Raw genomic sequence first — 142204 nt, 5'->3', positions numbered from 1 at the left:
TTTTCCTTTTGGCCTGTGACATGTCTAATGGAGTTCTGGCCTTACGGTCAGCTGGAGGGGGTGTGGGGGCGGTAGAGACATGTGTTTCTTCCTTGCCGTGGATTGAACGTTTGGCATGTTTTGATGGCGTTTTTCACGTTTCACAAAGTGGCCGCTGTTGGGGTTTTCGCAAGTCGGACTGCTGTCTACGAAAGTCCGTCTGCTTTTGGTCCAAGTCTTGTCTATCCTCAGAATGAAATGTGGACTTCAAAGAAGGACAATTCGACAGCTACATAGGAAAGTGCTCGACCAAACCATTTGGGAGGCAATGAGCTTGAGAGAGAGAGAGCGAGAGAGAGAGAGAGAGAGAGAGAGAGAGAGAGTCCTCATGAGTATTTTTATGTGATTTGACTTCGCCTTCCATCCCTTTATGAAGATTATTTTATCTAATGCCTTTTGAAGTAAAATGGAGATGAACGACTTTAGTATTTGTAAGGTAAGGATAACACTTTTGAAACTGAAGAAAATCTTTTTTTTTATTTATTATCTAGTGGCACTAGCGCAAGATCCCGATTACCCGAAACGTCACGCCATTACCCTATAAGTTCATAAAATGGTTAAGTCTTAGAATTGGACTTATACAGATTGATGGCCTAAAGCAATTACACAGTTGATGAGATTTGAATAATCTCCTTTCTCATTGTCCATGTCATTTAACTTGAATAGCTTCTTCTCATGGGCTTTATCACTAAGAAAATCTTGTTCGCCAAACACTTGCATATGTTAATGAGGAGGACGTGCGAAATTGACACGATTTTGGCTCGATTGTAGATACAATCAAACCAAAAGTCATTGGCTCCACTGTAGATTCAGTTGAGCTAAAACTCATTGGCTTAACCATTTGAAGTAAACATGAGTTAGCTAGATATGTCAGTGAGCTCGGGCATAGGTTCTCTCTTGTTGATCTCAAGAAAGGAATCTTGTGATGTACTGTAATTCAGTAGAGGAACTTTAGGATACTCTTGACAAAATGCTCAAGGTTTCATGGTTAATCAAGTAGCTCTGGAAGAATGCATAAGAGCTCGTAATACAAAAAGAAAGTCAATATTCGATACCCTTTTTAGCTTTCCGTTTTCAGACACTAGCACATGGAGTCCTAAACAAGTTGTTACTAGTGAAGCACGGAAGCAGATCAAATATATATCCGAACCTGTTGAAATATAACGCGCGGAAACTAACCCGGATCTTGCAAATAAATCAATGCGAAACCTAGAGAAATAACGATGAACGATAAATGACACCAGAGATTACGTAGTTCGGTCCGAATATCGGTACCTATATCCACGGGAGAGCCAGTAAAAACAATCCACTATAATCGGAGAATCAGAATTACAATCGCTCAATACGCTCGTGTTTCCCGCACCTAAATTATACCCAAACCCTAATTGTTCACAAATAAACAACTTAATTGGATATACGAAAACTCACTAAGCACAAATATCACCACGTTAGAGAATCCCTTCGTACGACGCTCCCTGCGGCTTCGAGACTCTTCACCGTTTTGTGACACATCAATGACCAGAGTCTTTTATCTTTCGTACGCCGCTAGGATAGAGTATACTGTGCGGCTTCTTGGAGCGGCTCCTGTACGAAGTCTGCAAAATCTTTGGCGTGCAGAGAAGAGAACCCTAAAAAACAAAACCAACCCCTTTTTTTGTTTTGTTTTTGTTTTCTTCTCCTTTTTTTATCTTTTATTGGTCCATGGGCCCACCAATATGCAGCCTTGTCTTTTCTATTCTTTTAGCCAACGACAAGAAGGAACGTTCACATTTTATAGTGGGCAAATCTTGAACTCGGTCAAACCGGTCAAACGTAATTATCATATGCGAACGAATTGACTAACCGCCCAAAATAAAGACATAATTTAACAATTCTCCATCTTGGCTCGATGTTTGAAGCTAACTCATAGTGATCATTATCCATGCTGCTCTCCATCGCCCCAATGAGCGATCACTCTCTACAGACGCCAATAATGCTCAAGCAAAGCTTGAGCTTCGCCAAAGGAACAGGTTTTGTCATCATGTCCACGGGGTTCTCTGTTGTAGTAATCTTTTTCACAACAACCTTACCCTTCGCTAAGACATCTCGGATGAAGTGGTACCTGATATTGATATGCTTCGTTCGCTCGTGATAAACCGGATTATATGCCGGATAAATCGCACCTTGGTTATCACAGTGTATATCAACACTTTTCTGTTCTAACCCAAAGCCCAAGAGCAAACTTTGTAACCATATTGCCTCTTTCGCTACAAAGGTTAGTGCCATGTACTTCGCCTCGCTCGACGACAAGGCTACGTGGTCCCGTAAGGACGCTTTCCAACTAATTGCACCACCTGCAAGCGTAAACACGTACCCGGCTAAAGACCCGCACTCATCCAAGTCACCTGCATGATCAAAATCCACAAAACCGGTGGTCTCACTGCTATTACTGTCCCTCCGATATACTATACCAACGTCAGTTGTCCCCTTCAAATATCTAAGGATCCATTTCACGACTTCCCAATGAGTTTTACTTGGACGCTTCATATAACGACTAACTACACCGACAGCTTGTGAAATATCGGGCCTAGTGCATACCATAACATACATAATACTACCCACGACACTAGAATAAGGAACACGAGACATATGTTCCTCTTCCTCCTCGATCTGCGGCAATAACTTAACCGAAAGTTTAAAGTGTTTCGCTAATGGTGTACTCACAGACTTCATTGACCGCATATTAAAACGTGCAACAATTTTCTCAATATATTTCTTTTGAGACAGACGTAATAATCCTGCAGTCCTGTCACGCAAAATCTTCATACCCAATATTTTCTTCGCAGTACCTAAATCTTGCATCTCAAACTCAGCACTCAACCGCTTCTTTAGCACATCAATATCAGACATATTTTTCGCTGCTATCAACATATCATCAACATATAATAGCAGATATATCAAAGACCCATCCTCCAATCTCCTAAAATAAACACAGCTATCCATCCGACTCTTTGAATAGTTTTGACTAGCCATGAAAGCATCAAAACGTTTATACCACTGTCTAGGAGATTGTTTCAGCCCATATAATGATTTCTTTAATAAGCAAACATGATCTTCCTTACCCGGAATAGCAAATCCCTCTGGTTGCCTCATGTAAATCTGCTCATCCAACTCACCGTGAAGAAACGACGTTTTCACATCAAGCTGCTCCAGCTCGAGATCCCGTGCAGCAACTAAGGCAAGTAAAACACGAATAGAAGTACGCATTACCACGGGAGAAAACACTTCATTATAGTCAATGCCCTCTCGCTGGGTATACCCCTTCGCAACAAGCCTCGCCTTGTACCTTCTTGCCTCGACACCGGGAATGCCCTCTTTCCGTTTATAGACCCATTTACTTCTGACAATCTTCTGGCTCTTGGGTACTTTAACTAACTCCCATGTCTGATTTCGATGGAGTGATTCCATCTCTTCACTCATAGCCCCTAGCCACTGCGACGACTCAGAACTAGCCATCGCCTCAGAGTAAGACGAAGGTTCATCCGTCTCCACCTCATCACCAACGATCAAAGCATAAGCAAAATCTGTATAAGCATAACGTACCGGTGGTTTAATTTGCCTTCTCTATCCGTTCGCGGCTATACTACGCCGCGGCTGTACAGGTTGTTCACTATCACCGACTTCAGGAACTGCGGCCTCATCTGCCGTCTCAACATCTGTTACCTCTGAGGTCTCCGGAGTCTCCACATGAAGCTCCACCTCACTACTAACACCATGATCTGTCTGCTCTGCTGGTTGTGTCTCGGAACTTCTCTGTTGAAGCATTGCGGTCTCGTCGAAGATCACATCTCTGCTGATTAGAAAACCGAGTGATGCGGGATCGGTGCACCACAGCCGGTAGCCTTTCACCCCATGTGCATAACCCGGAAATATGCACTTCTTCGACCTCGGCTCAAGCTTACCATCACTCGTATGAGCATACGCGGGACATCCGAATATTCGTAATCCGGAGTAATCAACGGGTTTCCCCGACCATACTTCCTTTGGAGTCTTCCACTCAATAGCAGATGATGAAGATCGATTAATCGGGTAACATGCCATGTTCACTGCTTCGACCCAAAATTCCTTGCCTATTCCGGCATGCGACAGCATGCTCAAAGCCCACTCAAGTAAAGTTCTATTCTTCCGTTCTGCCACGCCATTCTGTCGTGGTGTCCCAGTGCTTGTGCGGTGTCTCACAATCCCTTCTCTCTCGCAGAACTCGGTAAAATCTTTACCACAGAACTCCATGCCGTTATCGGTTCTCGGGCACTTGATCCGTTTATCCGATCGCTTCTCAATCAATGCCTTAAATTTCTTGAACGGATCAAAAACATCAGATTTGTGCTTCAGAAAGTATACCCATACCTTCCTGGAATAATCGTCAATAAATGTCAGCATATAACGAGCACCTCCTTTCAAAGGAACCGGAGACGGGCCCCGCACATCCGAATGAATATATTCTACCCGTTGCTTGGTCGAATGAATACCCGTAGAAAACTTAATCCCGCACTGCTTCCCAAAGATGCGGTGCTCACATAAGTCTAACTTACTTGTCTTCTGACCCTTTAACAACCCTCTATCACTCAAAGATCGTCATACCTCGCCTCACTCATGTGCCCTAGACGCATATGCCATAAACGAGTTAGATCAGAATCTGACTCATCCGATGAAACTGCAGCGGCTCCTGTCACGGTCTCTCCCAGTAGATGATAGAGAGAACTCACTTTCTTCCCCTTCACCACTATCATAGCACCTCGAGAGATCTTCAGCACTCCACCTTCAGCGATGTACTTACACCCGATATCATAGAGTGTCCCTAGAGAAATAAGGTTCTTCTTGAGCTCCGGTACATGCCTCACATCTGTCAATGTGCGCACCACGCCATCGTGCATCCGAATCCGAATCGTCCCTATCCCCACGACCTTACAGGCTGCGTTATTCCCCAATAGAACTCTACCAACATCTGCAGCCTGGTAAGTAGTAAACCGGTTCCTATGAGGCGTCATATGATAAGAACACCCCAAATCTAGCACCCATTCATCTCCCGATGAACCTGCGATCACACACAAGACAGCCTCTGCATCACTAGTGCTCTCTTCAAGAACGTTCGCCACACTGGTTGTGGCTTTCCGCTTATCACCTCTATTTCTCAACTTGGGATAATCTCTCCCGATGTGCCCCTCCTCGTGACACTCAAAGCACCTCACGCGTCCCTTGGACTTTCTATGGCGTGACTTAGATCCGCTTTTACCTCTGCTGCTATTGGACCCTCATTGTTGTTCTCTACCCCGAATCACTAGTCCTCGCGCTACATCCTGTGCTAGACTATCATCTCGCAACTTTCTCTGCCACTCTTTAGAAAATAAGGCGGTCTTTACCTCTTCCGAGATAATTGTAGTACGCCCCGTAATAGTGAATCGAGTAAAATGCTCCCATGACTTTAGTGGGGAAGCTAACAACATCATGCCATGCTCTTAATCATCAAGTGTCTTACCGACATTCTTCAAATCCATCATGAGTTTATTAAATTCATCTAGATAGGTTCTGATAGACGTACCTTCGGTATATCCGAACCGGAACATCCTCTTCAACATGTATAAGCGATTGTTCAAACCCTTCGTTACATAAAGTGCCCGAAGTTTTGCCCACAATGCTGCGGTATCCTTCTCCTCACCAACCTCTATTAACACTTCATCCGATAAATTCAACAGGATTAAACTTCTAGCTTTTCTCATTATCACATCCTTTTCAGCATCTGTCATCGTTTCGGGCAACTCAGCATTGCCCTCTAATGCTTCTGCTAAACCTTGAGTTGTCAATATCGCCTCCATCTTGAGACTCCATAACCCAAAGTTGTTTCTCCCGTTAAATTTCTCAATTTCAGCTTTCACTCCAGACATAATTGCAATAATAGGATATTCGGATAATAATCGGACAAGCAAAAGCCCCAAATCACAATCTAGAATATCCGAACCTCGCTCCGATACCAATTGTTGAAATATAACGCGCGGAAACTAACCCGGATCTTGCAAATAAATCAATGCGAAAAACCTAGAGAAATAACGATGAACGATAAAGGACACCGGAGATTACGTGGTTCGGTCTGAATATCGGTACCTACATCCACGGGAGAGCCAGCAAGAACAATCCACTATAATCGGAGAATCAGAATTACAATCGCTCAATACGCTCGTGTTTCCCGCACCTAAATTATACTCAAACCCTAAATGTTCATAAATAAACAACTTAATTGGATATACGAAAACTCACTAAGCACAAATATCACCACGTTAGAGAATCCCTTCGTACGACGCTCCCTGCGGCTTCGAGACTCTTCACCGTTTTGTGACACATCAATGACCAGAGTCTTTTATCTTTCGTACGCCGCTAGGATAGAGTATACTGTGCGGCTTCTTGGAGCGGCTCCTGTACGAAGTCTGCAAAATCTTTGGCGTGCAGAGAAGAGAACCCTAAAAAACAAAACCAACCCCTTTTTTTGTTTTGTTTTTGTTTTCTTCTCCTTTTTTTTTCTTTTATTGGTCCATGGGCCCACCAATATGCAGCCTTGTCTTTTCTATTCTTTTAGCCAACGACAAGAAGGAACGTTCACATTCTATAGTGGGCAAATCTTGAACTCGGTCAAACCGGTCAAACGTAATTATCATATGCGAAGGAATTGACTTACCGCCCAAAATCGAGACATAATTTAACAGAACCAATGGATACTTCTGATCGGCTAATTAGGGTTTGTTCTCGTAATAGAATTGCAGTGGAACTCAACCAAATCATTACTAGAAGGATTCAGCTGTTCAACTCAGTTGCCCGCCGGGTAAAAAACAGTGTCATCAAACCGTCCAGTCTAGCCCCACTAGACCCATGGGTCAAGATGTGAATGGGGGTATATCAAACCGGTCCCAAGTTGGCGATATTCATGAACACCATGGAGATTAAGGTGTTCACAACTATAATGGTTCTAAACTAGCAAAACTCGTTTGGGGGATATCCTCATGAAGCCTAATCATTTGACTTCTTGTTGTTTAGTATATACCCATTTTAACATTTGAACCCACGTTTACATGAGCGAAAAGGAACAACTGCTAATAACTTTCGTTTTCTTAGTGTGTGCATATATATTCAGTTTCAATTCTCTTTCTTGGATAGATTGGACACGAATTAGAGATAGCAGATCTCTCCCTATATCTCGTTTCTATCTATCAACACGGATACCCATGTCTCTTTTTAATCGAAAGAAAATTATATTCATTGCTAAAATAGAAATCGAAACAAAGCAAAGCCCAGGATACTACAAAACAAAGCCAAATCTAGAAAATAAGGAGGATCAATCGAGTACCAGTAACATTAAGCACACACTCGTTCCACAAGAACAGATCGGTCAAGCAAAATAATTAGCGATAGATCATTGGATCTTGTATCATCTTCAATGATGAGTACACGCCAGAAATTCCTTCTGCAGTAATTATGGCGTTGATAGTTGGCGGTGTGTACATGGATTCGCTTCCTCTACACCATCCGTATGAAGACAACAAAAACGAATTGAATAAATGGATATCTAACATTTGGAAGTCGGATTCTGCTCGTTCTGTAGAGGGCAATTGTGAGGTAATTTTTTTTATTATTATTTTAGATTAAGGAATGGCTATCTCATTAAGTTCAATGAATTTGATCCGATCCATCGTAGATGTTAGGGCATAAACCTATTTACAATACGATTAGAGATGTTAAAAACTTTAATTATAATATGTTTAGAACTTAAAACAACCTACAAAAAAAACAAATTTGTGTTACTGATCGAGAAAAAAACAAGGATGATAGAAGTTGGGTAAAGTCATCAATCGAGCAGCCTTCTATGAATCGAAAAATTCTTGGACACATGCATTTGCGAAGCCAACTAACATGCACCGATGTTGGTCCTCATGTACTTGATCTAATGGCGGGTGTGAATTGCTCTCACACGTACGTGTATCCGGAGCATGTAAGACTTACTCCGACAGAGTAGTTGGTCCAAATGCATCTGCAAAGCCAATGACCTGGGATGATTGTCCAAAAAATCTTAATTCCATTGGAATTTTATCAATTCTGTTCTAAACTTTTTAATTTTTTCAATTGATCCTAAACTATTATAAAATTTTTCCATTTAAATTCATCCGGCCAATTTTGACTGAAAATCACCGACGTGGATGTCAAAAGTGCCACATAGGATGACCAGCGTTGACGTGGACAAGTATTGATTATATTTTAATTTTTTTCATATTTTTTTTTATTTTTTTTAAAAGATCAGCAAGGCCACCAACTACTGGGGGAGGGCTAGCGACCCTTGTCGACCCTTGGGTGAGGGCGATGAAGTCCTCGTGGGCCGAGGGCGAGGGCTCGCGAGTGAGGGTGGGTGAGGGCGTGGCAGCCTTTGTCCAGTCCCTTGCTAGCCACGGCTAGGGCTGTGACACCCACATTGTGGGCTGTGACCCCCCTTCTATGGCCGTCGAGGGCTTTGCGGTTCTCACCCGGAGGCCGGTGGTGGGCTGCCGACCACTAAACCAAAAAAGAAGATTAAAAAAAGAAAACAAAAAGATAAGAGAAAAGAAAGAAAAAATTAAAAAATCAATAAAAAAATTTCAAAAAAATATTAAAATGCTATTAATAATTTTTCACGTCAGTTCTTATCATCCTATTTGGCATTTTCGATATCCAAATTAGTGATTGCCAGCCAAAATTGATAGGACGGACTCAATTGGTAAAATGTTAAAAGGTTTAAAATTCAATTGGCAAAATTGAAAGGTTTATGATTGAATTGGCAAAAGTTTAATAGGTTTATGACTTTTTGAACAATTTTCCCAATTAACTTGCACAGTTGGGTGTCGGTCATCCTGTTGGATCTCGCTATCTCATTGCAGGCGCGAGTTGTGGTCACATGCATCGGAAGCATGTTAAGACTTGCTCGTGTCGGTAGTTTTCTAACGAAGGAGAAACGCCAACTCAAAATTAGCGTGGTGTAGCATCTCAGCGAGGAAATATGAACAATAATTAGCATACAGCTGCCCACCGCGTAAATTCGTCCATGAATATTTCCGTCCCCGGCAACAACAAGAGTCGCTGATAAAGCAAGAGGAACTTTTCACACGAAGTGGTGTAGACAATGATGCATACAGTTCCTGTTTTTAACAAGTGAATTTTAAACAATCTAATTCTAAGACTGACTGTTATAAACGACATTTGGACAATGGCAATGTAAAACTAAAACAAGATACCAAAGGAAAGAGGGATCTAAATATCGGATAATTGTTCAAAATGTCCTAAATCAATTGTACGACGATCAATTCTTACCTAAACTTTTCAGTTATGCCAATATAGTCCTAAAGTTTTTGACGATTTGCCTATTTCTCGTAGACGTTTCGATTATGTCAATTTAGTCTTAAACATTTTCGATTGTGTCAATTTAGTCATAAACATATTATTTGGATAATTGGCCGAAAGGATTATGCTGACAAATGGTTAAAAAGTTTGAGACTAAATCGACAAATTTAAGATTGAATTGACATAATTAAAAGGTTTAGGATAAATTGACAATTAAATTAGCATAAGTGAAAGGTTTATGACTGAATTGGCCACCCTACTATAAGTTTATGACTTTCCAGACTATTTTCCCATCTAAACATCCAGCAAAGAGTTTCAACCTGGTCGAGGCCGTTCTTATTTAGGAAAATAATTCTGTATTACCCTACTCGAAATCTGAAACATTTTGCAAGCCATTAAAAGACATGGTCCATGAATGAACACCCGCGTTAATTTGAGATGGATATTTTCATTTGGTTCTATAAGCTGCACAGCAAAACCTGAATATATCAACCGTGAGAAAAACGGAAAAAAGACCCAGAATCCCATAGAGGAACAAAACATGCGTCAGATACTTGGACTGTCGGACTTTTCTTGGCGAGGATTTCCTTTACTTTGCAGAGGAAAAAACGAACACGAACTTGTCAAACATTTGGCAAGAACGCATAACACATTTACACCAAAAATTGAATTTGGACTAAGTGAACCTTCCATGGACTATTTCACCCCGTAGCCTAACTATAATTCTCGAGGACGATACTATCCTTCCTCCTGAGCCATTTAAGGACTCAGACTCCTCGAATAATCAAGGGGCGATTTGGGACGTTCACGACTGTTATGACTGCCTACCCAGCTTGGACACAAACACATACCAAGAATGGAAAAATATAGTTGTGGTCCTAACCCTACCAAAAACGACGACAATTGGAGTTACGACAGTCCTTGTTCAACTACACACATCTGCTTCACCATGCACTATAAATGGGGCGGGGTTTAAGGTTACCATGGCATGTTTGCCTCTGCGTTCAAGCAGTCATTTTGGACACAATTTATGCAAAACGGTATATAAATAAAGGTATGTCCAAATTGTTCGTAGTGAAAAGATAGCCTTCTCTGCCCCCCCTTCTGAAGGTTACCTCCTGAAAAAACCGTTATCAGTTCTCTCTCTATTTTCGATTCTGCAGAAGACCAGCTCCAGATTGCGAGCCTACGTTAAATTTGGATTCGCAGGTCATTTTCTCGTGGGCGGGTGACTATGGAGGAGAAGGGTTTCCGGCGGTGGCGCGGTTTGCTCCATGGGTTGTTGACCGCGGCAGTTCGATTGCTTTTCTTGCTCTCCGCTTGTTCCGTGGTGGCCTCAGCAAGGTATTTTCATTGTGGCGTACGTTTTCAGTTTCCATGCATGGGAGAGAGAGAGAGAGAGAGAGAGAAGGAATGAATTTACGAATGATCTACGGTTTTTGACGGTTCCAAGATTTTCTTTTCACGAATTTATGGGCATTGATCATTAAAACACTGTTAAGCAACAGAACGCAGTGAGTTAATCTTGCATTCGCCATTCAACTTTTCAAAGAATTTTTAAGGGGAAGACCATTTGACTTTTCCTTCAATGGTAATGAAGATTAGTGCACTTAATTCGACGTTTAATGAGCCATAAACCCCAGGCTGCTCCGATTGCAAAGGAAATGAAACGTTTTAGCTCAGGTCACCTTCTTTTTGCATGCATGACCATGAAACCCTACTCTGCTTATGAGAGAAGGAGACTAGACGAAACCTAAGCACCTAACTTCAGTTATTCCATTTTATTTCGTTTTTTGATTCGGGGATGGACAATAATCATCGTCCGGAAATACTAGATTAAGAGCACCGAACTTTGACATTGCTTCAACTGCTCCACGTAGGCTCTTGTTATCGACCACCTGCTTCTCCTTGTTCTAAGACGTCATCGAAGAGAGAAACCCTCTCTAGGGTTTTGTTTATTGATAATCGTTATCGTTAGTCAAAGCGGGAGATGATGTTTGGTTGACGACCCTCTTTTATTTTGACGAAAGGGGAAGAAATGTAATAATAACAACTGAAAAATGGAACCTGTGGGGTGAAAAACAACTGATTTTTTTTCCTTATTATTGCAGAGAAGTTGGGGCGAACGCATATCCTGGGGTCCAGCTGCTAGTTCACAATGATCAGGTGATTCTACACCCCGGACTCCTCATCCATTATGTATGTAGGTCGATAGGTAATATACAATGTATACGTACTTCCCAAAACTGAAAATTACTCTCAACATAGTAAAAATAAATAGTCAATCATATCGACATGATTTTATCATACGAAACGATATCGTGTTCAATACCCTGGATTTATATGTATGCTTATCTTCGATCCCAATTCTCGACATCAATTGAAAGTTTTAGGAGCGGAACTTTTTATTAATGGCGCAAGCACTGACATTGAATTTGTTGAGCCTCTACTAACAAATTGTTCATTGAATAATAATTTGCGACGAATTTTCAGGTGGTGATGGACAATGGGATTGTCGAGGTTACATTCTCAAATCCAGGTGGGGATGTCACGGGCATCAAGTTCAACGGGATCGATAACCTCCTTGAGCCTCGCAATAGAGAAACCAATAGGGGGTATGTACCAATTATCACTATGCACTTTCACTTCCTTAAATTAAGTCGTTTTCTTTCATAAAGAAAGCATCAACAATTTGCATTTTTTACAAAATTCAAATGCCATGCAAACATATTCTACAATTAAGAAGTTCTAGCGAGGCGTAGCAGCGAAAAAAAGAAGGAACAAAATAAGAGGTTCACTCGTACAAAAATCAAAAGAAAAATAAAAATCACAACGAAATGCTATTTATTCTGTCAATATTGATGGGACCAAGAAGTCTTGATAGCGCCATTCGAAGTCTTTGATCTTGACGGTCATTGTCTTTGTCGCTGTTGTTATCAATTGCCACGTTTTATCGTTTTTGTCGCAGTGATTGAGGGGTTTTATTTTGCTCTTCTCATCCTCGTAAAATTAAAGTCACTTTCTTTATTTATTAGGACTAATTTCTCATTCTTGTTGGCCAATTTCAGTAAATATTGTCATCTTGGAAAACCTCTTAGATCTTCATTTGGAAAAGAAAAATACACACTTCCTTAGAACTTAATGCAGTTAATGTGCAAATTAAATTGTTTATCAAAAGCATATTCTAATTGGGAAAAACGATCACAATACTTTTGATCTATAGAAATTTAATTGACTGGACTTACTTATTTGACATCAAGTCACCTCATCTGGAAGCTTTTATTTTCCACGACGACGTACGTATCACGATTTCAGAGACGCTAATTGCGCCAATCACTCCGATAGAATTCCCAGTCGTCGGAAAAAACAGTTAGGCGTATGCGGATGCAAAAGAACTTTCGTCCTTGAAAGCTACCTAAGTCTATAATGACCAAATGCTGTTCTTTCAGACGTTGTCGCTAATGATGTCCTTTTTGAACCGATTAAACTCGACCGCAGTAATTGACAAAAGAGTGGACAATTTGACAATTTAATTCGCCTATACCATCATAAATAAGTGGAACATTCTCTCCTATAATCTTCGAGAACGTCAGCACTGACCAAGGATAAATTAGGTTATTTCGTTACTTTCCCTATTGGTCAATCTTTCGCCAAAACTATGTAGACTTTTTTGTTGTCATTTTTCTCTGGGTTGTAAAAATTTTATTATTTTTATTCTCGTTGTCGGACCATAGTTTAGTTTCCATGTTGTTTGACACAATTTAAAAAAAAAACGAATTTTTCTCGACATAAGACTTGTGACCTCAAAAAATTCTTTATTGACTCTTGACGAGTCCTTGCCAATGTTAATTTCAGGTACTGGGACATTGTGTGGAACCGGCCAGGGGAACCCAGTACGTATATGAGGTAAGACTTTAATTACTTTTAAAGCAGCTATTTATTGCTAATCAACACACTAGGATTTAAATCAGGGCGCATATGAACATAGTAGGTCGATTCTTGAGTCCCGATCACGTCCCGAAACACTAAAATTAGGGTAGAAAACATACTATGTTAACTAGTTCGATAGATAAACAGCGTGGCAGCCAAAACAAGTAACAGGTTAGAAACGGTATGAATATTGCAATTTCTAAGGGAGCCTAGATTGGTGCGACTTTATTAAATTTAAGCTTGTACGATAAAATATCCGGAAATATTACTTAATAAGTTTTTGGATTGTTTCGACAGGATTGAGGGAACAACGTTTAAGGTGGTAGCAAACACGGACGACGTGGTCGAGGTGTCGTTCGTCGGCAGATGGAGCAATTCTTCCGATTCGCACTTGGCCCCGCTCATCGTCGACAAGAGGTCAGTGAAGCATCATGGTTTTGCTCGTTTCATTTGGAGAAAAGAAGGTTGATTAATCTGATTTTGAAGTGTCGTTAATGGTCGATTGCGATTCTACTGTGAGGGCAGATTTGTAGTGAGACGGGGGAGTTCCGGGCTCTATGGGTACGCGATATTTGAGCACCCAAAGGGGTGGCCCGACTTGGACGTCGGAGAAGCCCGGATTGTTTTCAAGCTCAATGGACAAAAGTAAGGACCCAAAAGCATCGTCTTATTACATTTAGTGCATATAAATATGGCATCACATCAATACGTCACATAATACTTGTACAGTGAAATGCATTTTTCATTAGAAAAAGCTTTATATGTTACTTTCATTTCCGGTTTCCCAATTTTCCTTTTTTTTATTGGGATCGGAGCGTTTCACATGATTATTGATTGATATTATTGTGCGTCACTCTCGATTAGGTTTCACTATATGGCTATTTCGGATGAGAGGCAAAGGGTTATGCCGACGGCAGAAGATCGGGCGAGCGGTCGCGTGCTGGACTACAAGGAAGCTGTGCTCTTGACTGATCCATCCAATTCTGAGCTTGAAGGCCAGGTAAACTCGAACTACATAAATTTCACTTATGCGTTGACGTTGATCATTGGAGAAATTTCAGACCAAAAAAAAACTTTGACACCCGTCTCAAACATCATCCCTCAGTTTCGGAAACGTACAACTCGCATCTATAGAGAAAAACCCCATTGCATCCATCCGATACATAAGATACTTTCTGTCGTGGTTCAAATGCATATGTCTTGTACGAGTAATTCGCTACTTGGAACATCTTTTGAGTGGGCCATGATCCTCCGCGGGTGCGCGGATCGCAGGTCGATGATAAGTACCAATACTCGTGCGAGAACCAGGACAACAAGGTGCACGGATGGATCAGCAGCGACCCTCTGGTGGGATTCTGGATGATCACGCCCAGTCACGAGTCTCACACCGCCGGGCCGGTCAAGCAAGACCTCACTTCCCACGTCGGGCCGACCACACTCAACGTAAGTGACCATCCTCTTCTTTCCCTTAACACGAGATAAGTTCCAAACCACTTTGACATGGACTCCCGGCCCGGCCTGTCGAGGCTTCGGTTGGGTATGGTCGGGATTATACAACTCTTAGAGCTAGGACCGGCATGGATTTGGCCCGAGCACGTCGATGGTCGTGCATGCCGAAAACTAGTTTAATGATAGAGTAATCTTAATTGGATACCAAGTGATGCATCGGAATGCTGATGAACTTTGAAAGATATTGATCGTGCTCGGCGCCCGTTAAAAATCTATCGAATTGTCTTAACACGAATGTGTCTATGATTGCTTAAACCTCAACAACTTTGTAATATCGAGTACGTGACCACCTTCGGTTCCGATGTTGCTCTTTCTATTTCTACAGGTGTTTTATAGCAACCACTACGCCGGGAGAGACGTGTACATGAGCTTCCGAAACGGAGAGGCGTGGAAGAAGGTTTACGGACCCTTCATGGTCTACGTCAACTCGGGGTCGCCTGAAGAAGACGAATCGAAGCTTTGGGTGGACGCAAAGGGGCAGGTAGTAACTTTATGTTTACCTAAAATCTTGGTAGTTTCTAATGAATGACCAAGGTTTTTTTCCATTACTTTCTTATAACATATTAGTCGATTTTGACGTATGTGATTAGATGTTGACGGAAACTATAAGTTGGCCCTACGACTTCATTCATTCGGAAGATTACCCTTCCGCAGCCGAACGAGGAACAGTCGGCGGTCAACTGTCGGTTCGAGACAGGTTCGTTTCCCTAATTACTTTGTAGCTATGTTTTGCACTAGAATTCCCTTTGGTGACAAAAAATTGTTCAATGAAACTTCGACGCGATGCTATATATATATATATATATATATATATATATATATTTCAAACGAGTTCGCATAATGACTAAATTTGAATATCTCCAAACTTTATTTTGTGAACCAACAACCATTCATAAATTTTCACGTTTCTTTTCTATGTTGTTTAAACTATTTCTTAAGTTTAAAAAATGTGTCCTTCCACTTGAAGCATAGCAGTTAAAATTTCTTGATCCAGATACGTAAAGAACAGTGACATGCTGGCGGACTCGGCGTACGTAGGGTTGGCAGCACCGGGAGAGGTTGGTTCTTGGCAAACAAACACAAAGGTACTTACTTTTTATCTCAATGATATGCCACATTGTGTGCGGTTAAATGGTGGTCAATAAGCATATTCCTCTCAATTCAGGGTTACCAATTCTGGACTCAAGCGGACAACAACGGATCTTTCGAAATTAGGAACGTCCGGCCAGGCGTCTACGGTTTGTATGCATGGGTTCCCGGTTTCATCGGGGACTACAGATACCATATGAATATCACGGTCAAGCCAGGTAACTGTTATCCTATCGTGACGTTTGAATAGCACAATTTCTAGGCTTTCAAGCCAATTACTATTGGGATAAGTGCGTTGCAAGTCCTATGACTTCGAAAGTGCAATCGAGTCCTAAAACTTTCAAAAGGTGGAATCAAATCATAAAACCTATTATCGCATTTTAATATTGAATTAGACAGAGTTTTGTTCAATTCGACAGCCGGTCCAAAATGTCATTGAAATTTTATAGTTTGGTTGCAAGCTAATGTCGGAACCATTCACGCGCAGGATCTGATATGGAGCTGAGCGCTCTGGTTTTCAGCCCTCCAAGATCTGGTCCCACGTTGTGGGAAATTGGCATCCCCGATAGAACGGCCGCTGAATTCTACGTGCCCCGACCATACCCAGGGTTGATGAATAAAGTGTTCAAAAACGACACCGGAGAGAGGTGGACCTTATTATTGCTTTGCTATGCCTTTTATATTCAATACCCAACACACTGATAATATTCAATACCCAACAAAATTCAGTCATGAAACTTAGTATAGCAGTTTTGTTAATTAGTCCGAATGAACCTAAAATGTCTTCTTTTATTCATTATATTTTGTAGCTGCTTATCAAATGCTTTTCTTTCTTTTCTTTTCTTTTTTCACAGGTTTAGGCAGTACGGACTATGGGAACGGTATACGGATTTATACCCTAAAGACGATCTTGTCTACACAGTTGGCATCGACAACTACCGCAGAGACTGGTTTTTCGCTCATGTCACCCGGTACTCTTTCTATATATATTTAATACACATATATTTGTACTTATATTTATATGCATATATGATATAAATATGTATGTGATTTTCGTTAAATACAGGAACATAGGAAATTCAACGTACGTGCCAACAACATGGAGGATTGACTTTAATCTTCAAAATGTGGACTTTAGAGGGATCTACAGACTTCAAATGGCAGTGGCATCAGCGACCCAGTCTCGCATATCGGTATGTAGCAACAACCGATTAAGCTCAGCATATATCATATTAAATTTATCTAAATCAATGGGTGTCACGCCTAATCGATTTCGAACTTTTGAAGATCCGGATCAACGATCCGAATGAGCAACCTCACTCATCAACGGGCCGTTTCGGCTATGACAACGCCATCGCAAGACACGGGATCCACGGTCTGTACTGGAGGTTCGGCTTTGACGTGCCAGGCTCTCGGCTACACAGGGGAACCAACTCCATCTACCTCGCTCAGTCTCGAACTGCCAGGACACCCTTCGAAGGTGTCATGTATGACTACATTCGTTTCGAAGGCCCTCCGAGAACTCATTGATCTTCTCCAATTGTACAGAGTTCACGCAGATAGCCATTTGATCAAGATTCATGCAATGTTTACAAGATTAGGTTAGACGTAGCCGTTTTTATGTTCTCTTCTGGCGGTGAGCCGATGATGTTCTTGTTCAAGAAGGTAGAGGTTCGGTTATAATTTATACAGAAAGCAATTGTTTGTTACATTTGATACTTCAGTTGAATTGATTTATACTATTCCTTTTTCAAGTGAAGTTCTCTCTCTCTCTCTCTCTCTCTCTCTGTTGACTTGTGCCCACACGTACGACTTTTTTGTTTAGTTCTTACATTCATTAACTAGTGCACGGATATTTCTATTTCAAGAATTCTGCGTGAAATTGTTTTTACACAAAGTTTTGTAAATAATGTGCATAAGTGAATCAAAAATCCTAAAACTTGCTATGAAAGTGTAATTGAATCTTACAACTTTAATATTTCTGCAATCAAGTCCAAAGTTTGTTAAATTGGTACAATCGAGCAGTTCCGCTAACTCCATCTAATTTATATAACGACAAATGCAGACGTGACGTTTCTTTAATGTTTTTAGAAAAGAAAGGCGTTAATGTGTATCGTAACCTTCCTAGAAGTGAACCATCTAAGGGAAAGCTAATAGATTACTAAGCTTATGCTTAGCTCGTACTCTCTCGGGCCCTACCAATCACAATTTTTTGATTGATTTTAATTTAATATGTCATTCAATTTATTTTGGAGTTGTCACTAATCTGTTACAAATCGATTAGTAAGCTAGGTAAAGTGTGGGAGTATAGTGTTTAAATAGATCTGGGGACTTGATTATGCTAGATTAATCTAACACCCTTTAGGTACTCTTTCTCTTTATTTTCAAAAATATTTTGCAAGCAATCTCGGTTACTTTTAAATTCTAGCCACTAATATGCAATGGGTGATACACATCCATAAAGTAACAACCAAAAAGTCAAAGTGATAAATGAACTGCTACAAATAGCAAAGCCTAACTTCACTAAGTTAATTTCCTAATTTCTGCAAAATATTAATTGAAAAAATATTCATGCACTAAACATGATTTAAAATTGCAATGTAATTCTCATTAATTCTTTTTTTTATTTATAAATACTAAATTATGTGCAATGCTTGCAATGCAATTTTAATCCTAAGTTATGTCTACATGCTACTAATTTAACATGACATGCAATCTAATTCAAAATGGCCCTAAATATGCAGTTACTAAGTGACATGGAAATTATGACATGTCATATGACGTGCAATAGATTATTACATGGCAATGATGTGGATGACATCGCAAGAATGACGAAATTAAATCTATATGGTATGCACATTGCTTATAGGTTTTCTTCAAACTTTAAAATATGAAAACTATTTAAAGTGTGAGATTATCCAAGTCAGCTCAAATGTCCTTACTTTTGAGCTCTACTAGGGTTTCTTTCCCCCTCTCCCTTTCCTTAGAAAACAGCCGCCATCTGCTTTTGCCTTTGAGGAAGAGAGGGATCTCTCTCTCTCTCTCTCTCTCTCTCTCTCTCTCTCTCTCTCTCTCCCCCCCCCAGCCACCCCCCAAACCAATTCCTTTCTTGTTTTCATCTTCCCTCTTTGAAGCTTTCATTTTGTTTGAATGAAAAAATTTCTACAGCTGAACTTGAGTGAAAGTGGAGATTAGTTCTACTATCCATCCAATCAACAACCGAATGAGGAGGATATTCGTGATTGTCTCAACCCTAAAATTAGACAAACGGATTATTAGGTTAATAAAATTAACTAACCTAAATAGGACTCTACCAAGTCTTACCAAATCGCAACTTAGGTTCAATTTCATGCAAAATTTATTTAATTTGGAACCGTCACTAATCAGTTTCAATAGGTTAATTAGAAACTTAAACAAAATTGCCACAAAAACTATTTTATTCTTACGAACCAGAGAAAATGAGTCCGAAGACTTGGTTATATTAATTTGGAAAATTAATGCCATTTCGGTACCAATTTCATGAAAAATCTCTTTCAGTTGATGATATGGATTAAAATGAATTCTTTTTGGGTTTTCTTTGAGAAAATACAATGAAACTATCTACATGATGTGGCAATATGCATGATAGCATGACAGAGTATACTCTAAATTATATAATATGCAAACGACAATGATTTTTTTTTTTTTGTATTTTTGGATTAAGGGACAATTATTATGAAAACTTGCCCTAAAGAGAATTAACATCCAATTTAAATTAAGAAAATGATTTCCCAAAATTTTAAATTATATTAGATGTTATTTATGCCATGAAAAGGTGCTTTTGACATGTTTTACTCTATTTTGTTTGATATTTTTTGTGAATTTAATTATAACAAAGAATGAACAAAGATAAACAAAAAAAATGCTCATAATATATCTTAATTCCGATAAATTTCGATAAATTCGCGTCATACCCAAAGTTTAGGGTCGGAAGGGAATTTTTTCCTCTAACGTACTCTAAGACTCGAGTCGGTAAACGAATATGGTATGGAATAACATCGTCCCATTCTATAAAAGGCATAATATAATGGTCTAGGCACATATGGAGCACATATTATGGGAATGTTTGTTTATAATTATGCAAACTTTGTAATAGCGGCAAAAACAATCATATAAACAAACATGACAATTAAGTAATTACCAAATAAGAAGTAAAGTCAACCCGACTTATTTAAGTTTTTGAAAATTCCTTAGAGGTGGCCGAAATTGTGATGTGGGTCCACTTTTCCTATCCATCAAGATTCAATCTTTAATTTTGAAAATTATCTTTTAGGACTAGGAAAAATTATTTCAAATAATTCTCAAAAATTAGAAAGATATTATCCAATCCATCAAACTATAATCATAACTTGAAGATAATATCGAACCACCACAAGATAATGCAATCCAACCAAACATGACGCAAGAGATAATTATCAACAAAAAAAAAAAAAAAAAGCAAAGCTCATACATAAGCAAATTCGGCCAAGAGAGAGTGAGCCAAAAATTTCATACTCAATTCACAAAAAATCCTTATCTTTTCCAATTCATTCAGTTTGATCTTGAAAATTACCAAACAAATTTTCGGTAAAGTGGAAAGACCAGAGGAGACGCCATGTTGTCTGACTCTAACTCATTTTTGGATTTGGTCAGCAAGCACGTCATCATCGCCCTAAAAATGGCTGGCTTCTCCCTCACCTTTCCATACTCGATTCTGAGCTGCTTCTCTGTTTGCTTCTTCGCCAACTTCAAATCTAAGCAGTCCTCGTCCCGTTTGCAGCGAGATAATATGGCAATGTCAGCAGAAAACGAGCACCCAGTGAAGGCTTTGGGATGGGCAGCGAGAGATTCCTTGGGAGTTCTCTCTCCCTTCAAGTTGTCAAGAAGGTAACCTGCGCGTTATACTTTCCTCTCGTCGGATATCATCTATCTCGTAGATTATGCTAGCTTTCTTTCACGCCACAGTTATATACAAAACGAGCCTAGTTAGAACCGTTAAGTTCGGGAAGAATCGATGTGCATCGTGTGAGATTGTTAAGGTGAATCATTCGGTCGCAATGGTATGCTTATGGAGATCGAGAGTTGTAGATCTTTTTCTAAAATAATCTGAAAGCACGAATGGAAGATCCTGCTATTTTAGAGATCCACGGACATCTTGCAAGGCCCATGAACTTGTTAAATCGAGGCATTCAGCCTATACAATAGGTTCTAACTCGGAGCAATTTGCATGCAATTATAGTAATTCATTAATTTTTCTATTTTCAAAATTCAAGGACACGGGGTGTGGAGATCCATGAAATATGACGGAAGCTCATAAACCGTTTAGGTCCAGACCTTTGACTTATACATGCGATTTTGACACAGAAAAATTTGTGCGCAATTAGTGAGATTCACCTGGGTGACTATTTTTTTCGGAGTTGAAATTCGCCAATGCACCAATCAATTGAGACAATCTTAAGGGCTATAAAAGTTTTTGTTGAAATGCATTAAATCCTTTTCTTTCCATAATCTTTTTTGTAGAGCTATGAGAGAGAAAGATGTAACTTTTAAAGTGTTGTACTGTGGGATATGTCACTTTGACCTACACAATGTGAAGAACGACTAGGGATTCACGTCCTACCCTGTGGTGCCCGGGTATGAGTTCAAAAGAGTCACCTTCCTCTTCCTTTTTTCATCTTTCTCCCTCATATTATGTGGAAAAGAATTACATTTGATTGTCTTATTGCAGACATGAGATCGTGGGTGTCGTAACAGAAGTAGGAACCAAAGTGACAAAGTTCAAAGTCGGAGACAGAGTGGGCGTCGGGTGTATGATTGGATCATGTCACAACTGTGCGAGTTGTGGCGATGACCTTGAAAATTACTGCCCAGAAATGGTTCCGGTCTATAGTAGTAAGTCTAGCCATGATTCCATTGGAACTGTTAACTATGGTGGCTTCACGGACATCATGGTTTCCGATGAGCACTTTGCATTTAAATTTCCAAACAACATGCCTCTCGATAGTGGGGCGCCTCTCCTTTGTGCCGGTATCACTGTCTACAGCCCTTTAAGGTACTACGGACTCGACAAGCCCAGGATGCACCTGGGAGTGGTTGGGCTAGGCGGGCTTAGCCATATGGCGGTCAATTTGCCAAGGCAATGGGCCTTAAGGCGACTGTCGTCGGTACCTCTCCAAGTAAAAAGGAAGAAGCCATGAACCATCTTGGTGCTGAATCTGCTGATGCATTTTTGGTCAGCCGAGATGCAGAACAGATGCAAGTATGCCATGCTCCTAGCAAGCTATTTCTTAATTGCACCTAGGATAAAGACCCGCTAAAGTAATTTAGCGTCACAATTTTTTTCTTGATGCAGTCGGTCGTGGCCACAATGGATGGCATTATAGACACCGTCTCAGTTGTGCATGCTCTCTTGCCATTAATTGATCTCTTGAAGACTCATGGGAAGCTTGTCATGGTTGGTGTACCTAATAAGCCATTAAGCTACATGCTATGCCACTCATCATGGGTAAATAACTGAGATTTACCTCTTGAAGAGATTATCGACGACTGAAATTGATATGCAGGGCCTCCAGCATACATCTTAGCTCCAATCTGAATTGCATGTACTAGCAATTTCGAACTCTCATTCTGTGTCATTGAACTTCTTGATTGTTACTAACGATAGGTAGGAAGATCGTGGGAGGAAGTATCATTGGAGGTATTAAGGAGACTCATGAGATGATTGATTTTGCTGTGGAGCACAGCATTGCTACGGATATTGAGGTTATTCCAATGGACTACGTGAACATTGCCATGGAGAGGCTCGCAAAAGGGGATGTTAGGTACCGATTTGTCATCGACATCGCGAATCCGTTGAAGTCTTACTGAAATTAAAACTTATTGTACTAATAACTACAAGGGAGCTTGGATAGAGAAGGCCAAATTTCTGTTGACACTAGTCATTGGATAATTACTTTGTATGCATGTTTTTAGTTATATACTTGGGAAAAATTACCAAAAAAGTCTTAAACCTATTGCAATTGTGTCAATTCAATCCTAAACTTTTTTTTTTTTTGCCTATTCAATCCTAAACCTTTTGCAATTATGTCAATTCAGTCCATCCAATAAATTTTGGCATGCCGGCACTAACGCGGACGCCAGCCAGCAACCTTATATTATAATAATTTTTTATTATTTTCTTTTTTAATTGTTCCTTCCACTTTCCCCTTCCACTTCCCCTTCCTCTTCCCCTATTCTCCCGTGCCCACGAGAGTTTCTAATATTGTGGACGACCGGCAAGGCTAGACGACTAGCGACGATTACAGAGGATGACCGGCGAGGCTCTCGTAGGTCATTATGGCCAGGCGAGGCCCGACCTCGCCTTGGCCGGGTGAGGTCAAGCCTCGCCAGATCCGGGTTGGGAAAATTACAGATTGGAGGATTTGGAATCCTTCAACAGGGGTTAGTTTCATGGAGGAACGGGAGCATCGCAGCAAAAGATGAGGAAATTGGTCGTGTCGCTATGCAACCAAAAATGAACCCTAATTACTACTTACAAGATAGCGATAAGTAGGGATTGAATCCACAGAGAAACTAAAAAGAATTTGAAGATTAGGTTGAAAAAGATGATAAATTTCTATTTTCTAAGGACTAAATATTATAAATTGAATTCCTACTTAAAAGCAAGATAAAATTAATTTAACAGGAAATTTATGGAGAAAACTATTGCCTTTAAGTCTCGAATCCACAATACCTTCTTATTTGATTAGCCTCTTTGTTCGCACTATCAAACCTAACAAGCTACAAGCTTGCTGTAGTTGTGAAAATAATCTACAACCTATCCAAGTTATAACCTATCTTGTCGATCACTATCGTTTTTCACTTTCCAAGCTTAGCACGCTTAGTTCGATCAGATATAGATTATCATTGGCCTTGAACGTAAATTGCAATTAAAATTAGAATCATAGAAACTAAAATCATAAACTTGATTTAACAATAAAATTCTTGAATAGAATAGACGAAAACGTAGTCTCTCCCAAACAATCAAGTGCAATACCAAACACTAAATAGAAAGGTTAGAATTCAAACAAGAAGTATTGTTTCATCTAAATCCAAAGATGATAGAATAATTTAGCTACTCATGGAGATGAATGACGGAGAAGAAATTGAAGAAGAACTCGGAGAAGAAGCCGTAGCCGAAGTTAATTTTCTGCAGATTCCCCCTTTTCTTCCTGCCTCCTCTCTTTTCTCTCATTTGTTGTCCGTCCAATCTCCAATAGTCTCCTCTTTTTCTTTTTATCCGGATCTCTCCGTAATTGTCTTTGATTTCTGAAATATGCTATCAATTAAGAACTCATGAAAATCCAAACCTGCTAAAGATAAGATTGTGAAAAATTCATTAAGGATCTTGGATTTTAGGAAATATCAAGTTTAACCAAATCTCTGCAACTAGAGAATATTCCAAATTCGGTCTTCCATAAAACTCATCTAATAATCAAAATATTAGCCAAATGAACTAATTTAATTATTAATATTTATTTGAAACCCATAAATTAGATACACTTTTTAGGCATAAATATGGACCGATCATAAACAAACCTAAGTGTCACAACGATGGTATAGACCGACAGAAACGAAGTTGGATTTTCTGATCCGATCTATAATTTTCCAAGGCTGGGCAAGGTCGACCTCGCCGGATCCGGGCTAGCGAGGTGAACCTCACCTTGCCATGGAGAAGCCAGCGAGAGCCTCGCCTGTGGTCTTCCGGTCGGTAGCGGAGGTCTAGCGACCGGTGGAGAAGAAGTAGAATAGCGATGGGGATGGGGAAGGGGAAGGTCGGGGCACGGGAGAATAGGGAAAGGGAAGGGCAAGGGCAAAGTGGAGGAAAAAAAATTGAAAAAGGAAAATTAAAAAATTTCAAAAAAACTTAAAATATTATTAAAATATTAGGTTGCTGGCCGGCCGGCACCCACGTCGGCGCCAACCGGTCAAAATCGGCGAGATGGACTGAATTGACACAATTGCAAAAGATTTAGGACTGAATCGGCAAAAAAAAAAAGGTTTACGACCGAATTGGCACAATTGCAATAGGTTTATGACTTTTTTGGTAATTTCCTCATATTCTCGCCATTGTTCTTGTTGGAACAGAGAAGTCTTCTCTAAGGACGATTGCTTTGCAAACCTACTTATTTTAAGTTACAGTTATTAAGTTGGAGTTCAATAAAGGAAATCTAATTTGTTCCTAATCTCATATGATAGATGACATGTTAGAAAGTTTACAAATTAAAACACACATTCATCTAATAGCTTAAGTTTTTAAAACAGCTGGCAATGATAGTATCAAATCTCACATGACATCAAAGACACTGCTTATCTTTTTTCGAATATGTATCTAATCCCATTAGTCAAATTTCACGTGCCGCTCATAATTCAATTTGCACGTGAGAGAAGGTATTGAAATAATGGCCCACATTGCATTTTCTTCAAAAATCACTTCTCTATTATGATTGTGATTACTCTTTTGTCAATTGCAATGTGCAACTATAATCATTGGATTTATTGGACTACGCATATTTTTGTCTTCAATTATGACTATTCGACTTCCATAGCCTTGAACTCGACATACCAGGATAACCGGAAAACAAGCATACTAACGAGATAAGCAAGAGAAAATTGAGAGAGAGTGTTAAGATTCGAACCATTTACCTGAGCTCTCATACCTTGTTAGATTAACCGTTTTTCTAGTAAACTTGAACCGGCCGAAAACAGGTTAATAATGTATTTATAGCATGTCGAGTATCTATGGCATTGAAAGCATCAGGCCTCTAGAATAAGGTTGTCCTACTATCCCGTGCTTTTGTAAAAATGGAAATATTCCCATTTGTCTTGTCATCCGTTCAATTTAGAGTGTGTTGTCAGCCGTGTAACAGAATTTCATCAATTTTAGGCATTGGAATAACTGCGGTATAAATCCAGGCTCAAGGCCATTGGACTGTAGCATCAGCCAATTCGGGTGTCTTGAAATCTTCAATTTTATCACGGGACATAGGGATAAGTATACTAGAAATCCTAAGACTTATCACGAAAGTGCAATTGTTTCCTAAAACTCTAAAAAAAAATGTAATCAAGTAAACGTAGTCAAGTTCGAGCCATCAAGTTCGAGAAGAATCTATGTGCATAGAAAGATTCTATTAAGGTGAATCGTTCAATGGCAATGATGAGTTTATGAAGACCGAGAGTTGTAGAATTTTTTTCTTTCTCAAAATAATGGGCTAAAGGCCCTGCTATCTAGTGACCCATGGATGTCCTGCAAAGCCCATGAATCGGTTAAGCTCAAACATTTAGCATATAGAAGGGACCCTAACCAATAGCAATTTATATGCATTTTGTGGGATCCTTTAGTATTTCTTTCTTGAAAATCAAAGGGCATGTTTGTGGTGACCTGACTATCTGAAGTCCATGAAACATCATGCAAGCCCAATGAACAATTAAGTTCAAGTCTTTGTCTTGTTCCGGTGACTCCGACATATAGAGTTTACACGCAATAGATGGGATTCAATCTAATGACCTCTAGTTTATGAGTTGGAAATTTGCAATGATCCAACCAATTGTGATAATTCTGAATGGTTATAAAAATTTTCCTTGAAATGCAGTAATCGTTCTTTTTCTCGTCGTTTTGTAGGGCTACGGGAGAGAAAGATTTGACTTTTATAGTGTGGAATTCATCACTGTGATCTACACAATATGAAGAACGAATGGAGATTCGCGTCCCACCCTGTGGTGCCCGGGTGTGAATTAAAAAAAATTACCTTTTTTTTTTCTTGCCTCAGAAAATGTAAACTACATAGAGCAGAATTTTACTTGATAATTGTAATCCAAAGATGACATTGTGAGTGTCGGAACAAAAGTTATGGTTGGGCTCGGTGGGCTTGGCCATATGGCAGATAAGTTTGCCGAGGCAATGGGCCTTAAGGTGACCCTCATCACTACCTCACCAAGTAAAAAGGAAGAAGCCATGCACGATCATGGTGCTGACGCATTTTTGGTTCGTCGAGATACCGAACAGATGCAAGTATGTTTTATTCATAACAAGTTATTTCTTAACGGTGCCTAGGATAAAGATCACCTAAAGTAAATCGATGTCATGAACTTGTTTCTTGATAGAGTCTGCCATGCGCTCAATGAACGGCATTACAAACACGGTCTTAGCTACGCATGCTCTCTTGCCGTTGATCATTCTCTTGAAGACTAGTGGGAAGCTTGTCAAGGTTGGTTTCAGATAAGCCCATTGAGCTACTTGTTTTCCCACTCCTCAAGGGTAAATATAGTACTTAAGGAGATTACCATTTACTATAATCTATGATTAAAATTGTTATGCAGGGCCTCCGCATACATTTTACCCAAACCTGGAATGTGTGGATCAAAATCTTGAACTCGTGTTCGCTACCTTGAATTACTTCATCATTACATATATATACATGAGCTCTAAATAAAGAATTCCGAATTTTTAGTAAAAAAATAATAATAATATATAACTAGCGAAGAATCATAATGACAGGTAGGAAGATGGTGGGAGGAAGCATAATTAGAGAGATTAGACGCAAGATATGATTGATTTTGCAGCGGATCACTGCATAACCGCGGATATCGAGGTTATCCCAACGGACTATGTGAACATTGCCATGGAGCGGCTCGCAACATAGATACCAATTTGTCATCGACAACGGGTATTTGTTGAAGTTTTACCGAAACTTGCTGTGCAAATAACTACGGGAAAGCTTGAATAGAGAAGCTCAATTTTCTGTTGACATCAGTCATTGTTTAAGTAATTTCTATGCACGTTTTTCGTCATATCCACGTCATTGTTCTTGTTGGAACAAAGAAGTCTTCTCTAAGGACGATTGCTTTGTAAAAACTAGTTATTTTAAGAGTACGTTTGTTCGGCGGATAATTTCTTGACGGAGGAAAATGGTTTTCATGAAATTAATTTTCGAGGGAAATGGTTGATGTACAAGTCATAACGGCTCAATTTGCAGTTCTCCAAAAGACAATACTTCCCACCCTGCCTCTTCTCAAACATCATCAAAATCTATTCATTAGCGACCGGTATACTCGGATGAATCTTGACAATTTATATCTAGAGAAACCCACGTGAGATGCACATTCGACCCACCAATTTTAATGCACGAGCATGTCATGGTATGAAATGGAAGTCATAGATCTGCACTTTGAGTGTATAACTCATAATCTTGTTCTGATGATTTCTCTTATTATGTGGAGCTCGTTGTGTTCTAAAGTTGTCAAGGATGTATTTTGGTTTGCAGTTGAACTGCTATATTTCTTGCTTGTATTCCGAGGAAGTGAATGAAATAAAATGTTACTTTTGATAACAACAAAAAGTGGAAGTCAGCTGATTTAGCCTATAACCGAAGTGCCTTGACCCACTTCTGGCCGGCATGGGCAACGTGCTTGTAGGGGAATAGAGAGGAAAATTAGAAAGGGAAAACCGGAGAGAATGCTAGAGAAGGAATATCTCCATTTTTGTCTTCTTTTGTATGGCAACCCTACACTCCAATCCTAAGAGGCATTTGAACATTGTTTCTCCCAAAAAAGTTTTAAAAAGTCTTAAAAGATTAAAAAGAAAATTACCCTTCAAATCATCTACCATCAATCTATACTCCATCACCATGGATGTGTCGGGCTCACCACGCCGAGGCGAGTGGATTAACGTTAGTACTTTTGTCAAATACTAGGACGATTGATACAAGACAATCGGGAGGTGAAACTTTTGTTCTCTGTCGTTTGCACAAGGCTTATTAGCTTTGGTTATGGAGCATACAAAACGAGCAATGCCGTAATGGACTGTAATCCCCAATTTTGGCACGTTCAGGATGTCAATTTTCTCACTGATGATTCTACGATGTCCGACGCCCCGACGCCCGCTTTGTCTGTCATCGTCGTCGAAAGCAAAGCATTGTGGCACAATCTAGCTCAGGAATGAGAGATACCAACAAAGCAATATATTGGTCATCAAATAAAATCAGGAACAAGAAGTTTTCCGACCTTCAATCGTTGGGCAGAGGACAGTACTTGCGCGTAAAGGCATGGAACGACAATGAAACCCGTAAACAAGCGATGTCGGGCGACTCTTGATAGACCCTCTCAAATGCCATGTGAAGTTGAAGAGCGAAGTAAATGACATGAATAAGAACTTCAAAAAAAAAAAATCGAAATACTGCATGTCAAATAAATTTCCCATGCAAAAATTCCAACTTCATCCACAATTTTTTCATCTGGAACGTATGAAATTTGTAATCAAATGGTACCGAACCTTTCACTATATTCCATTGTTTACGACGGAAAAAAAAGGCGTTACATGTCAGAAAATTCCTCTTCGTTTCATGCTCATCGACATCATCATTTCCTTTGGTTTTTGGAAGCGAAGCGAAGTACTAGGTAGAACAAGATCCTATATAGAACAGCCCAACCCAACATTATCAGCACATTCTTCCACTTGTCGGACTCACGTGTCGAAATACGGAGTCCCGATAAAATTTCAGTCCCGGTGATGTTATGCGGGGCTCCTTCGGGGGTAACGCTCTTCCCAAAGGTCGCGTTCGTCTGGTATTGGTTCATCAATAGCCCCTCATACGGATAAGTCATTGTCGAGATCTTGTTCATCCACTTCCAGTACGCCGGAATGTCATGGCTATTCAAGAAGTACCCACAAAACAGGAAGAACAGCGCGGTGAAAGCGATGACCGCCGCATAACCGAGAATGTAGTTGGGCACGACCGAGCTGACAAACACCACGAACGAATTCGTCGAGAGGAGCGACACATAGAGCACGAGCAAGAAGTACAAGAACGGCCCACGCAGCTCCAGGGCTTTCCAGACGATGCCAGCATAGACCGCGGCCTGAACCGCGAGGAAAGGCAGGTAAGTTATGAGGCCGGCGATTGTGTAGGACGAGGCACGGTAGGCATTGTGGGAGGTCTCGCGGACAAAGATGAAGCGTTCTTGAATGAAGGCCGGGACGGCGTCATTGGAAGAGAAGAAGAAGAGGCAGACCGTGAAGATGAAGAAGCTGAGCCGGTTCGTGATCCCTTGGTTGTCCGCCTTCGGGTTCTTGAACATCGTCGCCATCATCACCCCCATGATGGTGAGCACCATAAGCCTCGAGAGGAAGAGCTCGGGGGTCCGCTGAATGTTCTTGAAATTGCGGCGCATGAGCATCCAGGTCTCGGAGAAGAATGAGTTCACGAACTTAGGGCCGAGTTGTTGGTGAGATCGGAGGGCATTCGGGCTGATGTTCGGGGTCAGGTAGTCGTTCTCGTTCACCGTGTAGTCGCTGCTGTGAGGCGTCGGCGTCTCACGGAGAATTTCACTCGAGTACGCGTAGTAACTTCCCGGTGATGCACTGTATAACCAATGAAGGATGGAGATGAATGAGTTTTGCCAAACGCTAGAAGCAGAAATCGGCGCAAAAAATATCTTCAAATTGTAAAAGTAGCCATATCTTCATCTAATTAAATGGTTTAATACCTCATCGCGGCTTCCTTGTTTGAGTCAGCCTTTTGTCTTGAAGGAGTCAACCCAAGTGCCTGCATAACTCCACTGCGGCTAGGAGTCCATGATACAGATGAATTATTGTAAGGACTTCTCAAGCTGTGGTCGAACTCATCGTTCTCTTGCAAGCGTAACCGCCAGCCGTTTCTGTGGTCGTCGTGGCTCTGATCGTGGCCCCGATGCCTGTGATCGTGGTGGCAAGAGGGAGGGGTGGGCGCGACCGTCGAGATCGACATATCTTCCCCGGATAGCGGCGGGGGTTTCATGCCGGTCCTGATGAACTCGGCAAGAGCTTCGACCCCAAACTCCGATTGGTCGTACTCTTGGATGACGTCGATGAGGTGCTCTATCGAGTTCTCGCCCTTCGGGACTTTCCGGCCCATGCGGCCAAGGTGGAGGGTCACGTCCTTCGGCGATCCTTGGAACATGAGCTGGCCACGGGCCAGGATGATGAGATGGTCGAGGAGGAGTTGGATTCTCGATGAGGGCTGGTGGATGGTGAGGATCACAGTGCTGCCGGACCGAGCTATGTCGTGCACCTTCTCAATCACGCTGTGGGCGCTGGTCGAATCGAGGCCTGAGGTCGGCTCATCGAGAAAGAGTAGGGATGGCCCGTGGATGATGTCGACGCCGATTGATACCCTCCGGCGCTCCCCTCCGGACACCCCACGTGTCCCCTCGTCGCCTATGTAGGTGTTTCGGGATGACTGTGATCAAAGTAGTGATGCACAAATTACTCGGGGAAAACAATGAACTTGTCCTTAGACAATGCATGCTTCGATGCAAATCCAATCTTCTCCTTATAAAAAGTTATATCACAAATTCTAACTTAATGTTTATCTAAGTAGCCTTATTTAAGCACTAAATAGAAATCCGGTGCATCAATTTTGTAAATAAATTTTACAATCGGTCTTACCCTCTAATGCTACTAGAAAAATCTGACCAAAAAAACAAAATGCTACTAGAAAAAGCTCGAGGTTAGTACTCAAAACTCACCGAGAGTCCGAGCTGCTCGATCAACTGCTCCACTCTCTGGATCTTGTCCGCAGTCGAGATCGGCCCCAGCCGGAAGTCAGCGGCGAACATGAGTGTCTCATAGACCGTGAGCATCGGGAACAACCTATCGTCTTGCATTATGTAAGCGGAGGTCCTCTTGATCAAGGTAGGGCTCATCTCCATACCATCCAAGGAGACCCGGCCCTTGAGGCTCCCGCTCGCGATCCTCCCCGCCAGGCCGTCTAGGAGCGTGGACTTCCCCGCCCCGCTCGGGCCCATGACGGCCATGACGCACCCTTTCGGGGCATACCCGGTGATCCTGTGGAGCAGGTCCACGTCTTGCTTGACCAAGTTACCATCGATCTTCTTCTTCTTGGTCACGGTGTAGGTGAGGCCGGAGAACTCGAGCCCACCAGTGAAGTTCATCGGCTTCGGAATCTCGATCATCGTGTCACGAATATGCCCATTCTTATGAGACATTGCTCAGTGCTCCTTCCTACCGCTTGGCTGGTGGTTTGAACCCTTCCCCTTGGTGAACTTATTGCACAGAGAGGGAGAGAGATTTAGAACTACCTTTTGGTGTTTCTCCTTTTGGTCTCCTAAATTGCAGCTGTTGTGTACAGGGGATATTAATAAATGTGGCACAGAGAGACAGAGAGACAGAGAGAGAGAGAGAGAGAGAGAGAGAGAGAGAGTTTCCACAGCTGGAGAGGCGCTTCAAGGAGATAGTTCCGAAGCGTGGTGGTTGAGGATCACTTTCATTGAACAATCCGAATTTGGTCGGATTCTTCGGAAATCACGGCAATGCCTTCTTGTAAACTCCAAGGCCTTTGGTTGGACTCTAGCTCTTCAATTGGCCACCCCTTGGCCTAGCTCAATTGGATGTTTGAACATGCTCGTGAGATTGATTACCAATTGTCAGGTCCACCCACGGCAGGATTGCTTACATAGATAAGGTCCGTAATAAAATCGCACTACGCGTGTCACAAGATCGGCGTCCTTCCTTTAACGGATTTCTTTACCATCAGTATACCTTACTTGGACCACTAGTGATACCATAGGATTTGCGTATGATCACTAAGCAACTCTAGAATTGCTCATGCTGACTCCTTTCTGAACTTGTGAGCCAACTAATTATGCATCGAAAGTTCACTGGTAGAGAAAAAGCGATGCAGCTGAATGGTGTTTGTCATAAGATGCCAATTGAGTATCATTAGTAGGAAAAAGAGTTTCGAAAGATGTTTGCTGTCATCAGTTTCCACATGGGAACTTGTTAATGCTAAAATAAGTTGTCATCATCAGTGTAGCTTTCAAAGAGCAACCTTCCCGGGTTATGTACCAACTGAATTCTTAAAAACATTTCGAGGATTCCAAGATGAATTATGTGGTTACAGAAGGAAGTACACGGATAAATGCCAAAACATAGGTTGTCTTTTTTTTTTTTACAGCACTAAAACATAGGTTGTCGACAACCCATTTGTTTGAAAGAAATAAGGTATGAATTTGGGGTTGCTTTCCCCAAGATGTGGATTGCCCTTGGCTGTCTCATATGTTGTAAAGCAGAAGACTTGGATAATGCAAATATCAGAGAAATATCAGAAAGCTAATGGAAATATTGGACAAGATGCATAACATTATCATCATGCAGATATGGACAGATCCAAAGGGCTAACTCCAGGATTTTGTAAGTTGCATCATGCTCCCATATATAGGGGTGGAAAGTTGAACTCGCAAAGGATTTACGTGGTTCGTCAAAGTATCTAGATCCACTAAAAGAGATCGACGAGATAATTTCACCAATAATCGGAAGTGTACAGATTACAATAGCTCAATCACCCCTCTCCAGTGTTGGGCTAACCCAACTGTGGCCACATAGCCTCACAAGAACAAAATCAAAGAGAAAAGGCAAAAGTAAACCATTACGAGTTCTCTTTGACAGCTGTTCCAAACTCCCTCTAATAGTCTTGACGTAATGTTCAAAATAGGTCGAACTCCATACTTAAATGTTGTTCCATGTGTGTTTTGACATCCGCCCATTGTTGGTGAGACATTTGAATTGTCTCGGGTCACGGAGTAGGTCGAACATCGGACCCATGCCTGGCCCGACATCCGATCCCGCGAACGTCTGGATTAGCATGGTCGGACATCCTATCTTCCTTGGCCGAATGTGCAAATCCAATCGGAACCCTGAATCTTGATCCATCCATTTCACTTCAAAAACAAGACGAGCTTTGTCCTCGGACACTGTTGGGTTTTATGGGACTATGGGAGTACTATGATCTACCAATGTAGGCTATCCTAGCCTTTTACCAAAGAAATAACTGCACTTGGCAGTTTATCACATCTACTCAATAGAGAGAAAGAAACGATGTAAAATGCTTCTCTCCCAATCATCTTCAAGGAAGGATCGATCTCTCGAGGGACTGCAACAGATACATTTAATCTGTGAAAACAAGGTACATCAATTCTGTAAGGTATTCTCCGATCAGTGATTCAAGTAATATTTGGACTCGTTACTTCCGCGTAATTTCGTTGCGTATGTAATGGGATTGGTTCCCTTCAAACACCAATCTCAAGTCAATTTCAAATTGAATCGGGCTCACCTTGAGCCACAAATAACAAATCTCCGCTTGATTCTATGTCCAACTTGAAGCTTATACGTGATTGTTGCTCCTGAACCCCCTAGGTTCATCACATGCTACGGATGCTAGCCAAGTCCGTGCAGTACTGGAACTCCGCCAATGCTATGGGCTTGGTCAACTCAACATGTTATGGGCCAGCCTTCCAGGTGCAAAGCCTGCCTTTGATGGTGAAAAAAGCCTGCGTTTTTAGGCCGAAGGCCTCGACTTTCAAGTCTTCATCGCATTCACCCATGGCAACGTTCGTAAATGTGGATTCATTGAGGAGAGGGCTGGGCCTTGGTGCCTTCGATTGTGTCTGGTAGGCTGTTGAAAAGCTTGATCCGACAGATTCGCATTCGTTTTGTCATTCCAAGACATGCTCGTGATCGCAAATCGGTGACAGCCTTGGTTAACTGTCGGTCAAACCCCACGTCAATCTCAAAAATTTTAAACTCAGTTGATTTTTGGATGGAATTTAAGGTTGAGACTTGGATAAGGAATGCTCAAGTCGGGGCCATTTGGAACACAAGGTTTCTTCTAGACAATTTGGAACTCCCCTTAAAGCATTGACTTCCTAGTCTGTGTTGTGTTCCATATATGTTGGCCAAAGTTGATCCTATATATGTCATTTTTAGTTTCCTCACAGCTTTACTTGATATGCTTTGTGGATTCAGGAATAATGTTGTTGCAGAACACACCCTCCATTCCCTCTACTCATGTTTTGTTTACAAGGAATGGGGACGGCGGAATGGGGATGGAATCCTTATTCTTTCATAAATAACGTATAATGACTCGGAATGCAGAGGAATGGATCGAAAAATGTCGGGATGAAAAGTGCTCTTTTGCTTGAATTTTACTAACGTGGTGGGAGGTGGCAATGAAAAGAAGTGAATGGGAATGAACTTAGATGGTATCTTTAAGTTGGATCTATAATTATGTTTTGGATTTAGCAACTTTTATGAGAAGAAAACTTGATTTGGTATGTATATACAAGGCAAATATTTTATTTATCGACCACAATATCTAAACCCTAGAAAGGTTATATTCTTACTCTAGGAGTTACAAACACGATAATTAATTACCATTCTGATTCCTTTTTGTTGCATTGTGACTCCTAGTATTTATTCCGATCATGATTTTACCTTGCATTTTCCTTAAAAGAATGAAATGTCAAAACTATATAATGATACTGAAGTCAAAATCAAGTTCGTAACGCTGATTTTGAGATCTATGCGGAGCCACGTTTTGAAATTGATTTTTTTTAAATATGTTTTTCCTGTAGTTTCAGGAAATTTAAGCGTAGGGTAGCATCCTAGCAGTCATCATGAAGGCCTAGAAACATGCATAATTCCTAAGAGCAATTTGGCAGCATCACGATGAATTTTGAGACTAGAGATTTCATTTTAGCACTACGACAGCTTAAGAACATGCAGTTTACCACTATTCAAATCGGTAGCATAATAATATTGTTAAAATATACGTGTGAGCCAAGTTAGAAAAGTCACACATTCAAGAATTAATGTGGTCCGGAGTAGTTAATATATTCAAGTTAACCCATAACCTATTGGCTTAAGCTTTTGAATGAAGATTGGTCTAATTAAATATGTTGACGGGCTCGAACTTGGGTTCTCTCTTGGCGATCTCCCTAGGTGAAGGTATCATGCTTCTGCTTCGCACTCCCGACAAATGATATCAAAGGTGGTGGTTGATTGGTGGCCCACTGCCAATATGCATCTTTGTTTAGTGAATATCTCAAGGAAAAAAACTGGTGATCAACGCGATTTCCGGACAAGTGGGCGTTGTGGTGTAGCGGAGCGGCGCCGATCGCAGCCTTCAATGTTCGGTTCGAAGAAAGTGACCAGGGATGAATGTGGATGTTGTAGATTCAAGTTTGAGATAAGTTCGTGTACAAGGATACTTACATTAAGGGGAAGCAACTAACATTGAACTCGCATATGATAGGGAAATTGTTGAGATATATATGTGAGTTGTGTTAGAGAAGTTCCACGTTAGAGAATTGATGTGGTGTGGAGCAATTAATATATCCAAGTTGGCCTATAACTCATTGGCTTAAACTTTTAAGTTAAATGTGAGTTCAACTGGAAATGTTGACGGGCTCGGACTTGAGTTCCCTCTTGACGATCCTCTCGGCCAATGGTATCGAATTGTTGAAAATATGTCTCGAATTCGAGCCCGAAAAGAAAGTTTCCTAATTCAAGTAGGTTTTCTAGTTTAAATAAGTTTCCTAGTTGATGGTTTCCTACTTTGGATCCAATTATTGCCTATATATAAGAAGTGGATCTTCTTTATGAAGAGTATCAAAAAGTAGTTTTTGCTAGTGAATTACATCAATAGTATTTGAAGCCTATTAAATCTTGTGATTAAGATTTGTTAATTCCTTCACAAGATTGATATTATTTTGTGACGAATTGTGGGGTTAAACATTTGTGGGTTATTGGATGTAATTGGGGGTTGGAAAACATTTAGAGGGTTTAAGTGGCTCGAGTGGGGTTTACAATCTCCATTGTATCGCTTGATCTATAATGGAATTCGTTACTGTTCTCCTCATTTATGTAACTCTTTACAATCAAACCACGTAAATTTGGTTCCAATTTATTCTCTTTTATGTCTATTTTATAGTTTGATTTGTGCAACAAATATATTTTCGATTCGACAGTGCTAAACAAATTGTTATGACATCCAAGCATACAATTGTATTCGAAATTTAGTTGAGGGTATCGAGAGCTACCTTGAAAGCAATAGAACCTAGAAAGCAAGAGAATTTACGTAGAGCGTCACAAGGACCAGGACTTCAAGTTTTCTTCCTCTCCCATCGAAATGAGCAAAAAACAAAGGTATTTAAAGGCGAAATGGGTTGCATTAAGTTGAGATGTGACCGCCTCATTTCTAGGAGGGGGCACCTTGAGTCGAGGTTCGCTCTTTTTAGGAATGCATGGTTTTTGCACCGTTGGAAAGTATGTCGAGAGCTTTCGGACAAGCCCGATATTGCCAGGTGAAATTGTTGGGAAATCTCCCTAAAATGTTTTGAGGACAACAAAATACTCAAAAGCTATTAATACCATGTAGTATTGGCTGAAGCCTGCATAGGAAATAGCGGACCATGTCTAAATAGGATCGTTAGACCAACCAGTGATCTGCCTCTACCATGTGTGAACAAGGCATTAGGCGTAAATGTGTTTAAAAACTAAATGGACCTGAGTGCACGGTGAAAAAGTCAGTAGAATGAGAAGTTCATGAGGACTGGGATAGACTAAATAAACATGAACAGCTTAGTCTAATCAAAGTCGTCAATATGCTTGGAAGGATCATAGGGTAGTTGAAAGACAATTACTCTTCAGCGAGAACTTTAAAAGACTAGAAGGATCTTTGGTGGAAACAGCTTTTGCTATCGACAATGTGGAAGACATGCTCCCTGCTTCTACCAACTAAATAGGAAGACCTGGACTCCCTTTTTGAATTTATCTAAGATTCAAAACAGAGGGTAACATCCTATACGGTCTGTCAACCGGAAGAAGTGATTGTGTCAAACGATAATGATCTTTGACCAAGAAGAGGACTCTCCAACGCCAAATTCTAGGATTGGAAATCTATAAATAGGATTCAAAGATTGTTGAGGACCTCGGCGAAATTGAGAAAACTTCCGCTCTTTATTTATCTTAAATTATTTCGTGCTCATGAAAGAGTTCACTACGTGTATTCTGATTTAGTCTCTCAGAAGATACATTGAGTGTTAGATATGCTTGTGTTCGAATAGAGTTATCTACTAACTTTGAGTAAAGCAACACCTACTGCTACTTGTACCCTCCTAAGGATCACTAATGGATTCCAGCTTGATTCTTGATTGTTAGTCCGAGAGACCGAATGTAGGCTTGGTTATAAGCTAAATTAGTATATATTTGCTTGCTAAGTTTTCAATTTCTTCAACTCATTTATTTACTTATCTAATAAAGGCACCTCGGTCGTTTAATTATCTTTCTATCTACTAAAGTGTTTTGCAAGCATTTATGAGAAAGTACTAAAATTTTTGGGAACAACCTATTCAGCCCTATCTAGGTTGTATTGTTAGCTCTAATAGAATTGTGAAATCACGGTACTCGAGATCCAATCCATGCCGAGATTTAAGGCTAGGGTCTATGAACCATGCATCGTTTCAATGGATGTAATTGAAGGCTGGAAAACACTGAGAGTGTTTGAGTGACTCAAGTATGATTTGTAATTTCTATTGTATCACTTGTATATAGGAAGTGGACCTTCTTTGTAAAGGGTATCAAAGAGGAGCTTCTGCTAGTCAAATTACATCACTAGTATTTGAAGCCAAGTAAATCTTGTAAATAAGATTTGTTAATTCCTTTGTGAGATTGAGAGATTATTTTATGAGAAATTGTGGGGCTAAACACTTGTGTGTTATTGGATGTAACTGAAGATTGGAAAATACCGAGAGTGTTTTAATACCATGCATTATTGGCTAATACTTGCATAGAAAATAGCGGACCATGTCCAAAAAGGATCGTCAAAGCAAGGAGTGATATGTTGTGATGCGCTTTTGCATTCGATTTTTATTTTTTCCCCTATTTTCCAATCTAGTTCTACAAGAGGTCTCATATTGTTTATTGGCCATTGTATTGTATTCGGGGTTTTGTCAATTGTTAACTCAAACAACCCTTTAATTGCATCTCCCACTTTGCAGAATCCCTTTCCAATAAGCAGCTCCACCGTGCTTCATTGATTTACGCAAAATAAATTTGACGCATATGCTAAGCATTACTCGGCCTTATGCTGACAAAAGTTTTGATAGAGCAAGTCTCAACACTTCTTCATAATACTAAGCTATATGATCTACTTAGCTATGATTGGAAAGTTCACTCTTAGAAATAACCTCAGTTGGACCTAGTGTAGCGGTTTATAGGCTATCCTTAATACGCATCTTATATCCTTAATCTTTATTTTGAGTTCTCTCTTATTTTCTTCGGTTCAAGCTGACGACTGGGAGAAATTGAAATATCAACAGTGTGGGATGTATGCGCGGAGAAGATGCAGCCCCTCATACTTGAACCTGATAGTATCTTCTCACTGGAGTCAAAATAAGGAGAACCTCTGAGCATAGAGTTGGAATCTTTGGCTTGACATCTGTTCTTGTAGATTGCAAGAAAACACTACCATAATTCAAGCTTTCTTTCCGAGAAGAGAGTTTTTGTGAAGAAGATGATGAGCACTAAGGTAGATCTATCTATGTTTACGTTTTTATAGGTATATATGCATGTCTGTGTATGAATGGCCTTGATCTCCGATATGTTCACCTCTATATACAAAGATATCCCTATATTCTCTGCAGGTTGCAAGAATTGTGATGTTTCACTCATGGGCATTGCTATGAGAATTCTGTGTCTCTGAAAAACAAGGAATTTCTCCAGTAGGACTATTTGTTTTCTAGTGTGGCTTGATCTGCACTTGGAAGAAATGTTTCAATTGGTATTGTCAAATTTTTAGGCATTGATTCACGTGAATCCTCTTTGCTGTTGTGTTCCCAGAACCATTATTTACAGCCGCACAAACACGCTGCCATCTTTTAATGTTTGTTCATGGGCTAAAGTATACTAAAAATGTCAAAACTTGTGTACGGCGCTCACTTTAGTGCCAAAATTTTCAAAACGATCACTTAAGTGCCAACTCTTTTAAAAAACGATCACTTAAGTGCCAACTTTTTCTAAAAACGATCACTTCAGTGCCAACTTCAATTTGAGCTGACGTGGCTTGTCAAAAATCCGACACGTGCTATTTTTTATTAATATTTGAGCTGATGTGTCTCGGTGGAGTTGACAGATCGTTTTTTAAAAAAATTGACACTTAAATGATTATTTTTAAAAACAATTAGCACTTAAGTGATTGTTTTTCAAAAAATTTGACATTTAAGTAATCGTTTTGAAAGTTTTGACACTAAAATGAGCGTCGTACGTAAGTTTTAGCACTTATAATGTACTTAAGCCTTTGTTCATGTAAGTTGGTATTGCCAAATTCTATCGTGGTGTATTGACTGCATCTCCTGATGTTCGATTCAGGTCATAATGCTGATGAATCTTTATCTGGAAAATACAGAACCAACTTTGACATTCATTCTTCAAGATTCACGTACCGTTATTTCAAGTAATAAGCGAGGTTTTTCGGCTGAAACCATCAGAGCTCTGCGTGATGTTGAAAATTCGACGAAAGAAGGATCTCGTGCTGGATACATTGGCAGAAAGGGGTAGGCTTCATATCGGTATCGTCACGAGATGTTATTCTTCCTTTCTTGGTCTCTTTCCTGCTTCTGCCTTTTATGTCATTCAACATACTTCCCAGTAATTTGAAAGAGAATGAAAAGAGAAAAATGGCTCTCTCTCTCTCTCTCTCTCTCTCTCTCATGCACGCACGCACATTACGCTTTAGCGCGGAGCGCTCATTGTGCTCAAACATGCAAGAAGCCTGGGCGTAGACATATGCTAAGAGGAAGCAACGAGCAGTTATTCTGCAAAATATTATCAGTGTATCGGATTGCTTCTGCCAGAGTTTTCGGTGATTAAGATTATTAATTAGAAATGGACCTGGAATCTAGTTCACTTTGCTCCCTTTGAGCAGCAGGCATACTCTGAGTCCACATCTAATCGAGAGCTGACCGCTGATTTTAAGGGTCACCGTAGATTTTGCAGTACATAGCTTTGGTCAAGAAGAGGAAGATGAACGATTACAGGACTAAGGATTAGACAAATGGACTGTCTTTCAAGACTGCACTTGATAAAACCAAAAAAACTCAGTACCTTATGAGACCAAGAGATTTGAAATGAAGATACCACCCCTAAATCAAAGTAACTGTTAAAACCGATTTTTGAATATCACAATCCAAGGTTTATTAAATCGACCTCCAACGACTGCTCTGTCTCTCTCTCTCTCTCTCTCTCACACATACAAACTTAGCGTATTTTAGCCTTTGTCATCAACAAGTACTAATCAACCTTCCGCTTGTAACCCATCAGGTAACAATAGGAGTTTTCAGACTACAACTAAACTAACCGATACATATTTTGGAAACTCAAAACCTAATGTGTGGCGTCCCATACCATCATCACCCCCATTGAGCAAGCTTTCCAAAACCTCGCTTGCTCTTCTTTAGTTAATCTTTTTTTCTTTAATCAAAGTAAATGGGGCATGCAGAAGCTCTAAATAAAAACAATCGAGCGGGGGGCACAAGTGCATGTCAAAACAAAACATTTAATAGGCAGGCACGCCTATATTAAAGGGTATGGTATTTTATGCTTTCACTAACCAGATAACACACGCATATCAAACAATAACAATCTTTTATTCATAACTCGTTTATTCAAACTCACCATGCACTCATTGTTACATATACCATACAGCGACTTCACTTATTTACAACATTTATATGGGAGGATTTATAAAGAAAGGTAATCTACTCCAGATTTCCAGCATCATCATCCACAGCCTCTAACTATCTTGCTCACCTGAAAAATAGTTAATCAACGGGAGTAAGCCGAAACTCCTCCGCAAGTAGGATCCCTAGGTCAAACTATTAAACCAACTGTAACATCACAGAATTGAGGGTTGTCTCACATAAATCAACAAATATCTCAACAGCAGCATGTATCAGAACCATACCAAATCAAACACAATCCTCACGGACAATAGATCTCGGATCCACATCCAAAGCATTCGTTATCTAAACATCATACACCAGAAACCATCAATCGCATCCATAATCATAGAAAGCTTAGTAATAAGGATAGACATCAACTTGTCTCGACTAAGCGAGAAATCACATAAATGATCGGATGAACGAATGGGACGACCGGCCTAGCTAGGGAAAATGGCGATGATGCACGGCTAAAGGCAGCGCACGGCTAGGGCTAGGGCGGTCACGGCAGCCACGGCATTGATCGCGGATCATCTGCGGCGAATAGCAATGACGGCGAACAGTGGCAACGACATACAGCCAAGAGAGAGGGTCGGTGCTCCAGCAAGGTAATGACAGAATTTTCGACAAGAGCTGCTAAGTGAACTGACGTCAATTTCTATTTATAATGGTTCGGTTAGTTTAGTCCAGCAGCTTGCGATCGGGAGCTTACGACAAGTCAACAGTTTGAGCTGCTTGCGGACCGACCGAGCAGAGACATGCTTCACGCGCACAACCTGCGGCTACCACGTCCCCGCACGTGTCCTCGTGACGCCACGTGTCCCAATTCAGCCTTTGGCTGTCCCAATTTCGTATATACTTGACTCGATGGGACCTAATTTCAACATATTGTGTCCCTAAAAATAATATCGGGTCCATAAAAGTTCCTTAAAAATACCCTGGAGTTCGAATAAAAATCTTTATAATTTATCCAATAATCTGAACCCCAATAAATGCTAATTCACACCTAAGCAGGTGAGGTTTTTCAGTTCATCACATAATGTTATCGAGATTCTAGCCTGAGATTGTTGAATCGAAAAGATGTAGAAAACGAAAAAAAAAAAAAAAGCGATGGAGAAATGGAATTCGATCAAGTTCCAAATGGAACTAGAGAAGAAAGAAAACAATTGTTTGGAGTTCGATCTATTTCCAGATCGAGTTTCTGTAGGTGAAGAAGAAGTGCTCGCGAGTGAAATGGGTTGAGCCAAGCCTACAACCCGCATATAATTATGATTAAAACTCAAACTCATTAACAACTCATTTATTAGAACTTGGCAAGCCCATATTTTATCCATATTATTGAGGGTTAATACCATGAAAAATCTCAAACTGGTACACATATGATAAATTTACCCCAAACTATTTTTTTTACCATGAAAAACCCCCCAAACTAGTACACCCGTGACAAATTCACCTTAAACTATTTTTTGACCACCAAAAACCCTAAAATGATATTTTTGTGACAAATTTACCCTAAACTAATTTTTTTGACTAAGAAAAATCCAAAGTTGGTAAACCTATAATAAATTTACCCTCCGTTAAATTTGATTAATACACGAAGAATTCTAATTTGATAAGCGTATGACAAACGGAGGATACAAATCCCAAATTGATACACCCGTGAACTGATACATACCATTATACTTAGCAATTTAACGGTTAGATTTAATTATAACGGAGGGTAAATTTGTCACGTGTGTATCGGTTTGGGGTAAATTTATCACAATTGTATCAATTTGGAATTTTTGTTGGTTAAAAAAATAATTTGAGATAAATTTATCACATGCGTACCCGTTTAGGGTTTTCGGTGGTATTAACCCTATTATTGAATAAGGTTAAAATATATGTTTTCAACCCATATTGACACTTCTAGATGTAATACGGCAGCCCAAAGAAAGCATAAATCTCTCTATTTAAATGCACATTTCGTATGCTCGGTCGTGTCATGTAGGATAGGATTTTTTTATATTTTACTCTATCGTTCAATGATGTGTCCGTTTTCAATATACACACACTACATGAGCGGCTGTCCAATGTACATGAAATATCAGCAACCTTATGGTCACACTATGATTGTTGCCTTAGAGTGGCATGATCGGCTTCAATAGTGGGCCGCCATATATATATATATATATATATATATATATATATATATATATATATATATATATATATATATAAGGTTTTTGCTATATCCTAAATGAAATAGATAATCCCAAGGCTCTCTTCCAATCTAAGTACACTATCATACGTCAATTCGGAAAATTATATCCTACTCGGATTCTACATCCTCGATACGTTAAAAAGATGAGGAAAGTTTTTGAATTAGAGCTTTTATTCTTATATAAAATATGTTATTAAAGAAAATTTTGAGACTCGTAAGTATCCTTCCCAAGTTCTTAAAAGTAATTTAAAATTTTGGATTTTCACATAAAATGGAAAATAATGGCCATTTGGTTATGTCAAGCTAAACTAAACATGCTCTTAGTTTTATTTTTTGGTCGGAATGCTCTTAGTTTACAAAATAAAAAATTTTATGTGTATAATTTCCAAAATTTAATATGGAATGGAGGAGGTAGCGGCCGCGATGATCCGCTAGACGAGGCAGCCGATGTAAGGGTGGTTAAGGCCACGCGCAAACCTCGGTTGCCACTTAACGTCGAAGCCGACGACCCGGGTAGTTAGGGGTGGAGATGAGGTGGATGGAGATCCACCGGTGAACCCAATCAGGGCGAACACGCCTTTGTTGTGGATGATGACACGAAGGACGAGATTCAAGTTCTTCTATGGTGATGGCTGTGTGATGTATAACTTCTCCTTCACACCCTCAACCGTCGGAGCACGGTCGGCCAGACGGCGATGACAATGGTCGAAGGCAATAACAAATGATGATTGGCTGTCGTGGAGGTGCGCGGCGACCGGAAACCGGATACGTCACTGCATCACTCCATAGTTGGAAGAAAATTGTTACATTATTAAAAAAAAAAATTATCCAATCCGGATTTATCCCCCTCCTAATACAAGATTCTTATCCGGTATTTTATTCATATATATTCGAGATCATCCGGTCCGGAGGACGTCGCCAAACACCATATATGATATTATGTTATCCTATTTAGACTCAAATTCGGACCGACGCAAAATTGATAAGCTTGTGGCTTGACAGCTAATTGTGATTGAATGAGTCGAAAAAAAAAATGAGGGAAAAATTCAAATAATAGCCTGAAGTGCTCTTATTTTCTCAAATAAGGGTTTAAAGTGTCTTTTATTTCAAATAAAGGACTAAAGTACCGCCATATAAAATAAAGATCTGAAGTGGCCATGGCCCTTTCAAATGAGGGCTTGATCTCGCTAGCCGTCCAATCGGCTAAATATTCGAGCCAAACAAGGATATGATCGTCGAAATATAATTTTGACCTAATTTTTATCTAAATTAAATTAAAATAAATTGTGATAATTGTGATTGGAAACTTTATAAACGCTGTCATACCTTGCCAACGTCCAGTCTCACTCGGTCACTCTTCCGTTCGAAATCCTCAATTTTTTTTTTTTTTTTTTGTCTCTTTCGGTCTTTAATCGCCGATCCATCAATGGCAAAGAAGGAAGCAATCCGAGTTCTCATTAGTGATGCTGGAGGTATGTTTGGCTATTTTTCTTGTATCTCTTGTGTTCATATGAGAATTTAGAAATCAAACAAAAGTGGTCGTGGATCGTTTGTTGGGGTGAGCTGTTCTGGTTTCAGGATACTTGACAGTATCGTAATCCCCTTTTCTTTTTTCCTTTTTTAATCTATGCTGGAGGTGTCATATCAGCGATTTCCAGCTAATAAAACTGAGTAGGAAAAGGTGAAAATATTTAGGACTGAATCCTTAAACTTTTAAAAGGTTTAAGACTAAATAGATAAAAGTATGAAAGGTTTAAATTTTTTTAACAACTAGTTATACCACCAATTAAGTACCATTTATTGAAACATCAGTATACAATAATTAACAACCAAACCTTACCAAAAAAAAAATAATTAACAACCGAAAAATGGAGCAACACAAATCCAAACAATTTTCTTTTCCTTGCCATCTTCAATATGGGTGTCAAAACTGAATTGGAAAACTGAACTGAACCGCCAACCGGACCGAACTCAATTAAGAATTTCGTGCATTTTGGTTCAATTCGATTTTCGGTTCAGGTTGTTGAAAATAACCAATCTCTTTTTCTAGTTAATTTATTTTTTGTTCGGTTCCGTTCCGTTAATCAAATGACCTTGCAAATATCCAAAATAACCTTTTTAAGATTTTTATTTTTCTTTTTTCTTTCATCGGCTCAAAAAAAAAAAAAAGAAAAGAAAAATAAATAAATTAAAATCGAAAGAGAAAAACTAACAACCAAACTGAACGGAACTGTGTTTTTGGTTCAGCTCATATTCAATTCAGGATGAGATTTGGTTCAGTTCAAGCTTACATTATAATGGTTCAGTTTGGTTTGGTTCTTCAAAAAATCGAACCGAACCGAACCGTTGATACTCCTAGTCTCCAACGCAAACGAAAAGGCCCAAAAGCTGACTAATCATAGTAAAGGAATAACAGAGATCATCAAGACAAGAGGTTCCACGATTAAGCCATCAAAATATCATTAGACTCTAAAACCGAGCAGATTAACACCCACAACATCGATTTTTCAGAAAGTCCTGAAGAAAGGGTGAGAGGAGGCGAATCGGTCCATTTGGAGGGACTTCTTCGCCCGGGTTCAAGCAGGGTCAAGGGTTTGGGTGGGGAAGGAAATGACGTTCCTACAGATTAAGGACATGTTTAGAAAATACGGTAGTCAATGTGAGTTAAAGTGGTGGATTTACATTGAACCCATTTATGACTCACCCAAAGCCACCTCTAAATAGGATCAAGGACATGTTTGTTCTTCTTCTTCTGGCAGTATGTTTCTCATAAATATAGGATGCCCTTTCAATTCAACACCCTTCCTATTATCATGGCAATGACTCTTAGGAATTGCAGAAACCATTTTTGAACCATGCTGATTATTTATCGATGCATGCTGTGTCATCCATACTTCAGTCCTCACAAGACTAAGCGGACTTGTTTTAGTTGGTACCGAGTATGAAAACCACCAAGAAAAACTTGCGTATGTATTGAAGTCCTTAATTGTTGACGGATATATTGCAGCAAATCCATTGGGATGCTTGGCATGTGGTAAATGACAGCAATCAAAGAAACCACGGAAATTAAATTGGTTCTTAGGTAAGTCCCATTTCATGCGAGTGGATATGGATATATCTTGGTTTGTGCCTTTCGCTCTCTGAAAAATTTTGGCAGAAGCTACGATCAAATGCACCATTACTTTTGGAGGGTCTACTTTTTTCATAACAATCATACAAAAGGTACACTCATAATGAAAATATATAATAGAAAAGTAGTGTTTCAATATCAACATTAGATACGGTGCTAGGGAGGGCTTCAAACACTATACTGCCCCACCAAGATGACGTTCTATAGAGGCAACATTCAACAAGTGCTCTTTCATAAGTTCTTCCACTGTTGAATTCATCTTATTCCTGGAGAACTCGTCAAGCGGGAGACCTACATCAGTATATCAGGACCACAGAGCAAGACTGTCATGACCAAAACCCAAGACGACTAAGTAAGCCGCTAACCAAAATAAAGAGACAAGTTTCCAAAAACCAGTTCAATGAAAAGATTGGAGTTTCTAGACAGAATTTGCTAGTAGAAAATGCAAATAATGGTCCTTTTAATTGGTTTTAATGAGAAAATAAAATTTTCTCTACCTTGCACGATGGTCCATTCTCCATTGCGAGAAGTTACTGGGAAAGAACAGATGAGGCCAGCAGGCACATTGTAAGAGCCATCAGAAAACACCCCCATGGAAACCCACGTCCCCTGAAAGGCGCAATCCAGAGAACAACATCTTAGAGAAAAACGAGCTGAACTAACAAGCTAAATGAGATAGAGTAAAAAGGAAAAGAAAAAAGGCACCGATACCTCCCGAGTTCCAAGCACCCAATCATGGATGTGGTGGCAGGCAGCTGTGGCAATAAGATATGCACCTGAATCTCCCCAAGTTTGAATACTTGCAGCAGCGCGCCTTTGGAAATTCGTAATGAATTCCCCATTCAACCTTAAGCAAATAAAGATTTTTACAAATTCAGAAAGCATGAACCACAATACCAACTAAATTTGTCAACAATCAACACAAAGACGATTTTCTCACCATCCATCATCGTTGATGAGTTCACGCACAGGATATTCACCAGATAATCTATCAACCGTAGCATGGTCGACATCAAGATGTAGCTGAGGTGACGAGTGATGTCCCCATATGATAACATTTCTCACATTCCCAGCTGGAACATTCAACCTCAACGAAATGTGACCCAATGCACAATTATGATACGATCTAGTGAGGCATGTAATGTTTTTTAGAGGAATGGATGGTGCACATTTCTTCAAAGTCAATGCAAGCGTATCTGCTGGATACGCAATGACCAAAACCTGCAGAAAAAAGAAAATATGTGTATGTGTATATACGGATATGTGCACCTACATACTTTTCAAACATCCCTCGATGAAAATAACTTCAATAGGCACATAATAGAAGATCAACCTGCGCACGTCATAAACTTATATTTTAGAGTATACATTTTCTAGAAGCAGCAATAATTTCCATGCTCAACGATGAAGACTTAAATATATCATCGACCGACGGTCATCTCAGGACATTGCCATGCAGTGTTTGTTGTATCTATTTGCCAATTAGTCAACCAATTTTTTTGTGCAGAAGAAATTAAAAAAATTCGAGAAGAAAAGACATTCAACTATTTGCAAATTAGCATGTAGAGTTGCATCTTCTTACCGATTAGGCAACCAAATTACCGTGCAAAGGAAATTTAAGAGATTTCAAAATGAAAAAAGCATTTCAACTATTTGTAGATTAAGTCAACTATAGAAATGGGAAAGAAAGCAAACCAAGTCTCCAAATCAAATGCACATTTTTGAAACCCTGACAATTAGCGAACAGGGTCCTATTTTATTTAGAATTACTTTATTTAAGTGAAAAAAGACATGAGGTCCAATCGACAAGCATGCCCCAAGGTCAAAATTCTTGTAATTGACATCTCCATGTATCTAAACCTCCAGTTCACATCCTTCCTTTAAAAACAATAAAAACCATACCTTGCAATTGGCAGCCGCATAATTCTCTAAAGCATCAGCCAGGAGCTTGTAATTCCTAAAATTGTTCACCGTCACTCCCGATCGTAAGGTTCTGGTTTTCTCTGGAACCTTTCCTATCAGGACTGCAAATTCAACACTGTTGCATGCCTTGTCAGCATCGGTTGTTGCAATAAAACCTGATTCGAGTGTCTGACATTAGATCATCCTATTCTGAGGATTTATCGTCAAATGCTATATAGTAACTATCAAGTCCAAGACAAAACTGTTAGCTTAATGTTTATAGAGAAGCTACACAAACCTTCAAGGAGAGGATGTCCAGATTCCAGACACATTATCCTAAGATCTTCTAGAGCTTCTACATCAGTCGCACGATGAAGCAGATGTAGAATCACAGGCTGGTCAGGACCTAGCATTGATCCCCTAGCGATCATAGGAACGAGATCCCGTGCAACTAGCCCTGCATGGTCAAACAAGTTCTCTCATTTTGTACATTCAAAAACTGGAAAAGTCTAATAGATACAATCGGGTCGGGCACATCAAAATTTTTCGAGAGTAGTCAATAAGTAAATCGAAATTGCAGCAACAGTATGACACGTGAAAATGACAGGTTGTGAACAAATGGATTACAACACACGTAAATAACAAGCTTATCTGAAACAAAGCGGAAAATGCACAAAAAGGGAGGGACTGAACTAGTATGATGCCATCCTAGCAAGCCAAAATCAGAAGACAAAGTTGATAGTTTTCCACCAGACCACAGGCATCTCAGCTTATTCTGTTGGAGATGTTAAAAGATACAGATACCAGGTAATCATAATTCCATTTGCAGTAATCGTTTCTAGGACAGAGCGTATCTCTATAACTAAGAGAATGGGGGCTCAAACAACCAAAACTGTGCATTAAAATCGCAAAAAGTTAGGATCCACTTTACCAAATTCAAATCTTACGCTGAAACCAAATCAGAAGCACAAAAGCCCTTCTTAATAAAATCTCACAAAAAAAAAAAACTGGAACTTTTACACTAACATCAAAGGACCAAAGATATATAATAAAAAAAAAGAGGATTACGATACTGTTAAGTATCGCCACAACAAACGATCCATGACCACTTTTGCTTGATTTCTAAATTCGCAGATGAACACAAGAGATACAAGAAAAATAGCCAAACATACCTCCAGCATCACTAACGAGAACTCGGACCGCTTCCTTCTTCGCCATTGATGGATCGGTGATTAAAGACCGAAAGAGACAAAAAAAAATTGAAGATCTCGAATAGAAGAGTGACTGAGTGAGACTGGAAGTCGGCGAGGTATGACATCGTTTATAAAGCTTCCAATCACAATTATCACAATTTATTTTTTATTTAATTTAGATAAAAATTAGGTCAAAATTATATTTCCACGATCATATCCTTGTTTGGCCCAAATATTTAGCTGATTGGATGGCTAGCGAGGTCAAGCCCGTATTTGAAAGGGCCATAGTCACTTCAGATTTTTATTTGATATGACGGTACTTCAGTCATTTATTGAAATAAAAGACACTTCAAGCCCTTATTTAAGAAAATAAGAGCACTTGAGGCTATTATTTGAAATTTTCCCTCTTTTTTGTTTTTTTTTCGACCCATTCAATCACAATTTGCTGTCAAGCCACAAGCTTATCAATTTTGCGCCGATCTGAATTTGAGTCCGAATAGGATAACATAATATCATATCCAGTGTTTGGCGATGTCCTTTGGACCGGATGATCTCGAATATATATGAATAAAATACCGGATAAGAAACCCGTAGTAGGAGGGGGATAAATCTGGATTGGATATTTTTTTTAATATTGTAACAATTTTCTTCCAACTATGGAGTGATGTAGTGACGTAGCCGGTTTCCGGTCGCCGCGCACCTCCACGATAGCCAATCATCATTCGTCATTGCCTCCAACCATTGTCGTCGCCGTTTGGCCGACCGTACTCCGACGGTTGAGGGTGTGAAGGAGAAGTTATACATCACACGACCATCACCATGGAAGAACTCGAATTTCATCCTTCGTGTAGTCATCCACAACAAAGGCGTGTTCGCCATGATTGGGTTCACAGGTGGATCTCCGTCCACCTCCTCTCCACCGCTAACTACCCGGGTCGTCGGCTTCGACATCAAGTGGCAACCGAGGTTTGCGCGTGGCCTTAACCACCCTTACATCAGCTGCCTCATCTAGAATATCACCGCGGCCACTACCTCCTCTATTCGTTCACCAACGCCCTAGATGACTTGAGGTTCGTCTTCATCATTGTTCGAAGCGCCTCCCTATTTCGGGCCGGTCCAGCATGGAATAAACTCATTTAATGAAGCTAAGCGAGGACTAGGGTTTGGAGGTAGAAATGGCGGTTGATACGACGGAACCGGCGATGAAGAAGATGCGTCGAAGGAAGTTGAAAAGAATGGGTATAAGACGCTGGTTAGGTAGCTCAAAGTGATGATATCTGAATATCGCAGGAGATTGCGCTGGTAAGTGAGATTTTAATAAATTTTCAAAGATTTTTTTTATTCCATCTTGAATTGCAATAGGGTTTTCCGAAATCCAAAGGATATTTCGAGGGTTTATAATCCACTTTATCCTAAAAAAATTTCAAATGTTGCTGCAACTTGCACTTGAATCCTAAACCGTTTAAGTCAGCATTGTACCTAATTGTCCAACGGATCAAATGCAAAAAATGTAAGAAACATCAAGAATTGCAAATCGGACTACCAAGAAAAAGTTCAAATATTGCTGCAACTTGCACTTGAATCCCAAACCCTTCAAGTCATCATTGTACCCGATTGTCCAACGGATCAAATGCAAAAAATCTAAGAAACATGAAGATTTGCCTATCACACTACCAAGAAAAATTTCAAATGTTGCTGCAACTTGCACTTGAATCCCAAATTCTTCAAGTCATCATTGTACCAGATTATCCAACGGATCAAATGCAAAAAATATAAAAAAAACATGAAGATTTGCATATTAGAATTTCAAGAAAAAATTCAAATATTGCTGCAACTTACACGTGAATCCCAAACCCTTTAAGTCATCATTGTTCATGATTATCCAACGGATCAAATGCGAAAAATGTAAAAAATATGAAGATTTACATATCAGGCTACCAAGAAAAAGTTCGAATGTTGCCGCAACTTGCACTTGAATTCCAAACCCTTTAAGTCATCATTTTACCCGATTGTCCAACGGATCAAATGCGAAAAATGTAAGAAACATAAAATTTGCATATCGGACTACCAAGAAAAAGTAGGAATGTTGCTGCAACTTGCACTTGAATCCCAAACCTTTCAAGTCATCACTTGTACTGATTATCCAACGGATCAAATGCGAAAAATCTAAGAAACATGAAGATTTGCATATCATACTACCAAGAAAAAGTTCAAATGTTGCTGCAACTTGCACTTGAATCCCAAACCCTTCAAATCATTATTGTACCATATTGTCCAATCGATCAAATGCAAAAAATCTAGGAAATGTGAAGATTTGCAAATCGGACTACCAACAAAGTTCAAATGTTGCTGCAATTTGCACTTGAATTCCAAACCCTTCAAATCATCATTGTACCTAATTGTCCAACGGATCAACTACGAAAAATATAAGAAATATGTAGATTTGCATATCGGACTACCAAGAAAAAGTTCAAATCTTGCTGCAACTTGTACTTGAATCCCAAACCATTCAAGTCATCATTTTACTTGATTGTCCAACGGATCAAATGCGAAAAATCTAAGAAACATGAAGATTTGCAAATCAACTACTTAAAAGAAAGTTCAAATAGAGCTGCAAGTTGTACTTGAATCCCAAACCCTTAAGCCATCATTGTACCTGATTATCCAACGGATCAAATGCGAAAAATCTAAGAAACATGAAGATTTGCATATCGGACTACCAAGAAAAAGTTAAAATGATGCTGCAACTTACACTTAAATCCCAAACCCTTCAAGTCATAATTGTACCTAATTGTCAAACAGTTCAAATGCGGAAAATCAAAGAAACATGAAGATTTACACATCGGACTACCAAGAAAATGTTCAAATGTTGCTGCAACTTACACTTGAATCCCAAACCATTTAAGTCATTATTTTACCTAATTGTCCAACGGATCAAATGCGAAAAACCTAAGAAACATTAAAATTTGCAAATCGGACTACCAACAAAAAGTTCAAACGTTATTGCAATCTTACACTTGAATCCCAAACCCTTTAAGTCATCATTTTACCTAATTGTCCAATAGATCAAATGCGAAAAACCTAAGAAACATTAAGATTTGCAAATCGGACTACCAAGAAAAAGTTCAAATGTTACTTCAATTTGCACTTGAATCCCAAACCCTTCAAGTCATCATTGTACCCGATTGTCCAATAGATCAAATGCAAAAAATGTAAGAAACATGAAGATTTGCATATCGGACTACCAAGAAAAAATTCAAATATTGCTGCAACTTGCATTGAATCCCAAACCCTTTAAGTCATCATTTTACCTAATTGTCCAATAGATCAAATGCAAAAAAACCTAAGAAACATTAAGTTTTGCAAATCAAACTACCAAGAAAAAGTTCAAATGTTACTACAATTTGCACTTGAATCCCAAACCCTTCAAGTCATCATTGTACTCGATTGTCCAACGGATCAAATACGAAAAATGTAAGAAACATGAAGATTTACGTATCATACTACCAAGAAAAAGTTCAAATGTTGCTGCAACTTGCACTTGAATCCCAAACCGTTCAAGTCAGCATTGTACCCGATTGTCCAACGGATCAAATGCAAAAAAATGTAAGAAACATAAAGAATTGCAAATCAAACTACCAAGAAAAAATTCAAATGTTGCTGCAACTTGCACGTGAATCCCAAACCCTTTAAGTCATCATTGTTCCTGATTGTCCAACATATCAAAAGCGAAAAATGTAAGAAATATGAAGATTTACATATCAAACTACCAAGAGAAAGTTTGAATGTTGCTGCAACTTGCACTTGAATTCCAAACCCTTTAAGTTATCATTGTTCCCGATTATCCAACAGTTCAAATGCAAAAAATGTAAGAAATATGAAGATTTACATATCACACTACCAAGAAAAAGCTCGAATGTTGCTGCAACTTGCACTTGAATCCCAAACCCTTCAAGTCATCATTTTACCCGATTGTCCAACGGATCAAACGCGAAAAATATAAGAAACATAAAGATTTACATATCAGACTACCAAGAAAAAGTACGAATATTTTTGCAACTTATACGTGAATCCCAAACCCTTCAAGTCATCACTGTACCTGATTTTCCAACGGATCGAATGCGAAAAATCTAAGAAACATAAAGATTTGCATATCAACTACGAAGAAAAAGTTCAAATGTTGCTACCACTTGCACTTGAATCCCAAACCCTTCAAGTCATCATTATACCTGATTGTCCAACCGATCAAATGCGAAAAATCTAGGAAATGTGAAGATTTGCAAATCAAACTACCAACAAAAAGTTCAAATGTTGCTGCAATTTGCACTTGAATTACGAACTCTTCAAATCATCATTGTACCTAATTGTCCAACAGATCAACTGCGAAAAATGTAAGAACATGTAGATTTACATATCAGACTACCAAGAAAAAGTTCAAATGTTGCTGCAACTTGCACTTGAATCTCAAACCCTTCAAATCATCATTTTACCCGATTGTCCAACGGATCAAATGCGAAAAATTTATGAAACATGCAGATTTGTAAATCGGACTACGAAGAAAAAGTTCAAATGTTGCTGCAATTTGTACTTAAATCACAAACCCTTCAAGTCATCATTATACCTAATTGTCCAACAAATCAAATGCAAAAAATGTAAGAAACATGAAGATTTGCGTATCGGACTACCCAGAAAAAGATCAAATGTAGCTGCAACTTGCACTTGAATCACAAACCCTTCAAGTCATCATTGTACCTGATTGTCCAATAGATCAATTGCGAAAAATCTAAGAAACTTGGAAATTTGCATATCAAACTACCAAGAAAAAGTTCAAATGTCGTTGCAACTTACACTTGAAGTGCTATGCAGCAAAGGATTACAAGAGTAAACTAAAGAGAAAAAAAATGGCTCTTCTCAACGTTAGACACAGCTCCAATTTCTTCTTTTTGCCACCCATCCCGAAAAGCGAGTGCCATAATCCCTATCGCTTAGAATCAATTCTAGCCTAGTTCACCCTGTCATTCAAAAATTCTGCATCATCAACGCCTCCATGGATGACCCACAGACCTTTCTCGCAGGTTGCTGGGAACGATGCTAGGTAGCCCTGGAGCACATTATATGCCCCATTCGACAGAAGCCCCATGGAAAATCACGTATCGAGTGCGGTTCCCCTAAATCAATTACGAATATGTTGCGAAATTCCATCCGCAACATTAATAAAATATCAGCCCTTGTTGGAGTTCTCCGGATTTCATAACCGTGTTCTCTTATAATCCAAGAGAATTCCTCCATTAACCATTGATCATCGCCGACACGATCACGCACGGTTTATAAAGGAATTTTCTTGGATTATAAGAGAACATGGCTATCATATCGGGAGAACTCCAACGAGGGCTGCATATTTTGTTAATACTGCGGATGGAATATCCCAACATATTCGTGATTGCTTTAGGGGAATCGCACCCGATACGTGGGTTTCCATGGGACCCACAGCGCTATCAATAATAGCATTGTTTATGTCAGCATGTTGCACTGCCGAATTTATTCCCCAAACAGTTATATTTCGCACGAGCCATCGCAACTTTCAACCTACCAGCAATGAGTCCCACTGCGTTTTTTGGATTAGCTCGCACTAGACTGGTTATATTTTGGGGAGACATGTGCGGTGCAAATTCCCAATAGTCGGGGCCCCAATGCTGGATGGATGACAAACCAACAAAATTCTACGGTTTGGGTCTGCATGATCCCGTAAAGCTGTAGCTACATGTCTATAAATTCCAAAGTTTTCTATTGTGGCTATCTGTCTTGACCTCGGTGACCCTCTTGCAAATTCCCCGATGAGTATTGCAAATAAACCTGTTGGCACGCATCTTGAATATTTGATGTAGTAATCGCACCTTCAAGGAGAAAAATGTTTACGTCGGCGCGGGCCGGCCAAAGTTGGCCGAAAGAAGTGAATTAGCACAAATGCAAAAAAGTTTATGAGTAAATTGGCACAATTGCAATAAATATAATGCTTTTGTGCAAATCCTCCCATTAAATGCTAATACCAACCTAACTCGATCTTTTTTTTTCTTCATGTCATGATCAGCTCATGTGACACTCATAATATCTTTCGAGGTATTTGCGATGCAAATTCCTAGAAAGTTAGTTCCTAAAGTTGGCCAGGTGACTTACAAGCAAAATCTTACTATTCGGATGTGTGTGAACTTGTAAAGTTATAGCCATACGTCTATAAATTTCAAAATTTTCAGCCGTTGTTATCGCTCTTGACCTCCTTAATCCTCTTGCAAATTGCCTGATGAGTATTGCAAAATGAACCAATCGGCATACGTCTTAAATATTTAATGTAGTAATCGCACCTTCAAGGACAAAAGAAGTCTATGTAGGTGTAGACCAGCGAAAGATGGCCAAAAGAATTGAATTGGCATAAATACAAAAGATTTGTGACAAAATTGGTACAATTGCAATAAATTTAAGGCTTCTTTGATAATCCTCTCATTAAATGTTAATAACAACCTAACTCGATCTTTTTTTTTTTCCTCCATGTCATGATCAACTTGTGTGAGACTCGTAATATTTTTGGGAGGTATTTGCAGTGCAAATTCCTAGAAAGTCGGTTCCTAATATTGGCCAGAAAACATACAAGCAAAATCTTACCTCTCGGATGTGCAAAATCTTGTAAAGCTATAGCCCCATGTCTATAAATTTCAAAATTTTATGCCGCCACTCTCGCTCTTAACCTCCTTGATGCTCCTGCAAATTGCCCAATGAGTATAGAAAAATAAAACTATTGGCATGTGTCTTGAATATTTGATGTGGTAATCACATCTTCAAGGAGAAAAATGTCCAAGTCGGCGGGGGCTGGCTAAAGTTGGTTGGAAGAACTAAATTGGCACAAATTCAAAAGGATTATGACCAAATTGACACGATTACAATAAATTTAAGGCCTCTTTGGTAATCCTCTCATTAAATGCTAATACCAACCTAACTCGATTTTTTTTTCCCATGTCATAATCTGCTTGTGTGAGACTCGTAATATTTTCGGAAGGAACTTGCGCGGAAAATTCCTAGCAAGTCAATTCCCAATACTAGTCGGGTGACTTACAAGCAAAATCTTACCGTTCGGATGTGTGTGATCTTGTAAAGTTATAGCCACATTTCTACAAAGTCTAAAATTTTCTGCCGCCGCTCTAGCTCCTTACCTCCTTGATCATCTTACAAACTACCCGATCTATATTTGCAAAATAAACTTGTTGGCACGCGTTTTCAAAGTTTGATGTAGTAATCGCACTTTCAAGGAGAAAAAAGTCAACGTCCGCATAGATATGCCGAAGTTGGCCGGAAGAAATGAATTGACATAAATGCAAAAGGTTTATGACTAAATTGGCATAGCTACAATAAATTTAAGGCTTCTTTGGTAATCCTCTCATTAAATGCTAATACCAACCTAACTCGATCAGCTCGTGTGAGATTCGTAATATTTTCGAAAAGTATTTGTGGTGCAATTTGCTGGAAACTTTGTTCCCAATACTGTCGGGTGACTTACAACCAAAATCTTACTGTTCGGATGTGTGTGATTTTGTAAAGCTATAGCCACATGTCCATAAATTCCAAAATTTTCTGCCGCCATTCTGGCTCTTGAGCCGGTTGATCATATTGTAAATTATCCGACGAGTATTGTAAAATAAAACTGTTGGCGTGCGTTATCGCACCTCCAAGAAGAAAAAAGTCCACGTTAGCGCGGGTTTGCCTAAGCTGGCCGGAAGAACTAAATTGGCATAAATGCAAAAAAATTATAACTAAATTGGTACAATTGCAATCAATATATAGCTTCTTGCTAATCCTCCCATTAATTGTAATAGCAACCCAACTCGATCTTTTTTTTTCTCCATGTCATGATCTGCCCGTGTTAGACTCGTAATAGCTTCAGAAGCTCTTTGGGGTACAAATTCCAAGAAAGTCGGTTCCTAATATTGACCGGATGACTTACAAGCAAAATCTTACCATTCAAATGTGTATGATCTTACAAAGCTATAGCCACATGTCTATGAATTCCAAAATTTTTTGCCGCGGCTCTTACTCTAGACCTCCTTAGTCTTCTTGCAAATCATCCGATGATTATTGCAAAATAAACCTATTGGCACGCATCTTGAATATTTGATGTAGTAATCGCACCTTCATGAAGAAAAATATCCATGTAGGCGCGAGCCGACGGAAGATGGCCAAAAGAACTGAATTGGCACAAATGCAACGAGTTTATGACAAAATTGGCACAATTGCAATAAACTTAAGGCTTCTTTCGTAATCCTCCAATTAAATGTTAATACCAACCTAACTCTATCTTTTTTTTCTCCATGTCATGATCAGCTCGTGACACTCATAATATTTTCGGGAGGTATTTGCGGTGCAAATTCCTAGAAACTTAGTTTCAACTATTGGCGGAGTGACATACAAGCAAAATCTTACTGCTCGGATGTGTGTGATGTTGCAAAGCTATTGCCACATGTCTATAAATTTCAAAATTTTATGATGCTGCTCTCGCTCTTGACCTCCTTAATCCTCTTGCAAATTACCCAATAAGTATTGCAAAATAAAAGTGTTGGTATACTTCTTGAATATTTGATGTAGTAAACGCACCTTCAAGGACAAAAAAAGTCCAAGTCGGCGCGAGCTGGTCGAAGTTGGTCCGGAGAATTGAATTGGCACAAATGCAAAAGGTTTATGACTAAATTTGCATAATTGTAATAAATTTAAGGCTTCTTTAGTAATCTTCCCATTAAATGCTAATACCAACCTAACTCGATCCTTTTTTTCTCCACGTCAAGATCAGCTCATGCGATACTCGTAAAATTTTTGGGAGATACTTGCACTGCAAATTCCTAGAAAGTCGGTTCCCAATATTGGTCGGGTGACTTACAAGCAAAATCTTACCGTTCGGATGTGTATGATCTTGTAAAGTTATAGCCATATGTATATAAATTCAAAATTTTTATGCCGCCGCTCTATCTCTTGACCTCCTTAATCCTCTTGCAATGAGTATTGCAAAATAAACCTATTGGCACGCGTCTTGGATATTTGATGTGATAATCGCACTTTCAAGGATAAAAAAGTCCATGACGGCGCAAACAGGCCAAAGTTGGCCGGAAGAACTAAAGTGGCACAAATACAAAAGGTTTATGACTAAATTGGCACAGTTGCAATAAATTTAAGGCTTCTTTGGTAATTCTCCTATTAAATGCTCATACCCACCTAACTCGATCCTTTCTTCTCCATATTATGATCAGCTCGTGTGAGACTCGTAATATTTTTGGATAGTATTTCCGGTGCAAATTCGTAGAAAGTTTGTTCCCAATACTAACTGAGTGACTTACAAGCAAAATCTTACTGTTTGAAAGTGTGTGATCTTGTAAAACTATAGCCACATGTCTATAAATTTAAAATTTTCTGCCGCCGCTCTCGCACTTGACCTCTTTGATCCTCTTGCAAATCACCCGATGAGCATTGCAAAATAAATCTGTTGGCACGCATTCCGAATATTTGATGTAGTAATCGTGCCTTCAAGGAGAAAAAGTCCAAGCCAATGCGAGCCAGCTGATGTTGGCCGGAAGAACTAAATTGGCACAAATGCAAAAGATTTATGACTCAATTAGCACAATTACAATAAATTTAAATTTTTTTTAGTAATCATCCCATTAAATGCTAATAACAATCTAACTCGATCTTTTTTCCTCCTTGGGTGAGACTCGTAATATTTTCCAGAGGTATTTGCGGTGCAAATTCCTAGAAAGTTCATTCCCAATACTGGTTGAGTGACTCACAAACAAAATTTTACTGTTCGAACGTGTGTGATCTTGTAAGGTTACAATTACGTTTCTATAAATTCCAAAATTTTCTATCACCGCTCCCGCTTTTGACCTCCTTGATCCTCTTGCAAATTACCCGATGAGTATTGCAAAATAAACCTATTGGCATGCATCTTGAGTAGTTGATGTGGTAAATGCACCATAAAGGAGAAAAAGTCCAAGTCGGCGCGAGCTGATCGAAATTGGCGGGAAGAAACCGAATTGACACAAATGCAAAAGGTTTATGGCTAAATTGGCACAATTGCAGTAAATATAAGGCTTCTTTGCTAATCCTCCCATTAAATGCTAATACAAACCTAACACGATCTTTTTTTCTCCATGCCGTGATCATCTTGTGTGAGACTCGTAATATTTATGAAGGTATCTGCGATACAAATTTCTAGAAATTTTATTCCCAATACTGGCCAGGAGACTTACAAGCAAATTCTTACCATTCGGATTTGTGTGATCTTATAAAGCTATAGTCGCATGTCTATAAATTTCAAAATTTTCTGTCGCCGCTCTCACTCTTGACCTCCTTGATCATCTTGCAAATAGCCCGATGTGTGTTGCAAAATAAAATTGTGGGCATGCGTCTTGAATATTCAATGTAGTAATCGCACCTTCAAGGAGAAAAAAGTCCACGTTGGCGCGGGCCGACCAAAGTTGGCCAAAAAAACTGAATTAGCACAAATGCAAAAAAGTTTAACACTAAATTGGTACAATTACAATAAATATAAAGCTTCTTTGCTAATCCTACCATTAAATGGTAATTCCAACCTAACTCGATCTTTTTTTTTTTTTTTTTTGGCCATGTCATGATAAGCTCATGTGAAACTCATAATATCTTCGGAAGATATTTACAATGCAAATTTCTAGAAAGTTAGTTCCTAATATTGGTCGGGTGACTTGCAAGCAAAATCTTACTATTCGGATGTGTGTGATCTTGTAAAGATATAGCTACAGGTATATAAATTCCAAAATTTTCTACCAAAGCTCTTGCTCTTGACCCCCTTGATCCTCTTTACAAAATGCCCGATGAGCATTACAAAATAAATCTGTTGGCACACGTCTTGAATATTTAATGTAATAATCGCACCTTCAAAGAGAAAAAAGTCTGTAGGCGCAGGTTAGTCGAAGATGGCTAAAAGAACTAAATTGGTATAAATGCAAAAGATTTATTAATAAATTTAAGGCTTCTTTGGTAATCCTCCCATTAAATGATAATACCAACCTAACTCAATCTTTTTTTTCCTTCATGTTATGATCAGCTTGTGTGAGACTCGTAATATTTTTGATGAGGCATTTGCGGTGCAAATTCCTAGAAAGTCAGTTCCTAAAATTGGCTGGGGAACTTACAAGCATAATCTTATTGCTCGGATGTGTGATCTCATAAAGCTATAGCCACATGTCTATAAATTTCAAAATTTTTTGCCGCCACTCTCACTCTTGACCTCCTTAATCCTCTTACAAATTGCCCCGATAAATATTGCGAAATAAACCTGTTGGCATGCGTCTTGAATATTTGATATAGTACTTTAAAGGAGAAAAAGTACACGTCGGCGTAGGCTGGCCGAAGTTGGTCGAAAGAACTAAATTGACAAAAATGCAAAAGGTTTATGACTAAATTGGCACAATTGCAATAAATTGAAGACCTCCTTGGTAATCATCCCATTAAATGCTAATGCCAACCTAACTCGATCTCTTTTTTCTCCACTTCATGATCAGCTCGTGTGAGACTCGTAATAATTTTGGAAGATATTTGCGATGCAAATTCCTAAAAAGTTTGTTCCCAATACTAGCTGGGGGACTACAAGCAAATTCTTACCGTTCGGATTTGTGTGATCTTGTAAAGCTACAACGACTTGTCTATAAATTCTAAAAATTTCTGTCGCCGCTCTCGCTCTTGACCTCTTTGATCATCTTGCAAATTGCTCGATGAGTATTGCAAGATAAAACTGTTGGCACGCGTTTTGAATATTTGATGTAGTAATGGCACCTTCAAGGAGAAAAAAGTCCACGTCGGTGCGGGCCGGCCGAAGTTGGGCAGAAGAACTAAATTGGCACAAATGCCAAAAGTTCATGACTAAATTGGCATAATTGCAATACATATAAAGCTTCTTTGCTAATTCTCCCATTAAGTGCTAATACCAACCTAACTCGATCTTTTTTTTTCTTCATGTCTAAATTGACTTTTATCTTTTACTTTTTCACATCATTTAGATCTTGCAGCCCTACATAATCTGACTTTTTTAATCACAAATATCTGAAACTCTCGTAACATATAAATACCGAAGCGTAAATCCACGTACTTTGGAATTTGGATATAATTACTGGAGAGCAAAAGGTACTTTTGGTCACTCATGTTCAATGCTAAACCAACAAGGTCCAAACTTTTGTTCAATGCATCACATGGGCCCATCAAGATGTTCTTTGCTTTTTTCTTTTCTTTTATTTTTTTTAGGAATTTGCAAAAAAAACATAAAGTTCCCACATCTTGCTTGATGTTTAAACATAAAGGTACTTTGGTCACTCATGTTCGACTAACCCAGAGTCTTTACTTCTTTCGGCTACAGAGCTCGGATTCGGATTCTTTGAACACTTGGACAGCATGACAATCAAAAAACAAGACAGACTATGTGCGCAAAGCACTAAGGTCTCCTTCACGTCTATGTAAAGAATGAAAGTACTGAAAAGAAAAGGAGACCCTTGTTGTTGTTTTTTTTTTTTTTTCTATTCTCGGCCGGTAAGGAGCCAAGTAAGGCATGGGAGTCCGCCTTTCTTCTGCGAATGAGAGATTTCGGAACCAAAGTACCTGCGTAACCCTATTGTAGCTTGGAATCCATGATGCAGACCAATTATTGTAAGGACTTCTCAAGTTGGGGGAAATTACCAAAAAAGTCTCAAGCGTTTTTCAATTGTTTCAATTCTGTCCTAAACTCTCTTTTTTTTCCAATTCAGTCATAAACATTTTGCATTTGTATCAATTCGGTCCATCCGACCAACTTTGACTAGCCGATCTTGACGTTGACTATTTTCAATAATGTTGTTTGTATTTTTTCGAATTATTTCTTCTTTCTTTTCTATTTTATTTTTTCTTCTTCTTCTTCCTCCTTGAGCTAGTTGCCGAGCCAGACAAGATGGCCGGCAAGGGTGAGTCCTTGCCGTCGCTACGCAAGCTCGACCTCGCCGACCCTCTCCTCTAGCTGGTCGCCTAGAGGAAGAAGAAGAAAAAAAAGAAAAAGACAGAAAAGAAAATAGGAAAAAATTAAAGAAATATTAAAATATTAAAATATAATTAAAAAATTACAGCATCGGTTCCGACAACTCCACATCAATGCCATGTGGTGCCAATCGGCGCCACGTAAGCATCGACCAATGAAAGTTGGCCGAATGCACTTAATCGGCACAAATGCAAAATATCTAAAACTGAATTGGCACAAATGCAAAAGGGTTTATAAGAAAATTTTCACAAAAGAAAAGAGTACATGACTAAATTGACACAATTTTAATAGATTTTTATGACTTTTTATGTAATTTTCCCCTCAAGCCGTGGTCAAAATCATCGTTCACCGAGTGCGCGCTTGCTTGCAAGTGCAATCACTGGCCGTTTCTGGGGTCGTGGCTCCGATTGTCCCCTTGATGCCTGTGATCACAGTGATGAGAAGGCGTGAGGGGTGCGACGGTTGAGATTGGCATCTCTTCCTTAGACAGTAGTAGGGGATTCGTGCCCGTCGGGCCGAGCGAAGTCAGCGAGAAATTCGACCCCCAATTCTAATTGGTCGTACTCTCGGATGACGTCGATGAGGTACTGGTACTCTATTGAGTTCCCGCCCCATGCAGCCCAGATGGAGGGTCACGGCTTTCGGTGATCCTTGGAACATGAGCTGGCCTCGGGCCAGGATGAGGAGATGATCGAGGAGGATTTGGATTCTCGACGAGGGCTGGTGGATGGTGAGGATCATGGTGCTACCGGACCGAGCTATGTCATGCACCTTCTCCATCACACTGTGGGCGCTGGTCGAGTCGAGGCCTGAGGTTGGGTCGTCGAGAAAGAGTAGGGATGGCCGATGGATGATGCCGATGTCGATCGATGTCCTTCGGCCCTCTCCTCTGGACACCCCTCGTGTCCCCCCGTTGCCAATGTAGGTGTTTTGGGATGACTCTGATCAAAGTAGTTATCGCACAAATTACTCGGGAAAACAACGGACAAATTCTTTAACAAAGGCATCAAATGAAGAGAGAAAGAAACAAAGGAGATCTAGTGAAATTGATTAAGTGAAAGATATTACAAATTGTAAATTATGATTGGATGTTAGTATAAGAAGTCGTACGCAAGTACTCAACAGAAGTACATTGCATCAGTTTACGAATCAATATTTTACTCTCTAATGCTACTAAAAATAGTCAAGGTCAGAAATCAAAGCTCACCGAGAGTCCGAGCTGCTCGATCAACTTCTCCACCCTCTGGTTCTTATCCGCCCCCGACATCTTCCCCAGTCAGAATTTGGTGGCAAACATGAGGGTCTCTAGACGATGAACATCGGGACAACCTATCGTCTTGCATTGTGTAAGCGGAGGTCCTCTTGATCAAGCTAGGACTCATCTCCACGCCATCCAAGAAGACCCAGCCCTTGAGGCTCCCCCTGGCGATCCTCCCCACCAGGCCGTCCAAGAACGTGGATGTCCCCGCCCCGCTCAGGTCCATCACTGCCGTGACGCACCCTTTCGAGGCGGAGCCTGTGATCCCGTGGAGCAGGTCCATGTCCTGCTTAACCCAGCCCCTATCGATCTGCTCGTTCTTGGTCACAGTGTACGTAAGGGTGGAGAACTCGAGCCCGCCGGTGAAGTTCATCGGCTTTGGAATCTCGATCACTCTGTCACGACGATTACCATTCCTATGACCCATCTCTCGGTGGCTAAGAGCATTTTGATAATACCAACTGAATTGTTTGAAACGTTTTGAGGATTCCAAAGTGAACTGACAAGATGCGTGACATTATCATCATGCAAATATGGACAGATCCGAAGGGCCAGAAGCGATCGATGAGATACTTTCGCTAATAATCAAAACTGAACGTAGCCGAATAGCCTCACCAGAATAAAATCAAAGAGAGAACAAAAGTAAACCACTTCAAGTTCTCTCCGCTGGCCAAAACTTCTTCTTGGAGTTAAACTTGACGTCATGTTCGAAATAGGTCGAACCCCGGATTTACAATTTCGTTCCATGCGCATTTTGACATCCACCCACCTTTGGTCAAGTATAAAGCCGGAACTATGCTTGGTCTGACGTCCAATCCTGCCTATGTTCAATCCCTCGGCCTCTGGCTTGGTGTAGCCAGACATCCAGTTTTCCTCAGCCGAATATCCGAACCCGATCCAAACCCGGATCCAACCATTTCGGACCAACAGTAAAAGTCAATTTCAATTTGGATTGGGTTCACTTTCGGCCACAAATAAGAAATCTCCACCTTACTCCAAGTGCAACTTCAAGCTCATAGATGATAGTTTCTCCCAAGCCCGCCAAGCTCATCACCTGCCATGCACTAACCAAGTCCAAAAGCAATATTGGAACTTGGCCAATGTTGCGGGCTAAGTCAACATGTCTATTGTGTTGGGATTGGGCACACAAACATAACGAAATAAACACTAAAGGCGATAAAGAGAAATTGAGACATGAGATTTATCCTAATTTACCTTAAATTAAAGTTACATCCAGTAAAGGATTCCACTCTAATTAGCATATCTCACATCTATATTACAACTCTCAATTACAAAATAAATGTATTATATTTAATAGTGATTATTCATGGGCTCAAGCCCAAACTATTAATAAAAATGGGCTCAAATTGTAAAAGCCATATGACATTCCAAGGGCCTTGCCCCCTACATCCCCCACCGAGGTAGTGCCCCTGAACCCTTGCCTCTCAACAGAGAGTGGGACCCCGTGCCTTCATGTTGATGGAGAGTGTAACCTATAGCCCAATATATTGGATTATCTATCCTATGAAACAATATTACGTATAAAATCATACTTGACATCATCAATATGCTTGGTTTCCTCGGGATATATCTGATAGGATATCAACTCTACACTTGATTCAACCCCATAGGTAAAGATTAGACCTGATCATGGGTTTGGCTACCTAGAGTGTACCTAGGCCCAATCGTGGCCCGAAGTCTTTTTGGGGGTGCTTGGGCAAGAGTGTTAAGTGAGAAAGCCCGTACGCTCAGCCTAAGAACTTGTAAATAAGAATTTAATGATGGGAGGCTTTGACAAAAATTTACAACCGACCTAGAAGCCAAATATGCCCCAGGCCTACCTAATGATCGCCCCTAGTAATAAGGCCTAGGGGTAAATTCTCAAGACAATTAGGCTTCCAATGTAACACTTTCCATGTCCATCCACTCTACTTTCCTCCAAACTGCACAACTTATGTACAAATAAAAAGGCTGAAGCAACACCTAAGAGGGGGTGAATTGATTTCCACAAACGAAAAATTGTGAAATACAAGAAAAAATTCTTTTTGCAAAACGAAAATCGGTTATGCATATGCGGATGCTTCTATCAAGTAGATGATGAAAGCATTCAAGAGACGGAGGATATTGTAACATAGACTAACATCCACCAACAAGATTAGAATCGACTAGTAACCCGAGAGATGTCACAACATGTAAATAATATTATTTTCATGTAAAACTAGATAAATAACTCTACAAATACAAACACGTTTAAGAACATTGTTGTCTCTCTCTCTCGCTCTCTCTCTCTCTCTCTCTCTCTCTCTCTCTCTCTCTCTCTCTCTCTCTCTCTCTCTCTCCGAAAATAAAAATCAGAAGACAAGCGGTTAGCCTCCCTTTATCTTCGTAAATAATTATATAACCTTGAAACTAACTGTTGGAAGCCATTTCTTAGTCAAAGGAACAACTCCTTTGGCCAAGAGACCTACTTTTTGCTAATTGAGTATGTTGTCTACGATCAAAGCAAAAGTCTCTCCTTGCACAGGGCCCACACCGAGCGCTAGCCCCTGGGCCGAAGTCGTAACAAGCCGTATGACTGTTGGGTCTAGACTTATTGATAAGTGATACTAGTATTGTATGGTCTTGGGTCACTCTCATCCAAAAGTTAGCTTAAAAGATGAGGTTTTCCCTCACACTTATAAACCGACCACTAGTCCCTTCCACAATCGATGTGGGATAAACCCAACATTCTACTCCATCTATAGAAGGAGCTGCTTCTACATATGGTCCCTTCACTCAAGGGGTTTTTGTGTGTGTGTGTGTGTGTGTGTGTGTGTGAGAGAGAGAGAGAGAGAGAGAGAGAGAGAGAGAGAGAGAGTGAGTTGTGGTAGATTAAGTTTGTTTCTTACTATATGCTAATCAAAGTTATTTTTTTAATAATTTAAGGACACAAACTCAAAGCCCGAACTACCTGGAGGCTCATGAAATATCCCGCAATGTCTATGAACCGGGTAAGTGCAACCCTTTAACCTGTAAGGTCCTATTATAGAGAAGTTTGCACGTAACTTGTGAAATTTGAACAGGTGGCCTTCCCTTTATTCCCAACCAAATACTCTAGCAGCAGGAGATTAAATGTTAATACTGACCTAACTCCAATCTTTTTTTCTCTGTCTGGACTAACTTTTACCTTGACTTCTGACATTAGTTAGATCATGCAGCCCACACACGTCGACTTTTTTAGCCATTAAAATTTGAAACTGTCACAATGTATGAATACCGATGCGCAAACCAAGTGCTTTGACATTTTGGACATAATTCCATGAATTAATTGTATATTTATACGCCACGACATGTTGTTCACTTGTTCAATTCATCGCTTGGGCCCGTCAAAATATTCTTTACTTGAATAGTAGGAATTTTCAAAAAAGCATAAAGATGAAAGATCCCACCTCTTGCTTGATGTTTAAAATATGCTTAGCTGACATTCTTTCCTTCTTTCGGCCGCAGAGATCAGATTCTTTGGGCACTTGGACAGCACGATAATCAGAATCAAGACAGGCTATGTGCACAAAGCACGAAAAGAAAAGGAGAGCCTTGTTCCTTTTTTCTCGGCTGGCTAAGAGCCAAGTAAGGCGTTCGAGTCTGTCTTACTTCTCCACATAAGAGATTTTAGATTCGGAGACTTAATTATTTTTCCATAATTATAGAATGGTTGTGGAAATAAATATGAAAATCCTCAAGTTGAGATATTATTCGAGCTTTTTGAACTCGAGCTATTCATAAGTTGATGGTAATTGAGTCAAGTCGAGTTTGAGTATTTCGACCTTTCAACCGAGCCATGCTCAAGCATATAGTTAATAATCGATCAAAATCAAATCAAATGTCGAGCACGACTATGCGAGTCCACTAGAGCTCAAGTTTCAGAGTGTATCAACTTAACACGACTCGATTACATCCATCCTAAAGAGTTGCTCTCGTTAGAAAACTTGACTACTGGATAATGTCCAACCCAAATGTTCAAAGCTTCTAAGACGAAATTTTGATATCGGCCCCTTCATTTTTAAGTGCTATCACAGCCAAAAGATTATGTATTTACGACACGGTTATTAGAGATAAAATTGTGATTTAATTTCCATGCCATGTGGTCTTGTACATACGCAGATCATATGAACATCTTTAATTAAGAATAAGTTTCCTTTCTCGCGGAATTATGTCGGTGCGGAACATAAGAGACGGCAATTTCACATAATCTTCACGCAATATTTGTTCTTGATTCCGAATAAATAGTACACCAGATATCTTTACCAAGATATCGCAAGTAAATCCACAAAGACGAGGCAATTAAAATAGTTTTAATCGGAAGCAAAAGACAATCAATGAATTCACTCGCAAACTAGGACAATTTTCCAAATTTATTCAAGTTTAACAGTGTAAGCAAAGGTGGAACAATATCCACCACTTCAGCAAACGAATATGACCGAGGGGTCGCAGCAACACTCGTCGAGCAGGCAACAGCAACAGAGAGCCGCGAGACTGCAAATTAAAGGAAAGAACATCTTTGATTAAAGAAAACAAATAACCCTAATTAACAAAGAAGTAAATAAACAAATAAAAAAAATAAGAAAGTACCATCCTTCGAGAAACCCTGTTTGTCGACGGGGCGGCGGAGCAGCCGCATACTGTGGAGGAGCCATGACCGGAGGACCTTGGTAGTATCCTTGAACCACACCCAGCAAACCAACCCAGAACGATAATCAGAATAACCAACCCAGAACAGAACTATCGTCAGCTACATCAGAAGGATCGTCGACAGATGGTGTGGAAATAAGCCTCGATCGCGCAGAAAATGGAAAAGGGTACCTCCATTGACGGCGTCAAAAAAGAGATTTTACATGACGTAAAGCAAGAGCATGCATGAGAGAGAGAGAGAGAGAGAGAGAGAGAGAGTACCTTGAGCAGGGTAAGGGTAAGCGTACTTGGGGTCGGCCATCTCTCTCGAAAGAGAAAGCAGGAGGAGGAGGAAGAAGGAGAAGTTGGGTTTGGAGCTCGAGATTTGCAAAGAACAACAATGGAAGATTTGATGAAACTTTGCTTCTTTTTTAGAGAGAGAAGGGAAAGAGAGAGGTCATATACATATATATACAAGTGCAAAAGACAGAGCAGATGTCGGAGCAGTTGGTTTCACACTTCAATGCGCACGGACCAAGCCCACCGCATTGCATTGCATGCTTCAACCGATCCCCTAAACTATTACGATATTGCCCTCTTTTCTCTTTTTCTTTTAACGATAATTACACGGATAGCCTCTAAATTTCAGTTCGACGTGCAACATCGACTTTAAACTTTTAATTTGCTGTCTCTGAATTTTTTAATAAATGTTTGATCTTGTCCCTAAACTATATCCCGTGATATCATTCCACTAACTCAAGTTCATGAACCAGATTGAATATTTACGAAAATTTCAGAAATCGCATTAAACAAATTAAAAGTCCAGAGACAAAATTGCATTTCGGACTAAAGTTTCGAGACCACATTAATCAAAAGTTTAGGAACGAAATTGCAAGTTGAACTAAAATTCGTGAATCATTTGTGTCATTTTCTCTTTTATGTTTATGGTAAGATATTTACTAGCATTATTAATTAGCTCGACAGAGACGTGGACAAGTTGGAAAGTGGATATAAGGATCTTAAGCCACAACTATACGAAAAGAATCTCTAACCATAGTATTACAGGATATCTTATTTTTTACGTATTGATTACTCAAAACATGAGGGGAGATATTCTCTTAGAAATTGCAAAATATCTTTAGGTGGTTACTTGCCAAACTCTTTAACAAGATTCGAAAAGCAATATGGATTTTATTACAAAATATATCATACACTTTTTTTTTTATCAAGAAATATATCCTACACTGTTGAAGCAATAAATTAAGAGAATTTTGTGGTTCCGGAATTTGTATTGTTTTCATATTATTTTTAATCAATTATTTCGAATTTGAACTATTTAAATTTATTTTTAAGAAAACATTGCTTCATCGTGAAAAAAAAAAATTCTAATTAACCAAACCAAACTCCAGCCAGTTATCCACAACATTTAAGTGAATGAGACCAGTCAAGACCCAATTTGCAACATTGAAGGTACCGTTTGTTTCATAGAAAATAACTTTCAGGAAACTGTTTTTCGGACTTTTCGGCGTTCGGTTCATGAAAAATAAATGAGTCAATGAAACTATTTTTCACCCATAAAAAAACACATTCAAAAGTTGGGAAAGTGATTTCCTCTTTTTGAGAAGAGAAAAATATTTTCTCTCATCTTTCCTCCCTCCACTCATTCACATTCCTTTTCCTTTTAATTACTTTAAAAAAATTCAAATTCTTTAATATTTTTTTCTTTTCTTTCTTTTTTTTCCCTCCTTCTCGGCTAGACGTCGGCCACGGCGATAGCGGCAAGCCTCAAGCTTGCTAGCATCCGGGGAGCTCGAGCTCGCATAGGCCGACAAGCCCGGAGCAAGGCCGAGCCTTGCCGACTTGGGGCGAGGCTCAAGCTCTCCTGCAGCCGGTCGCCGGCCGTTGCCGTGGCCAACCATCAGCAGAAGAAGAAGGAAACGAAAAAAATAAAAGAGCAAAGAACAGATAAAAAAAATAAAAAATTGAATTTTAAAAAAAATAAAAGAAAAAGGAAATAAAAAAAATACTCAAAGGAATGCACTGCTGAATGATTTTCCATACCAAACCGCAGAAAATATCTTCCAGTGCATTTTCGGATTTCGACCGAACACCAGAAAATACTGTTATTTTTAAAAAAAATGACTCTCTGAAAATTATTTTTCAAAAACACTTTATTTTTTTCGCGAAACGAACGGAGCCTAAATAACTTCATCCTTTCTCTCGTGATGCAATCTTATGGTCCAATTTAGAACTACCAAAGGACATCAAAACGTCCTTCAAATTTTGTCCAACAGCCCTATCAATTACACACATCGGGTCATCACGAGGCTTTCCCTTTTCTCATCCACGTAATGAAACCCTAATCGACCTTTCCGGGTTCTCGACAGCTGTTCGATTTCACGGTAGCCAAAAGGGTGTAAGAAGAGCCTTCAAAAAGGGATGACCAAAGTGCAAAAAAGTTCAAAGGAAAAGCGAGGACATGGACAGTTGTTGTCGTAATAATCCCAATAAAGTGATAAGCATGTGGAATTATTTATTGTTTATAAGGTTTTATTCTCCAGGCAATATTTGTCTGGAATTGTGCATATCCAAGCGATCTGAAATTACCGCTTTCAAACCGTGTAAATTGAGGGGAATTCTTAAAAGAAGTCGAGGGCAGGAACACTTTCGTGCCTAAGCCCGAAGTCACCCATGTGTTGGTGGTCGCCTTATTAAAGAGCAACTCGATACGATGGCCTAGAAAAAGAAAATGACATGCTAAATGCACTAAGATACTTCGCCTTATCATACATCTCATCAGCTTTTGCGATATCATCATGAATTAGTCATAAGCAATACGGCGCAAAATTTCAACTTTTTCCTTGAATTCAATGTTACTGCAATCAACACCATGAAAGCTAATCAAGGTCCACGATTGATGCTTTCTATAATTGGGCTTTTTAACTAGATTTATTGCTCGATGGCCCAATAAAGATTCATTTATTTCCCAAGAGCCACAGCTTCAGCAATATGTTTCTTTTAAACTTTGTGGTTTTGCTATCATACTGAGGCTTAATATCCCAAAAAAAAAATCCCAACTTTAACATTTGTCCTCTCCTAATTATATTCAAAAAAAATTATCTAATAAAAAACCTCCCAATTTTTACTTTTGTCACAATTTTACCAGCTTAATACCCAAAAAACCCCTAACTTTAGTATATGTCCCAATTGTTTCCATTTGTCTCCAAAAAAATCATCAACTTTTACTTTTGTCTCAATTCTACCATCGTCCTTCTTCCGCCCATAATCACTGTTCGCTAATCTTACATGGCTCGAATTTTCTTGCCGAATTTACTAATAAATCTTCGAAATTAGGAACAACATGTTTCATGGAAGACAAGATTTGAGATCGTTCATCCAAATAATCATATCTCCACGTCCAGCCTTTCTTTGGATTATTGAGTGCCTGGGAGAATCAGAAACGCTCCATCTTGAGTAACTCTGTATCTCTCGACAATGTGTAGGGGAAGCGAACAACTAAAAGGAAGATTGAGAGTTTTTCATATCAACTTCGCCGAGACGTAATTCATTAAGGACATGGAAATGCCACGTAAGATTAATTAATGGTAATTATGGACGGAAGGCTAATGGTAATAGAATTGAGATAAAAGTAAAAGTTTTGGATTTTTTATGAGACAAAAAACAATTGGATATAATTGGGATAAATAATAAAGTTGGAGTTCCTATTAATTTTCTTTACCAAAAAAAAAATAAAGTTGAAGTTTTCTTTTAGTATTAGGCTGGTAGAATTGAGATAAAAGTAAAATTTATATATATTATATTATATTAGGCAGGTAGAATTAAGACAAAAGTAAAAGTTAGAAGCTTTTTATGAGACAAAAAAAAAAGTTTAAAAATATAATTGAGACAAATGCTAAAGTTGAAGGTTTTTTTAGGTATCTTAATGCCCAGTTGCAGGATAAGTTAACTGGCTTAGCGGCTCATACTCCATAGCCAAAACAAAAACCATCTCAGCATTGAGCAGAGAAGTTATTCGGTGGTAATCTTCATTCCACCATTAGCATTGCCTCAAAATTTCCTATCCGCACCTCCGGACCGCAAAGTTGGTCGACTCGTAAGCGTACCCTCGCCCCTGACGTGGATCCAATCCGACCCACGCGAGATTGAGAAGCGAGAGAGTTTTACTTCCAGAAAGTACACAAAGAATTCTCGAGCTATAACCGCATGAGGAAATGCACCATTAATTGTACATGTTGTACACAAATGAGTTTCGCAATCGCTAGCTCAATTCAACCGACACGATATGCTCCAGATCTCCCAGTATCAAGACATGCTCGCCCCCGACCAACATCCTTTTGCCACTCTCACTTACAACACTAAAATGGTCACAAGGATCTACCAACATGCTTGTCTCTGTAGATCTATTCGGAAAAGTATGCACGCGGTCGAATCCGATAAGTTGTTTCTGTGGGGTGCCTCGTATTAGTCTGGGCGCTCTAGAGAATAGCATCACCACGTGGCTTCCCATCATATCACCGACGTTAGTCACAGAGATCTGCACACGGAATTTCAACGAATCGCAGGATTCTTCGATCTCGGCAACGTCCAAGGAAGCAAGTCCTTCAACATCTCGGAGTACTCGGTTCCTGTAAGGACTAGCTCTGGAAGATTTTAGCAGAGTTAGCTTTGCCGGTGCCGACAGGAACTTGTAGTGGAAATCCGTGAAGCTTAAGCCGTGTCCGTATCCATACACTCTATCGCCGGTGTAAAACCGGTATGTTCTTCCGGGATAACCATGAGAAGGATCAGCCCGCATGTTCATGTTATCCATTGGGACTTTGGTGAATGATTCCGTATACCATGTCACGGGCAGTCGACCACCTGAACAAAGTTTGTTGCATAAAAAATTCATGCCCATATGTCCAAGGAGCTAACACTAACTTGGTAACAAACGCAAATTCACATCTATACATAAATCTATTAAAGAACACGAGCAAGTAAAACTTTGCTTCTACAAGATTTTAGGCATAAGAAAGATATTCACAGGGGAAAAGAAGAGATCCAAAACTAGACTCAAACCATTGATGATGATGATAATTACGTCCAATTAATTGCTACACGCATGACAGGCTCCTCGCTTTCATGGGATCCCACAAAATAAAGGGAAAAACGCATTGTACGATGCTCAGGCTATTCATCTTCAGAAAAGAGCAGAGCTTCTCTCTAATTAGTTGCTATACAAAAGAACGAACCTGGATTGACATCGCCAAAAATGACTTCCGCAAGAGCTTTCCCACCAGCTTCGCCAGGGTATCCAATCCAAAGGATGCTCGCAATTCGTGGGTCATTTTTAGCAAACGAAACGTCAAGGGGCCCACCACCAGTCAGAACAAGGACAATAGGGTTTTTACTTGCGGCAGCAATTGAAGACACAAGATCCATCTGTTTTCCAGGTAAGAGAAGACTGACTCGGTCTAGGTCTTCTGTCTCTTGGGTCAAGTCCAAGCCCACAACAACAATAACATAGTCCGCCTTCTTTGCAGCCAGAATTGCTTCATGAAATGCATCGCTTGCATTACAGGGGATGTCTTTGCAACCGGCAGCGTGAGATGTCATCTGTACATACACTTGAAGTTCCTCGAACAGGCTTTTTGGCCTGCAAGGGATTCCTGTGAAGGGAACAAGATGTAACTCTTCGGACATTCATAAATGCAGTGGTAGGAAATACGATGGTCTCGAGAGAAAGTGCAGAGAACAACTGTCAATGACATAGGGTAGAATCAGACAAGCAACTAGAGTAAGTGCACATCAACAAACCTGTGTATGTGCCCAGCATATTGCTTATGTTGCTAGCATGTGGACCAACAATGGCCAAGGAAGCAACGTCATCCTCTCGTAAAGGCAGGAAGTTGTTTTCATTCTTTAGGAGAACTATTCCCTGCCTCGCGGCTTCTAATGCTAGCGTCCTATGCTCAGCTTTACAAACATCTTTAGGTCCCAATTTTCCAAATTGTCCTTTCCTGGGGTCCCCGTCAAAAATGCCAAGACGGAATTGGACTGAAAAGAGATTGAGAAGAGCTCTGTCTATGTCTTCTTCCCCCACCTTCCCTTGCTCAACTGCAGACTCAGTATTTCGAACCAAAAATGATCCGCAATTTATGTCCATTCCTGCAAAGCATGATTCCATAGCCATGACTTAGATAACATCGAATATCTTACACCATTAATTCAATAATCAAAGATCTATGTCTAAATTTTAGCTACTAGGTTCTTAAGAGTATTTGGATGGAGGCATAATAATGCCCTATCAATTTTGTGCACAAGGAGCTCCCTCCCTTTTTCTTTCTCATCATATATCGAAGGAAATTCTTGACATTTGGTTTTTCACTCCCTTTTCATTATTACATTGTTTCTCTATGTAACAACGAAACAATAGACTCCCATTTCACTGATTCCATTCCAACATTCTTTATATATTAAAGAACGTGTCATGATAGTCTATAGCTCTATTTCATGAGCACTTCATGAAGAAGAGAAAGGTTTCAGATGGATAAATTTCATAGACCCTGAGCTTTTGGTTCTTTATGTATAACGCGATCACCCATATATACTTCATCTTGTGACTTGGGCTTTGGTTTTACATGAGGATCACACACACGATTTATCAACAATCAAGGGAGAATCGGCAATGCAAGCATACGAAATTGTGTGTATATGTAATGATGAGAAACAGCAGAAGCGAACAGCAGACAAAAAAAAAAAATAACCTGCTTTGAGAGCATCAGCAACAGCCTCTTCACGCGTCTTTGCAAAATGTTGGTACTCAAAAATAGTGGCAACCGCATCACAGTCTGAGGTGATGTATCTGAACTTAATACCAGCAGGGGGTTTACATAATAAGCTCGAAGCATTACTAATGGACCTGAAAGAGTTGAACGATCTTACCCTTTAAAGCCCCAATCAACTCTAGTTTTCTGCAAGAGATCTTGCATAGCACACGCGGGCACCCCATTGACTTCATTGTAGGCGCACATTAAGCAGCTTGCTTTCCCTTGTTGAATGCAACTCCGAAATGGAGGCTGAAATGTGTCCTCCAAGTCCTGCTGAGTGACCTACAAAGGGAAATGGATTAAGCTAGAGATCCTCGTTGACACAGACAAAGTGAGCTACTACATTCTCACAATGCAACTCGAAGTTTTCTCGATCAAGAGCTAAGCCGCTTCCCAGTAGACAAGCCTAAAGAAGAATGCATTTGGCCTTATTCATTTGACCATAACTATTCATTTCATCTTACAAGTGAATAAAACCGCATTGGTAAAAAGGAATTGTGTGCTTGAGGAGACTTCACATCCTCCCACGTCATTTGGCAGGAGGCACCTATGGAAGCATTAGAGCTCAGTAGAATAGGCCAACAGACAATAGCTAAGTAGCCAAGGAAGGATTAAAATTATTTTAATACTTCGGAAACTTTTTTCAATAGAGTAAGATTTATTTAAAATGTTTCATGTCTATCTTCAGAGATCACAGGATGAATATATGATTGTTTACAACAATCAATCCTAGTCACCAATGAATGAATGAATGTCATCATCTCACCATGAATTTTTTTATAATAAGAGTGACACTTAGAAGCCAAAAGCTAAAGCTATCGTCAAAATCAAGTAACGCACTGTACCAGTTGTAATTCTAGCCACAGAAGCTTCCAAAATAAACTTTGGTATCAATTAAGCACGACATGGAAGGGCCAAAAAAGGAATTAGACATGTGAGTTCTTTCATGTACGTCAAGAGAAGTAACCGCGAAGAAAGCAGAGCAAGCAAGCACAAAGAACGATTCCTCATTGTTTCACTCAAGAACCGTTGCATTCATCACGAAGATCAATTTCTATCTCTAGAATCTTATTGCCCTCGAACATTTAAAAAGGTAGACCAAAGAAGCAAAGAGCAAAGATGGAATATTCACCACAGCATCGAAGCTGTATCTGCTGAAATTGTGCCACTTTTCCAAGTCGTAAGCAGTGAAATGCTTGCAACACGCCGAGAGCATCAACCCATCATCCTCCTCGCTCCCTCCACCACCGCCCTGAGTTCATGTTCACATGTCAAGCTCGTCTCGCAATTTACGGTAAGCATTTATCCTGAAAGTGCTAAAAAGATTGAGTTTTCCAAATAAGTAGAGCTAACTTGTGTCGAGAATCGGCCCGCCCTCACCTGAAACCCTTTGACGAACTCAATCGCGTAGGCCGAGGCGACCATCGGGTCCTCGCCGGGCGTCTCCTGGCCCCTCCCCCACCGGGGGTCTCTGAAAATGTTGATATTCGGAGCCCAGAAAGTCAACCCGCTCTGACCCACATTGTACATCGCCCTCCCCTCCGTCGCGATGGCCGACCCGATGGCGGACCAGAGCGTGCGGTTGAAGGCCGCCGCCGTGAGGAGGACCTGGGGGAAGGTCGTGGCGGACCCGACGGCGCCGGCGAAGGAGACGCCGGGGCCGTTGGAGGCGATGCCGTGGAGGGACTCGGACCACCACTCGTAGGCGGGGATGCCGAGCCTCGGGACCGAGGAGGCATGGTCGGAGAGCTGCTGGATCTTCTCCCGGAGGGTGAGGTGGGACACGAGGGAGCGAGCCCGGGCAGGGACGGAGAGGGAGGTGTTGCAGAAAGGGTAGGAGTCGAAGCGGGGTGGCTTGCAGGGGAACTTCGGGTGACGGGTCGAAGTTGAGGTTGAACTTGGAGTGACAGGTCCGGTGAAGAAGAAGAAGAAGATGATAGTGAGAGAGATTCCGCCGGGAGGCATTTCTGTGATGTGGAAGATGAGTTGAGTTTTTGTTCTTTGTAGTATAGAGAATTTCTTGGGTTTTTTTGTTATTTTATTTTTTGGGCAATAATTGTAGATGTAGTAAGATTAATTTACGCGGTAAATCATAAATATCTAAGTAAGTGGTTCGTATTGAATTATCATTCGTCGTTTATTGAATTTTGTTAAGATTACTGTGTTTAAAAAATTATTTATTTACAGTTTCCATTTGAAGTTAGATGGTAGTTGGTGTTTGATTTGTTGGCCATTCCGGGATGGGAGACTGGTTGGTGAGTTGTGTTAATCATATGGGTTGCTAGCTAAGCATGCGATTGGAAGAACGAAAAATAGTTTGGACGGTTTTTGGACGGACCTTGGCTTTTGTTGCCTTACAAGTGTGTTTGCTATTGTGATTAAGAAATTTGAGGGCGGAAAATCATGGGATTGGTGCTGCATTAGAAGTGTTTAAAGTGAATCAGTAATAAATGAGAGACTTATGAGATACGACGGCGATTATATCGGCCATTTTAAATTACCCTTTTGTCGTCGCTATCAATCTCGGGACATGCGCGGGCTTTAATTGGATATTTCTTTTCATAAAAGTTCTTGGTTGAAACTTGTTTTGGGTATGTTTTATATTGTAAAGAGAATTTTAGGCTTTCTTGATTTTCACATTGGTTATGTGGAGCGATGTGTAAATGGATGTAAAGCAAAATATCGAGAGGTCATCTGCTCTTTCTTTCTTTTTTTTTTTTTGGCCAATATTTGTCAATAGCAAAAGTACATCCATGCCATCTTTTCATGGTGTGATAATTCTATCAAATTAAAGCTGCAATTTTTAAGTTTTATTCGGGTGTAAACTCAAAACAGATTGCTCGTAATGTTTTATGGATATCAACGGTAATGAGGAGACTTTCTATCATTACGTAACACGTGACTCTCTCAATAAAGTCGACAATGCCTCGATTCTATATAATAGTTTCATAATAACATCCACAAGCTCTAGTGAATTATTATTAATTATAGGTTCCAAGTTACAACATGAGAGAGTATCATTCGTCGACAATTAATCATGCGAAACCTTTCACTAAAAGGTAGATATATTTTGGTGACATACTCCTCAAAAAGTGCTCTATGGTATCCGATAATTTGCAAATTTATGATACTAAATTGTCTAATATGTATGTTGATAGTTAATGCCACCCATAAGCCTTTGAAAGAAAAAGAAACTAATTATAAACATCTCCCATAGGTTCACTAATTCCATGCCCGGTTACTTTGTCCCTTAAAGTGGAGAGCGAGGTTCAAACGAGAAAAGGCTTACGACGAATGCCTAGGCACTCAGAGACGAGGAAGGGCATAGTAAGCGACGAAATACTTCAGAGAGTTGAAAATAAGCGTAAATCAGAAAATTTCCAAATAGATCAACATTTCCAACTGCTGCTGAATCCGTGGGCAAGTAAGAGATAATATAGCGAATTGAAACATCTTAGTAGTCGGAGGAAAAGAAAACAAAAGCGATTCCTGCCAAACCCATTGCAGGAAAGCCCTCCCTTCAAACTGGCCCACTTTCCTGCAGACAGTATTATGGGCTCTCCCCTGTTCTAAAACCCATACCACTGGTGAAATAATATAAAAGGTAATGAGTGGCAAAACTGACCAATCAATGAATTGATCAAATATTTAATGAATACAAGAACATAAGTCCACAAGTAGAAAATTTTCCCGCTTCCGCGCTTATATGGCTGACAATGTTACCTAATTAATTCTAGTTTAAAAGCTAAAATGTTCACTGTTTAATGTAATTCCAAACCATTATTAATAGCTCATGTATCAGGAAACTGCTTTAGAAGTAAATTATAATTCCTCATAGCCTTAATTCCACAAAATCAAGGGTTTGTTTGTTTAGTGAAAAGTGAATGTTTTGGAAAAAAAATTCTTAAAGATGATTGATTGCATCGTTTACAAAAAATGAACGAACGAAAAGTGCTTTCATCGTCTATGAAAATATTTAGATATAAATTGTTGTCAATAATAAAAAATATTTTTCATTGGCTAATGATTTCAGACAATACAATGAATTATATTAAAAAAATTAAATAGTTTATTTTTCGAGAAATAAACGCACCTTAAAATCAAACTAATATTAACTAATATTTTAACTATTACAGAAAGAAGAACCCGCTCAAGAAATGGGTATAAAAAATGCTCCTTTATCATGTCGGTTGAAGAATAAAGCTAATCACACGCAAAATACTGCAATTCATGATTTCGTAAATGGAATCTTCAAACCGGTACACATTTAACAAATTTACCTCAAACCGGTATAATTATGATAAATTTACCCTTCGTTAGTTTTCGTTAAATTTTATCATCAAATTGTTGAGTTGGATGTGACGTGGTAATTACCGGGTGTACACATTTGGGGGCTTTAACCCTCTGTTTGTTGCATACATATCAATTTGAGATTTTTCGTAGTATTAACTTAATTTAAAAGAAACTAACGGAGGGTGAATTCGTTAGATTTGTACTAGTTTGCGTTTTTAGTGGTAAAAGAAATTAGTATGGGAATAGATTTATCACATATATACCAGGTTTGGGGTTTCGGTATTAGAAAAAATAGTTTAAGGTAAATTTATCACATATGCACCAATTTGAGATTTTTTGTGGTAAAAAAATAGTTTGAGATAAATTTGTTACGGGTGTATCGGTTTGGGGTTTTTCGTAGTATTAACCCTTATTAATATGTTCTACATGGTTCTTGTTAAGAAATTATCTAAATTCTAACAATCTAGAGAAGTGACAAAGTATTGTGGATGTTTTGTGTTGCAAAAGCAGAAAAACAAGTCAGTACACACGCTCTTATTGTCAGTTACGTAAAATTGCATATGTGCCCTTATGTTTTGCAAAATTGTAAATGAGTTCTCAATCAAATGGCTCTAGCGTTCGAGTCGTCGGGCGGGACAACATAACCCGTACCGCGTCCCAAATCGCAACCCATTTAAGCCTTATAAGGCTGAAAACGAACAGGGGACAATATTAGACCTGTCTCGTTGTCCGCGAGTTTGTTTTGCAAATCGATTCACCCGAAAACTCTAATCACCGAATATACGAAAAATCGATGCAAACCACAAACCCTAAGTGCAAAATAAACATAAAAAATGCACGTCGCATGTTGTCAAGTGAGGCGGACGATCTGCATACATCACTGCTATTTTGTGTTATACGTTTCATCTCGATACAACATGTTTGTTAATGGACAAAACGTACACACATCATGTGCACTAATTGGATTGCACAACATAACGGCATCGGTACTTTCGAGATGCTGATTCTCGCGTGTCATCGGAATGTGTAGACGCATATGAACGTGCTTGATAAAACACGTCTTGGGATATCGCGATTAATCAAGTTAGAAGGGCTAAGCCATGCGCACGTATATGCTTAATCACATGTCATTTGAACCGATCGCGATCATAATTCTAGCTTTATAGTCGCATCATTCCATATACGTACAAACTAGCTTAAGTATCCTTATCATTGCTCTCTAAAAAATGAATAGCCAAAATAAATAGTAATCGGTCGTCAAAGAATTATTCATGTTCTCTGCAACTTAATTCCTAAAAAATGTGAATATGCATCAATTTATAACTTCTCAGTCTCTTTGGGCCGAGAGCCTCTGGGGAGCCCATTGACCTGATGCGGAGCTAGGACGTCGGCCCACTGAGCCCAATTCAATTTCACATTGAAACCCCGAATTGGCCTTGTATGACACACGCGAATCCTAGACTAAGCTCGAAGTAGAATGTTGAAAAAAACAATTTCGATTCACCTAGAGATTTAGTACCTTGAAGTTTAGGAGATCGGACTGCCTCCTATATGTCGAGCGAAGTTAGATTTAGTGCCCCGGACTTCAAGAGATCAAACTATCTTTCCCAGTACAATGTCCGCCTTCGCACAATTTATCTCGATAATTGGACCTTAGTGATTTTTAAATTACCCAAGCTACCGAAATCTCATTATTGCGTCGACAAAAGAACGTAAAAGAGGCAAGATGCTAATCTCAAGCCGGAGCCATCGAAGAAGGTGCATGTTTAGTCACGTAACGCGCTTACGATTTCACGCGAATCTCGTCTAATGATCCTGACGCTAAGCCCCCATTTCTCTTATAGAGAAAAGGCTCCAACTTTCAATTGAGAGAGGGGAGAAAGCTTCACACTTGTAAAAGGGTAATTGAAATACTTTATTATTTTTCTTTTGCTGTTTTGATGATTCATTTATTTATTTGTTTATTTTATCCATGTTTATTTTTATGGCACCGGAGTTAAGGAGTAGGAGACAAAATTAGAGATATACAAATGCAAACTCCCGCACGTGAGCTACAACCCCCTCCACTCCTTCGGCTCAACTAAAAAGCGCGTGCTAGAGCGGTCCCCAATCCATTGACCTTACACACTCCATCCCTGTCAGTCACGGGTCCACGTGCCATTATTGACTGTCACCCTAGCTTCTTCCCCAGCACTGCTACGAGCCACGTGTCGTCCTCCCATTGGCGTGAGCTCTAGCCGCTAGCCCCCGCCTCACTGGAGCCGAACCGCCACGCCCCCATGGCCTCGGGGGGGCAGAATTAATTAAAACGCAGCGGGGTTTAACTAAAGGGGCCCTGCCCCTGGGTTTGGGTGGGGGGAGTAGTTAACCACGGTTAGGGACGCGATTAACCGGGGTTAGAGGGCGGGGTCGGTGTTGGAAAAAGTCACCGGCAAAGGCGGAGGTGTTCCGGCACTGGGCCCCCCTGTCGTGGCACAGGCCCGCAAATTCTGTGGCCGTAAAGCAAAGTCATCTTGCTTATTAATAATTCCCCGATTTATCTATTTATTTAATTTTAACTCTCTTTCGTCCCACCACCACCGTCGCTTTCGACCTCCTCGTGCACATCCTCACGTTGGAAAATTCTATCTTTCCTCACCCAAAAATAAAAAAATAAAAAAAATATGCTACCAAAAATCTCACACTTAAATATGTTTATCTTCAGTCAAAATTATGCCCATGAGAATCGTTAAAAAATCTACGGGCATGAACGCCAGAAAGTAAACGGATTGATATGGTATAATTTAATTTGAAATATAAATAATTTAATTTGATTGAAAAATCATCTTATGAAAGAGAGTAAATATATCGCATAAGTATAAGATTGAGATTTTTTAAGTTGAGGCCGAATGTGTCACCTTGAGCATATTTCGAGGTTTTTAATGTTACTAAAAAAAAATTTAGAGTAAATGTTGATAATTTAGAATTTCTTTTTATGACTTTTCCCCTTTAAACTAAAAACAACTTTCATATCTTTCCCATCGGAAAATTACGAATTACAACGTTTCGGACAAATTCGCGTCGAACCCAATCCTGAACGCACCACAGACCTCGGCCTCGATGCGAGCGATCTTCCACGTGTCTTGTTTAGCATCGATTATCCGCAAATTAAACCGTGCTTTAGATGCTAATCCAATTCCAACGGCACGATCCGAAAATTACGATGTTTTTTACGGGGCTAGGAAGTGACGTAAAGGGTGAGGCGATGGTGATGATAGAGGCGGGGATGGCCAGCACGTCGCATGAGTGGATGTGCCCCGAGCGTGCGAGACCGTTCGCAGCAGCTCATAATGCTGCTTTCGGACCAACATGACATCGTACCTCCATTATTATACTCCTCCCTTTTTTTTTTTTTTGGCTTTTTTCTTTGTAATGTGCCCGTACACATATACGTATACGAGCCTTGTTGACGAGTGCTCCGGTATATTCTTTTTTCGTATGTTATACTTGGTGGCGCGGCCACGAAATTTTGGCTATTTAGAGACTTGTGAAGTACCTTGCAAGTGTCGTAAATCAATTTGGTCAATGTATTCAACGTGTGCGGGCGACTCTGGATCAATTAGTGTGCATGCGGTTGGTTAGTGGGGGTTTGAACGCGCGGCTTTCTCGTTTGGAAATCGCTCGGCTTTCTACGTCAACCAGAGGACTAGTAATTTCTTAAGCATGCTTAATGAGGAAATTTATGGCTTTTAATTGTTGACGGGGGCTTATCACGAGATCACTGCATTTCATTTTTAGTAGGATTTGATATCTCCTTATTGGATTGCTAACATAATTCTATGTACAATTTCATTAATCAAGTGCCCTCGATGTGCCGGTTAAAAATCCCCAATAAGGACGATCGATAGTTTCCGAAAGACATGTTCCTTCGTGTTATATATAATTGACACATGAAAAAATAATTAGGAGCGAACAAAAAGAATCGATCGGACCGGAAATCTTCGGTACGGTTCCCGATTCCATAAAATTGAAACATGCAATTATCGGTATGATTTCCTGTTCCTGGGGTGGAATTGCCCATCTGGATAACCCAAATCGGACCGACTATCTTTTTTTATTTTAATTTTATTTCTTAAAATTTTTTTAAAGAAACGATTTTTAAACTGTTAATTTCTTTTGGGTCGAAAAACTCTTAATTATTAAGGGTATTTCTACAAACTTAAAATGCGAATATGGGTTTCAAGCACATACAATTGATTCCACTAGAACAGGACCGAACTCGATCCAATCCCAAGTTCCAAAATATTTGGAGCGGTACCAAACGGATCGGAAACCGATCGTCTTTAATTTTTACGGCACTATTTTTGCAAAAAATAAAGAAATAAGTAAATATATAAATATGTACAATTAATGGAGAGAGAGAGAGAGAGATGTCGTGATCACTGCCCGGCAAAGCATCTTAAAATGCCGCTTTCCTGTCCCCCAATTCGATCGCACAATTCAACTCCCCTGTTTTCCTCTGTCTAATCCCCTTTTATTATTTATCTTTTCTTACCCACTTTTGTCTTTTCCTTTTCTCTCTCTCTCTCTCCCCCACAACCATTAAATGCTCCTTTGGGCGACTTTCCCTTCTTTTCTCATTATTTCCTTTTTTATGGTGGGTTCCAAACTTTCGTATTCCCCCTTTTGCCCCTATAGTCGTTGTGGGCATGGGCATGGAGGGTAATTTTGGCGTTTAAACTTTTTTTTTTCTTACATTTTTTTTTATTTCTTCCAAGTTACCACCAACAATTTCTAAACTTTTATGCCGTGATAAATTTATCTCGAGCTAATTTTTTTTATCGCTAGAAATCCAAAACTAGTCATGTGATATATTAATCCATTGTTGGTTTCCGTTAAATTTCTTTGTCAAATTACTGAGTTAAATAACAAATTGTTCGTGAGCATGTCAATTTGTGTTTTTTACCATTCGTTTGTCACATATTGATTTGGAGTTTTTTTTTATGATATTGACGCAGTTTAATGAAAACTAATTCAAAGTAAATTTGTCACGAGTGTACCGGTTTAGGGATTTTTTATGGTAAAAAAAATTAGTTTACGATAAATTTATAATGCTGATGTACCGGTTTGAGGTTTTTTACGTTGGAAAAATTAATTTTATGTAAATTTACCACAAGTGTTCCACTTTGGATTTTTTCATGTACCCAATATTTTAAGAAAACAAATTGTTGCACAGTTTTTAAAAAGTTATCTCTTGTCTTTTTTTCCAGCTCGTAATTCCAATAGGGTACTAACAACATAATCAGAAACGCAAAAGTATCAGCATATTTGTAATATTTTCTAGGATTGTTATCGATTGTTTTAAAACTTCGAGTAGTTAGATGAGAATATGATCTAATATCTATTCCACCGCTTATTCTCGTGCGTAGGTTCTTGCTTAATACCACGTGAGATTTTATAGGGCCGTTATTAATTGTTCAAAAATATCATAAACTGCTAAGCGAGTGCATATTCAAAATATTCCAACAAAATCTATCATCCCTTAGTGCGGTAGCCCAATGATAAACGAGTCATATCTTCCATTAGACCACGAAATCTGAGCAATTCAATGAGTGAACCCTTTGACTAGCCTACGCCTTGCGCGTTTGTTACCTCATGTGGTACATTTCCTAGCTTATGGCATGTTGTTGCGCTGACGAGCTGGTACATCTATGTGTGGACGGAATAGTAATGTCGCACACCAAACATTCTGCAATGGACTAGAGGAAAAGAATAGTGCAAAAATGCTGAAAAATGTGTAAAAAGAAAAGAAAAGAAAAAGGCATTGTCGCAAGGATTGGGTGCCGCGCCGCCCCTTCGTGCCAACGAGGGCAAAGTGGTGTTGCTCTTGTAATGTCCGTGCCATTGCTGGCGACCATAGAGTGAGGATCACCACGCCCACTGGAACCTCTCTTAGCTCGCCACGAAGACCATAGCCATCTCGTGTGAAGGGGATGATGACCTACGATCTTTCGTAACCTCTCTTTGTGTTTTTTTTTTTATCAGGTTTTTTCATATGCCATCCATGCGATGCCACATTGCTACCACATTCAACAAGAACGAAAAAAATAAAAAAATAAAAAAGATTACAAGCTAGAATTTCAATCCCACTTAAACCGAGGTTGGTAACTCAAGATTATATCGAATCAGAACTCTAGGAGTGAATTCACACAGTAAAATCTTTTGAAACTTAAGTGTCGAGCTATCGGTTTCATTTACGTAGTGACATAATCCCCAAAAAAAAAAAAAAAAATTAAGCTCGCTTAAATAAAAATGTGCACCCATAAGCACATCTCTACTTGAAGGTAACAATTAATGTTGTTTATATCCGGTTGTAAAGTCATATTGTTTAATTCAAACTTATCTCGTGACTCGAAGCTTCGATGTAATATGTTCATTAAATGACTCACACGGCACGACACGACACGTGTGATACGATATGATTTGAGATACAAATTCTTATGGGCGGATTGCGCTCGAACGTGTATCGACCTCCGTGAAAGTGTCTATACGTATCGTTTTGGCACGTGAACGCGATTAAACGTCCTTTAACGAGAAAAGGGTCGACAAGAAAAAAATAAAAAAGAGTTGATCAAACGGTCAAAATTAAGAGTAAAAAAGGCCCAAATGAAAAAAGAAAAAGAAAAAGGAGGGGGTAATTTGGTGAGGACATAGAAATTTGGGGAGTGGAAAGAGCAATGAGTGGAGTCGTTGAATTTTGATGCGTCCGCGGGAGACATGGAAATCTGGTTTCGATCTGTCTTCTGTTTATTATTATTATTATTATTATTACAGCCCTGCTGGCTTTTTTTTTTTTTTATTTTTTATGGTTTCCTGTCAACCAGAACAGCTTCCTGCTCCCTGCGATTTTGCAGAGCAGGAGGGGCGCTTATTTACGTTCGTGCCACTGGGCTAGCCTCCCCCGCAAGGTCATTATTGTCATTTGATCCCCAAGAAAATATCCTCTGACTTGAGGTCAATATCAATGGAATTTACACACGAGTCAAAGCAAATATCAATATCTCATTCCTTTGACCCCAGATGTGAAATGTCTGAATTAGCCCCCACTGCCTTCCGCTCTACACAGTCTTCTCTGGTCGCGAAACATTTGTGACCTCCACAACACGAGACTTGTTGTCGCGTCCGCATTTACCATTTTGACCCCGTGGTTCCTCTCAAGGCGCGCGTGTCTGCACCCTTTTTTTTTTTTTCAAGCTGAGTTTTTGAGTGCTCCGGCGAAAACTGCCCATCTGCTTTTGTTGCTTTCTGCTTATGGAAGACCCGTAATCTCTCTCTCCCTCTCTCTCTTTGCGATTCGGGCATTTTCTTTGTTTTGGGCGAGAAGGGTACCCTCAGCTTCGCTCATCTGTGGCCAGTTGGGAAGGTGTTTTCGAGGTATTTGCCTCCCTCCAACGTCTTGCTCTTAGCTCCTCCTGTTTTCCGTGTCTGTATTTTTCTTGGGGATCTTTGCGGTACATGCTTGGTGTAAAGGTGGCGTTTTGGCGGAGCCCCAGTTGGAGATCTTGTGTATTTCTCCGTGTGTGTTCGAATATGTTCCGTGTCGATTTGAGAATCTTCCGTCGATTTCTTGGCTTGTGCAAGTTTTCATGGTTGAAGCCTTCCTAATTTCTTTTTGGGTTTCTGCTCTTGCTGAGCTTTGGTGAAAGTGAAGAATCCTCATCGTCTTTAGGAATTCAGCTGGTGGTCTGGTGTGGTGTTAGATCTGAGGAAATGCTGTAGCATGGCGTTTTGGAAGGCTCTTGTGTATGTCTGAAGGCCCTTTGGTCGCCGAATCCCAGGGTACATGGAGTTCTACAGTTGCTTAATTTGATGGAAATTAGTATGTTCCTTTTAGCTTAGTTGACTTTGTGGGTTTTTCCTCCTACAGCGAAGAAATTGTTGCTCCATTTCATCCTACCATATCTGTAGTATTCTGGGCTTCTATTTTTTTTTTTTTCGGTTTTTCTGGTTTCTTTAGGTTTCACTGTTTTAGGAATATTATGCTTCATAACTTCTTTCCCTTCCTAGTGTAACATTCTTTTAGTGGGAATTTTCTTCTTTTGTCCAAGAGGCTTTTGTTTTCCATAATTCTACTCTGATTGTGTCTCAACGTGATTCATCTTCTGTGTAATTGTATATCTTTTTAATGAAACTGCCCTCTCCATCTGCTGCGTTTATTTGTGCTTCTGCTTCTTGCCCGTCTTTCCTTTCCACCGGTGACTCGAGTTTATCCTTGTATAGGGGAAAAATTTGGCTTTGTATATTCAGATTGATTCTTGCGGCGATGATGCAAATGACTACTTTTTCTCCTATAGATGCAGTGTTGCCTTGCCCCATTTTGGCGTCCTTGATCTTTAAGTGTAAAGCTACTGAAGCATCAGTACTGTCTAAGTTCTTCGCAAAATGCTGGTTTACGTCATTATTCTTCAGCTTTGATTGTTGTTTATCATCATTTCGCGAAGTTCTTAAACTGTTCGCACAATTCTCATCTTATTGTTGCCAGTTGTAGCATTTGAATCTTGATAATTGTTGTTCTCTCCCCATATACTGCTTTTACATCTTCTCTGATCGCAGTTTTTGCTTGAGAGCCTTCAGTTCAAAAAAATACAGACTCTGGGTTGTACTTATATCCTTGTCACTGATGTGCAGTTCAAGAGAATAGATTGATTGTTTTTCGAGTCTGATGTCTCCACCACTTCTGGGTGTGGAGGAAGGGGGTGGCAATACTACTTTGGCCACCTCACCCTCCATAGATGGCGTCCCTCGTGACTGCTCAGGGTTGAAGGAGCGAAACTATCTGGGCTTGTCCGACTGTTCTTCAGTTGATAGTTCTGCAGTCTCAAGCTTGTCTGATGAGAATAAAAGCAATCTGAATCTAAAGGCTACTGAGTTGAGGCTTGGTCTCCCTGGATCTCAATCTCCTGAAAGAGAACCAAAACTGTGCTTGCTGGGTTCTGGAAAACTTGACGAGAAGCCATTGTTTCCTTTGCTTCCTTCAAATGATGGGATCTGCTCGTCGCTGCAGAAGAATATTGCTTCAGGAAACAAAAGAGGATTCGCTGACACCATAGACGGGTTCTCAGAGCTGAAGAGCTCTAAATATACCGACGGAAATTGGATGTTTCATGTGACTGGACCTGCTTCTGAAAATGTACAGTCTGGAGGCCAAGGAAAGTTTCCTGCTAATGCAGGGATGAAGGCAATGCTCCCATCAAGGAATTCTGGGGCCCAATCGGCTGTGCCGAAGGAGGCACTCCAAAAACCAGCACCAGAATGCCCTCGTGCTCTTAATGGAACTGGGGTTAATCAGACGAGAGCTTCAAACAATGCTCCAGCTGCCAAGTAAGTTTAATTCACTGTGCATATGGCTTTATGTCCAAAATCAAGAGAACGGCTGGTCATGAACAACAAACAAGGTTTTGGCTTTCTAATGGCTGTTGATGCTATCTTTGATGACAGGGCTCAGGTCGTTGGTTGGCCTCCTATTAGATCATACAGAAAAAATACATTGGCAACTACTTCAAAGGACAATGATGAAGTTGATGGCAAACCGGGTCCTGGTGCTCTTTATGTGAAGGTTAGCATGGATGGTGCTCCTTATCTGAGGAAGGTAGATCTGAGGAATTACTCTACATACCAGGAGTTATCATCTTCTCTGGAGAAGATGTTCAGTGGGTTCACCATAGGTGTGTATATTGTGTCTGCCATTCCTGGTCATCCCTGGTTTGATTTTGATGGATCATCAGTGAATATTGATTACCTTTGCATGCTTCCAGTGAATTTCAGTTTTTATTCTTTCAGGTCAATGTGGATCTAATGGAACCCCAGGAAGAGAAATGCTGAACGAGAGTAAGCTGCGAGATTTCCTGCATGGATCGGAGTATGTCCTTACTTATGAGGACAAGGATGGCGACTGGATGCTTGTTGGGGATGTCCCCTGGGAGTAAGTTATAAGTTTCCTTCAGGATGCATGCTGCATGTAACATGTCTCATGACTCAAGATGCAGTACTCTGTTAGACTGTAGCACTTGCTAATTCAATTGTGAAATCAGGCAGGAGTGTGGAGGAATTAGGAAAAGGAAGAAAAACATGAACTTAATAGTTGCTCGTACTTGGCAGTTGAAGTTTTCTTTTGTTTTTACTTTTTTTTTTTTTTTATGAATTAGGATAATTCTCCTAACTTATAGTACTTGGCAATTGACATTTTCTTCTGTTTTTACTTTCTTTTTGTAATAGAATTGGAGAATCCTCCTAACTTGTAGTATACCATGGGGCTTCTGCATCTAGAATTCTTAGCCTATTAAAGTCACCTGGAAATACATAGGATCTGCTTGATATGTACTGAGGGACGCTGGAGTGCTTACATAAATATCCACTAATTCTTTAAAAGTAACAAAAAATGCTCATGCCATGCAAGTTAAGGCCTATCAAAAAAACTTTGAACTATTGACTATTGTTTTTCTCGCTCAAAGACTAAACTGAACAAATAAGGGGGAGATGAGTTACTATGCCTTGGCACAAGAAGCAAGTACTTTTATCATCTAGCGTTTAGATTTCTCGAAGAGCATGTACTGAGGCAAATGCTATCATGTAAAGTGCCCATGCACAATAACTCAGGATAAGCCATTTAACATGAATTTGGTTGGATTAGCTAGGCTTTTCCTCTATTTTAGATATTCATGGACAAGTGCAGTGGAATGTCGAACATTTGTGAGATTAAGTTAAATATTGCTAGAGTCTAATAGGGTCATAACTTACAAATGTCATGACAGCAGTGGTGAAGAAAATAAAGAATGCTACTGCTTTGTTCGAAAATAGTGTCATCTGCAAAAAAAAAAACATAAGAACTAATGATTCCTGAGTGGTAAGAGCTTAATGTGATTGTATTAGATATTGCCAAAAAGGGATCAAGTTGAGCGTTGTGTTGCTTTCAAAATATTGAAAAGCGGAGTCTTACGGAGTTTAGTTTGCTAGACAGGGGGCCGTCTTTTTGCTTATTTGATGTTACTGATTTCTTTATATAGTTAAAAGAAGTTATTCCTCTGTTTCATTTTGTGCTAAAGGGTAGCATAAGTTAGATTTGTATGTTGGCTGTCAAAGATTGAGAGAGGAAAAAGAGGAACTTGCTAAAACAGGAGTTCCTGTAGATTACAGATAGGCACTCAAGGGTATAATGTTAACATAGACGACTAGAAAAATCGATACTACTGAAATAAGACGTGTCAAATCAATGACATAGTTAACTTAATAAGTGATTTTGTTATTGTGAACTATAAGTTTTGAATCCGAAAAAGGAAGTGGACACTTGCTTCGTACCTGTATTTAATACTCTTGAGCTCTTTTTGGTCTTAACTTTGCATGCTCTATGGAAGCTGCATAAACTACGATCTGCGTGATGTCACGATGATCACTTCTAGGTAGATTGTCTCAATAAACTGAAAAACTCCTTGCACAACTTAAGATTGCAATTTTTACAACATGAAGGGCATTCATTGCATATGAAAGAAATAGCCCTTTTCAGTATGCTTGGCTGGACGATATAGCAACTTCCCTTGAAGATAAGAAGTCAAATGTGGATTGGTCATCACTGGGAAGCTTGTTGAAATTTTCAGCATAAGGCTCTTTATTTATTTATTTAGTTATTTGTTTCGAGAAATATCCATAAGGAAGCATTAAAAAGCCATGCAGAGAGAACATTTAGGGAAAAGTCTTTGCCAATGCACCCAATTATTTGGAGATTCTATAAAAGGATTGACATTGGATGGAATCCTCTTGTTTTAATCAGCAGTTAGGCTACATCTACAGATATGTAATACCGAGGTTTTATTACAGCTATTACGGTCACACTTGTCCCTCTTCTGTCTTTGAATGGTTTCCCCTTTCTATTCCCACTTAGAACATTTGGCGAGAATTGAATCACTCTTTCCATAAATTGGAGAATCTTTTGAGTGCTTTCACCATTTCCAAGAAGAATAATTTGACTTCTGGGAGGATAAAGTCGTTTGGAAATCATGATGGCTGACTTGTCTGTCTAGTTGGAAGTATAACAATCAAGTGTAAGCATTTCGCTGTTCATATGCATGAAATGAGTGTGTTTTAGTCAGTCGGCTATACGTGACCAACATAACTTGATTTTTAAACTGCCCTCAAATGACTGCATCTCCGCTTTGTCTTTTTGGTTCCTATGACCAAGGCGTGATTCTTTAATGCTTCAATAGGGTTAGAGTGCATCATGAGGAAACTGATAGCATGGTATCTTGAGAATCCTAACTGTGAAGATATTTTCTTTGATTAGAAATGAAGTCACTCTCACCCTTGCAACTCTACTCTTCCTTTTTTTGGGGTCTCTTTGACTCGCACTAATAAGATATGCAGCAAATGATGAGAGTAAGAGCTCATGTTTTTTTCTTGTCATGATTGACGAGATGCCATTGGGATCCAGTGACTTTTGTGCCTTTTTTTAATTCACTTAGCCTCTGGAAGTATAGGATAATACTTTACTTTTCATGCAAAATTCGAACATTTTCCCCCTAGTTTCTCCTTATTCATCCTGATTTAATTTGAAATGGTAGGATGTTCATTGATTCATGCAAGCGGCTGAAGATTATGAAGGGTGCTGATGCAATTGGACTAGGTTCGTTCTGCTAATTAAACTTTTATCTCTGTGTTCTTACCAACTCTTTCATCTTTCATTTCCCACTGACGTTACTTTTTCCAGGCGAGTCTATGTGAGCCTAGCCTCATTATTTGATTTGATCTGTAGAAGAATGTCTTTTTTTGAATTTCACCTTTTTCAAGAAGATGCTTTCCATTCATCTTCTGTTTATTTGCACAACTCATTCACCACACAAATTCTTACTGCTGGGGATGTATTTATGTTGTCTGGCATCCTTATGCTTTATAGGATGCATAGAGGTAATGCAGGATGGAGAAAAGTTAGAGATAAGTGACTCTGAATGAGTTCTCTGACTTTATTGTCATTGAAGTGAACAAATAGAAGAGTAGAGACGAGAACTAAGCTGTCGCGTTCAGGAGGTTAACCTTTTTTCATCCTCCGTTCTTGCTCAAATTAGGATAGTGGTATCCTAAATTAAAATCAGTGAAGTCAATTTTGAGTTGGTTCCTTAATTGTTGGAATGTCCATTTTGATTTATTTGAGTTGGAGAACCTGCCGAGGTTGATGTTGTGTTGTTCAACCCTCGTTTTCTGTTGCTCTAAATGTTATGCACGATGTAGAGTTTAATTAGAGTAGCATGCATTAGGGATGCTCCAGTTGAGCGTTGCTTCTATTGGATATTGATGGCATGATGTGGTATTTTTTGTACATCTGCCTTAGCGTTGTTCCGGAGTGCTAACCCACATATGCTAATGCCACTGCTCAAGCGAAGTATTTATTCCCTCCATAAGTTGTCATTCTTTGTGACCTATTTCCTGCCTCGGGGTTGTTTTTACTAATTTTCCTGTCACAAATTATCTACTCTGTTATTTTCAGTAATTGTTTGTTTCTTATGATTCGACATTGCAGCACCTAGAGCTGTGGAAAAGTCGAAGGCAAGAAACTAGTGCAGGTTACTTTACTTGCCTAGTTACATCTGTCTGTCTACTGGAGTGGTTAATGTGGAGATATTTGTTTATTAATGGGAAAGAGTACTACTCGGCTTGGTGCTAATGTCCATCATGAGTCTTTGTTTATTGCCTGAAAATGTTGATGTTGTTAGTCTGAAGTCTGTCTCAATCCTATATTGGTGTAAGTTTACTTTCAGAAGTTGGTAGAAGAATTTGTGCTTGTTGGAATTTAGTGACCCAGTAGAATTCTCGGTTCTCTCTGTGTGAGATAAAATTGTTCCTGTCAGAAAGAGATCTGTTGGATGCTTGCATTCTGTTAATTTGCTCTATTATCATCAGAAATGTGTAGCGTGACTAATTGATATCTGCATGCATGTTGACAATTGGGGTACCAGGCGTTGCCTGTGGAGAAAAACTTTAGGTATCTTGGAAATTGTTGCTCTACAGGTATAAGCCAAGTCCAATTTTATTGATGAGGTTTCATTTTGATCAAATTCTCTACACTCACGTATGCGGACTTAATCTTCTGATTTGCAATTAACTTCTCCAAGTTCGTCGTCCCTCAATTTTTCCAATATCCCATACATGATTTTGCATTTTGTTTTGGCATTGTCCAAGTTTGTGCTAGTAGTTAAAGAGTTGCACACGCAGGAGCATTTGTCTTTTCCCTTTACAGTGTAGAAAGGATTTTCACGTGCGCTTTCTTTTTTTCCATTTGCTAGAAATGGGAGAATAGAAAGTGTGGCGGAACCGAAGGCCAATCCCTATCGTTTGTCCTCGTCCATAATGTTTTGTTTGTCCGTTTTACGATTCTTTCCAAAATTCCATAATGTCTGGTCACGAAGTCTCTAATGATCTGTGTCCATTTTCAAATTGTTAACCTTTAGCATTATCCTGACCATTGAGTTACATGGATATGTTTTCACACACTAGATGGTCAGATGTTTTTCATGTAGTAAGTTGCGTCGTTCCATTCATAGGAATTTTTTTTTGACTGGTTTTTACACATGACGTAGGTGCATGGACTATCTATTCTTTATCCCAGTTGTTACTCAATTATCCATGAAATTATGGACTATTCTATTGTGGATTATTGTTTTTTTTATCGATGCGAGGCGGATGCTTTTCGGCTCTCTTTGGATGTAAATTGACAAAGGAAAAAGACAGTTTCCACGATGGCTCTTGATTCATGTCGTTTGTGACAATCCTCGAACTTTTTGGAAAAGACTTGAAACAGGAGGGAATTAGGGCGTTTACTCGAGATTTTATCGCGTGTAGAACTTAAATCACCAACTGTCAATTTGCAGGCCTCTTCTTCTACTTTGCAGACTTCATGTCCTCCCAACTGTAAATTTGTAATGATATAAGCCTCGAGGCGATCATTAATGCTACGGTTATGATCGAACTTAGTAGGCTAAGATACCTCTTTCAATTATTGCGTCTGAGACAGAGCTATGCATCTATGCAAAATGGTAGTCCATTATGGGAGAGAGTGGTATCTACCCATCCAATAATCTCTGTATACTCAATTTCGTTCTCCACCAACTTTTCATCCCTTTCACCTGGAGTTGAGAGGAGGAGCTCTCAAAGCTCATCCATCCAGGCTAGCTACAGAGGAACGGCAGGCGGGATGTTGACTCAGCTTCGCTAAGTATGCGACCACTCCATCGTCACCGTCACCGCCTATCTTTCATGCTCAGTTTCATGATGAGTAGTTTCACTTTACTGTTGAATAGACCCTGCGAAGCTTGTGGCGAAACCACAGTTGCACTGCTCGAAATCCTACTTCACTATTTCGTGCCAAAAGGGCGCACAGGCAGCTGTCGGACCTCCCATACTCGGTTTATTGTCTCAAAACACTCCCTCCCGTGAAAGCTACACTTCACATGATACAACACTTAGGAGGAAACCCTGCTTGTGCTTTTGCTGAATCTATATTTCCACAAGGACATTTTCTCTTTGTAGGTACAAGTGAATTAGCTAAATAGGGGACAAGGGGTTGCAAACCCATGAAAGAAAGCATTTTTACATCCATGTGCTTCCACTACACCAACAAGCGTAACACTTTGAAACATTTCTTCACATCAAACTTGGGAAAGACCTTACCAGGATGTGCTTCCCCACAAAGATAAGTGCAAAAAACAGTGAGACACAAAGGGAAAGAGCATGTGATGAAGACAACTTCCCCCACTAAGACATGGAAGGGGAAAAGCACGTGATGAAAACCCGAAATGCTGGTGATGTTTCGACTTTCAACAAGAAAAGAGTGGCGTATGCAGCTCATACCCTAGAATCCCAGTGTTGATGCTAGCCATTGCCTCCTGATTCAGTTTTAATTCTGATTTATAAATAGGTCTCCATCCCAATCAAGAATTTCAAACAAGTCTCCGAGTTTAACATTTTGTTTTCAAAAATTACAATGAGTAAAAACAACTATTTCAAATTCAAATCATATGTTCGAAATGTACCAAATGATAATCTCTTTTGCCTTTCCCCTAGAGGCCAAGATCTTATATAATCTCCATTTACGACAATCTAAGATCACCAGGTAGGAACTGAGAAGTAGTTTTGACTGTCATGCCGGAGAATCCAAGCTAGGGAAGTCAATAGAACATCTAACACTTGTCATCACCCTACACGACTTTCAGACTCCACTAACTAGGCAGACCTGGCAAGCTTAGCCAACGAAAAGCTTTGAATTCTGTGTAACCCATAAAAGATATGCCTACCATACCATCTAACGTCAAGCCACCAGCTTGCATTTCCATACCCACATGAATATCAAAAGAATGTCTATTTACAGATGCTGCCAACAGTAAGCAACATATGACCACGATTGTCACCACATTCGTGGGTACACAACTAGTTTATGCACATGCAATTTGGTCCAATTGAGAGAGAGAGAGAGAGAGTTACTTGTACATCTCTGTTTATACAAGTGGCACAAGTCAGAAGCATAGAGGCTTACAGAGATTTGAGTCGATATCCGTTGGACAATAGGGGCACTTAAAGGACTTAGAGAGGTTCTTTGACATCTTCACTATTGACTGCTTGCAGAGAACATGTCCACAGGGCATTAGCATTGGCGGATTATCATCTGTAGCTTGCTCCTTGGAGACCGGACACACAAATATGGAATGAAACTGAAACGCATCATCCAACTCAACCGGAACCGGCAATTGCTTCATTGACTGCCACTCTTGCTTCTTTCCCCACATCACGTTCATGAACTTTAAAAGTGGTGGCAAAGCCTGGATGCCAGCAGCTATAGTCACGCCCAAAGGACTCTCAAAGGATTGTCCCAAAATACTGCAAGACTGCCTAGTTAGTTCTTCAGCCAATTTGTCCCAGTTAGCAGCGGATAGTAAATCAGGGTACGGGGACTGTTCGAGCCTGCCAGCCCACAAGAGACAACCCATAAGCTTCTGTATTTCAACCAAGTGGTCTGATGCAAAAGGTGCCAAGTGGCTCCTTGCATACTTAAGGGCCTCATCTCTGTTTCCCCTTTGTAGTATCTCCACAAACTGCATTCGATGAAGTTTTACTTCGAGGTCGGACCCATTTGCTTTAAGTTTACTACAGTTGGAAGTAGCCCACTTCAGTGCTGGTTCTAGATTTCGACTCTTCATTGCTTCAAGTATCTGGTACATCTCTACATATGGAGACCTTATTGAAGCGATAGATTCTGGCTCCATCGCCTCAGTAACAAAGCAATCGCCGACGTCAAAAAGACCCTGTCGGTAGAAATGGCTTGCAATTACATAGTTAATTGTGGCTGTATCAAGGTCAACATTTCTGTAAGCCTTAGATATATCTGGATTAAAGGACTTCTCCAGAAGCTTTGGATACTTGCTAAGTGCAACATTCAATTCCTTCTGTGAGCCTTCTAAGAGCGTCAGTGGAGCCATCTCTTTTATCTTAGTCTTGAGATCAGCAAGTAAAGTTTTGTAGTCTGAATGAGAGTCAGAATTATGAGCGCTCCGAATCTTCTCTATTGAGTCCGAAATTTCTTGAGAGAATTGATCAATCGCTTCTTGGGTCTTGGAATATGAAAGCTTCTGTTTTTTAACAACTCTATCAAATGCATCTCTAATAGAGTTCACATCCATTTTCTGTCTTGCACACAGTATGGTGAACTTTGATCAACAAACAACGAAAAAATCACCTGCCAGACAAGGAAGAAAGGGCGTACTTAGCTTCCATTGAGTGACTAAATCTCACATACAACAGTCACAACAGAAACCATCAGAGGAAAATGAGACACTCTATTCCCTTATCCCAACAGAATCTTAAATTTCATAAATTATGAGCTTACAAGTTAATAAAAAAGATACTACTTAGAGGAAGTTCACTCAGCGACATCTATAATGAGACAAATGTTATGCCAGAACATATAGAATCTCTCCATCAAGCAGTTCAAGCAACAAGCAAAAGGACTAAACCTGGAGGGTTATAGCACCTCCCAAGGATTACAAAGCCTAAATATAACAAAGCGAAATCATAAAGATGGGGGAGTTGTCCTACATTGTGCATCATAACGCTAATATAAGCACATCATTAAGCATTGAATTATTAGTTGCACAACTCAATTTTGTCAAGAATCTCAGATGTCGAAAACTCATGTAAGACGTCAACGAAAACTTGAATAGCACAAAGCCAATGGCAACAGGATTATCGAATCACCAGTCGCAGAGGCTCCTCAACATATAAATAAGATTTTATCCGAAGAAATGCACTATTCACCGCATCAATAGAGGAAGATAGAGACAAACTCTTGATGAATAGAAGGTTGATTAATGTTCAAAGAGTAGGACACACAAAAAAACACACATAAAACTTCAGCGAGAAATACTTCAATCTGCAAACAATCCTTATTTCAAGACAAACAAAAGACTATAAATTATAATTTAAAGTGAAACTTAAGTCCTATCCCCAGAGCCATCTCGAGAAATACACTCTGATTAATCGTGACAGAAAACCTTCTATGGGAGCACACCAGAGAGCAGGCAAACAGCTATTGCCTGCTAGCCGGCAATTCATCACCAGCACTAGAAAAAAAATCACGATTAACCACATTTGTTGATAAGGCAAGGCTCTTGGTTTGGGTGAACGTGTAATAGAGCGCAAAAGAGGTCGGTTCCAAGGCAAACCATCTACTGTGCAATCAGAGCATTTACATGCATATGCATGTTCCAGTATACCAAAAATGAAAAATTTCTAGCCAATTTTAAGAGAATAGAAAAGGCAGACTCTACTTTCAGAGGCTCTTATGTTCTCTTTCCATATCAAACAAAAAAAGAGAGGAATAGAAAAAATCCTTGTTTTACATATAGAACCAAGAAGACACTATACGAACCAAGTTTCTATAACTAGTGCTATGCACAAGCCAAACAACACAGGTGCTCAAGACATCTATGCAAGAATCATATAAGGAGAAGTCTGAAAAGTTGCATTCAAGTATAGTGAACTAGAAATGAGTACAAGAAAGACGGCATTAAATCAGAACACACCAAAAGGAATCCAAGTCCCTATGGATAACTTGAACCTGCAGAACCTTTGACTCAATTGACTTGCAGAACATACCCCTGCCATTATGGTGCCATCAGCCCAAAAAATTCCGATATGCGTGAACTATCGTAATAATCCCTATTTAAGCTGTCAAATCACCATTTAGCCGTTTTCTTGATCTTGATGAATATAAATCTATTGTATTTAGATTAATAAGAAAGCTCCAAATAAAAAGATTTTAGCTCTAAAGGTTTCTTTCTTGCCTTGGTATATTTCTTAAAAGCTTGAAGATATAAGTGCAAGATCAACCTATCAGAGAAAAATGGTCATCCCCGTATCATCTTTAGACATTGTCACAAAAGGTTATTCCCAATGCAACCCTTCCAATTTAAATTTTCTAATTCAACTATGACCTTTCTTTGCATGTAACTGAATGAGAGTTCAGACCCAAGATGATAAGTAAAAAGGCTAACAAAAAGAGATCTAGGACAATCATGCCTTATTTAATGATGTTTTCATATCAATGTCCTTTAGAAGATAAAAACTCTACACTACTGTATTATCTTCAGACCTTAGCAACTAAGGTATTCCTAATGCAATCCTTCCATTTTAAAATTTCTAATTCAACTATTCCTTTCTCTGCATGTAACTGAATCAGAGTTCAGACCTAGGTAAAAAGTAAAAAGGCTAACAGAAAAAAGAAAAACTTGGGCGCTCATGACTTATTCAATGACTATTTTCCCTGATGAAAACGCGCTTTCTTATCAATGTCCCTTAGAATTTAAAAGTCCATACAACTGGATTAGCCAAAGTTATACGAGCTCTTCAGCCAATCAGCAATTTCTGAAAACAGACCAGAGCCAGAGGGATTGATATGCTTTTCTCAAGCGTTCTTTAAAAATTTAACGACCAACAGTAATACAAGAAATCAGTGAGCAGTCCGACTCACCCAAGGACATATCTACATGTAAAAACAAAGCAATATCTAAAGCATCGTAGTTGAAGTTACAATAATAGAAATCAATAGGTGAGAGCATCCAATCACACATGAGAATTTCTTTCTTTAGTACTTGTTTGACCGTGTATTTTCTTTTGTGCCATACACTGGGTCACTAGTAAAATTTTCTCCAACCCACCAAAGTGAAACCCTGAAAGTCCATCAAATCAATGATCCATTCCCATATAGTAAATTCTATAGCATATAAAATCCCATCCTTCCCCACATGTACTGACAAGACAAATATATGTCCCAAAAGAATAAGAAAATCAGGATCATGAAGCACATCAAATCATCTTCGTCAATCAATGCAATCGAAATTAAGCCAGACTTGGGTCACAAAGTCTCTGAAATATCAGTAATTTAAAAGAAAACTGGGCCTATTCCTAATTACCATAATTTATTCAAGTGAAGAGATTTTCAAAGTATGCTTTCAGGTGCCTCAAAGCATAATTGAGCTAAGTCAAGACATCAAAGTTCCTTGCTTGAGCTCAACCCGTCTCCTAAACTTGAAAACTTGACTCAAGCTCCCTCAAGTACCAACATTTGAGATGGAGCTCCAGCAAGTATCAATATTTGAGCTTCAGATCCAGTCAAGAACAATGTAGACATATTTGAACTTGACTCGGCTAAGCTTGAGTTTTCCCATTTCTAGTGGCGCAAGAGCTCTCGCTCCAGCTCAAAACTTGGGATTGCCAGAACAATATCTATTAGAAAAGGAAAAATACCAATTCGCCATGTATATTCACTTCAAAATAAAATTGCAGTTGTGGATACTTTTAACAGTTGATTGGAAACTTCAAGGAACCTCTAGATCACAAGAAATTGTGCAAATTACCAGTTATAAACAAAAATCATAACAAGATCAAGCAAATGCCCATCAGAACAAGAAGAGTTAAGACTCATCAAGTTCCAAAAGCTAATCTTAAAAATGTTCTCTGTACATAAATTTGGTCAAGAAAAGGAAGAAGAACAATTACAGGATTAACGAATTCCAAACAACACATCAACTTATCACCAACCTGATTAGACAAAGGGACCCTAAGCCACATCAAATGGACTGTCTTTTAAGACTACATTTGATAAACCAAACAACTCAGCATCTTATGAAACCAAGAGACTTGAAATGAAGATACCGTCCCTAAAACAAAGAACGGTTAAAACTGATTTTTGAATCTCACGATCCAAGGTTTTTCTTTGCTGGACAAATCAACCTTCCACTACTGCTCTATCTGTCATTTAATCTGAGAGAGAGAGAGAGAGAGCAGGAAGTTATAGGCTAAAGTGGTCTTTGGGTGGAAGTTATAGGCTAAAGTGGTCTTTGGGTGAAACCTCATCAAGAAGTATGAACCCTCTCGTTCTCGAGGAAGGAGGTGGGGAAGAATGTCAAGCTACTGAACTGAAATGCTCTCACTCTTTATCTTTATACTTTCTGCATCCTCTTTGCCTTCTGGTTCTACTCTCTCTCTCTCAGAGCATATCTTAGTCTTTGTCATCAACATTACTAATCAACCGTCCGCTTGCAGCCCCATCAGGTAACAACAGGAGTTTTCAGACTGCAACTAAACTAACTGATACATATTGTGGAAACTAAAAAACATTGATGTAACTGAGATTCTGGCTGAAAATTGGAAGTCACTTGCAATTCTCCAATTTAGAGCCACATCAGATCTATATATCAATCCACAGTTTACTCATAGAAGCCTCATTAGGTAAACATCGCTAGCGTGCTATATCTTGTTTAAAAGTTTCAAGATTCAACCTTTATACTATTCAAGATATAGGGGAGTAAATTGGGCATGTTGAGTCACTCAATCAACCCTTCCAAAACTATTCAAAGACTCAACATGCAGCCAAGAGACTCATTATAAAATTTCAATAGGCAATTCACCAATGATGGGATTGTGCAGATCTCAAGAGGCTGTGTTGGATAAGAGAGAGAAGGAAAATTAGGAAGAAAGTAGCTAAAAAGTCTAAATTTGCCTCCTTCCCTACTAATAAAACTTCGAAGTTGTCTTCATTTTCCATGCAACCTTTCATCCTCCCCACTCTCTCTTATTTCCCGAACAACACTGACCATTTAGAAAAGGGCTTGGCTGTTTGAAGTTGGTTCCTCTATTGGAGCTCTATACTTACACTGACTCTGTTTAGGGATGGTATTCTTTCTGCCAAAGATAACCTATCCTTGCAAGATTGTAAGTGATTAGGACCGGTGTCTTCCTATCCTCCTTGCAAAGGTTGCACAGTTTACCTCACGACTCTTTTCTTAATGAAGAGAAACTAAAAAGAATCACCACAATTATCCCAAACATGACAAATCAAATGTCATGACAAAAAGTGCCATCATCGGCATCAAGAAATTGCTAAAACCTCACATAGAGAAGATCGCATGGCTCTCTTTCAAACTCAGATGAAAACGAACCTCTCAAAACTAATTTCATATGAAGGCATGAATCCTTACAAACTATATAACTGCTACGCATAGAAAATTACATGTAAAGGGAAATGCAAGCAATTGACTCTAGTGATCAAAAAGAGAGAAAGGAGGTCCTTACCAGATTCGAATGCGTCTATACAGTGAAGAGACTCATTCACCTGAAAGTTAATACAAATAAGTCAAATCAAACACCATTTCAAGAAAAGAGCAAACACAAAAAGATATATATGACCTGCGACCTGTTACACTCCATCTTTCCAATTCAAGGAATCAAGACACAAATTTGCTGAAACAGGGCGGGGCAACGGTTGGCCCACGTGGAGCAGCGCTCCTTGCAATCTGACAAGCACACACACGGAAAGGGGGAAGGAGACCCACCTGGGTTCCGAAGGCAAATCGGCAAGCTAGGCAGCGGCGGCGGCGGCGACTCGGAGTCGGCGAGCTGCGACTCGAGAACTCAACTGTTCTGCCCGAGCGACAGGAGAGAAGAGAGACTGAGAGACAGAGAGTGAGTCTGAGGTTAGAAGAGAGACACAGAGGAGATGTGTTAGGGCAGAGAATCTGGTTTCACCATTGACGGGCAACCTCAAAAAAACACGACGGCATGCTTGGATTCACAGAGAACCGAACACAGAGACTCCCATCAGAAACGAAAATTCGCAATCCCAAAAAAAAAAAAAAAGGGACGAAACAGAGTCAGACCCACAAATGATTACACCCATGAAAGCTAAAACATACCAAGGAAGGAACTCACAAACCTTGCAAAGGGTGCGAAGATCGATGCACAGAGAGAAAGAGGGAGACGAAACCTCTCGAGGAAGCAAAACCGCCTGAGGCTCTTGAGGAAGGAGGAGGAGCCTGGAGATGGAAGACAGATCTGGTGCGAATTTACTGAGATGCCCTCCGCTTCCTTTTCTTATTACTGTCCCTGATCCTCAAGGCCTCCCTCCCGGTTTATTTATGGGATAATTGCAGATTTGGCCCGTCAAGTTTCCGACTAGTTTTCAATTTGCCCCCTGCCCCTCCCAAATCCTCCTTTAGGTTCGTTAAAAACGGTTTTCATTCCATTCATCGAACAGCAGCATTACATCCGTTTGATGGATCAGCCTACCGGTTTCATCATTCTGCAACTGCGTTCGCTTTGTGACGACAAAACTCGACGGGCCAAATCGGTGCATTCCGTTGCTGAACTCCGACACTTGCAATTTGAGAACCCGCATCTGGAAGCAGTCAACTAGAACATCTAGGATTACATCAGATTCTACAAATGAAATTGATGTATGAGGGTTCTGTAGTCGTCCAAGCTGTAACTGGACTCAAGATTAGCTTATGAACAAGATTGGTTGAACAACTTGTACAGGCAGTGCTATAGCTTAGAGTGTGAAAATATAGTATTTTACTTGTTCGAGGAACAAAAAATTGAACTTGGGTTCGATTTGTTTTCAAGAAGATAAATGTTTCGGAAAATATTTTCCTTAAAAATGGTTGTTGATTTTGCCTCCAATGATCTTTTTTTTTTTCTCCATTGGAGTTAAATATAACCGAAAGTTTCGTTTTGGAGTTAGACAGCGAACAAGGTGTCATATGTGGGGTTTTATAATATGTTTTGAAATGGAGTTGCCTTGCCTCGATTGACCCAAACGTAGCAAATTTTATGATTTTCTTGCCGACAAGTAAGTATTATTTCCATAATGGTACAAGTACAAATGGCAAGGTGGACGAACAGACGAAAAAACTCGTAAGGCAATAGATTAAAGGCCTAGGCCGATCCCCAAGAAAGAAATGGTTCAATTACAAGCCAAAGAGAACAAAGGCTAGAAGGCGCATAGAGCACATCCAGCAGGGTGGGACGAAAGTCAAACTCACAACATTTTGGCTACTAATTGATGGAGGGTGGGAGGAAACCCTTGCTCCCGCCAATCCTGATTGCTTCCTCAGTGGCGCAAGCTCCGGCGAGCGAAAATGCCGTGGATCACAACAACAAAGCTTGAGCTAGGGTTCTGGCCTTGAGGTCCACGACAAAGCCATCAATGGAGATGGAAAAACTCCCTCATTTTGCATGGAAAACGCCATAAGTGAGACGAGGAGCAAGACAAGTGAAGATGGAGAAGCGAGAAGCAAGAAGGAGAAAGCCCTCCCTGGCTGGCGGAAGTTTTTGAGGGCAAGATCAAGGAGGTCGTGCCAAAGTTAAAATGAAGATGGTTGCAGTACGGAGGAATTGGAGAAAGTAAGGCAACTTAGAGCTTCAAGAGGTGAATATCCTTAGAGCTTCAAGAGGTGAATATCAACCATGAGGAATATCCATGGCGGGGGCGAGGGAGTCTTGGTACCGATCGATAAATATGGCAACCGGTCACTAAGTAGCAACAATGGCAAAGAGCTGCAGCAAGAGAGGGGATGAGGCAACAAGGTGGTTGCAGGGGACAACAACGGCACCGACACAGAGCCAATGGTGAAGATGAGATAAGCTCACAGTTACGGGGTTGGCACGCAGAGCTTGCGATCAAAAGGTGACCGTGAGGGCTCGCAGCGCTGTTCCTCCTTTCGACTGTGCTTCTCTCTCTCTCTCTCTCCCTCTCTGCACAATGTGCCTCGCATCGCGTTCCCATGATTCAACACTCGGTCTGACTCATCGACAAAAAACAGGGACAACATCTAACTGGGAGTCATTTGTACCAGAAGTGCAGTCCCAAAACATGACCAATCACACAAATTGACTAGTACCAATAGAAAAAAGTCAAGCTTAGTTGGGACAATTCATGAAAGGATCTGCTACTCCATTTTGCATGTGGCCGGTGTAGGTGCTTCCTTTGCTGGAAAAGTACCTTCCCTGATACCGCCTAACTTGCAATGCTGCTTTTGACCAGAAAAAAAAAATTGCAATGCTGCTAGTAAAGGAAAAGAACACACAAACATCGAAATGTAGATGCCGCCAATTGCAATGCCAAAACATGTGACTGACTCGAAGCACCTACCTTCAAGCTCCCGTTTATCAAAACACTAAAAACTTAAGGTACATAAATGGTTAAACCGAAAAAATCTCATCATAGTCTCAGAGCCATGTACAACAAAACCATTAATTTACTGTAGCTTGTGTTACATTGGTATTAATCACCATTATCTACGAGAATCAATTGGGCTTCCATACGGCCGGTATCGGCTGATCCTCCACTGTCTGACTAAACGCTGGTATTCAAAACAGCAATCGGGTCATGCTCACACAAATTGCAAATGAAATAATCTTTTACCAGCGTCAACAGAATGCCATGAACCATCTCCCCCCAAATGGTGTTGGGCCAGTGCTTTGCAGTTCGATCCAGAAAAATGCCAATGGTCACCTGACATCCCAAAGGCTGGCTAGACAGACGGATATTGGCTACTCAGAATTCCATGAAAATTGTTAAGACAGGAAAAAACAAACTATACATAAGTGGTGCCAATGGGGCGTTGGACGAGTTAGTTGAGCTTCTTGGGCCTTAGATAGTTAAACCGATGAGGTCTCGGGTTCGACTCCCAACGACCATATCTTGGGGACTTACCCGGTGGCATCGGCATACCCCCGCCACTCCGAGGAATAATCCATTGCATGTGGCAAACCTCGGTTATTATAAAAAAAAAAAAATACACAAGTGGTCCGAAAAAGGATACTTCTACATACAGTACTATACCATACCCCATTGATTGTCAACAGTTGGTTATTACTGAACAGCCAATTCAATTTGGTGAGCTATAGCAGATGCCTCATGCCCTATACTGCAGAGACCTTAGTGCTTCTCTCACACCAATCCTCTTAAGGCTTTTCGGATAAAATCAGACGGTACATTTTTTGGGTCAAAGCACTAACCCAAGTTACTCTCAGTATCTTGAAGCATTTGAAGGTAGGTCTACCTAATGGGCAGACAGTTGGGAAAATTTGTCCTCACATTGAACAAAAGCAAAAGAGTAAGACCACATGTCGGATCACAAGAACTAGTCAACTTCAACCTGGAACCTGGTTTTGTTTACACATTGGTAGTACTCCTCCTCCCCATAGAGTCGCCTGATAATTATGAAAAACAAAAATCAGTAAACGTATCATGACAGATTGGACAAATCAGTAAAAGATCATAACAGATTAGACACAACGAGAATTAATTTAACAGGGATTGGACAAGGAATTTCATTTTTCCATCCTTTTTGTCCCCATTTATGCAAGAAATAGATGAGTGAATTCCAACGGAGAACAAGTTTTGCATCCCATCCTGAGGTCAAAGGTTCAAATTTTGGCCTCAGTCAATCACTTGATGGAGAAACTCGTTTCCAGACAATGCTGATATGTTCTAGCAGCTACCTCATTATACATTGAAAAAACTTGTGACAGACTCGCGATATTTCCTCAAGTCCGCATGGAAAAAGACCTAGCTAACATTAGCTCAACTCAACTCTCAAAGATGTTGAAACAATAGATTCAAACGGTCTAAATATATCTTTTTAGCATCTCAAATCCTTGGAGGAAGACAAATCATATGCAAGTTCACAAGCCTGCTCTAGCAACTAGCACCAAGTTTGTGCAAATATTTGTGGACATCCATCCTAATAAATGTCAAGCGGTGGGATGCTAACCTTGATACAACTAGCAAGAGGGGAATAAAATCAAGAGGAGACCATTGATTATGAAATTTCAAACAAGAATCAAAATTTTCTTTAAATCATGGCATTAATCCAGTACACTCAAGAACATCACAAATAGCCGGAATAGATTAACCATTGTTATATGCTGTATCCCGAGGTTAGATCCATGCCACCCAGACAAAATCTGGATCATATCTTTTCATAAACTTGACCTAAAAGGTTCTTCCTTAACGCACAGCAAGAAAAAAAGTAAAAGTACATTTACTGCGATAATATACAATATTGCCATTCTAATGACTTTAAGTGATTAAGTTTAATGAATTCTCTCAGCAGTCTCCAAGGATTCATGCAACTATCAATATTAAGCTTTCTGAAGTTTTGATCCATCAGCAGGATTTTTTCCCCTGAAACTGCTGGCATCGAACTGCTTTCTGCACCCAGTCGCTTGAACTGGTGGTAGCAACAAACCAGGCGAACAGATGGATCAATTTTAAAGTAGGAAAGAAGCATTTTCGTTCAAATGTTTAGGACCAAATGGATAATTGCATTTAGAAACTGCAGCTGCAATTTGTCAACATAACTGAAACAAGAACATGAAACAAAAAAGATGATACTTACGCTAAGTCAGCCAGCGTCTCTGACTTGATCACAGCCTTCCCCTCAGGCAGTTCAAGGCATGAATAGTGCATTATCATTTCCTTGAGGGTGTGCTTCGTGCTTTTAATATCATTGTCCCACAAGATGCTCTGAATCCGAAAACAGAAACTGGTGAATTCGTCCTATTCAAGCATAAAGAGAAGATACTCAACAAAAAAAAATTGTCGATTGACAATCTTGAAGAAGTACCTTCCTAATATATTCCCTTTTGACATCTTCCCAAGGTACTTTTCCTTCAGAAGAGAAAATAGAAGCATTCCACAAAGCTCCCCTTGCAACCATCACTGACGAGGCACCTAAGAAAACAAGGAACAAAATGCCTGGAACTATTGGTACCATTCTGAAAGCTTGAAACTTACTGCGAAACAAAGTCAAGAAAAGTAAATGTGCTTGTCAATTGAGTCTTATTATGATATAAGATCTACATTGCGGGCACATTTCTCAGCATCTTCAGCTGTTAGTGGAAATAATTACTCAACATGGTAGCAAAGCATTAGGAAAGGGTACGCATCTCGACACTCTTTTAATAGGTCTGTTAGCTATATTACATGGACTTGGGTGTGTGGATAATGTGTGGTTGTGGATCTGTGTGTCCGACTCACCTTTTGAGAAAATTATAGACACCAGGATTTGTCTAAAAAGAATCCGTAAAGAATTCGACACTTTTTCTATTTTAACGCTAATAAACATGTTATCTTTGTTTTAAAGTATTATACAAAATTATCTGAGATATATCCCTTGAATATCTGTTTTCTATGTGAAGTGCAACTTGTTACTGGTTAGTATAGAGTCGGAGTTATTATGACACTATGATACTACAAAAATGACAACACTACAGCGAATTGAGAATGCATTCTTCTTATCACACACATGATACGATACTTGATAAAGAAGGTTGCAGACAATCAGATACACAAATCAAAATTTCTCAGAAACATTAAATCTTTCAAGTCATTGAATGCGCTCCATTTACCTGTTGCAACTTTGATATACTGGAAATCATCATACTCAAAGACATCACCATTTGCTATAACTGGAATAGATAGGGCTGCAACAATATCAGCAATCTCATCCCATTTAGCAGGATCTCTCGGTCGATCTGATACTCTTCTGCAATTTCTCATAGAATAACCAAATATGAAATATCACATAAATGGCATTAACGATGGTCATCGTGCATCAGATTGGTGGCACAAAATTCCAGAAATTACTTGCTTAGTATGCAGTAAACAGTTCACGTCTCTTTTACATAAAATTTTCAAGTTCACTCTTGATTTGCTATTTCAACAGGCAGTAAACAGTTCACGTCTCTACTACATAAAATTTTCAAGTTCACTCTTGATTTGCTATTTCAACAGGCAGTTGATTTTGTAAAATCAATGATATAAACTATCTGCTGGAAATGCTGGAGTCAGCATATCTTTCAATGAGGAGTTGTGCAGAAACAACCTTTTATGTGCCTTCTTTCTCAAAACTTGCAACGTCATTGTGATCTGCATACCATATGTCAATTCATAGTATGGACGTTTGTTTAGGTAAGTTCCACGGGTGGTCACTCAACTTGGGTGGTATTTGTCCAAACCAAAAACTTACGCTTATAGGTGGAGGAAGACTACATGAATATAAAGAGCATTTAGGACCCGTTGTCAAGCAAATCGAACTTTACAAGTGCAAATCTAATTTGTTGCAATAGCTACATATCTAAACTTTGTGCTGGATTCAGGTGATAATCATAACATGTAACAAACAAAAAATGCAATTATGGAGTAGAGAAAACATTTTGTCTTCCAATTCATAAATTTCAAAGAGAGAATGCAAAATTTGTGGAAGATGGCACCTGTGAGAGTGCCTTTTCATTTCTTTTCAAGTTTGCTTGTTATGAATTAATTACATCCAACATCATAATTGATTTCTTGAACAACATTAAGAATTGTGAAAGTCAATAAGCATTCATCAGCATTCCGATTAACTATCTTATAGGTACTTGATTGAATCAAATGCAATAGTTGATTTACTCAATTCAATGAAATGATTGAGTCAAATGAAATAGTTGATCTACTCAATTCAATGAAATTTAAAGCTATAGTCCTATCTTTGACAAGCTCATGTGTTTTCAATGTGGTTATCTTATCCTTTATTTAGTTGATAAAGTATAATGGGTGCAAAACCCTATAGCAGAATAACCATTAGAGCAGTTTTTTTTTTTGTCATTACCTTCCATGAACAGCAAGCGCAGAGACACCTGTTTTTTCAATTCTCCTTGCTAGTTCTACTGTATCGTGAGAATGCTTGAGAAGTCGAATCTTACATGTAACTGGTGTGTCCATATTCCTCTTCAAGGTAGTCAAAATCTGAATTGCACATGAGAAAGTAATAAAATGTATTAGATTCTTTAGCGATCTGAAGTAGAATACAAAGAGTGATGTTTTCAGTATCAGCCAGGGAAAGGTCAGGTGATGCGTACATCATGAATGAGCTCTGGTTTGTTCAGTAGTGCAGCCCCCATGCCTCCACTCAAAGAAAATGACCTTGGGCATCCCATATTAATATCTACCGCAGCAACATCTTTACACCTGGGAATAAGAAAACCATGTCAGAATAAGTAGGAGATGACACTGTTTCATCCAAATTTTAGACCAACATCAATTGGAAAAAAGTGAAGAACAATATAAAACAAGCGATCAATCACTCATTAAACAAAAAAACTAATTTTCTGAATAATGCGAGGAGAATCAGGCATCATCCACTTCCAGTTCAGAAAGCCCAAGCAATGTGGTTTAAAGATATATGTTCCATGTCAAATGTTGCTCGACAAAGTCAGGCTCCATTTCTCATTCAATGGCTCTTCCTCTCTCACAATAGAGCCTCCCTACCTCTAGGCAATCATCCACCAGCACTCAGCACAAATAGGGGAGGAAGAATATGATGCGACGTTCCATCAACACCGAACAACCGTTCTAAATTACTGTAATTTCACTTAAGACTGGAGGGAGGGAGGGAGGGAGGTCAAACACATTCAGGCAAAATTCACATACAACTGAAACACAACTGTGTAAATTTGTCCATAGACATCTAAAACATCTAGGAGGGTTTGTGAAAATCCGATTCCTCTAGATTCAATTTGAAAGAGCTGATTTGATACAATTAATTAGTGAGCTAGGTCATGGGACAACGGACTGTTTTACAGGTAGGCAGTGTATAATTTTCCTTACCTTTTATGGACCACCTACACCAACTTCTACCAGGCCAGGCCTATTTTAAAAATCTAGGAGTAGCGTCTTTAAACAGGTCGCATACACAACTTTTCCCTGGATATTTTGCAAGAAAGCTCGATAGCAGAACTTATGGCTGTGTTTGGGAGAGCTTATGCTAAGTAATTAGTTTGCTCTCTCCCTCCAAAGTTTTGCTTTCCCACCAAAACGCAAAATTCAGTATAATATCTACGTAAAAAAAAAAAAATTCTTAAACAGAAACCAATCTTAAGTAGATAAACCCCTAACTCATGTATGCCCAACAAGCTCATGTAAGACATGAGCCAAACCTGAAATAGGTGGTGCAAACATGGGATTCCATGCATTCTACTAGTTCACATGTCCATTCCTTCACCACTAAGCAAACTCCATGGACATATGTTTTCAAATGACTACGTAACCATATTTGCCTGTTTTAACAGTTTCAGGTGTTCAATATTAAGTCCAATTCGAACCCTACAAGAACAGGTGAAAGCAAAAGGCAAAATTTAACGGAAGAAATTGCAACCTCTTTCAAACTTCCAATTGATCATCTTTAGTTACTACTACATTTAATAAGCTAAATTTCTCTCACCTATTTCATTCATTCCTCCTTAGGATTAAAATCTGTCATTCTTTTCAATTAATAACATTTCCCCATGAATCTCAGAAATGCTATCAGAGATAGCATTCTGAGGCCATATTAAAAACAAACATGGTTCACAATCCCGTTGATAACAAAATTGCTTCATTTCGGAATTTACATATAAGGGTATTTCCAGCAATGATTGTACCATTCCCAGGTCATCCTACTGCAACTCAAATAAAATGAAATCATTGTGAGAGTATCTAGTTTACTGAACAAGCCAAACTGTAAAAACTTGTTTCATAGAAACTCCTGCTCCATGACTATTCACTCTTGTTGAAGCGTGACAATAATACAACTAATGAAGTACCAAGAGTGCCCCAGCATCCTGACTACTTATGTGACATGTATTTCACGACTAGAAGCAAATCAGCATTTCAGAGTTCTCAATTGGTGTGGCAGCAAAACTAAAAGTGCAGAACAAAATAAATGACTGCTTGATAGCTTCCCAGAAGAATCTTCAAATGCCATTAAAGGTGAATTGCTCAACTAGAGCAAAACAAAATATCATAGGGACACCCAAATATATGTTGGATATGCAAATCAATTGTCAGAGGAAGTTGTTAAACTAACATGCTATCCTACTGCAAGGCAAGATATCACACGTCACTTACACTATCTCTGCAGCACGTAGAGCCCTCACGGCATCAGAAGTACCCATTTGAAAGACTACATGATCCTGTTCTTGCTTGCACGTTCTAAAAACAACGTTCTCTGTTCCTTTCTCCACAAAATCCGTGGAAGCAATGCGCTCTGATGAAAGAGAAAATAAAACTTCAGAGAAGAGAAGTTTTCTTCACAAGATTTCTGATGCAGGCAACAAAACCATGCAATATGGTATTTATTCAAATATTGATGTTCCTACGAAGATTTGGTGGAAGATGGACTGTACAAATCAATTTTAGAGTCCTAAGGGATATTAGTATTCAATTAAGTCTCCTATGTAGCTGGATGTTTCTTTTAAGGAATTTTATTCTCATTAAGCAGCTGGACGTTGGACGTTCATTTAGGCCTTACATCCCTGCCATGTCCTGCCCTCGACAATTCTCTAGTTCTCTGCACTTCTCCTTCTTTTTTCTTTAACTTTGGTTTCATTTTAAAGTTAAGCCACAATAAGTGCTTGGAATACTAAATACCAGACAACATTTTGTTTTCAATATAAAGGCTTGAGTCAAGGCCCCTTTTTCAAGGCAAAGTCCCAAAGTCAAGGCATTTTCAAACTCACCTTATGACTTTCCATTTATATAAGGAGAGCGAGAGGGAGAAAATTAGGATCAAGGACTAAATGAACAATTGGCTTAGTTAAAATCTAGCCAATATACGTCATTATCATCTCCAAGGCCTACCATATATCATCTTGGAGCATAAGTAAATGTCAGCGAACCTGAGCAATAGACAATAAGTTTTCCACTTGATGTTTACTGGTAAAATATCAACACAAAGCATCAAGTGCTCATTTGCTAAGGTACTTAAATAGAAGCCCCCATGTAAAAGTGCTTTAGCTGGCAAACAATGATCAGAAGAGTAGAAAGTCACTTGCTTATTAGTAAAACTCGAGGAATCCAGATATCAAAACCTATCTTCTCTGGAAATTTTATTGAGAAATGACTACCATCATAAGATAAAACCTCCTACTGGTCTAGTAAATGTTTGTAGCTGAAAGGAATATCCATGTGATGTAAAAAAAATCTAGTTATTCTCTATTTGAGCATCTACATGCAAGTCTTACCATTTATACTAGTATCCTTAATTTTCATAAGAAGAATATCGGAAGAATATGAGGGAAGTGAAAATCCCATTACCTCTCTTTATGTTTGAAAGAATGCAGAGCGACGGAAAAGAAAATGGGAAAAATTTATCGCCCTCGTCTGGAATGGAGAAGATGATGGAATGGATGGGAAAACAGTGAAGTAATAGGTCTTGGATTTCCCCCTTCAGAATATCACTCTCTCTCTCTCAAAAATCGCAGTGAGACTAGATCAAACTTGCCTGCTCATGTAAATCGCTTTTTTTTTTCTTTCAGGTGAAAGATGTGTTACAAGATTGAACTCACTCAGCTTCAGCTACCAGGCCCACTTTCAAAGTTTAGCCTTCTCTCGTTACCTTACTTATCAAAATACGAAACGATTGAAACTTTCTGACAGCAATTTCTAGACTAGTAGCCTGGGCCAACAGCAACTTGAAAGTAGTTGGGTGAGAATTTAAGGTTCGGTTTGTTTCGTGACAAACAAATGATTTGAAAAACATCCTTCTAAAAATGATCGCCTATATCGCTCAAAAAAATGACTAAGTGAATCCTTTATGAAAATATTTAAACATAAATTATTATCGATAATGAAAACATTTTAAGCGATATATGCGATTATTTTTAGGATAATATTTTTCAAATAATTCGTTTTTCGCAAAACAAACCAAGCCTAAACAAACAAAAGCATCAATCTCTGAAAGATCTGTCCAACGTATCTGCTACCACATATATTATTAACTACTTAGTTAAATTCATGTCAGATTCTCCAGTTCACAATGGAGGCATGGAAACGAACCACAATCCATTCACCACATAACACATTAACAATAGAGTTTTACCAGATTTCCTTCAAAAGCAGGTGCACACCGTACCGTTTAATCTCCGCTCGCATTTAAGTAATTTGTGGTCAATAATCTCCTCTCCGTACGTTATATCGGCACCATACTGAGCAGCAAGCAACCTCAAAGGCAACGTCCCCTGCAAAATTTCGAAATTCGTCACCCAAAATTTTCCGCAATAGATCGAAGGACGATGATGTGAGACAAACAGAAGGGTTTCAAGGAGGTTTTTGAACTCACAACTCGAACCATAGGAGCGAGAACGTGCTTGTTCTCGTACTCCATATTCGGCGGAAGGAAACACCGCGGGAACTCGATCAATTCGCACTTCTGGAAGCACGGCACGTCTTCGACGACGCGTGTGATGCCAATGACTTCGAAACCGTACCGTACCGGAAAGCGAACCGCTTTCGATGGCGCCGCCGCCGGATGGAGCTCGCCGTAGCCTCCGGCTGGCTTCGCGGAGCGTGTGGAGGAGCAGAACGAACAGAGGAGAGGACCAAGAGGCGAGAGGCCGCGTGAGGCGAGTCTGCCCCAAAAAAGAGTAAATGGGCTCGTGCTGGAGCGAAACGAGCAAGCACGCTATTACGCGACCAAGAACATTGTAAAAGGCAGGGCTATTTCCAACTAGAATTACTACTATTTCCAACTACAAGTAAGCATGCTATTACGCGACCAAAAACATCGCGCTGCTTACGACAAATTTATCCTCCGTTAATTTCGATTAAACTAAGCTAATATCACGAAAAACTTTCAAATTGATACACATGTGATAAAGAAAGGGTAAAATCCTAAACTAGTACACTCGTTAACCGCCACATGCGATCCAACTCAATAATTTGACGGTAAATTTTAACAGAAATCGACGGATGGTAAATTTATTACATGTGTACCCGTTTAGGATTTTTGGCGTTCAAAATAATAGTTTGGGATAAATTCATCATAGATATACCGATTTTGGATTTTTGGTAGTATAGTTTGGAGTAAATTTATCGCGGATGTACTAGCTTGGGGTTTTTTGCCGTCAAAAAATTATTTCGGATAAATTTGTACAAGTTTACTAGTTTGGAGTTTTTCGTGGTATTAACTCTTTATCATAAACTTTTTTCGTGACATCAAAAGTCCCAAACTATGCATACCATGACACATTTACCCTGAATTTTTTCTTGTGGCACCAAAAGTCATAAACTTGTATTCATATAAGACATTTGTCTTCCATCAAGGCTGCATAATATAATTTTCTAGCCAAAACAACTTGTTCTTATTCCACTTAAGTCGCACGGGTGCCATGTCAACACCGTTTGCTTTTTATTGTTCAAGGAGGTACATTTTGGACTATGTTTGTTGACAGAACTTTAATAAATGGTAAACTTTCCACTCGAGTACAAGGTTGAGATTTTTTGTGTCAAAAAAATAAGTAGTTATAAATTTGTCATAGTTGGCATAATTTGAGATTTTTAGTAGCTTTTCTCTAATGTTAACCACGCAAAAGCTTACCGCTACATCTTTGAGATTTTTTTATTACCTTTTCAGTTTCAGGTCTTGAGTGCATCAACAAAAAGTTAAGAGGACTCAATTACAAAAGCAGAGGACAGACTAGGAACTCATTGTATGCATCTTTGAGACTATGATCCTCGTCTAGTAATGAATTTGCTTTATGTATGAATGTAAGTGTTGCAAAGGTTATATGATTGTCGAAATCCTTACTACGATCCTCGTCTAGTATACCGATTGGACGAATTTCAATGATGTAGAATTTATCGTCGATGTTATGTAACTACCATTCAAAGAAGCGAATTTCCAATGTCCGGCGAACGGAATTTTACAGATGTTCAAGAAACTGAGAAAGAACGCAACACAAAGAGCGACAAACATGATACAACAGCATTAATCTTCTTCACTCTCTCTTTGTGCTCTCTGTTGTCGATAGCGTGGGCTATAGCCCATATTGACCTGTATTGGTGTGCCTTGAATATGGAGTTCTTTCAAAGATTCTAGCATATAAATCTCATTTGGCAAGCTGCGAAGTTGCAAGCAAAACCTGACATCTAAGAAAACCAAGCGCTGTAATCGACCGACGGATTCATCGACTCTCACCAACCTTATACAGTCCTTCAAGATCAACCGTTCTAAATTTTCAAGTCCTGAGAAGTTGGGCGTCGTAACCAAGTCACAGCAACTCGACAAAATCAGAACTTTTAAGCTCTTAGCCATCTGCAACGACAGAGAGATAAAAAAAATCATGAAACGATCAAGTTCTGGGATGAGCAGATAGAAGTTCCTAGCACATGTCACACCTTTATATGGCTCCAACAGTGCCAATGATGGGTGATGGAGCTCCGTGCTAGACTGAGAACGACTAGATTCCTCATGGATAGTTTGGCTATGTCAAAGTCTAGAGGAATACTATTCCAAGCAAGCCACCGCAATTTCGGAAGTAAATGCGACTTCTTTTGGAAAAAGTTGATCAAACGATGAAGTTCCGGAGATAAACTCCTGACTACTCCAAACATCATTGGAAAGAATTTTTTCTGATCCATAAGATCCAAAAGCCAGCTCCCTTTAGACCCGCCATGAACTACAAGGAGCCTTAGATTTGGAAGTCTCATGAAGTCCTCATCGGCAAAACGGTGTTCTGCCTTACGGCGACACCAGAGACGGAGAGCTTCAACTTTTTTCTTGTCCTGCCAAAGGGGGAACGCGTTATTAACCCCCTCCTGTTTTGGGTCATCATAAAAGAGAAAGTAGCCAAATTGCAGTGGTAGCAGGGAGCTTTTACCTGGTTTGTCATCATCAAATGTAACGCTTCATCAGCATCCCACACCCTAGTCTGCTTCTCTCTTACCATATTACTCCGTTGGCGGATGATTTCTCGCCCCAAATCCCTTATTAGATCATGCATCCACAATGTATTTTGTCCTGTGATCTTTACCAAGGACATATGCTGCAGCACTCCCAAAGCTTCTTCCGGAAAAAATGAAGTCTCATCGCACATGTGGATTGTAATTTTAATGTCACATCCAATGAAAAAACAAGCTATATCGAGAAAGATGTGCTTTTGCCGAGCATCTAGTGCCTCGTAACTTATCTTGAGCTTACTGCTGACTTCCTCATGAGGAACTTTTTCCAACTTTTTCAGTATGCCATCCCACTTTTTTTTACTGTTGCACGATAAAAGCGAACCTATAACCTCGAGAGCTAGAGGAAGACCTCCAGCAATGCCTACAGCCTTTTTGGAGTGGGCGAGATAATCATCCAAAGGACGATCTAACTTTTCTAGAAATAGATTCTACTTCAATTCTCGAATAACACAAACTCAGCAAGCACTCGATCAGAACTAGGTTGCATTCCAACGATCCAAGCTATTGCTAGTCTTAATCTTCGAAAAATAATCACCTGTTGGGCATGGTTTGGAGGTCCCATCCCTTTAGTGCCCCGACTTCACTAAGAGCGGCCTTCCACTCGGTAATAGTTCCATCACTATAACGCCTCTTGCTTTCATGCTCAATGAAGGCCTGTCCACACCCGCCTGTTTGGGACCGAACCTCGTAAGGTTCCACATCGTAGAAAATGGGCATGATCTTCTGTCCCATGTTTTTCTTGCACTCCACCATCTGGACCAACTCCATCAGGCACCATGTGCTAGAGGCATACCGTTTTGAGAAGATGGGTATGGAGATTCTTGACTGCTTGATTGCGTGGAGGAGCTCCGGGCCAATCTCTTCCCCTATGCGCAGCTCTTCGTCGTCTCTGCACGCACGGATTCCCGCTTCATTCAGGCTGACATAAAGGAAGTCGATAAAACCTGCTCGAGTATCCGGTCCTCTAAAGCTCAAGAACACCTCGCAGTCAAATCCGAATGAAACCCCCATGTCCTCGATTTTTTTTCAAGTGCATATACAAGCAGCCGGATCGGCTATTCCATTGTTTGCAGCTGCATCATTTATGTGTACCGGCTGGCCATCTTCAGCGATGCCTACTCTAACGCCTTCTCTGGAAGAGATCCCCGAGCAAAACAGCCGAAAAGACAATCGCCAGAGACGACTAATCAGAAGCTCCGAGATGTAAATTGCTACGTAATTTGACTGGGTCAAAGTCAATAGCGCATTTCTGGACAAAAAGGAAGTTCATGAGCAATTTCACCGATATTCCGATACATGTTTTTTTCAATAATTTAACTGCGGTGGTTGAGAGTTTCCTCTATCCACAGAAAAACGGATAAAAAAACCAGCTTCCGATTATACCTAATCCATCAAAAGATCGCCGAGCCAGTTCGCTAATCTATCTGCGATCGTCATTCTATCTCTCCATCTACAGACATCTTCTTCTTGACCATCCACTTGCAACCAATTGCGTTTCGATCCGCAAGTAGTTTTGCTAGACTCCCTCTATCTATGGTTCCCTGTCTTTTTCGTGAGCTCTAGACGAATCGCACCCGATGCTTTTTGATCGAGAATTATGGAAAACAAACGCCTCTTGGACAAAAGAAGAAAATTCCCACTAAAAGAATGTTACACTAGGAAGGGAAAGAAGTTATGAAGCATAATAGGATGAAATGGAGCTACAATTTCTTCGCTGTGGGAGGAAAAGCCCACAAAGTCAACTAAGCTAAAAGGAACATACTAATTTCCATCAAATTAAGCAACTGTAGAACTCCATGTACCCTGGGATTCGGTGACAAACAATAGCGGGTTGTTTTGTGTTTTTTCAGCATTTAATGCACAATATAAAGTTCAAGAGCAATTTCACCAATATTCCGACATATATTTTTCAATAATTTAATCACCTATATAACTAATCCATCAAAATTAGGACAGGCACATGCCAACATTTTCGGGGCGTCTCAGAAATATAGATGTCCACATGGAATGATTCTTAAAAATGTACTAGCACTAGGCTCCGTGCTCATAGACTAAAGGACGCGTTTGTTTCGTCGAAAAAAAAAATTTCTGCGTAGATTTTTTTCGATATGTGGAATATTGAGTTTGATAAGTCAACATTAAAATAATTTTGGCGAAAGAAAGGCGTTTCCATTTGGCTAAGTTTCTAATTCCTTTGTGTCCCGAGACATCATAGAACTTGAGCCATGTCTTACTGATAAGTCAACAAGTCATGTTCTCGTTATCATGAAATGATACTTCCAATTATTTCGTGGCGTTGAAGTGGGAGAGAGTGCAGACGATATTTGTTAAAATGTCAAAGAGACTGTACTTACCACTTCTTTCTGGACGATTGCACTTACCACTTCAAAGAACGAAGAAATTGTATAGTTTCATGTTTGTTGGTTGTTATGATTACTAGACTTGTATAACTTCGTTTTGCCATATTTACTCTATGAAAGCACTATATTCGAAATTTACCCTTCTTTGACCGTTAACTCGATGTTCTCTATACTAATGATTGTCGCTTCATAGTTCATATTTCACTTTACAATCCATAATAGGGGTATTGATTGCCGGTCCGGTCCAATTTCCCTCAAGGGGCAAAGAACCGGACTGGTGGTCTCGGTTCTTAATTTTTGAAATCGCAAACCAAACCGCTTGGATACGGGTTTCAATTTTAAAGACCGATAATCGGACCGTCATCCTTTGGAACCGGGAACGGACCATTGGTTCTATCCGGTCCGAGCGATTCCCAGTTTAATCGGCCCGACTTGCTCACCCCTAATCCATAATTCCTTCATAATATAATAACATTGCTTATCTATCCTATTTCCAGAATTAGTAATCATATATCGTGAAACTACTCCCTCTCATTTTTATGCTCGCAATTGAATAAGGGATAATCAATCACTTTCCTAGGATATATATATTTTGGTCAAAACCATTTCTTTGTACATGAAATTTTTCGTGAAATAAACACACTTTAAATTAGGAAAAAAAATGGATCTTCTCATGTATAAGTACAAAAATCGTTTTATTATGATTTTGGTTCTACAGATGTCTCCCCCCCCAACTTTCCATTAGATTAGGCTGTGTTTATTTTGAGGTTAATGATTTACTGAAAACTTTGTTCCTCATGTTTCTTTGTTTTCCTTTTTTTGGGAGGGGGGGTGAGCAATAAGTTAAAAGGGAAATGCTTTAGTGACAGATAGATCGGGAATGGTACAATCTCTATAGTAGATTCATACGTCATTGATTGGGAGACCGTATGGTCAGAAATAACTAACAATCTTCAGAACCGTCAGGTTAGCAGTTCTCAAAATTAAACTAGGACAATGATATTACTCGGGCAAAAAACTCTAGCTTAGTTACTTGGAAAATGACTTCTTTGAATCAAAACTGGAAATCAATGATCCTTAAACATACAAGAGAGTGCGATGAGGGAATTGAGATGCGCACGTTCTCAACCGAGTTCGAATTCAAGCATACTTGCTCATACTTACCGGAAATCAACTCTCCCTAATTTACTCGAAATCATGGCAAAGTCGGTCATGCCTAATACAGGCCACGCTCGTCTTTCTTTCCAAAAAATTCACATCGCCTCTTGAAAATTTCTCAAGTATTTGGGACGCATGTTGGTCCAATTGATTTTAATCTTTGATATTTGTGAGTTCCACATGAGACGCACGTGATCCAATGATTGAGATGTCCACGTCCTTTGTACCTTGCTCCCATACACGTGTTTTTCCATTCCTTGAGATTGATCGATTCATACATTTTATTCTTTTTCTCAATTCACACACTTCCACTCATGCTCAGAATACGACCCAAGAAATGCAACCCGTCGCAATGTTCAACCATATTGAGAAGATGACCGGCTTGATTCATTTTCACTTTCTTGCGGACTTAATATAAATTAACTCCGACGCCTTATATTTAAGGTCATCATCGTCGGTCCGATTCAAATGCAAATTTAAATATATGTTAAACTTAAATTAATCTAACTCACAACTATACAAAAATGGTTTGATTTTTTTTTCCTAGGGACTACTGAGGTTAGTCCCTAATCTTTTATGCAAAATTAATTAGTAAAAAGGGAAGCTAAAATTTAGGTGTCAACCATTGTGAAAGAGCGCAACACAAACAACGGCGAACATGATACCACTACATTAATATTCTTCATTCTCTGTCAATAGGTCGGGTCCGGTATCCATGATGCCCAATCCGACCCGACCCGAAACGAATGACATAGAGCTCGACCCATGTCCATGAGATCTTCGGGTCGGGCCGGTTCATGTTACGGGCGGCAAGTTTTTTCTTTTTTTTTTTTTTTTGAAAAATCTCCCAATTTGGATAGTACGAGCTCTAATGTAACCTCTGCGATCGACTCCCCAAACCCCCTCTTTGAACCAGGTTAAGTTGGATTCCACGATCTCCACCGATGAACAAAAAAAAGGATTGCTCGAAATGTCATCATTATCATTATGGTTGCGCAATAAAACCCATACTTATACTTGAAGCACAAACTATCATTGTTCTCCGAGGTCTCACTTCCATAGGGCTTCACCGCAGCGCTGGACTCTTCTCCGATGACAACTCCACAGTTTCGGGTTTCGGCGGTCATTTTTTTTTTTTTTCCGCCTTCGCAACCTATGTCCCAACAATCCCCGATCTCCACCAATGACAGCCGCCGAGTCGGGGACGAAACTTCATGTGGCTCTGACAGACCGTGTGTGTGTGGTCAATAGCTTCAAAGAAACTAGAATTTCCGACTTCTGTATGATTCTTACAAATGCACACATGTTTTCCCTTTGAAACACTATCCACGTATGAAGTTATTTCGAAAAACACGAGGTCGAATCAAGCGACGTGCGTTTTAAGAATGTGTCTGTGCGCTAAGTGGTCGCCGATGGATACTTTCATGCGGAGCAAATAAATTGGAAGTGGTAAGTTGTAAAATAGGTGTATGCGGTTTGGGAATTTTAGTCACAGAAGCACATTTAAGAAGACTTTTTTTTTTCTTTTCTAACCAATTTTAAAGGAAATGGTGGTAGGCAAACATTCACTATTTTTGGTTAGGGCTCGTACTTGGGAGATTCAATAATACAAATAAAAAAAAATAAAAAATAATAAAGAACAATAAAATAAAATACGCCCCAACCTAAATGGGTCAGAAAACCCAGGGCTTGACTCTTACCCGAAGAAGACCATGGCCCGACCCTAACTACCCTAAATTTTGAATTTAGGGTTGGGTCAGGCCGGGTCGGTCAGCTTGGGCCAGCCTGGGCTTTTTTGACACCCTTACATAGCAGGGGTTAGGGCTCACATTGTGCTCCACTAGTGTGCCCTCAACAAGGAGCTCTTTCAAAGATTTCAGCATGTAAACCTCATTTGGCAAATCACGTAGTTGCGAGCAAAACCTGACGTCTAAGACAACCAACCGCTGTAACTGACCGACGGATTCATCAACTTTGACCAAGCTCGTACAGTCCTGCATGATCAGTCGTTCTAAATTTGCAAGTCCGGAGAAGTCGGGAGTTCTAACCAACCGGCAGCAACGCGACATGATCAGAACTTTTAAGCTCTCCGCCCTCTGCAGCAAGAGAAAGATCAAACAAAGTCATGAAAGGATCAAGTTCCAGATTTAACATATAGACAATGCTAGCATGTCACACCTTTAGATGGCTCCAACCGTCCCAACTATGGGTAATGGAGCTCCGAGCTAGGCAGAGAACGACCAGATTCCTCATGGATAGTTTGGCCATGTCAAAGTCTAGAGGAAAATTGCTCCAAGCAAGGCATCGCAATTTCGGAAGTAGATACGACTTCTTTTGGAAAAACTGGAACCCGAGATACAAATCCCGACATAAATTCCACATTACTTTCCTTTTTTTTGGGGGTCGACAAAATAATCCAAACATGATCTTGAAGATTTTTTTCTGATCTATAGGATCAGTTTGCCAGTCCTGTAAAGTCCTGCCATTAACTACAAGGAACCTTAGATTTGGAAATCTCATTAAGTCCTCATATGTAAAGTAGGGTTCCGCCTCATGGCGAAACCAGCGAAACCAGAGACCATGGCGAAACCAGAGACCAAGAGTTTCAACTTGCTTCTTTTTCTGCCAAAAAGGAAACACATTACTAACCGCTTCTATATTATACTTCATAAAAGAGAAGTAGCGAAGTTGAAGTGGCAGTGGTAGCAGGGAGCTTTTACCTGGTTTCTCCTCAGCAAATCTAACGCATCATCAGCATCCCACACCCTAGTCTGCTTCTCTGTTGCCATATTACTATCTTGGCGGATGATTTCTCGCCCCAGGTCCCTTATTAGATCATGCATCCACAACTCACTTTTTCGTATGATCTTTATCAAGGACATATGCTGCAGAACTTCCAAAGCTTCTTCTGGAAAAAGTTTAGTCTCATCCCACATGTGGATTACCATTTCTTTGTCACATCCAATGAAGAAACAAGCTACATCGAGAAAGATGTGCCTTTGCCGATCATCTAGTGCCTCGTAACTTATCTTGAGCTTACTGCTGACCTCCTCATGAGGAACTTTTTCCAACTTTTTCAGTATGGCATCCCACTTTTCTTTACTTTTGCACGATAAAAGCGAACCTATAACCTCGAGAGCTAGAGGAAGACCTCCAGCAATGCCTACAGCCTTTTTGGAGTGGGCGAGATAATCATCCAATGGACGATCTCTTCTAAATGCATGTGTGCTGAAAAGTTGAAGAGATTTATCAAAATCCATGCAGTTAAGTTCATAGGTCCAATCCACTTCAGGAATGTTGAGAACCTGCTTGTTTCTACTAGTGATGATAACCTTACTTCCTTTACCAAACCAATTGTGCCCCATAAGTGCATTCAATTGATTCCTTTTGTCAACATCATCTAGGAGAAAGAGAAGCCTTTTATCCCGCAATCTGTCTTTAATCATCTCAATCCCTTCGTCTTTGTCGCTTATGCTTATATCTATCCATTTCTTTTTTAGTATGTCAGAGATCAGCTGATTCTGCAAGTACTCAACACCATTTACATTTGAAGTTTCTCGAATGTTAGAAAGGAAACAATGATGCTCAAAATCAGGTGAAAGTTGATTGTAGATGATTTTGGCAAGAGTGGTCTTTCCAACACCACCCATTCCATGGATACCGACGATCCGTGTTTCATCTGTCCAAGGGCCGATTGTTCTCATGATTTCACTCACATGATTGTCGACGTTAACCAAGCAATCGGATAATGCCAAACAACCCTTTTTCAACTCACTGAAAACCTTCTTGACGACCGTTTTCACGAAATCACCTTCACGCCTGATATTTTTTGAGTTGCAAACACAAGGAATTAGAAAATTGGGCTGAACAAGAAATGGTCAGGCAATACGGAATTAGAAAAAATTAACAACGGGTTTGCTTAGAAACACAATCTACTTCAAAACTCAGAAATAACACAAACTCAGCAAGGACTCAATCAGAACTAAGTTGCATTCTATGGATCCAAGCTATTGCTAGTCTTAATCTTAGAAATACCTGTTGGGCATGCTTTGGAGGTCCCATCCCTTTAGTGTCCCAACTTCACTGAGAGCGGCCTTCCAATCGCTAATAGTTCCATCACTATATCGCCTCTTGCTTTCATGCTCAATGAAGGCCTGTCCATACCCGCCCGTTTGGAACCGAACCTCATAAGGTTCCACATCGTAGAAAATGGGCATGATCTTCTGTCCCCTGTTTTTCTTGCACTCCACCATGTGGACCAACTCCTTGAGACACCATTTGCTAGAGGCATATCGTTTTGAGAAGATGGGTATGGAGATTCTTGACTGCTCGATTGCTATGAGAAGCTCCGGGCCAATCACTTCCCCGATGCGCAGCTCTTCGTCATTTCTGTACACACGGATTCCCACGTCTTTCAGGCTTACATAAAGGAAGTCGGCAAAACCTGCTCGAGTATCCGGTCCTCTAAAGCTCAAGAACACCTCGTAGTCGAATCCCGATGAATTCGCCATGTCCTCAATTTTTTTTTTCAAGTGCATATACAAGCAGCCGTATCGGCTACTCCAATGTCTGCAGCTGCATCATTTGTGCGTGTGTACACCACCGTCTTCAGTGATGCCTACTGAAAGCCTTCTCTGGAGGAGATCCTTGAACAGAACAGCAGAAAAGACGATCGCCAGAGACACAGAGGGTTATCCTAGTTTGCTACACACGGTGTTTCGATACGACATTGCTACAACAATATGATCCAGATCTCAGTCAAAGCGATGAATTGGAGATCAAAATCGGAACAAAATCAAAAAGGGGGAACAAAAGGACATTTTGGGGGGAGGGATAAGAATCTTAATGGAGAAAACGAGCGCAGATGCTGTACCTAGGAAGCAGAAGGAACGGTGCGGTTTCATCGCTGATGAATGTGGATAGTTCTTCGTTCTCCGTCGTCGTTCGCTGGATCAGTTGATAACAGGTCCTTCTTCTTGTTGTTCTTCTTCTTCGCTCGAGTGAGAGAGAGAGAGTGTGGGCCTATGTAGCACGGACACTCCTCCCGGGAGGATTTTTGCGTGTCGGACACGTGACGGTGTCGGACACGCGACGGTGTCGGACACGCGCCGGACACGCCCGGACACCGCCGGACACGCGGTCAACGCGTGTCCGAATTTCGACACTCAGTCAACGCCGGCGACACGCGTGTCCAGAGGGGGATTTGGAGGAGATCGGAGGAGACGAAGTGAAGGAGCACATGGTAGTGGAGGACGTTGGCGAGGGAGGTGGGGGAGAGGCGGCACGTGAGGTCGGAGGAGGCGAGGTAGGTTGCGAGGTCGGTGACGCCAGAGCGAGGCCAAAGATAAAATCGGCGAAATTCGATGGAGAGGATCGAAATGGAAATGGGCTGGAGGATGGGTTCGATTGTTACCTGGGATTTGGTTTTGGTGATCGTATTGGCTCAGTCTTCAATCGGAAACGTCGACTGAGATCTACCTCTGAAAATGTGTGTGTGCTTGGGGGGAGAGATGATGGAGATGATAGAGAGACAGTGAGGGAGACGATATTTTCTCATAGCATTGTGGCTTAAATATTTTTTTTTTTTTGTTTGGTCAATGTGGCTTAAAGTTAAAAGGCTGCAAACTGCAAGACAGTCCTCTCACATGAGCTGCAAGGCACCAAGCAGCAGAAGAGGGAAATATTTATTTACTCTACTTTTATTTTTTTTCGCTCTTATCTGTCCTTTTTTTTTTTTTGGTTAGAGCTTTAGTAGAGGTCTCTTATATTACTTTTTTTTAATCGGATCTCTTATCTTAATTTTTTTTTTATCACAGATCTCTTATCTTACTTAACGAGGCTACCATTTATCCCATTTTTATTGTAAATTTATTTTAAGCTCTTTTTTGTTATTTATTAGTTTATGAATCCGAATCAAATCAATTTAATTGAAATAATCATATAAATAAAATTTAAATATATATTTAATATAAAACGTGTCCCAACGTGTCGGAATTCTTTATTTTTTGAGAATCAACGTGTCGGCGTGTCGTGTCGTGTCGTATCTCGTGTCCCGTGTCGTGTCGGTGCTACATAGGTCGGAGGTGATTAAACCGTCAGCAAGGTTTTTAAACCCGGACTTGGCCGGTTTATCCGGTCGAACAGGAAATCGGCCCTCACTTGTCGAGAGGAGATTCGATCCTGTGAATGCGGGTGGGATTTGGAGCGGTTCAAAAGGGGGGATTAGTCCGGTCCCAATCCCAAAACCTAGAACTCTGTCATTCTAACTCCCCGTAAATTCTTTTACCTTTTTCTTAAACAGAAAATATTTTTTGAAATTAAATATGTTTGATATATTATCCTTGAGCAGAAAGAATTGTATTACATGTTCGACACATGCATATTCTATATACAATGAAACAAAACGAAAACAAAACGAAAAACAAAAGCTTCAATCGATTTTAAAATTGACTTTGGAACCCGCCGGTTGCAGGTCGATTCTGCGGTCAAGAGGATAGGTTCAACATGATAGGTTTCGGATTCTAAATTTAGAACATATTCATCCTAAAATTGATCACCCCTTATTTAGACTACCAATTCTATTTTGAATTGTAGTTCGTTTTACTTAGTTAAAAATTTGCAATATATTTCATTAATTTGTAGAAAAATTTCAAATAAAAGCATAAAGTGACTTTAGTTTCCTAATTAAGGACATGAAATGAAAATTGCTTCAAATAAGAGCTTGAAGTGACCAAATTATCTCAAATAAGATCATGAGTGGCCATATCGGTCTCAAAGAATGGTAACTTGGTTTGGGTAACTCGGTTAGGGCCGGTATATGTTAGAAACTTGGTTTGGGTTCAATGGCTTTAATTGGTTAAGTTAGTCTAATTAGTTAGGATTTTATGCCTAATTAGATTAGATTGATTGATTGATCCGATTGTTTGAATTGTTTGATCGCGAGCGAGTGATAGGTCAGAGACGAGTGCGCAATTGGAATTGAAATTGAGATTAATAATTGACTGGTTGCAATTGATTAATTGAATTATTGAATTATTAGCCGTGAATGCCGGTTTAGTTGTTGATTGCCGTGGGGGTCCAATTAGAGGTTAATCGCCCCAAATTGCTTGGTCCGTCAGTCAATTTAAATTTGTGCATTCATGTGACTACATATGAGATAGAATTATATGTTTTTGCACGAAAACAGCCTTGGGGCCAAGTAGTTGAACATGCGAGTGTGAGCATTCGACCTAAATCCAAGAAAAGAACTGGCTGGTTGCCGAAATGCCTAAGTGGTCACATAATGGAATAATTCCGATGATCATTGTCTTCTGGTCGTTCGGTCCCCGACAATCATTGTCTTCCGATTGTTGGATGCGCGTCGATCATTGTCTTCTGGTCGTACGTTTACCGGTCGCGACTTGTGATGGGCCGAAGCCTTTTTAGGATTCCTATTAGCTCCGTGCCGTGTCGACAATCATTGTCTTCCGGTTGGTTGAGGGAGTTACATGGACTATCAGACGCCGTCGCCGGAAGTAAGGGACGATGCCTAGTCCCGCCAGGAGAGCACCAACCGACTAGTATGCTAGACATACGGGTCGAATACGTTAATAAATGGACTACATGTGGTGTCCTGTGCATGCAAGTGCTGTGATGCTTTGCTGTGGTGAATTGATTTGGTTGGTTGACTGTTGAGTCGAGTCCGCATTGCATTACGTGTGGCCCGAAGGGTAAGTTGCCTGTGATTGAAATATTTGTTCTATGATGATGTGATTGCCTTTTAGGGTGTTCGAGCGAATCAACGTCCTAACCGGGCTTAGGCGTTGGCTCACCGAGATTAATTTCTCACCCCGTCGTGGTTAAAATTTTTTAGCCGGTGACGGAAGCCGTGGGCGTTGAACCCGGAGGATTGTGGTAGGATTTTTGGGAGTAGACGAAAGTTTAACCTTACCCGATCCCGTGTCTTTTTGAGATCCTAGTGAGCCGCCTCGAAGTATGGGGTTGTACTTATTTACTGTAGCTCAGTAGGGTTAAGATTCGTCTACTTTTGATGTTTAATGAAATTATTTTTGTGAATTGATGGTGTTGAGTTTCCTACTATGCTATCCCGTTGTTATTAATTGTCCGGGAGAATTGCACGTTCCGCATGCGCCGTAATTTCGTAGGTCGATAGCTACCTCGGACGCTATCATTCATGACTTGAGGCGAGTAAGGTAGGGATGTCGCGAGCTTGAGAGTCGGGGCGTGACAGTGCCTCCGTTTTGTGTTTGCATTTACATGTTCTTGTGGCCAACTTGTTAGGTATAGTCTTTTGAATGCGCCGATTATATATGTATACTATCATATTAATTAAAAGCAAAGCGAGTAAGCATGTTAAGCGGATGGTGAGGCCTGGGTCGTCACAGAAGTCTTTTCATTTTTTCCTTTTGGTGAAAATTTTAAGATAAAAGTATTTTAATTTATCTACGTAGGTATAACCATTAAGTAAATATATCCGACACTAACAACATAGATACTTAAGTAAAATTGACTTTATTGTGCACGCAAATCTTATGTAATAGAGATGAGAAATCTATAAATATATCGATGTGATATTATAGGGAAGAGTTGACTTTGTCCCTTGATGTGATGCAAAACATCAGACCGAAACAAAAAGAATATCTATAACTAACAAATTGACTACACTAGACATAATACATAACGCAATAGAGAAAATGTTGATAATTATTAACATAATCATTACCATAACATAGAGAATGAAATTACCTTGATTTCATCTAACAAAAAAAATATAGCAAAATGCAAGCCTAGAGTTAATGTTATTTCAATGAAAATGTTTTCTCAAATAAAATGACCAAATAAACATTTCAATTCAAAAAGGGAAATAGTCCTAGCTAAATTCAATCTTAGTTAAACATGATACATAAAATTTTTCGTAATTAGGCATATGGTGAGTCGACACATGTGACCCAAATGATTCAATCATCTATTATTAAACGATCTATATTATTGCCAACGATATTTCCTTGAATTTCATTGATATTGCGTATAAATCAAATGCGCGAAGTAGAGAGGGATTTTAAGTGAATTTTAATTTTCGAAATATAAACGTGCAGCAGTTACTTACATAAACTCGACTCCTCTAATGATCGAGGCTTATTAGTTACTTAATTATTCTTTTCCAGAGGTTGCAAGTAAAGAATAAAGAGAATATATGCAAAGTTCATCCTGATTATTAATCACGCTTATTGAAAAATGGGCCAGTTAATCTGAAAGTGGAAAGCTAAGAGAGTCAGAGCAATGGGACATTGAAACGGTGATGTGTTGTGTTATCTATGGTCAAAGGATGAATAATAGATAGTAGACAGATCCTAGATGGTCCCTCCTTCTCACCATTGTCGTTTGAGGTCGACATGGTGGTCACCGACGTTCCATTCAATGAAAACTGAAAGCAAAAACAAGGATCAGTGGTCTGGTCTTGGAAAGGAGATGGGTTGTGTAACAGAGCTGCAGAGGAAAAAAAAAATAGATAGCAACCTTCATAAAGTACATCGACCCCATTGATCCCAGACACGAACACAAGACCGATCTTTTGGACGGGCTTGTCAAACAGTGGCAAGACTAATTAATCACTAAAGCTGTTCACCGAATCTAATGCTCATCCTCCTCATTTGAAAAAAAATACCGATTGGCTATTGCTTTGACAGAGAAACAACACTCTTTGATAGTATAATCGCCATTGAGCCATTGAATTAAATCAAATTTTTTCGAAGATCCATCTTGAATATCCTCTCTGCCAAGATTATGAAATAATTCTCAAGAACTGTCGAAATATATTGGATTAACATATAAACTACCAAATTTCGAATGCAATATCCGAATAAATGAACGGATTTCTCCATTTGAAAGAAGACTCAAGCTCAAAATTGTCAAAGTTCCCTCTCTATGGTTACACCTAAACCTTTGAAGCATGTAGGAACGATTTCATCACCCCCAATGAGAGTTGCAAGTTCTGTCTGTAAATCCTGGAACTTTCAATTCCGAAAGAGCCGAAGAATTTGCATTCCTAAATGGCTTTCATTGTACCTATAAGTGCAATGAACTCATCCTGGTCAAAATGTTTATACTAACTGCAAGGTATTTTCTGCAATGGTTAGCTGTTATGATGTTAATAGTTACCCGTGCAAAGGTCATTGAATAGAATAACTATAAGATTATATCCACTGGGTGAATAAGCGATGTGCCGGTCGCCCATCCGCTATGAGACCAACCTCATAAGACACAGAATGAACTTCAAACGGATATTTCCATGGCCTTCCCCTAGATGAGCTTCGCCGACATAGATCACCGTATGCAAAAAGATTAAGCTCCCAACATAACAAAGTTAGACAGGGGGAACTGTCGTTCTGGCAGAGTCTCCATTGGGACTTGGTTGGTAACTTCACAAGAATTTTTATTACGCATAACGGGCAAGAAATACTGCAAAGACAAGCACTTATTCACCACACGCTTGAGGTCCGATAGAATGAACAGCTCTCAAAGTTTACATATGTTATCCCAGCCAAAAAGGAGACCCAGGCATTCCAACAACTAAAAAACACATCGATCCTCTCGACGATAACATTTGATAAACAAGAAAGCACAAGCAGTAAGGCACTCCAGCAAGATCGCCCTCTCGGGATTTGGCTTAGGCCTGTAAAAAGCTCGCGTACTTGGCACCTAAGAAAAGCCTTTGGCTACACAGAAGGGCATTTTTTGTGACCTCCGCATTATCATGATTCAGAAGCTTCATGACCCGGTCCTTCGCCTTCAAATCAGACAATATTACTCTTCCGGCTGGGTGGTATTGGATGAACTGCGAGAGGTCATAGCAAGCGACAGCCAAAGCCCTTGCATCACTTGAGGTGTCCAAAATTGTCACAAGGACCCTCAAAATCTGTGGAAAAGGATAAAAAAGCCTTTCAATGTATTATAACGCATAACAAAAATGGCTGAAGATAAGAGAAATGGACATCTCCGCATGAATTTTCACTTGTTTTGTAACAACGATAGTCAACGAACGATAGTCAACGGACATTACAATAAGAAGAAATACCAATATAAAAAGATCAGCTACTTCCACAAAACCAGCCAACCCAAAAACTTGATACCGCCAAGGCCATCACGTCAGCCAAGTTTACCTCCTTGTATTGTGCGTGCATATAAAAACCAAGTACTTTTCAAAGTATCTACAACGATAATAGAAAGAAAACCTGGAAATCATTCTCTTCAAAGTGTGTGATGTTCTCACGCCAAAAGATTGGATCTTTGTGCATAGGAGACCAGTCAAGCTGGCCAAGGAGGACTTCTTGCTTGTACTTATCGAAAGAACTCAGCCTCTTAATGTTATCCCTTAATCCTTCTTCCAACTCATTTAGAGCCTCCAGTAGATCCTGAAAAGGTTTCAGCATCCAGTTAGAGTAGAATAAAAGCCTTACATCATATGAAGCAGAGACCATAAACTATGTACTAGCTGTGCCACATGATGGACAGATATGTTTCACCAATAAAAAGAAGCCCACCACAAGAAGTGAAAACATTCATTTTAGAGTTCTATTATGCTCCAAGCTAATATTTATCACAGGCTGGCAACAATAAATGGCTGGAAAAAGCACTCTTCAAAGATTTACAAGATTCCAAGTCCCATTAACTATCAACTATATAAGTACGGAGTATTCTTCACAGATTTACAAGATTCCAAGTCCCATTAACTATCAACTATATAAGTACGCAGTAATACAGGCACATGTACATTGGTGTATGAATACATACTGATCACAAGCTCTAGACCCACATCCACCATAAGATATCTACGTCGAATAAAATTGCGAATGCTCTCAGAATTTATATTTTACAATCCATAAAGTCTACATTAGAGACCAATCAACTGAAAACTATAATGTAAAGAGTCAATAGCACAAATCAGAAAACTACTAGAGTATGAAAGAAAGTGGTAGCAAAATAGAAACCAAGGTGTGACCAAAGTGATTTGCGGAAAAGCAACACCTAATAAGGTGAATGTACCCAATTAAGAATAAACAAGAATCGCATGAATATGTGCTACATAGAGCTCAAGGGAAGTTGCGGCAAGTTTGGACATGATATGTCATCCCAACAGTAGAGAAATCAAAGAAGACTCTAGGAGAAACGCAAACTTGACATATCACATTGAAAAGCTACTTTTTCCCATATAAAGTCAGCTATTTTCACGGGGATTACAAAGGACAACTATTTGATCGCACGATTGCCTTTCCAAGACTGGTGGAACTAGGACAACTTAATATCTTTTCATTTCTGCGAGCAAGTGAATTTATTTGTCAATTTGAATGTCCATTCATGGGGTATTTACATTAAATAAACGATAAAGTAAACAGAGTTAGGGCTAGCTTAAACTAATATTCACAAACCGATACTGTCATTGACATTCACATCAGAATCCAGGCACTAATTTTCTAGAGGGATAATGACATTATGCCTTTCCTAGACTACACCATTTGCGTCATTATGCCTTTCCTAGACTACACCATTATAGGCCGACAAGGTTGAAAGAGTCCAGAATTCCCAGACAAATCTAGCAAACAGAAGGCCAATGAAAATATGTGACTTAATTAACAAATAATCGGAAGCCATATCACAATTTTCATTCATCCAATTATACAAACTTAACAATTCTGTCTCATCCAAAGTGGAAAAGGAGTAGATAAGTCTCTCACCTCATCACTCCATGCCTGGGATTTTAAGCTTTGAACAATCTGGGGTAGTCCAAGGTCTACCATCTGGGCACCAAATGTCCCTTTGGGCAGCAAATTCCTAAATGTCAAAATGACAACCCTGACGACCTACCAAAAACTTAACAATGTTAAGACATATGCATTATATGTATTCTCTCAATCATCTGGAGAAACGTGATGCGGAGGAGAAAAAAAAAGGGAAAGCAAACTTGCTCAGGGCCAAAAGGACCTTAGATATGAACAATTGAGAAAGATTTAAGTTCAATGGTTAATGAGCTTGAGAGGGAGGGAGGTCTTGGAATCAACTAAACTCAAAAAAACAGGGAGAAATCAAAGGCAGAACAGACCACACACCTTCTCTTTTGTGGAACATTTAACAACATCAATAAGTCGTGGAAGTGCTCTGGATGTCGCCAAGTATTCTATGGCAGGTTCATAATATGACAATAGCCATATGCACAGACAAGTCTCATAAAGAAGCTGCCAAAAAGAGATTGTCAGAAATATGCTAAACAACAATACCATTTCCTTGATGAGGTCACAATCAGAATACTAGAGCATGCTCATTATCAAGCGTTACAGTTGAAAATAGTCGTACCTGGATCGATTGCTGTGTAGATGCTGGGGATATCAAAGGAACCAGCAGTTTAACTCCATCTTCTCGGACAAAAGTCGATCTGACCAGAGGTTCCTTAAGCAATGTTGAAAGGCAATTAATTGCAGTAGGAATGCCTCGAGTAGGGTGGGAAGGTTTCCTAAGCTGCAAAGCCAATTCAGCATCAAGACTATGTATGTAAAAGATGAAAAAAAAATCTTGAATGATAAAAACACACAGTAACGAACAGCATCAGATCAACATTTTCAACCAACACATTCTTCATGATCAAACCACTGACGCTTTCATGGGGTGGGCTAGCTATGCCTACTTCCAATTGTCTCCATGTTCTATACTTTCAGCAGCCAAATTAGCAGTATTAAAGAGTACCAATAGGGTCTTTGATGAAGAGAATAAGCATCCCAAACATCAATAGCCCCCAATAATGATCCATCCTCACAGAATAACAAAAGGCCAGTTACTTACAGAGTCAAAAACAAACCTGTGCACATAGCCATTCTACAAGCCCCTTCAGAACATCATCTATGGTGGTGAATCCTCTTTTTGAACTATCACTTTTTTTTGGCCTAGCACTGCCACAACATACACAGTTTTAACATCCACATAAGTAGTTCATACCAAGGAAATTACTGAAAGTCTCCTTTCCCCGACATCTTCAATGTCAGTGGAGCAAAATTATAAATATACCTCACTATCAGAGTGAGTATCCTACAACACTTCTCTTGTATGAACCAGTTCCCTTTCCAGAGCAATCTGAAGAATCAATCAACAAATGAGAGATTTGGATTCTAGAAACCAATATCTTGCCAAATTGGAAACACTTAAATTTATCATTTGATGCCATGCACTTTCAGGAGAGCAAGTACGTTGAATTTTAGCACGTGACTTAATAGTTGGTAGGTCATTTTCTTGTTTCCTTCATATTTGATGGTTGCTCGATCATCACAATTCCCAATGACATTTCCCATCAACACTACTTGCTTATAAATAACTGCCAACTAGGAACCTATCAGAGAGCACAATTCAGATGTGGTAATGTGGTAGAAAATCAATGGACTTCATTGACTTAAAAACCTAAAAGTATGGCTACCATTGTAGGGCATTCATGTAGCCTTAAATGAGGAAACAAAAATCCAACTGTGACTTCTGGAAGCATCTAGGCTATGATTCTCATTCAGCAGGACAGCCATCCCACCTCCAACTTTAGATGAACAAATGCCCATTCAATTTGTTCTTTACGTGATTCGCATCAAAGGAACGACAACAAGAAGAACCATCAACCATGATGAATAGATACAGGAACCAAATTGAACAATTATACTGGGATCAAAGTTAGGCCAGCAGCCCATGCAATAGCCAAACTCTTCCAGAAACCTGTGCTAGATAAGTTTTACTAACTTTTGCTATTTATTGTTCTCATCAGTAGAAGTTGAATACTACTCTTCACGATTTACTGTGCTTTTCCAAGAGAAGACAATGGTGCACAACCAATTGTACCATAAGCTCTTGGACTATAAATAAAATAAACCAAATTCAAAGAGGTATGAAATTGCTCAGATCAGGAGTTAATTAGCAAATCCAAGAAGATATATAAACATTAAAGTTTACACAAATTCAATGCCACAATCCTTGTCCAACCCTAGCATTAACATAACAATAACTCGTATAAAAGCCCTCATCCTTAGAAGTTTCAGCATAAGAGAACAGAAGGAAGTAAGACATAACATGAGAAATGCGAGACAATGACAAGTACAGTAACAAGTCCCAACATTCTCATTAAATACTTAACTCAGGAAAGGTTCATAAGTATCTTCATTTGCAAGAGACTCGTCATGGAACAGTCTTGCTCTTTTTGGGTTTGCTGCACATGATGGGTAAAAGATAGGTCAACTTCTCGTGATCAATAGAAAGCTGACGATGCTGAAAGTCATATAAGCACCTGTGAGCATCTCATCAACTAGAGCTACAACATATTCTACTGTTTCTTCCTTGAAAATGTCACGCAAGATGTTAACAAATATCCGTGCATAAGCCGGTCCATCCTGAAAGGGGAAGTTGGGAGATAGTATAAGAATTATATTCTATCAAAACAGTTCGCTCACATTGTCTCAAGATTGCACATATGCATGAGTTTCAGCCCAAAGACTGATGAACAAAGGGGGGCAGCCGAGCATTACATCTTCGAGTAGCTGAGCACGATAGCTTTCCGATCTTTTGTCATAACGCCTTAACAGCTGAAGGCACGTCCCCGTTATCAGCTTCGTCGTCATATATGTCTCCCATGGGATGTCTCTTTTCAGCACCTTAAGTGATAAAAGAAGGGAATTAATCAGTAGGATTGAATTGGGGCCGCATTTTTCAAAGTTTCCCATGATAACTAGAATACCCATTTTGCAAGTCGGCTAATTTACTTATGCCTATATCAATAACCAGATGCAGCCTCAACCATTCCGTTGTTTGATAAGAGCGCATATCATGGAAAATTATCCACCTTTTTGGTACGGACAGAATATATGTAACGAATGAAGAATGTTTTGGTGGGGTAGAACACGAACCTGCTCTGTGGTTAACTCTGCCTGGTCCATCGGGGATCTCAACTCAATATCAGTAAAGTCGCCAGCAATTCGACGGCCTGCGAACGCCACAAAGCAAGGAAGAGGTTAGGATCACCAGAATTCGCTCATTCTCCCGCGATTTTATGATCTGGAACGTGCTAGATCCCGGATCGCCGGCGACCCGGATCGCCGATGTGGCTTTCTGAAGCGATCCTGCGGTCGAAAGAAGAAGAAGAAGAAGTGGAGGAGGAGGAGCAGCAGCGAAGGAAGAGATGGCAGAAACCGATTCCAAACCTTAGCCGAAGGAAGAGGAAGAGTACCTCAGCTGCCGTTGTTCGAGCTCTTCCTTGCTATCAAGAAGGTTCGTCGCGCTCAGAGTTTTGCAAAGGACGCGATCGGTGACGGGGAACTGTTTCGCCGTCTGACCTCTCTGTTTCGTGGATGGAATTTCTTTAAAGGATAGAGTAATTGATTAAATTACCACTCTTTTAACTCAAAATAGAACTTTTCGACCCATATGGTATCCTCAAATTGAACTTTTGGGGAAAGGTTCCATAGAAATTTAGCTTCATTTTTTTGTTTTTTGGCCATCCCTTAGAAGTTTGGCTTCATTTGGCCATGGGCTGATAATATGTATTGGAGTTTTCGACTGCTCAATCCTTACCAATTACAGAGTAGACGTGACTACTCTCCTATTAATATTTTCGTGGAGTAAATAACAACATGTTATTTATGTATTAAGTAATCTGTGTCTGTTTTAAAAACAATTTGATGTGTACATAGTGATAAGGACAAAAAGATGTGACGTTGATATGCTATATGAGAATCGTGCAATAGCATGAGTTAAAATTGTAAAGTGTGAGACTAAGTGTCACATATGACAAAGCGTTCTGCCGTGATAGCAATCTCTTGAACTCATATGAATGTCTTATTTAATAGAGCAACCGGTCTAATAGGTATGTTTTTGTGGACAAACTAGGCAATAATTTGGGGAAAATAAACCATTAAGCACTAAACCTACTATTCAGTTAAGACTAAATTTGTCCTAAACTTTGATGATTATCCAATGTAGTCCATCCAGTTAATTTAATTTGGAAGATTTTGACATGGAACTTCACTTGGTATCGGTGTTCCTACGTGGTGCGGCTTGTTTCTGACTTGGACAATCAATGATAGAGCAGTTGCCAGTGTTCCATAAAGTCTTACAGAGGTCCTATTTTCCCTGATGAAAACGTGCTTTCTTATCAATGTCCCTTAGAATTTAAAAGTCCATACAACTGGATTAGCCAAAGTTCTACGAGCTCTTCAGCCAATCAGCAATTTCTGAAAACAGACCAGAGCCAAAGGGATTGATATGCTTTTCTCAAGCGTTCTTTAAAAATTTAACGACCAAGAGTAATACAAGAAATCAGTGAGCAGTCCAACTCACCCAAGGACATATCTACATGTAAAAACAAAGCAATATCTAAAGCATCGTAGTTGAAGTTACAATAATAGAAATCAATAGGTGAGAGCATCCAATTGCACATGAGAATTTCTTTCTTCAGTACTCATTTGACCGGGTATTTTCTTTTGTGCCAGACACTTGGTCACTAGTAAAATTTTCTCCAACCCACCAAAGTGAAACCCCGAAAGTCCATCAAATCAATGATCCATTCCCATATAGTAAATTCTATTGCATATCAAATCCCATCCTTCCCCACATGTACAGACAAGACAAATATATGCCCCAAAAGAATAAGAAAATCAGGATCACGAAGCACATCAAATCATCTTCGTCAATCAATGCAATCAAAATTAAGCCAGACTTGGGTCACAAAGTTTCTGAAATATCAGGAATTTAAAAGAAAACTGGGCCTATTCCTAATTACCGTAATTTATTTAAGTGAAGAGATTTTCAAAGTATGCTTTCAGGTGCCTCCAAGCATGGTTGAGCTAAGTTAAGACATCAAAGTTCCTTGCTTGAGCTCAACCTGTCTCCTAAACTTGAAAACTTGACTCAAGCTCCCTCAAGTACCAACATTTGAGATGGAGCTCCAGCAAGTATCAATATTTGAGCTTGAGATCCAGTCAAGAACAATGTAGGCATATTTGAACTTGACTCGGCTAAGCTTGAGTTTTCCCATTTCTAGTTGCGCAAGAGCTCTCGCTCCAGCTCAAAACTTGGGATTGCCAGAACAATATCTATTAGAAAAGGAAAAATACCAACTCGCCATGTATATTCACTTCAAAATAAAATTGCAGTTGTGGATACTTTTAACAGTTGATTGGAAACTTCAAGGAACCTCTAGATCACAAGAAATTGTACAAATTACCAGCTATAAACAAAAACCATAACAAGATCAAGCAAATGCCCATCAGAACAAGAAGAGTTAAGACTCATCAAGTTCCAAAAGCTAATCTTAAAAATGTTCTCTGTACATAAATTTGGTCAAGAAAAGGAATAAGAACGATTACAGGATTAACGAATTCCAAACAACACATCAACTTATCACCAACCTGATTAGACAAAGGGACCCTAAGCCACATCAAATGGACTGTCTTTTGAGACTACATTTGATAAACCAAACAACTCCCCATCTTATGAAACCAAGAGACTTGAAATTAAGATACCGTCCCTAAAACAAAGAACGGTTAAAACTGATTTTTGAATCTCACGATCCAAGGTTTTTCTTTGCTGGACAAATCAACCTCCCACGACTGCTCTATCTGTCCTTTAATCTAAGAGAGAGCAGGAAGTTATAGGCTAAAGTGGTCTTTGGGTGAAACCTCATCAAGAAGTATGAACTCTCTCGTTCTCGAGGAAGGAGGTGGAGAAGAAAGTCAAGCTACTGAACTGAAATGCTCTCGCTCTTTATCTTTATACTTTCTGCATCCTCTTTGCCTTCTGGTTCTACTCTCTCTCTCTCAGAGCATATCTTAGTCTTTGCCATCAACATTACTAATCAACCGTCCGCTTGCAGCCCCATCAGGTAACAACAGGAGTTTTCAGACTGCAACTAAACTAACTGATACATATTGTGGAAACTAAAAAACGTTGATGTAACTGAGATTCTGGCTGAAAATTGGAAGTCACTTGCAATTCACCAATTTAGAGCCATGTCAGATCCATATATCAATCCACAGTTTACTCATAGAAGCCTCATTAGGTAAACATCGCTAGCGTGCTATATCTTGTTTAAAGTTTCAAGATTCAACCTTTATACTATTCAAGATATAGGGGAGTAAATTGGGCATCTTGAGTCACTCAATCAACCCTTCCAAAACGATTCAAAGACTCAACATGCAGCCAAGAGACTCATTATAAAATTGCAATAGGCAACCAATTATGGGATTGTGCAGATCTCAAGAGGTTGTGTTGGATGAGAGAGAGAAGGAAAATTAGGAAGAAAGTAGCTAAAAAGTCTAAATTTGCCTCCTTCCCTACTAATAAAACTATGAAGTTGTCTTCATTTTCCATGCAACCTTTCATCCTCACCACTCTCTCTTATTTCCCAAACGACAATGACCATTTAGAAAAGGGCTTGGCTGTTTGAAGTTGGTTCCTCTATTGGAGCTCTATACTTACACTGACTCTGTTTAGGGATGGTATTCTTTCTGCCAAAGATAATCTATCCTTGCAAGATTGTAAGTGATTAGGACCGGTGTCTTCCTATCCCCCTTGCGAAGGTTGCACAGTTTACCTTACGACTCCTTTCTTAATGAAGAGAAACTAAAAGAATCACCACAATTATCCCAAACATGACAAATCAAATGTCATGAAAAAAAGTGCCATAATCGGCATCAAGAAATTGCTAAAACCTCACATAGAGAAGATTGCAGGGCTCTCTTTCAAACTCAGATGAAAACGAACCTCTCAAAACTAATTTCATATGAAGGCATGAATCCTTACAAACTATACAACTGCTACGCATAGAAAATTACATGTAAAGGGCAATGCAAGCAATTGACTCTAGTGATCAAAAAGAAAGAAAGGAGGTCATTACCAGATTTGAATGCGTCTATACAGTGAAGAGACTCATTCACCTGAAAGTTAATACAAATAAGTAAAATCAAACACCATTTCAAGAAAAGAGCAAACACAAAAAGATATCTATGACCCGCAACCTGTTACACTTCATCTTTCCAATTCAAGGAATCAAGACACAAATTTGCCGAAACAGGGCGGGCCGACGGTTGCCCCGCGTGGAGCAGCGCTCCTTGCAATCTGACAAGCACACACACAGAAAGGGGGAACGAGACCCACCTGGGTTCCGAAGGCAAATCGGCAAGCTAGGCAGCGGCGACTCGGAGTCGGCGAGCTGTGACTCGAGAACTCAACTGTTCTGCCCGAGCGACAGGAGAGAAGAGAGACTGAGAGACAGAGAGTGAGTCTGAGGTTAGAAGAGAGACACAGAGGAGATGTGTTAGGGCAGAGAATCTGGTTTCACCATTGACGGGCAACCTCAAAAAAACACGACGGCATGCTTGGATTCACAGAGAACGGAACAGAGAGACTCCCATCAGAAACGAAAACTCGCAATCCCAAAAAAAAAAAAAAGGGACGAAACAGAGTCAGACCCACAAATGATTACACCCATGACAGCTACTACATACCAAGGAAGGAACTCACAAACCTTGCAAAGCGTACGAAGATCGATGCACAGAGAGAGAGAGAGACGAAACCTGGCGAGGAAGCAAAACCGCCTGAGGCTCTTGAGGAAGGAGATGGAGCCTGGAGATGGAAGACAGATCTGGTGCGAATTTACTGAGATGCCCTCCGCTTCCTTTTCTTATTACTTTCCCTGATCCTCATGGCCTCCCTCCCGGTTTATTTATGGGATAATTGCAGATTTGGCTCGTCAAGTTTCCGACTAGTTTTCAATTTGCCCCCTGCCCCTCCCAAATCCTCCTTTAGGTTCGTTAAAAACGGTTTTCATTCCATTCATCGAACGGCAGCATTACATCCGTTTGATGGATCATCCTACCGGTTTGAACATTCTGCAACTGCGTTCACTTCGTGGCGACAAAACTCGACGGACGAATAGTACATTCCGTTGCCAAACTCCAACACTTGCAATTTGAGAACCCGCGACTGGAAGCGGTCAACTAGAACATCTAGGATTACATCAGACTCGGCAAATGAAATTGATGTATGAGGGTTCTGTAGTCGTCCAAGTTGTAACTGGACTCAAGATTAGCTTATGAACAAGATTGGTTGAACAACTTGTACAGGTAGTGCTATAGCCTAGAGAATGCGAAAATATATTATTTTATTAGATCGAGGAACAAAAAATTAAACTTGGGTTTGGTTTGTTTTCCAGAAAATGAATGTTTCGGAAAATGTTTTCCTTAAAAATGGTTGTTGATTTCGCCTCCAAGGATTTTTTTTTTTTCTCTCCGTTGGAGTTAAATGCAACCGAAAGTTTCGTTTCGGAGTTAGACAGCGAACAAGGTGTCATATGTGGGGCTTTTATCATATGTTTTGAAACGGAGTTGCCTTGCCTGGATTGACCCAAACGGAGCAAATTTTATGATTTTCTTGCCGACAAGTTAGTATTATTTTCATAATGGAACAAGTAC

General features: G+C 39.7%; 13 protein-coding genes and 1 pseudogene across 29 annotated transcripts; 3 read left to right on the top strand and 11 right to left on the bottom strand.

The window, feature by feature from the left end:
• Positions 1-10629: 10629 nt before the first annotated feature.
• On the top strand, positions 10630-17716 carry LOC115753822 (rhamnogalacturonate lyase-like). Its single transcript, XM_030692645.2, has 16 exons — positions 10630-10773; positions 11541-11595; positions 11923-12044; positions 13285-13335; positions 13657-13776; positions 13885-14004; positions 14224-14359; positions 14632-14802; positions 15194-15349; positions 15459-15565; positions 15863-15953; positions 16034-16175; positions 16445-16604; positions 16812-16928; positions 17024-17150; positions 17245-17716. Exons 1-16 carry the CDS (start codon positions 10664-10666, stop codon positions 17485-17487), a joined length of 2028 nt encoding a protein of 675 aa, XP_030548505.2. The 5' UTR covers positions 10630-10663; the 3' UTR covers positions 17488-17716.
• A 2965-nt stretch (positions 17717-20681) lies between these two features.
• Positions 20682-22947, top strand: LOC115753823 (annotated as a pseudogene).
• Positions 22948-29370: 6423 nt separating this feature from the next.
• LOC115753824 (ABC transporter G family member STR2-like) lies at positions 29371-31998 on the bottom strand. Its single transcript, XM_030692646.1, has 3 exons — positions 31519-31998; positions 30499-31229; positions 29371-30373 (listed from the first exon to the last, which is right to left on the bottom strand). The coding sequence occupies exons 1-3, from the start codon at positions 31996-31998 to the stop codon at positions 29371-29373; spliced, it is 2214 nt and encodes a 737-aa protein (XP_030548506.1).
• A 9104-nt stretch (positions 31999-41102) lies between these two features.
• On the bottom strand, positions 41103-141307 carry LOC115732880 (protein RMD5 homolog). 14 transcript variants are annotated; one of them, XM_048276295.1, is made up of 4 exons: positions 141207-141307; positions 140889-140995; positions 102732-102771; positions 96412-97836 (listed from the first exon to the last, which is right to left on the bottom strand). In XM_048276295.1, exon 4 carries the CDS (start codon positions 97778-97780, stop codon positions 96620-96622), a length of 1161 nt encoding a protein of 386 aa, XP_048132252.1. In that variant the 5' UTR covers positions 97781-97836; positions 102732-102771; positions 140889-140995; positions 141207-141307; the 3' UTR covers positions 96412-96619. The 14 variants fall into 14 exon arrangements, 12 of the variants coding, with proteins under 12 accessions (XP_048132252.1, XP_048132255.1, XP_048132247.1 ...); XM_048276298.1 differs by having other exon boundaries at positions 141259-141299; XM_048276290.1 differs by having other exon boundaries at positions 141239-141293.
• On the bottom strand, positions 47068-50028 carry LOC115753825 (malate dehydrogenase-like). The gene is made up of 7 exons (XM_030692647.2): positions 49973-50028; positions 49099-49257; positions 48801-48976; positions 47839-48119; positions 47610-47745; positions 47396-47507; positions 47068-47189 (listed from the first exon to the last, which is right to left on the bottom strand). Exons 1-7 carry the CDS (start codon positions 50016-50018, stop codon positions 47074-47076), a joined length of 1026 nt encoding a protein of 341 aa, XP_030548507.1. The 5' UTR covers positions 50019-50028; the 3' UTR covers positions 47068-47073.
• On the bottom strand, positions 47074-50018 carry LOC125314506 (malate dehydrogenase-like). Its single transcript, XM_048276893.1, has 7 exons — positions 49973-50018; positions 49099-49257; positions 48801-48976; positions 47839-48119; positions 47610-47745; positions 47396-47507; positions 47074-47189 (listed from the first exon to the last, which is right to left on the bottom strand). The coding sequence occupies exons 1-7, from the start codon at positions 50016-50018 to the stop codon at positions 47074-47076; spliced, it is 1026 nt and encodes a 341-aa protein (XP_048132850.1).
• On the bottom strand, positions 73171-77775 carry LOC115753828 (probable beta-D-xylosidase 6). Its single transcript, XM_030692651.2, has 7 exons — positions 77175-77775; positions 76927-77046; positions 75910-76076; positions 75732-75829; positions 74782-75132; positions 74217-74633; positions 73171-73845 (listed from the first exon to the last, which is right to left on the bottom strand). The coding sequence occupies exons 1-7, from the start codon at positions 77757-77759 to the stop codon at positions 73244-73246; spliced, it is 2340 nt and encodes a 779-aa protein (XP_030548511.1). The 5' UTR covers positions 77760-77775; the 3' UTR covers positions 73171-73243.
• LOC125314505 (probable beta-D-xylosidase 6) lies at positions 73244-77759 on the bottom strand. Its single transcript, XM_048276892.1, has 7 exons — positions 77175-77759; positions 76927-77046; positions 75910-76076; positions 75732-75829; positions 74782-75132; positions 74217-74633; positions 73244-73845 (listed from the first exon to the last, which is right to left on the bottom strand). Exons 1-7 carry the CDS (start codon positions 77757-77759, stop codon positions 73244-73246), a joined length of 2340 nt encoding a protein of 779 aa, XP_048132849.1.
• On the top strand, positions 87344-94029 carry LOC115753830 (auxin-responsive protein IAA9). 2 transcript variants are annotated; one of them, XM_030692654.2, is made up of 7 exons: positions 87344-87500; positions 88755-89447; positions 89565-89791; positions 89907-90048; positions 92678-92739; positions 93092-93140; positions 93631-94029. In XM_030692654.2, the coding sequence occupies exons 2-6, from the start codon at positions 88789-88791 to the stop codon at positions 93100-93102; spliced, it is 1101 nt and encodes a 366-aa protein (XP_030548514.2). In that variant the 5' UTR covers positions 87344-87500; positions 88755-88788; the 3' UTR covers positions 93103-93140; positions 93631-94029. The 2 variants fall into 2 exon arrangements, with proteins under 2 accessions (XP_030548514.2, XP_030548513.2); XM_030692653.2 differs by lacking the exon at positions 93092-93140 and having other exon boundaries at positions 87345-87500.
• LOC125314504 (protein RMD5 homolog) lies at positions 96834-97780 on the bottom strand. Its single transcript, XM_048276887.1, has 2 exons — positions 96982-97780; positions 96834-96922 (listed from the first exon to the last, which is right to left on the bottom strand). Exons 1-2 carry the CDS (start codon positions 97778-97780, stop codon positions 96834-96836), a joined length of 888 nt encoding a protein of 295 aa, XP_048132844.1.
• Positions 106250-114908, bottom strand: LOC125314332 (tRNA-dihydrouridine(20) synthase [NAD(P)+]-like). The gene is made up of 9 exons (XM_048276359.1): positions 114584-114908; positions 114377-114482; positions 112372-112510; positions 110346-110454; positions 110096-110232; positions 108855-108991; positions 108071-108177; positions 107843-107970; positions 106250-106652 (listed from the first exon to the last, which is right to left on the bottom strand). The coding sequence occupies exons 1-9, from the start codon at positions 114626-114628 to the stop codon at positions 106583-106585; spliced, it is 978 nt and encodes a 325-aa protein (XP_048132316.1). The 5' UTR covers positions 114629-114908; the 3' UTR covers positions 106250-106582.
• Positions 117720-118257, bottom strand: LOC115730774 (disease resistance protein L6-like). The gene has a single exon (XM_030661378.2). It carries the CDS (start codon positions 118213-118215, stop codon positions 117736-117738), a length of 480 nt encoding a protein of 159 aa, XP_030517238.2. The 5' UTR covers positions 118216-118257; the 3' UTR covers positions 117720-117735.
• Positions 131130-137073, bottom strand: LOC115753816 (V-type proton ATPase subunit H-like). Of its 3 annotated transcripts, none has more exons than XM_030692640.2 (12): positions 136937-137073; positions 136643-136719; positions 136265-136390; positions 136027-136129; positions 135876-135948; positions 134775-134840; positions 134569-134659; positions 134070-134231; positions 133826-133951; positions 133454-133579; positions 131954-132133; positions 131130-131637 (listed from the first exon to the last, which is right to left on the bottom strand). In XM_030692640.2, the coding sequence occupies exons 2-12, from the start codon at positions 136670-136672 to the stop codon at positions 131389-131391; spliced, it is 1332 nt and encodes a 443-aa protein (XP_030548500.1). In that variant the 5' UTR covers positions 136673-136719; positions 136937-137073; the 3' UTR covers positions 131130-131388. The 3 variants fall into 3 exon arrangements, with proteins under 3 accessions (XP_030548500.1, XP_048132233.1, XP_030548499.1); XM_048276276.1 differs by having other exon boundaries at positions 136643-136855; positions 136963-137073; XM_030692639.2 differs by having other exon boundaries at positions 136963-137073.
• LOC125314503 (V-type proton ATPase subunit H-like) lies at positions 131389-138768 on the bottom strand. The gene is made up of 12 exons (XM_048276878.1): positions 138660-138768; positions 136643-136719; positions 136265-136390; positions 136027-136129; positions 134775-134826; positions 134569-134659; positions 134305-134421; positions 134070-134231; positions 133826-133951; positions 133454-133579; positions 131954-132133; positions 131389-131637 (listed from the first exon to the last, which is right to left on the bottom strand). Exons 1-12 carry the CDS (start codon positions 138766-138768, stop codon positions 131389-131391), a joined length of 1518 nt encoding a protein of 505 aa, XP_048132835.1.
• Positions 141308-142204: the final 897 nt, after the last annotated feature.

This window comes from Rhodamnia argentea, chromosome 1, assembly GCF_020921035.1.
Source record: "Rhodamnia argentea isolate NSW1041297 chromosome 1, ASM2092103v1, whole genome shotgun sequence".
Classification (NCBI taxonomy): Eukaryota; Viridiplantae; Streptophyta; class Magnoliopsida; order Myrtales; family Myrtaceae; genus Rhodamnia; species Rhodamnia argentea.
This window is presented reverse-complemented; position numbering and strand designations above follow the sequence as displayed.

Bases quoted from the DNA above. Each gene is read 5' to 3' on its own strand.
- LOC125314504 (XM_048276887.1), bottom strand. From the start codon at position 97,780: ATGGATGTGAACTCTATTAGAGATGCATTTGATAGAGTTGTTAAAAAA. The intron at 96,923-96,981 runs GTATTTTGGGAC...GCTGGCATCCAG, and splicing joins ACTAACTAGGCAGTCTTGCA to GCTTTGCCACCACTTTTAAA.
- LOC125314505 (XM_048276892.1), bottom strand. From the start codon at position 77,759: ATGCCTCCCGGCGGAATCTCTCTCACTATCATCTTCTTCTTCTTCTTC. The intron at 75,133-75,731 runs GTTATTTTTTTT...CATGCTTTGCAG, and splicing joins TGCTGATGCTCTCAAAGCAG to GAATGGACATAAATTGCGGA. The intron at 74,634-74,781 runs GTTTGTTGATGT...TTCCCTTCACAG, and splicing joins TATGCTGGGCACATACACAG to GAATCCCTTGCAGGCCAAAA.
- LOC115753824 (XM_030692646.1), bottom strand. From the start codon at position 31,998: ATGTCTCATAAGAATGGGCATATTCGTGACACGATGATCGAGATTCCG. The intron at 31,230-31,518 runs GTGAGTTTTGAG...CTTTGATCACAG, and splicing joins TCGAGCAGCTCGGACTCTCG to TCATCCCGAAACACCTACAT. The intron at 30,374-30,498 runs GTATTAAACCAT...TTGGTTATACAG, and splicing joins AACAAGGAAGCCGCGATGAG to TGCATCACCGGGAAGTTACT.
- LOC125314332 (XM_048276359.1), bottom strand. From the start codon at position 114,628: ATGGAGTACGAGAACAAGCACGTTCTCGCTCCTATGGTTCGAGTT. The intron at 110,455-112,371 runs GTAAGTGACGTG...TCTTATTCCCAG, and splicing joins CTACGTGCTGCAGAGATAGT to GTGTAAAGATGTTGCTGCGG. The intron at 107,971-108,070 runs GTACTTCTTCAA...TTTCGGATTCAG, and splicing joins AAAGGGAATATATTAGGAAG to AGCATCTTGTGGGACAATGA.
- LOC125314503 (XM_048276878.1), bottom strand. From the start codon at position 138,768: ATGGGAAAACTCAAGCTTAGCCGAGTCAAGTTCAAATATGCCTACATT. The intron at 136,720-138,659 runs GTACTTGAGGGA...TGGCGTTCGCAG, and splicing joins GAGCTCCATCTCAAATGTTG to GCCGTCGAATTGCTGGCGAC. The intron at 134,660-134,774 runs GTATATTTATAA...ATGTTGTGGCAG, and splicing joins ATACTCACTCTGATAGTGAG to TGCTAGGCCAAAAAAAAGTG.
- LOC115753816 (XM_030692640.2), bottom strand. From the start codon at position 136,672: ATGGACCAGGCAGAGTTAACCACAGAGCAG. The intron at 136,130-136,264 runs GTAATGCTCGGC...TTCCCCTTTCAG, and splicing joins GTGCTCAGCTACTCGAAGAT to GATGGACCGGCTTATGCACG. The intron at 133,952-134,069 runs GTACGACTATTT...TCTTTTTGGCAG, and splicing joins CTACACAGCAATCGATCCAG to CTTCTTTATGAGACTTGTCT.
- LOC115753825 (XM_030692647.2), bottom strand. From the start codon at position 50,018: ATGGCGAAGAAGGAAGCGGTCCGAGTTCTCGTTAGTGATGCTGGAG. The intron at 49,258-49,972 runs GTATGTTTGGCT...TTGACCATGCAG, and splicing joins TCTCGTTAGTGATGCTGGAG to GGCTAGTTGCACGGGATCTC. The intron at 48,120-48,800 runs GTATGGTTTTTA...TTTTTTCTGCAG, and splicing joins ATGCGGCTGCCAATTGCAAG to GTTTTGGTCATTGCGTATCC.
- LOC115753822 (XM_030692645.2), top strand. From the start codon at position 10,664: ATGGAGGAGAAGGGTTTCCGGCGGTGGCGCGGTTTGCTCCATGGGTTG. The intron at 10,774-11,540 runs GTATTTTCATTG...TTATTATTGCAG, and splicing joins TCCGTGGTGGCCTCAGCAAG to AGAAGTTGGGGCGAACGCAT. The intron at 14,360-14,631 runs GTAAACTCGAAC...CGCGGATCGCAG, and splicing joins ATTCTGAGCTTGAAGGCCAG to GTCGATGATAAGTACCAATA.
- LOC115732880 (XM_048276295.1), bottom strand. From the start codon at position 97,780: ATGGATGTGAACTCTATTAGAGATGCATTTGATAGAGTTGTTAAAAAA.
- LOC115730774 (XM_030661378.2), bottom strand. From the start codon at position 118,215: ATGGGGGTTTCATTCGGATTTGACTGCGAGGTGTTCTTGAGCTTTAGA.
- LOC125314506 (XM_048276893.1), bottom strand. From the start codon at position 50,018: ATGGCGAAGAAGGAAGCGGTCCGAGTTCTCGTTAGTGATGCTGGAG. The intron at 47,508-47,609 runs GTATCGGTGCCT...TGCGCCTTTCAG, and splicing joins GGGTGCTTGGAACTCGGGAG to GGGACGTGGGTTTCCATGGG. The intron at 47,190-47,395 runs GTAGAGAAAATT...ATACTGATGTAG, and splicing joins AGAATGGACCATCGTGCAAG to GTCTCCCGCTTGACGAGTTC.
- LOC115753828 (XM_030692651.2), bottom strand. From the start codon at position 77,759: ATGCCTCCCGGCGGAATCTCTCTCACTATCATCTTCTTCTTCTTCTTC. The intron at 75,830-75,909 runs GTAAGATCGTTC...TATTAAGTTCAG, and splicing joins GTTGATTGGGGCTTTAAAGG to ATACATCACCTCAGACTGTG. The intron at 74,634-74,781 runs GTTTGTTGATGT...TTCCCTTCACAG, and splicing joins TATGCTGGGCACATACACAG to GAATCCCTTGCAGGCCAAAA.
- LOC115753830 (XM_030692653.2), top strand. From the start codon at position 88,789: ATGTCTCCACCACTTCTGGGTGTGGAGGAAGGGGGTGGCAATACTACT. The intron at 89,448-89,564 runs GTAAGTTTAATT...CTTTGATGACAG, and splicing joins AACAATGCTCCAGCTGCCAA to GGCTCAGGTCGTTGGTTGGC. The intron at 90,049-92,677 runs GTAAGTTATAAG...TTGAAATGGTAG, and splicing joins GTTGGGGATGTCCCCTGGGA to GATGTTCATTGATTCATGCA.